Consider the following 144,179-nt stretch of genomic DNA (forward strand, 5'->3'; position numbering starts at 1 on the left):
AAGTCAGCCCTCTGCATCCCTTTAACTACCTGAGAGTTGCACTCCAAATTTTTGTCAGCTGAGTCCACTGATTTGAGTATGTATCAAAATGTCTGTGCAGTACCTTTCAGTTTTGTGTTCCTGTGAGATAAAGGTTAGAAAGTGGAGACTTTGAAAGAAAGTATAGGAAGCCCCAGTGAAGAAGAGATGGTTAAAAATTGCTTTAATTTCTGCTAAATTATTGCTCTTTTTTTTTAAAAAAAAAAAGTTCTGAAAAGGAGAGGTGTTTGAATCCTTTGAGTGGGCCCCTTCAGTACCCAGAAGTTCAAAAACTGTTCCACACCTTTAAAGTGGAAACTAACTGCCTTCAACAGAAAGGATGGCTCAGAGGCCCAGGCCTGACCTGCACTGCACATCCCTTTAATTTTTCAAACATAGCTTGTCTTTGTTGTTACTAGTGAACATGATTACTGTAGGATGGTTGTACCCCAAAACCCTAGTGAATATAGTGCTGTGTGCTGTACAAATACAGATAAATAGTCAGCTCTGGCCCAGAACAGCTTATGATCTGAAAGGCACAAAGAGGTTGAGGGCTGGGAGTGGAGATACAACTTCCAAGCAAATGAAACCAGTGATGATTAGCAGAGTTTTGGTACTGGGATACTTTCTTTTTCATTTGCCTTTTCTAATAGTAGAGGTCAAATAGAGGGAATGGCAGGACTATCAAAGTTAATAAAGGGAGAAGAAAATATAAAAAGGAAGGAATAATCATATCTTGCTGTCTATCTTGTTCTTTTCTATCTACAGGAGTAGGTAGGTGTAATATTAGAAGGTGTTTTAAGAAATTTAAAAAAAAATTTCTCAGGTTGCTTTTCAGATGTGAGAAGGTTTTTTTCTTTAAAATTATGGAGGAAAAAGGTTATCCTGAACCTCCAATCCTCTATGCAAATATTTCCTTGACTAATTTCATTACATGAATTAGTAAAACAATGGTTAAAAAAATGTGTCTAACCAAACCCTCAAACTCTAAATGTGAACTTCCCATATAGCTGAATAATACACTTCTCTTCAGGTAGTCATATACTACAACCCAGTCTATAACTAAAAAAAAAAAAAATAAAAAATTAGAACTTAATTTTTACTATGCTTGAAAAGGCAGAAACTATTATCTTAAAAAACACTAAACAAGGAGAAAACCTTCTCGACTTAATGTAGAAACCTGTGGATGCCAGGAGAGATTGCCATCTCCTCTCCCTTACCATCTGGGTTCTATTATAACTTCTTTAAAGACTCCTGTTAAATTGCAGATGTGGATTGAAATTTGTAAAATAAATACACCAGAAGTGGGAGGACACGGTGTACTGCAACCTAGCTGGCATTCAGAGAAGAAAGCTGGTTAGAGGTAGCCAGCAGAAAAAGCTTAAAGTTCACTTCCTTTTAGCCCACAGGTGCCTGTTTATTCAAGTGACTGTAATGACCTTGTCCTTGGTAAAGGACTATAACCCTCTAGGTGGAGCTTATAGTTTTCCAGAAGTTATCCCTGCTTACCCTCTCAAGGTGACAGTGGTCGCTCTAAACCCCATTTTCCCAGTGCTTGGGGTGTCTGTTTAGGATGCTGTGCATAAAAGCACAAGACCTTCTTTTGTCTGAAGGGATTCAAACCCACCATCCCTTCTTCTTTAATGAAAATACTGTAAATTGTCATAAAAATGGTTAGACTGGTGCAACAAAGATGTGATCTCAATACTTAATTTCTTTACCATGCAGAAAATACAAAGATAAGGACAATGTCACTGTTTAGTGGGACTGAAGCTAGCACCTGGTCCAAAATTTCAGGAATCATTTCAATAGGTATGCTACTAAAAAATGTAGTATTATGTATATGTACTAAACCATATATTTTGAAAAATTATCTATATCTTTCCTATACATTAATACAAACTATGAGCATGCTGATTTATTGTTATGCTAAATAACAATAACAGCACATAAGCTATCTTGCTTAAGTTTCTTAATTTAATTGTTAATAAAAAAAACCCAAATGTGCAGTATACTAAAACATGTCAGTGTCTGAAGTGTAAGCAGTTGCTCAGTCACTATTACAGAGTTGGGGTATACTGAATTCCCGATCAACTTATGGAAAAAAAAAATCTTCAAAAATATCATATTAAAACCTGAAGTAACATGTATATGTATATTTTTCAGTGTTGGTACTTGATTAATGGTAATAGAGGAATGAATTATCAGTTCCACTCTATAATAACATTATCTTTAAAAAGGATCTATTTACAGAAAAAAATAAACAAAGAAGGAATTCTACCTTCTTTTGTACATGTTCCTTTGAAAATATATAACATCTGACACTTTTGAAACCTTTGTTGTCATAAGTGGGTATCTAAAGTATTTCCTTCCTCTCTCCACAGATACCACAGGCAGCTAACCATAGGCAGGGCAACTGTTAAGAATTATGTTACAGATAGAGGGAACAAGGGTTAGAGACAATAAAGAAGTTAAGGGACTTGGACATATATCATGTTAAGTGCTGGAAAGTCTGAAAGTTAGACATCCAGCTTAGGAAGTGAAAACCATAAACCTGAATTAAGAGCCTAAGGGTGGTGTTCATTGATGTTTTCCTCTAGTGGTAAAAGCTGTAAGAACTTTCTGCTCCCTCCTCTCTCCCAGTTATTTATTCTTAGCCTACACAGCAGTATGCAGTTTTCTCAAGCTGTCTGATGTAGTTGTGTTGCAGAGAATATTGAAAATAGGTGCATTGGATTTAAAAAAATAATGAGTTTAACAACAGCAACAACAGTAAAAAGGATTTTTAATTTTTTTTTTAGCCTAATCCAGGTCACTTTGGTGATCCCATTTATAAGGTAGCCCTGCAAACCTTAGCTCATCTGACAAAACTGAACTATGGTGTCAGGACTCAAGGCATTTTTACTTTCTGAGATGCCAGAGGAAATATGCTCCTGAATCCACACCTAAGAATAGGATTTAAATGAGGCAGATCTATGAAGGTGTGGTCCTGTAGTCCTCTGTGTTATATAATTTCATAATAATTTCATACTACATCTATTGCTGGATCACAAAGCACTGCAGATCAGCTTGGAGCACAGGACTGTATTTCTGTCCAGGTAAACAGAGCAGATGATGTGAATTTTATGCGGACTTGATACTTTTAACCAAGGTTTATGCTTGTTGTAAGTCAGTAGATGACATCTGAAGTAGCATAAAAATAGAGTGGTACAGACAGGTGTTATTTTATCTAGCATAAGGCCAAAAAAGAAAAAAAGTTATTCCTTCAAAGATGTATAAACCTGCATGGCAAAATAGTCATGTGGCTGAAGCCTTTTGATCCAGTAGTAGGTACTCTAAAACTGTATTTATTATCACATCAAAACACAGCATGAAATGGCTTAAGTCAGCGCTTAGCTCAGTCAGTCCAAAGTGTTAAAAAGGGATCTGGTTGACTTTTCTACACATGGCAAGCTAACTCTGCCCTTTGACTGTGAAGAATTTTCTTATTGTTTTCTTTATAAAAATATCCATTGATGATATGCTGTTTCTCTGCATTGCATATTAGCCTAACTGTTAAATTATTTGATTAGAAACTTGAAATTGTGTGTTCTGGTTTATCCTAGTGCTAAAATACTAAAACTCTTCGTCTGAATGTTTATCTATTGCCCTAACCAAGATGCTAGTGAAGATTCCGAGTGGACTGTTTTGGACTGGGACAGCTGGGTGACCAGAAATGATTTATCCAATCAGAGAGAGAAGCCGGTGAAATAATGTGGATCCATAGCCTAAAGACCTCTCTGAGGCCACTTAGGAGTTCTTGTCTTTGCTCCTAACAGACTTTGGGACTTTTAATGCAGTGGGTTTTAGAAGCATAAGGCGGTATCTGAATTCCCATCTTTCCTTTTCTGCAGTGTGTGAACTGCTGCATACTGGTTTTCTCTGCAGGAACCAGGAACTCATACTGAGCTTCTCTCCAGAAAAAAAACCAAAACAAAACAACAAAAAACAACAAAACAACCTACATCAAAAAACCCAAGCAAACAAACGAACAAAGAAAAAAACCCAAAACAAACCCAAAACTAAAATAAAATAATAAAAAAACCCAACCTAGCACTTTTTTTATTATTGGGGTGGTCTCTGCAGGACCAATGCTTTACCACAAGGTAAACAGAAACAAAAAAAATACCTAGTCTTAATAGAGACAAAATCGCTTTCCCAAATTGTTTTCAGTGTTCCTCTGGACACAGTAAGGGTGGATGCAGCCCTGCATACTTCCTTTTCCTGGGTTATCCCTTTCACAAAACTACAGACTAGCACAGTTGTTTTACCTAGAGCCAGAGGTGACTCCTTCCAGACCTCATTAGTGCCATTCATAGGTTGGACAGGGATGATAAATAGCAATACATAATGCTTATTTCTCACATAGACAATACAAAGATAACCCTTTTCTTCAAAAGGTGATGGATGGTTGCCTAGTGTCACTATCTTAGATAACCTACCAGGGCATCTGTAGTATGCTATGAAAGTTCTTTATTGACAGGATGATAAAAACTTTATTCTACTTAAAGTGGCATACTTACCCAGTCTTCTCTACAACACTACATGGGTTTCTCTCAACCTCACAAAATATTTGTCTACCCAGCTTTCTGGGGCAAGGAAATACAATTAATCCAGTTTATAGCTGGGTAATGCATATTCTCTGTTCCTACTAGGGTGAAATCTAGAGCCTCGAGTAAAGTATCTAAGTTCCCTGCTGTGATATTTACATGCTTAAGAATAAATTTAAAAATTAATTTTGCACCTTGCACAATAAACAAGAAGACATGCAAGAGAAGGATGGGTCAGACAGGTCATGGATATTTGACTTTAGCATTAGCATAAACCCAATCAACATGATATTCTTAATAAATTCATGTTACATTCAGAACATAATTGGATGAGCAACTATGTTGTTTTAGAACAGAAGTAGGTGGTGTTCTTACCCATTAATTCAGTAATCTGAATATTCACATAGTTTAAAGGGAAACTTGAGTCCATTGGTTTCCTCTACCAAATATACAGCTTTAATTTCCTGGAAAATTGTCACAGCACTCTCCAAACTATCAAGCTGCAACAAGATCTTTTACCATCTCATACCAACACACTCTTCATGCCAGGCCCTCTGCTGCCTTCTCCCAGTCTTTCCTCATCCTAGGCATGAATTCTCTGCTTCCTCCTCATCTCTCTTCCTCGGTTGCTCCCTCTTCTTTGGCTGCCCAACCCCTTAACAGAACCAGCCACAGCGGCACCTTAACTACACCAGCCAACCCACCACCCCTGAAGCCAGCCCACAGCTGTATGTTATCAATGATAATTAACCCTGCTTCATTCCTCTACAATTCCCCCCCTTTTTTTTTTACATTTCATACCTTACGTTTTTAACAATCATTACAACCTTTTTACAAATATTTTTTTCATACAGTCCTCTATAATTCTTCTACAGAAAATAATACATATCTCCATAACTAGATATGCTTACAAAAAATGCATTTAAATCTTCTCAGGTTTCAGTGAACTTACAGCCAATGTCTCCTCCTCACTAAAGGCTCTAAACAGTTCATTACAAATATTTCATTGTCTTCACTTTAACTTTAACTGTTAAACTGTCACAACCATAATACCATGATTGGTGCTGTTCTTAGAGCAACCATTATGCTGACTAGACATACATAAAGGTAACATAAGATTATAAAATGCCAATTCCCTACTTTCCTGTTTGCTTTCAGACATGCTCAAGAGCTAGGTGTCTAACTTCTCAGGCTGGGATACACCTAGAATACAAAAATTCAGAAACCAGATAATCTTCCAGATGGGATTTCAGCCAGCAACCAGTAAAAAGAAAGCAGGGAAATGTATAAGAGAAACACAAGTGGACCCCAAGACAGGGGAGGAAGAAACTCACCATGAACATCATATATGTCCTGGCAAACTCCTCAAGCTATTGACAACTCATAGTAAACACCCTACATCTATACTTTCTCAGGAAGACCAAATAGTCAACTGGAGCACCCAAAAGGAGAGTCCTAAGTGTGAACAGAACAGTAAAGTAAATGGTAGAAACTAGGAAGGGGTTTTGGTTGGTTGGTTTTCTGTATAATAACTTCAAGGGTATTATTCAGCATCTGAGAATGGTATTTGTAACAGACTAGATTTAGAAGACTAGAAGTAGCCATTGGGAAACTCTGAGAAGAGAATCCAGGATTTAGGAATGCTGTACAGCCCTAAACTGTGTTTTACAACTCACAACCCTCTCCATATTATCTTTTTTAATTAAAGGAGATTAAGTGACAAATCACTTTAGAACAAGTATAGGGTACTAACACGGACAGTTACCATAGTGTAGCTTCTAGATGACAACTTATTACACTGATCAAGCCCAGTTGCTTTTGATTCTATGTCCATACTCACATCTGTTTGAAACAAAATTTCAGCTTACTTTTTAAGGAGGAGTAGGCAATGCTCCTTCAGTGAGGCATTTACCAGATGACTAGAAAACTGTCCCAGGGAGCAGGCTAAGGAAATACGTCTGAGAAAGCTGATTTGAGATTGAACTCCAGTTACTTAATTTCCTTCCAGGAAATGTGAGCAAGGATATTCCCATTCCTGTAGATCTCAAATGGACTTTGATGTTAGCTGCTCATAATGGAATTCTTAATACCTGGATTTCCATGTCTTCCTGTTTCCTTCAGCCACCCACAGTTCTTTGGTTTCTTTCTCATATTGCAAATCTTTGTACTGTTCCAACCTTACCTTAATGTAAATGTGAATAGGACATTCAGTTTCTACTTCTGTGGACTTTCCATATATTTATGTAGTGCTTTTGATGGAGTTAGGAATGCTTTCCCAGCTCTCATACAGCTAAGTCATGTGATACGGGACCCAGATTTTCCTGTCTGAAGAAAAGCAGTGTAAGTTCATATGCATTTAGTTCCCTACTTACCTGTTTGTTTTATTTTTAAAACAAAATGCATGTAAGAAATGTCAAACTGTATCCGATTATCTGCAAATACACATTTCTTTATGCCGTGGGTCTCTGCCCTGCAGAGAATGAATGCTGGAACTAAGTGCAAAATACAATGTAACAGTCAATTTTTAGGACTGCAGTTAAAATTTGTTCTGTAAAGGATACCCCACAGAGGGGGAATTAGTGAAAAGGGATGTAAAATCTGTTGGCTCTAGGTGGGTAAATGATGTAGCACTGGTAGTAACAAACCTGGCCCACAGCTATTTATTTACATGGATGACTTCCTAGTCACTTCAGGAGGAGCAACAGCAGAGATGGGATGAATCTTATAGTTTCATATGCTTTTGAAAAGTCTTCCAAAATGAAGTAAGTATGTTTCTTATCTAAGGATTTACTGACTAAACCTTCTTGCAATCTGACAATGCTGCTTCTGACAGAGAAATACCCTTTCTATGTTCACATGAAAGAGTGTGTGTTCATGTCCGCTGCTAATTTCATATACTGTAAAATTTATTACACAATGTTTAGAATTTGTAAATTAAACAAACCCCCAGATAAAAGTGTTCTTTAATTTTCACTAATTATTTTGTTTATTTATTGCTTGTTTTACAGTTTTACAGTGGATAAGTGGTAAATTAACCTCATTGAAATAAAAACAACAGATTGTGGTTATTGTGACATCCATGATCCAGCTAAGTTTTCCTTAATGTCTTTAGGAAACATTTATAACAATACCAAAAGGACAGGTGATCTTCCCTGTATGAATAAAAAGATACACTATTTAAGATGTAAAGCTGTAACTGTTTAGAGTACCCTGATTCATCTACAAAGGCTAATGACCAGTAAATTCTATGTCGTAAGCACTTCTTTATATTTGAGGATAATTTGGTTTATAGTGTCCTATGTACTTTAGTCCAGTATTTAATTTAATTGTAAAGGAATCTAAAATTTTATTTTCCAACTGATTACCTAATTCTTAAATGTAATAGTCCAATTTTAATTTTTTTTCCAGGACTGTCATCAAATTTAGAGTGCCTGTGTGACACTATAAGTGGGACATCAATGCACATTTGTGTTCACATATGTGCATGAAATATAGAAGTGAAATAATTTTAGATTCTTAATACAACTCCTATGTGCAATGACGTAGAATGCTTAAGTAGAAGAATTTAGTATTTTCTTGATGTCAGTATAGTGTTTATTATTATTACAGTTTATTGTCACTAATTTTATGAATATCTGTATTTATTGATGCCAATAAAAGGAAAGTAAGTATAAACTAAAGCAGAAATCAAAGTGACTAAAAGGATATCTGAAATGCAAATGACAAAAGGCACAGAAAGTGGATTTTTTCTGGGCAAAAGCACATTCTTATATTTTAGGTAGTCATTTTAGGCTCTGAGTCAATGGAGAGAAATTAGTACTTTCAAGTGAGCTTAAACTCATAATTACCACAGACATGTAAAATACCTTCAGGTGATTTTTCTGTTTACTGTGAGCCCAAGGTGATTGAATCAGATGTAGATAGCATCACTGTAGACATCTAAATTTAGCTGATAAGAATCAAACCCAAAAATTAATCCACAAAGCACTGTATCTTCTACTATTTCTAGAATTAATGATAAGATATTATGTTAACATAACGGGACATGAGAAGTTTTGCTGTTTACTTAGGCTACCAGGGAGACCTATGAAGAAGGGAAGCACAGGAACGCTACAGAGAAGATGGTATTGGAAATATGTTATATCTGGAAATACTCTTCCCATTGAAAAAGATGTGATAATTATTAAATACTGAATCAGCAAAAAATATTTACTGTGAGATATTTTCATTCATTTCTAATCATGATGTTGATGCAATCAATGAATTAGCACTGGTGACGTTGATAAATCACTTCCTTGGGCAACAATTGTCCTTTTGAGTGCCTATAGGTTTGTGACTCAGCAATTTGAGTTCAGGTTTCTTAAAAGATCATAGGGCCATGGTAAAAAGGAGACCATCATATCTTTGCTTTGAAAACACAGGTTTATACTTCATCCACAGGGAAAAATACCTGCTTATCCTTTGAGAAAGAAAGACAAATGCTTAGTTTCAAATAATCTGGTAGAACTTATTTTTGATACAGCCAATTTACTCTTTATTGTCAAGACCAAGGTATTTATATATGTAGAAGCAGTATTTCTGGAACCTAAGAAACTTCAGTGTAAAACTGTACAAACTTATCCACCTACCATATCTCTAGCCATCTACATACAGACTTCTAACAGTTTGAAATACTTTATTATTTTGAAATCAAGAAACCTAAACCTGAGTGACCATATATAGTTCTCTATTTTTTCTTGGAGTGTCTGAATTTTTACTGATGCCTCTTTCCATAATTCTCACCCTTTTCCCAGGCCAGTTTGTTTAGGCTTCTTTAGACAGGTATGAAGGCACTCTGCAAACAGGAGATATATATATACAGTCTACAAGTATAGAGTAATCAGGTGTTGGTTTACAGACATCAATATAAATAGAATTTATTTCATATGATGCCATACTCTGGCATAATAGTCAATTAACTTTCACCGGCTGCACAGACATCAGTGAGGAGGGAAGGGTCAGTGGCTGCAGCTCCTGGGAGCCTTTCTCAACCTTCCCAACCCAGTAATTCCTGACTGACCCGCCCAATGAGCCATCCCAGCCGCTGCTAGTTGATGGTAAAAAAGAAACAAAGCTACGGAACAACAGAGGCTACAAGCTGTACATGGTAGCTGCACATAACTCTTAAACAGAATAACACCTAACACACATAAACACAGCACTGCTCATCATATTGGGAGCAATATGTCCAGAGCTCTGAAGTGACTTGTTGATAAGGCAGGGATTGTACAGCAGTCAAAACTAGGTAGTCAGGCAGTAACTCCCATACTAGATATCCAGGCCAAAAGGGAAATAGAAAGAGAAAGTACTGTATTTGTGATCAGACACTACCGCTGTGGCATTCTGCTTGTAAATGTGTGATTAATGTAACTTCTTGCTCCACTGGGAATTTTGCTCATGAGCTTTTCTTGGAGAGAAATGACAGTGCAGCAATGTCACTGTTCCAAAAGGTGAGAGATCACCACCCTGTGTGTCCAGTACAGTTTGTGAAGCTATACGTCATACGTGAGGGTACAACAATGAATCTGTCATGGCTTTGAAAAGTGTTTGTTAAGAAACTGGACCAGCTCCCAGCTGAAATGCTGTATGTGTTTGCCAAAATGGAATGTGAAGATCTGGTAGGTTCAATGAAGTAGTCCTCACCCTCCACTCCTGTTGTTTACATGAGTCTTTTTTCACAGTCCACTTCAAAGACTGAGGATAGGGGTGCTCCTCAACAAACCCTGCAAGGGAAGTATAGCTGCAGTCTATAAAACTTCTTTTTCCTCCCACCTAATTTGTGTGGTGGTTTATTAATTTTTCCACACAGATATACACTTCAGTAAGCTACTTAGACTCAGTATATTTCTATCCCCAAAGCTGTTGCATTAAATGGGAAATAATTCATTTCATTCCAGACAGCTACACCAAATGGAAGTAAACTACCCAACATGCTTGCTGCTAAGTTTTTCATCTCAGTGTATTGATTTTAAACTTTGTTCTGATGTCTCCCAAATTAACCTTTTATTTTCTTGAGTTATATAAATAAATAATGTGAAGGAAAGGAAGTGAAACTGAAGACAGAAAAATCAACATAACTGCTTTGAAATCTTGAGTAAACCACTCCAAGTTTTCTTCAAGGAAAAACACTTCTATGTCTCTCATCCAATTTTGCTGTTAGATGTGTACTGATTCCAATAATATTAACCTGATCAAAATTTAACAAAGATAAATAAAGATATCACATACATAATATATGAAATAAAAATACATGTACTACTCTGCTGGAAATCTTTTATTTTTATATAGTTCTCTGATATTCCTTAAGATGTTCATTTCAAATGTGAAACAGATAAAGAATTTATGATCAAAACTCTAAACCTTGCCTCCTGTGTCTTCTGTTATACCCTTAAAGAACTGATTAACAGCACTTTATCTTGAAATAGTCAATGAAATGTAAACAATCTACTCAGTATTGTGTCCAGGTGGTGCTGCAAATTCTAGCTGTGACAGAAATGGAGATTACAATCAGAAATGTTCTATGGCATGCCTGCTAGGAAAAAAAATCATCAGATTCGCTGACAAAATTAGTCTAACCTCTTACATTTAACTCAGTGGTGGATCCAGAGTTTCTGCCATTTCCAATAGAACTCCAAGATCCCTTATCTTGCCTTTTCCCATAAAAGAGCCACAGTGTCAGTTGTCAGCATCCTTTTTCTCTTTCTTTGAAGTGATTTTTGTTACTGCAGGGCAGTATGGTGCCTGACCTGAGATGGCCTGTATTGCCCTATGAAAACATGGCTTAGTAGAGAAGTGGATAGGTAGTTTAATAGCTGTCAGTGTATCGGCAGAAGATACTGGACTGTTTGAAAGGCAAGCTCCCTCCCACACCATCCAACCTTGTTTTTCTTCACAAAGATATGAAGAAAAACTATAACCTGGGAGGGTAGAGAGAAGAACATTTGAAATCTTGAAGTATTTGGTGATAATTTTGAAGGGGGAGCAAGAGTTCAAGAAGAAAGTGGAGATAGAAAACCCATGACTTGACTGGCCAAGAATCTCTCACATTTTATTATTTTTGTTCATCAAATTACCTCATTTTTTACCATTTGTTTGTATCATCTCTCAGTTCTGTCTTGTTCTTATAATTATTCCCCTGCAAAGTCTACAGCACTTTGCAGAATATGATTGGATACATAACATTTTACCCTTTGACTAATGTTCTGAAAACTTTTCTGCTTCTAGCTCCACTTCAGGGCTTACAATCCCCATTTCTATTTTCATTTCTGGGGTCCTTTCCAGACTTGCAGCCACATGTCTGTTTACATGGTTATACTCATTACCTTAAGTGGGATCATGACTCCTTGTGTTTGAGAATCCCTGTTCTAAGAAATACTGCAATATAAAGGATAAGTAATAGTGAGGTGGAAAAAGAGAATGAGAAAAATAGCACTGAGAAAAGCAAGGTCGTATCAGAACAGAGAGAAGAAAATGGCCAAATGAACAGAAGAAAACACAACGAAGATGAACAAAAAAAGAAAAATGAGATAGAAATTTTATGGAGAAGGCTACATAACAATTTTTAAGGAAATGTTTTGAAAATATGTCTCATAATGTAAAATCCTTTCTAATTAGCTTCCAAAGCAAAGACTTGCATGTCAACATCCATTAGTATAAAACTTCTTTCATATTGTTTACATAGAAATAAACTCTAGTACCTTGTATGAGTTTGATTCTTTCTCTGGAAATTCCTTTGTTCCATAAATAAAATGCCTATAATCCAGCTTAATTCTATATCACATCACTTTTAAGAATAAATATTTTGAATTTTATTCATCCTTTATAAGCTGACACATACTTTATTAACAGGTGTACAGTATTTTCTGATTCTGATCAATGTCTATAATGCCCCTTGAATGTGGCCCCCATGTTCTCAATCACCTTCAGATACTTTTAAATTATAACTGCAACTGAAGAAACCAATGTCAGCTTTCAGACCTTTTATTAGTTAGCATGCAGATTCAATTAAAATATCACATTAATTAAAAAAAAATCTGAAATACTTCCAATGTAAAAAGATTACTTCAGGTATGTCAGGATGGAATTTGGTAGTAAAAGCCACATTACAATGATCATTGGAAAAGAAGCCCACAGATTAACAATATCTGCTATTATGAGATTTAATTGGCTTCTTAGCAACACAGATACTATTTCAAACTGGTATATAGTAGCTGTATAGCAGAAATTAGTAATAAATAATAATAAAAAAGATCTCTTGCTCCTATCAATCCTAGTGACACAATCAATAGTAACTGAAAGTAAGAGATATTTAAAATATTGCCTATGCAGTTAAGACACCATTTCACTCCAACAAAATGCAAATGTCTTCCTGAAGAGTCTTTAATTTCCTTAGATATCCTGAAAGAAATATCCCCTCAGTTTCTTAATCTGCACCATGTAAAAATGTATGCTGGTTCCTTTGTCTTTTTCATATGCATTTTATGCTGGATCGTGTGTTACTTCTAAAAGCTAACATTCAGTATCTTAGATAGACTTTCTCTCAGAACCTGAATGTTCAAAGACCATGAAAAGGACAAAAAGGATCCCATCAATGGTGTATAGTAGAATTTCTAAATGAACTGTGGTGACTGTTCTCCTGGCAGTACTAAATAATACTCCAAAAGTGTGTGTGTGTGGGATCTTAAACCACTACTTTTTGAAAAGGAACAGCTAGCTAAGGCATTAGAAGGAAATGCTAACTGAAGGAAACTTGTCACATCTTCCAAAGGTACTTGAGCCTGTGGGATCCCAAGTAGCCCTATGCCTTATTTAAGGAAGGCAGAAGCAATGAAGCAAATCAAGGGAGCAAAAGCTGATACTGTGAATAGATCTGTCATTTCTCAAGCACTTAAGAGAAAGTGATTTTCCATCCTCTGCTAATTCTATCAACAGCCACCAGCCAGCTTGTGAGTCCAACCCCATCCTCTATTTAATAGCATTGGAAGGGAAGTTTTCCTGACCCTGTAGTGTACTGACCTGTGGAGTTGGACCCTAAACACTAAGACTACTAGACAGGAAGCAAAAGGCTGAGATAATATGCAAAGATAATGAATTTTGTTTATGCTGAGAGAAGCTGGTCCCATTACACATGCTGTTTCAGTTAGCAAAGCAACTGAGATCATGGTAAAAGCCCTGTCCAGCCTGCAAATGAGACTTCTTAAATTAAGAGGTGAACAATATTTTGTTCAAGCCCAAAGATGATCATTAACAATTCTAGACAAAGTATTAAAATAAACATGATTTACAAAATTATATGCAGCTCTCAATCTTCAGGTATTCAGATACTAACTAACTCTCCTGGCAATCCTTTAAACTAGACAAACAGCTCCATGCTACATGTAGGGAAGCTGGTGGACACAGAATTAGAGTATGGTCAGCTAGACAGAAGTGACTGAGGTTTTGTAGTTTAAGTTACTGACCCCTTCATCTCAGAAGATAATTTTCTTGAAGCACGTTCCTTATCCATTACAAGTCATATAGTTTAGCTCTAGCTGTCACGACGCTAAAATGATAAACTGCTGAACATGGTGGGTTAATCACAATGACAATAAGCACATCTTAACTTCAGGATAATAATTTCCATTTGAGGGACAATAACCTCCTGAAATAGTTCTAATCTGATCCTTTAAATTGATTTTGTATAACCTATATCAGATCTTAAAATAAAAATAAGAATTCATTTCGATTACCCTTTTCTTTCATTATTAGACCATTTAAACCACAAATGTAGTTTCAAAAATATAAATATAATATAAATATACACACACATAATCTGAATACAAAACAAACCCAACCAGAGCTAAAAGCTGTTCAATTGCATGCACATCATACGTTAGGAAATTTCCAGAAAAGCTTGGAAATTATGAGTTTTGCAAGGGCATGGAGTATGCAATTAAAAATCACACATAATTTCTGTTGCACAGTATGTATCTCCATATTTACAAAAAAGGCCACTTTGCCTTGCAGCCTAGCTCATACAAGGCCAACAGTTTTAATTATGGGTTAAGCACTGTTGATTTAAAACTAAGAATTTGTTACTTTCCTGTCCAGGGCTGAAAAACAATGTCTTTGTTATTTCAGCCTATAAGTGCAAAATTTCAGAGGTTAGTAATCTTTTTTGTCACCTTATTATACCTTTCAAAACAAGCTCCCAGACTGGTTCAGTGGCCAAACAAAGGCAATGGCACATTGGGTATTACTTTGGGAAGTAGTGTTAATACAGAAAATTTATATGTAGTGGTGTTATAGATCAGAATCAGTACTGACCTATATAACACTTCAGCATTGTTTTATTGGTGACTGTTCCCCTGCAACTAATTTCTTTTGGAATAAGCACAAAGAGAAGCTTGTCATTCTTTGGTGTTTTGCCTAAGACAGAGCATGTTACTTATCTGTTCTAATAATGTTCTTGTTTAGATTAACCCCAAATACATTCTTGATATATGTGTTCTGATTCAGCTGAGCAGAAGAAATCTGCCACATTTAACCTACTTTTGGCTACACTTCAACTGCAAGTGAAGTGAAACTTAGGTATTCTTTATCCAGCCCACAGGGGTAATTTAAGTCTCAATTAACAGATGCTAATATGTGACTTTGAGAACATTAGGAGCTATTACTCTACAGATGAAGAAGTAATGACATAACAGCTTTAAATACAAAGGAATATTATGTTAAATGTATAGTTTTGATCCATATATCAAGCCACTTGCAAGTAATTTATTTGAAGATACAAATTATATGTTGTGATATGTGTTCACTTATATTTTTAGTTATATATTAAAACCAAAACCAACCAAAAGAGCAAAACTCAAAAACCCTGCAGTTACTTGCACAAAGTCAAAATTGCATTAGTAAGTGCAGAACATGCAATATGTTTTTTTCCTGCATATAGATACAGACTTGCCACTATAATATTTGAGTGCTTTATACTAATGGACAAATGCCTCCTAATATTGATATATTTGAGCTAAGAATGCCTCACTCTCACTGTTGCAGACATGACAGGTCAATGCTCTGAAAGAAATTTAAGAATGTCTAAGTCTAACTGTGGAAAAAAAACCAAAACGTGTTGACTACACTTTGCAAAGAACAGATGCTGAAGAATCATGCTGATTCAGAAGCTAGATGACCTAACAACAAAAAAAATATGTCATAAAACCCATTTACTTCAAATATTTCTGTGATCCATCACCATTTTATCTGAGCATCTCAAAAACTTAATCAATTTGGTATCCACTCAGATTTGCTATACTACAACCACATTCATGCAACGCTGTGTTTAGAGAAGGGCATATTAGTGTAAGCACAGCAATGGGGCTATATTGTTCCAAACTCCAGAGTCATTGCTGCTGCTCTGCTGCTAGACTTATTTCACTACTTGTCGATTATCCCCACTATGTCAACCATAACGACAACTTTGCACTAGTGATTTTTCCACTGATTAACGGGTGGGGGGAAAAAAAAAAGAAAAGAAAGAAAAAAGATGATTCTATTCACATGTAACTACCTTTGATACATTTTTCACTGCCAAAGTCTTGTTATATCTTTCTATGTACCTATAGGGTTAGACCTCTTTAACAAATACCACGTAAAAGCTTTTTGATATTTAAACTAATACTGCCTACCAGGTTTGGTGACCCATTGATGTGTTTTGCCATGTGCGTGATAGACAAATGTTACCTAAGGAAGATAGTGTAAGTTGTTTATTCTAGTATTGCCCTGTATCAACTCTGTTTCATGAAATAAAATTATTGTGAGTGGGTGTTAATGTCCTGATGCCTAGACTGCTACCATTTCTACTCTACATAATTTTCTGCTCTGAATAAATTAGACTCATTAAATTAAAAATTTGCCAAAGACATTCAACACATTCCAGACAGTGGAAAATATAAAAAATTTTATAGAGTAATTATAGATTCTCCAACCTCTGGAACAGGAGGTCCTGATTCTTCTTTCACTTGTGCTGATGTATTTAAGAAATAGTTTAATTTTAAGGGTATTTAATTAAGCAGTAATAAAAAAAGATGAGACTCTGGCACAAGTTTTCCAGTTCCTTCTCTAGCCTATATACTTTCTCCTTGACTTTAAGACACATAATACAGCTTACAATATATTGATTCCTAAGACCTAAGGCTATCTGGAAAACAAACCTTTTATTTCTTGACTAATTTTTAAGTTTTTTTATCCCACCTCAGAACAAACTGTTGTCTTCTTTTAAATTTTCTAAAAAGAAGGCACAGAGAGTATAAAATAGATACGCATACAACAGCTCAGCCACCATAGTATTCTGAGATAATAAGGAGCCTTTCACAAACTTTTCCAAAGCAAGCAGTATGGATTAATATCACCATGTTGTTGAACAAGTCTTTGCCTCTCCACAAACATTTTAAGTCTGGACCTGTTGCTGGTTTTAATTCATTGTCATTTGCCAGCACACATTTGTCAGAAGTCTCAGAGAGGTTTTAAGCCCTTCAAACTTCCCTCATAGTTAAAAGAATTTAGTAACATTACAAAAGCCTTTGAGTAAGTATAAAGATAGCTTTCTCCTTGAACATCTGGTCTGTATAGAAACATGAGAAGGTAATTGTGTATTTTGAAATAAAATTATTATTATATTTATATATTATAGTGTCAGATTTGTATTTGCAGGTGTTTTTTTGTTGGTTGGGTTTTTGTTTTTTTTATTCTACATATAAATCTTAGAAGCTTTTGTTGCATTTCACTTTGGTTTCTTCTGCAAATACATTCATTGGTTGTTCTGAAATCTTTTGCTGCAGCAAAATAATACTTTTTTACTTCAATTAATGAATGAGATTCTATCAGTGATGTTAAAAGACCTGAAAACTAATTTCATGGTGGAAACGCATGCTGTTCAGAAATGTCTGCTTTAAAAAAGCTTTGCAGCTAAGCATATCTAGAAGAGCTATCCCTTTTGCTGGGCATCAGCATGATACCAGCTTACAGTGTTTATATGTGCTGCTCCAGCTCTTAGGCAATAGCCTTGGGCAGGTTTGCTGTAGACAGCCAAATGATGCTCCGGGCCAGAAAGAGAAAATTCAGAAGACATGTAGTTTGGTCATTCCTGAACTGTAGCAATAAAGCACAAAAATATTTCAAAATCATCCCAAGTTCATTTTAGAATTCCAATATTTAGAGCTGAGCGGTTGAGTTCAATGCAGTTAACACCTTAAGAAATTATTTTAAGGACTCTTTCATAGCTATACAAGAGAAGGTCTCCATACAGGGAGGAAGGTACAGTATATCACAGCTAACAGTGACTTAGAACTACTTATTAAATAAACTATCCACATGGAAAAATATAAGTTTCTAAACAGCATTTAAGAGTTATAGAATATGATACAATCTGTTGAGTCCCTCCCCCTGCATGGGCAATGTTCATTTGTGAAGTGGTTGGCTTTTTATGTGAGAAATGCAAACATTTTTTTAAGGATTTGTTTGATTTATAAGCAGTTAAGTGATAAGGAATTAACTATCCATTTTCTTATTATTTTTTTTCTGAATAACCACACAGGCTTTGCTTATGATTGCCTTTAAAATTTACTAAGAAGAAAAACATCTTCTTTTAATGTACAGAGATTTCCCTTTTGAGTCTCATTTACCATCTGCTGCAGCAAGACCAGGAAAGTCCAAACACGGAGAAAATAGAAAGGCAAATATTGTTTCAATGTTTTTGTTACACTTTTAAAATTCATGCTTCAGTGAAAGTGCTACTGGGCTCCAATGAGATACTACTACTATTCATTTTGGTAAAAAAGACCTGTTATGTTGCCATTTTAAAGATGAATGAATGCCTCAACTAGAAGATTGATATGTCTTAGCCTATATGTAAGAGAAACTGTGGCCTAATGGTAGTTCCACCCCCACCCCAAATCACATAATCTGAATAGTACATTTTGTAGCTCCTAGACTCAGGCTGCAGGTCTTTAAGTACTCTAATACACATACAGTTTATAAAACTTAAACTTGAGAAGCATGAAATTAGGAAAATTAAAAGTTTACATCAGTATACACTGAGAAGTTTGATTCTATGCTGTAGTCCTGTTTAGGGTAAATTCAGTGATTCAGTAACAGTAAAGTGTCCAGAAAAGTACTGGTTAAACCTGTAATTGAAATAACAAAACAGTAAGCATAGAAAGAAAAGGAATGGAAAGGAGAAATATGTACCTTCATGATAACATGAATCTAATAAAAAATTTCCTAGAAATATGAATGCTTATTTTTAATATGTAGCTTCTTATGCATCTTTATTCATATTTTTACAATAACTTACAAGCCAAAAACTTACCCAAACCAAACTCTTTCTTATGCTTTGATCCAAACACTAGTATCAGAAAATACTTTAAAAACCCTATATACTTCTTTTGCTGACATTTATAGGTTTATCGGCTAGCTTACACACAAAGGCTTATGGGACACAAACCATAAAAAGATGCTTTGTTTAGGGGCTGAACATGTTTGGAGGGGGAGAATGGATGTTGGTAGCCTTATTTAAAGGGCAGAATTTCTATATTATATCAAACTTATGTAGTGATTGATCACTTGAAACTTACCCTTTAAATGAAATGTTTGGGTGCCTATTTATGGTAAATATTGAGCATTTCCTTTCTGAGAACAATCATCTGTGTTGCCCTGTACAAGGTCTTGCCCCTTCAGTCTTCAGTATCAATACAGGCTTGGCACAAAATGGATTGAGAGCAGCCCTGAGGAGAAGGATGAAGGGGCACTGGTAGATGAAAAAGCTCAACATAGCCTCACAATGTATGCTTGCAGAAAGCCAACTATATCCTGGACTGCATCAAAAGAAGTATGGCCAGCATGTCAGGGAAGGTGATTCTGCCCCTCCACCCCACTGTCATGAGACCCCACCTGGAGTGCTGTGTTCATCTCTGGAGCCCCCAACATAAGGATGTCATGTTAAGAAGGAGGGTTTCCTTGAACACGTTATACATTTCAGTTAGAATTTCCTCAGGTATAAATCAAAGAAATAAAACAGAACTAAATTAAACAGACAGACACCTACTTTTCTAAGGTTAATATTTAGGTATTTTAAACAAATGACCTACCTATTATTCGTGAGCCTTTGAGGTTGTCTCAGGCAGTATCTGATTCCCGGAGTAATCACCTGTATGACTCTGTCCTACTAAATTCTTAAGCACTGGAATCTACCACTGCAACTATAACCAAGTAGCATTTTTAATACCCTCTAGAAAATCAGTTTCCTGGGAGGCTACTTGAAAGCAGTAACAACAATGGGGAAGATGCCAGTGGCAACAATTTCCGTATTTCTGGAAGAAAACTGTGAGAATAATTACAAAAGTGTTTTTACATTCTTATTGCGTCAATGTTCAATCTTCTTACTGTTACACATTTGCTAATGGGTGAAATAAGATAATATTTTTACCTTATTGAGAATGCATCTTTCAAGGATGGAAGGTAGGCTTCTTTTACTTTGTATAAAATCCTATTTCCTGGTTAATAATTTTACCAATTTGTCATAGTAGATCTTTGTTTTCATTTTCTTTTAACGTAGACCTCAACAATGTAGATTTTAATTTGTATTGCATCATATATAATCCATATTTCAAAGCTGTGAAGTGCAGACTTATGTTACTTATTAAATGAGATTTTGTGAATATACTTAGCATATTCACACTTAAAATAGGAAAATATACTTTACAATGTCACTATTTCTAATATAAAACCATAAAACAGTCCAATGAAAGCCAGAATTTCTACTCTCCTTTGCTTATCCTCTTTGTCCCTTAGTAATGCAGAAGCTTCTTAATTCTTTCAAGAAATAAACATGCCAGCTGTATCACCTAATGTAAATATAACAGAAAAAAGGAGAAGATAAAAAGTTAATGTGTATGAATGTGTAGAAGGAAGGAATGATAATATCAAAACTGTGAAAACTGAATTGGCTGCATACTTATATCAAGTGACATGGAGAAAAGGCTGGAAAGCCTAACCTCTTAACCTCTGGTACTTGGAGATTAATGTGAAACAAGTGCTACATCTCTGTAGATCTGTGGACATCTGCTCTCTGCAAACTCCATTTGTCTCCCTCTCTCTGAAAGGATGGTTGGCTCCGTGGCTACAGTGCTGTGGTTTCCAGTCCATATGATATTCAACAGCAGGCAAGAGTTCAAAATCACCTCATTTGACTCATGTTCTGACTGTATTGCATTGCCATGGCACAGGAACTGCAGGCAGAACAGAAATGTTTGAAATCCTTAACACATGCAGTGGGACAGAGTCCTGAGTGTTATGGCAGATGAGATATTCTGCCGAGGGGAAGGCGGGGTGGGGGGAAGGTGGCATCAGTTTACATTGTTAAAATCATGTAAAAGCTGCAAGAAGAGAAAAAAAAAATTAAAAAGCAAGATTGGTTGATGTATCTGGCAAGGTAACTAAAATGTGGAACTATTCCAGAACAAATAAATAACAATATATTGCATTTTATTGTTCAGGAAAAAAGTCAGTGTATGTAGTACTGAGACTGAACTCTGAAACAGTTCATCAGTGTTATCCAACGTGAACAGGTTAGACAATTCCCTGAAATGTTTTTTTTTACCTTTGGTTGATTTAAAGTCCTGAACTGACATTTCAAGTATTTAATGTGTTCTGAATTTTAAGCACAAATAGTACCACAGATGTTGACATATCAGTTCGGCATGTGGTTAGGTGTTTCATTGGATCAAAACCTCATGTTCTGTGACTCAGTTGAGAAATTTCATCAGTTTCCTTTGAAGCGCATTCAACAATGGTATTCAGTGACAGACCTTTTTGCTACATGAGCTTTGAGTTATTTTCTATTTGTCAGTGCTCGGTTGCTCACTGCACAGTTATGCTTCCCAGGTAGAGCAAACAGGGTACATTTAGCATACTGACCTTTTCATAAGGATCCCTTTAAGAATACAGGGTTATTAGTTGATGGTAGTTTGGTTCATATTGGGTCTCTGCTTCAAGTGCTGTTTTTGTGTATTGGAATCCTCCAGGCTCTTATCTCTAAGGAGTATTCACAGAAGTAAACATTTGCCTCTTAAGGCTAATTTCCCTGAATTTCTTCTTTAAGCAAGGGAAAAAAAGGGTATGCTTTCCAAAGGACAATTCATAGTGTTTAATTTAAACACCTTCTCTGAATCACTCTTCCAAGGACCTATCCTTGTCCATGGATTACTAAGGAAGCCAAGGAAGATTAGCCTCATGAGGCCAGTTAGTCTTTATGATTACTGCCTGTAGCCTGATATATTATCTATAATCATGAATCACAGCTGAGCTGGTGTTGCCAGGTGATAAGACTTGGATCATTAGTTCAGAAGACAATAAAATACTTCTACTTCAGATCACTTTCTCTATACCATTTTATGAATGACTGCTAAATAGACAAAGACACATTTCCTTTATTAAAATAAATATATAATGTGTAGCAGTTTACTCAGAAATTATAGTAAAATACATTCTATGTATATATTTGCAGTCCTGCATACCCACACAGAGTAAGCTAGCAATGTAAGTCTACTGAAAATATACAGTTTTTAATTACAGTCACAAACATGAAGGCAGTAGTCTTTGCTAACATTTAAAAGCATAAAGACTTAGAGCAGAATCAAAAGCTCCAAGTGCCTAATCATCCTCAGCATGTGATAAGAAAATGTTTGCAAAAACAAGTAAAATTGGGGATCTGGAATAAGCAGTTCTATAGTAGGAGCCTGTAATTATTCTGTTACTTTAAACCTGAACAGTTTATCAAAATTATACATATATTATAAAATTAGTGTTTTCCCTAAGCTTCATCTTTAAACAATGGTGGAAAATCACTCATTTCAAAGGGGTAACTCATAGCTGCTAAACCAGACACCTTTTCTGAAACACTCTTCCCCAAAAAACTGATTATTGATGAAGCCTATGGATGGCAATTATACATGTATTATATATGTAGCATTTTCTGTTTTCAGGTGGGTGTTTTATATGGATCCAATGAAAAAGACATACATGGACATACTTTTGAATATAATTATATAATATATATTATATAATATATATATAAAATATAGTAGACTATATTTTCCAAAAGAAAACCAATATAGTATGCACAAAGTATAATTTATGTACACAATAATTACCTCCTATCAGTTAGAAAAATTAACGATGAAAGTTTCCTTCTCATATATAAGAGCTTGATTTAACAATACCTTTCTAATGTCAAGGTGCAGAGCAACTGTGAGAATTAATTTTACTGATTTTTTTGTCTTATCCTGTAATGACAGCTCTTCATTTGGCAAATAAAGCAAAACAGAACAAATCACAACAGAACAAAACACAATAAAAACAGCATTTTCTTCCTCAGTCTGCATACAGACTCACAGCAGTTGGTGAATATAAGAAATCTACATCACTCTAGAACACCTATTCATCATATAATTTGTTTAATATGAGTACATAAACATTTAAAAACAATTGTTCTTTTGCTGTTTGTCGCTAGCCCTAAAAAAATAAACTAATAACCTTACTAGAATCCTGCCAACCTACAGAACTAATAAAAGGAAAACCAAAAAAAGCAAAACCAAACAAGCAAACAAACCTTCATTTTGTTCTTACAAACCCTTAGAAAATATAGCTTTTCATACCATGACTCTGGTAGAATATCTTTATTTTTAGATTTTGTGTTGTAGTAACAAGCCACAGATGTGAGAAGTATTTATCCTACTTGGATACCTGCAGGTTTGATTCAGATAGCTACCGATACGAGTCAAGCAATGTTTTTAACCAGGGTTGTGCTTCTTAGTCAGCTGACCTCTTTCTTACCCTTGCAAACTCAAGAAGAACCAGTACAGACCAACTGTATACTGTATGCTGATGGAAATAATTTTTAATGGACTGTAAGTACAAGATGTTGCAGAAATATGTATGTCATTCACCACTAGAAATACTTTTTTTTTTTCTTTTTTCCCCCACAGAGCAAACTGTGCTTTAATGAGAATGGCTACTTTCACCTTGATCTCCCTGTACACCATACATCACACTGCTGCAATACTAATTTAATACATGAAAGTATCAGCACATTGAAAAATGGTACCTGAAAATGACAAAAAAAAAAAAAAAAAAAAAAAAAAAAAAAGTATTCTTATCTGCAGGAAAAAATCAAATGTTATAGCTCATCCTTTGCATATGAGATGTTCATGAAAAGGAAGACTGTTATTTATTTTCTTATTTTTATGCAAAGCAACTACAAAAAAAAAATATCCCCTTCTCTACAAATTGAACTAATATGAGCAAACTGGTTAAAATTACATTTGCAAAACATCCAGCTGAAGTGTTTGCATTGTCACATTGATTAATAACCAACATCTGTGCCAAGCAGGCTGTAAAACTCTCTTTTGTTCAAGTCCAGTTGATATGCTGATGGTTCAGGATAAGAAAATAGGTGCCATCTTATTCCCTGAGGAATAGTTTTATGCATGGTCACTTGAACTGGAGTTTATTTCCCCACAAACTCTAGAAGCTGATGATAATGTTCCATATTACAATTCCACACAGGACTTCACAAGTGGGAGTATTAAAAACATTTTTTCTTCAACATGATCTGATAGCTTGACTTTTATGTAAGATTAAATTTACATGAATGACCTTAGTATTTTGGGATTTCACTTTATCCCCACAGCTTCTTTGCATATTTTAAAATCTAACTAATTCATTCTCTGTTTCAAGTTATTTTGTCATAGCCTCAAACTCTATAGGAAAGTTGATTTATTCAAATATAAGCAAAAGGTAAATAAATTATCTGAAGCAATTACAATAGAGATTGTAGTTAAATTTAATGGTCATTCCGTAGGATGTAATTCAGTAGGTTGCACAATTGTGTTCTAAGTTGCAAAAGTTTGTACATGAGTTAAAACTAAATGAAATACGATTAATAATTACCACTACACTACAACTAACATTTCCTTCTAAATACTAATATCCTTTGCAATTAATGTAAGTATAAAATTAGCTTAGTTTTTAAATTATCAGATGTACTATTTGGTAAATGATTCATCACTTCGTATTAAATTACCAGTAATATAGAAATTCCACCTGTGCATACAAAGAAAAGGTTTGACTGTAAGAGAAAATTTAATTAAAAGTAAGAGAATGGGTTCACTGTTAAGTCATCTTTTGCAAATTAAGACTGAGTTTTCCTAGAATCTGCCAAGTACTTGTAGATCTAGTCTATTTGCATTTGAATCTTTGTTAATACCAATGAGAGAAACCTGCTGAATCATCTCCTATTCTGTTTGCATTTTGATTTCTGCAGAACTGAATCCTGACCCTGCAAAAAATTTTAAGTTTAACAGATGTGGTCACACAGACATCAGTGGGACCATTCACTCAGAAAGCCAAGCATGTGCATAAACATCTGTAGATTGAAAGCTGTAAAAGGTCAAAATCAATCCCTCTTTAATATGTCAGCATTTTGCCTAGCACACCATTAAACACCAAGACAAAGCAATATACAAAGTGTGGTGCTGAAAAAATAGAAAAGTGTGATTAAAGAATGTTTTAAGCCCCTGTATTAAAATAAATTTATATTCAGAGCAACAGAGGATTATTTAAGAATGAAGAATCTATGCAGTAATATGCTTGAAGAGTCAAAAAGTAACGCTTTATTTAGACAGCATCATGAATATTACAGAAGTTTTCAAGTTGTTTTTCTTGAGCATATGAAGTTCTTCCATGCTGGCTTATACAAAATCATCTGCTAGCTGCTAAAAACTGCCTTAAATAAAAACACCTCTGAAAAGCGTGCTTTTTCCCTTAGTGCTAGATTGAACAGGAGACATTCCTAAAACATAGTATGCACGGAGTTATGCAGCTTCAGTATCAGGATATATTACCAGTGTGTATAGAATATCTTTGAGTAATAAAACTTAGATATTATCTGCAAATGATCTTCATACCACTTTATTTTGGAAGTGATTCTGCTTAATCTTGTGAAAGGACAGCATTCAGTTCAGCCCTACAACCCTTGTTTGCCTAAATTTGCATCAGGAGCATACAAAAACATTACCAAATACCTTATTTAATTTATTTGAGATTTTTATGACACCTTGTGTTGCATTTAAGATGCAGTCAAACCTCAAAGGTGGAATGTTAAACCAAAGACAGGCATTACAGTTATTTCCCTTTAATAATGATTAAATAACCAATTCTGGAGCTGTTACACCTGTACAATTATTTGTTGTTGTTGTTGTCTTAAATATTTCCAACTACGCTATCAGCTATGGGCAGCTGCGTTAAGTTGTTGCACCATTCTATACCAATAACTGACCACTTGTATGTATAGTTCTGAGACCTCTGGCACCATCCTGTGCCTGTGTACTTGCAATGCCTCTGCTATTTACATACTGGCTTCTCTGCTACAGTCTTGAGATAGTTCACTTTCACATACATTCTTATTCTGGAGTCTTTGACTCCAGTTTCATTCTACTCACTAGGGGTTTGTAAACTTCTAAATTTTTGTGAAATAATGTCTATAAACTGCATGAGCTGTTGATTCTACTTAAAAATGTGATCCAGTCTCTCCAAGGTTAGGAAGACCTATAATATTTGCTGCATAATTCCTGCTTTCTAAAAGATGAAGCAACTTGAAAGTCAATTAGTTTCTGAATCTCATTTTATAGGACCACTATACACTGTGTATTAGAAAATATAACCTGCTTATCTTAGTTCTAGTACTACTCCCACTGAAATAGCTAGGCATTTACCCATCAACTCCAGTGGGAGTTCAATGAGATTCTTAAAATACTTCATATTCCATTTTCTTAATTTTTCTGTCCTCCTCTTAGGTAAGATCATACTCCCCACATAATGAGAAACTGAAATACTTAGAAAAGTGTAGGAGAGGCACTATTGATATTGCATAAGTTAAATAACACCTCTAATTTTACATCAGAACTTAAGACAATGTCAAGTACTTCTGGAAAGGAAGCAATTTTAACTTTTGTTTTTAATGACATTTAGTTGACTAAGCAAAGATATTTTTTTCTGCTTTTCTGTTTTGTAAACATTTTTTATGACTTTCAAATGAGTTTAAAATTAGGGTACTTGCAATGTTTTCTGTTCACACAAATCATTGTTATAATGATATAGTGATATAGAGAATACACTGGTTATAATAATCCTTAGTTGATTTACACTGATTCTGATCCCAAGGAAAGCATGGAAGTAAGTAGCTTTTCCATTTTTCCTGTTTACCAAGTTTTTATACGGCACACCCCATTCTCATTATGGTTCTGCAGGAGTAGCCAGTGCCGTTTCTTCTGTTTGCACAGTCACATAGAAACAGGCTTTTATCATTTCTTCCAGTTATAAACCTGAAAGGAGACTTGGAAATGGCCTGAGATCAATTACTGCTCCTCCAGGCTGACCTAGACATGGAAGGGTGGTCAGTACAGGCCCAGGTGGTGAGCGGGATGCAGCTGCCCTGTTTTGAAGCATGAGAGTTTGACTCTCTGGCTGCAAGCAGTGTTGTGCCACTTGGTCTTGCCATTAGTGAGCAGTACCCAAACCATTTATGTAATAATTCAGATACATCCTTTACTGCAACTTTTAAACAGGAGACAAGAAATAACCCAGAGAGTGAACAAATTCCCCAAAATACTTAAGATTTTTAAACATAGAAAGATGTATTCAAGTCTAAAACCCAGTTCACTAAGTTTTATGACACTAGCTCTGAAGTAAGCTGTCTTGTTCACTGAAAACACCATGCATCAGACCCAGTATCTTTCTTGTTTTGGTGTTTTGGTGTTTTTTTCCTAGATTATTTAAGAATTGCAGGACTAAAGATGTTTTTTTTTTGAAAGATTACAGAAATTGTTGGTTAAATCTATGGAAAATTCTGCATCTTTGGTAGGATTCATCGTACTTCAGATCTTCAATGTAGCTGTGACATTTGAGTGTTGATTCTGGCTCCATTCATATTAAGAAAAAGAGGGATTCTATGGCATGAGGCATCTAATATCTGGATTTGACTGTGCTGAATTGTACCCTAGAAATTCCACTTCTGCTTCACTGATTATAAATGGAACTTAAGTTATGAACTCAGGTGTCAGTACCTACATCAATTGTCACTTAAGGTTTGAATCTAATTACCTACTTTCTAAATTTTACATACCTTTTGTCACTTCTTGACTTTGTTCCCCAAAGCTGACAAGAATCAACAAGAGCCATGTACAGATCTTGTCTGTGATCATGTCCGTGTACTGTGAGATGTGAAAATGTGGAAATACTAATGTATTTCTAGAATTTCACAGAGTTTGCCATTTAAACTGAAATGACATGCTTAGGAACTGAATTTAAATATTGGAATACCAGAACTTAATTGAAAATGAGACTAGAGAATCTATAGCTGTCATATACTGTAAAAAACAGAGCTTCTTTTAAAAAAAAAAAAAAGCGCAGTTTGATGAAAGTGTTACATGGCATTATATTTTTTTTTGCCAAAGGAGGAGGAGGAGGAGAATCTTTCTTGGGAATATGAATGTTTTAAATAAACTGTCGAGCTGGAAGTATAAGCTGGTTTTAGCATAAGAAGGAAGATTTCATTTTGGTGTTTGTATGATTATTTAGTTAAAGCAGTGACAACAAAATTTACACTCCTGATGCTTGAATTATGGGTGTTCTTTCTGCTGTATCAATCATATTATAAATCAGTGGTTTCAATTGTTTGGAGCAGCATTTTAATTTTTCATATAATTGTATTTTGCATTGCATAGGTTATTTCATTTTTGAAATACCTGTTTCTGAGAACTACAGTTGCTCATAAAGCCAATATCCATAAACCACTGGTGCCAGTCCTTCCATTTTCTTCAGAAGGATACTATCTTTAGAAGGCATAAAAAAAAGAGGAAACATTCCTTTGCATTTTTCTTAGCAATCTGTGGAGAATTATGTAAACAGGGTCCAGACAGCCTGTGGATAGTGATTGCTTCTTTCCATTTGTGGCTCAGTTTTTACATATAACACAATTCATTGCTTTGGAGCATACATTATCACCTTTATTTCTTTTTAATGAGATTAATGTAAATGGTTCATGCAGAACTTGTCAGTCTCCTGTCTCTTGTCCATCATCCGAATAGAAGCTAAACCATTGCTTACATTTTATATTTTAGTTGCATTGGCAACATTATTGAGAATTCTCATTTTTACCTTGAATCCTCAGTAGATTACTGGCCTCTGGAAGACAAAATGATCTGATAATAACCCTACAAAGTCTCATTAGACCACTTCATAGTTTCCAGAAGATTGGAGATTCACTGTTGCTCTCACTAATGAGCATCTCTGTAGTGGGCAGATGTATGCACCAATGTTCAGTTATGAGGAAAACAAGTTAAAAAAAAAAAACCTTTTGGTTATTCAAGAAATCCTCAGACAAGCTGGAGCCATGTTTTAAAACTATGTTGGATGAGCTACAACCAGGAAGGACTAACAGAGCACCACATCTTTGCAGGAAGAATAGAGAAAGGAAGTTTCACAACTTCGTTTTGGAAACAGTAATGTTTTGGATGTGTTTCCAAAATGTAATCACTCAACCTTCTGCAACTTCCTGTCATCCTATGGCATAGCTATTGCCTCAAATGCAGGCAATACTAATTTCACATGATTTTTATTTTCATTGCCATATTTATGTCTGTTGGGTTGATTAGCAAACAAATTTTGTCCTTCACAGTCCCAGATCCTGCTTATATACTGTCTGGATATTTACACCACACTTGAAAATTAAAAAAAAAGTATTTACATAATGAAAATGCCAATAAAGTAGAACAATGGCAATGCCAATACAATAAATACTGCTATTAATAATAGGACGTTAAAGTCAGTTGTTAGCTTTGCTTATGAATTTTTTCAGTTACTTCACTTTTCATGGGCAATATATTTTACCAACAATATCTTATCTAAAAGTTTTTGTCCTATTGTGGCCTGGCATTTAATAGTTCTAACTTTATGCTTGTCATATGTTACTTTGATAGCTGACACCACATCATTCAGAGATAAGTATAAAAATATGTTTCTCCAAAGCTCAATATCTTTTTGAAGAATATAGCCTCTTCTTGATGCATATATGTATGTCCTAATAATCTTAATGGTATTTTACACATTCATTGACAGAGAGCATAATTTGAGGACACTAGATATTTCCATAGTGTATAGATAACAACCATATTTCAAAGTGCTTAATTCCAACTTTATTTACAAGGCAGCTCTGAACTTAGAGTAGGTTGATATTAAGATTCATTATTCAGCTACAGAGAGAAAAATACCAGCTCATGTGCTAAGCTGTCTACAGAATTATCAGTCAGCACGATTATAATCACCTCCATCAGAACCATCTTTCAGCCATATTCTTAAATTCAAAAAACTGGACAGACCCTTACCTTAGGTAAATCAAAGTCTTTCTCAACATAACACATTTCTCATGAGATTATAAAGGAGAGAAAAGGGAATCCAAAATATGGTAGTGTCTCATGCTGTTTTCAGTCCTTCCCAAACTGATTTTAAGTGCAAAACTTTGATTTTAGGTGCATGGATATTACTCCTGTTGAAGTTAGTGAGTCATATCTCTGCTGATGCAACTCTGTTGAAATCAATAAAATTACCTCCCCTCCCCCCTAAAAAATGCACCCAGTAGAAGCCTGAATATGTGTCTTGGAGCAGAACATCCATCTTCTAGGAAACCCATCACTGTTGCATTTGTGTGCCAATTTGACCCAAAGGGTTATTTCACAAACGTATGTATGCATATGAGTAAAAAATTTGGAATTGCAATCATAATTCATTTTGTATTGAAATAAGTGCTTCAGCAGATGCAATTTACTTATTTTGCCAGGTAGAAGCACATGTGTAACAATAAGGAACATAAAAATGTGAAAAAAATGCTTACAATTAATCACTTTGTATGAAGGTCAAGGCTAAATCCTCAGTGGTATATTTCATCTCCACATACCCTGAGGGACTCCCTTTGCTTACTGTTTTATCTTGACTTCATCAACTTTTTATCTTTACATTACTGAGTCTTTTTCATGCTTTTTACAATATTTCTTCTCCTATCACAGAAACAGAAAATCCACTTCAATATTATTTAAAAATAACACAATTTAAATGCTTCAGTAGCTAAGGAGAATTTATTTGGAGGATCCATTAAGTACCATTGCATGAATATGCATGTTTGTGTCTACGGTTGAGGGAAGTCTGTAACTGGAGTGGAACTGTGGGTCTTGTGGGGTCATAATACACAAAAGTCAGCAACTGGGGAGCCCTGGCATCCAGGGGCCAGTTACTGGGCAGACTGGATGGATCCACATTGTAGATGTGGACATGTATTTCACACAAAGGAACCTTCATTTTGATCAGCTAGAGAGGGGAACAAGATGATGCCATTGGTGCTGTTTGCATCTGTGTGAGTGCTGAGTCTATCATTTGTGTTAACCTGTGTGTCTAGCCATGTGTATGTGTACTGTGCCTATGTGTGCACATGTGCCTATCAGGAACATGCTTGGTCTCACTACTGGCTGAACCTGGGGACACAGAACTGAGGCAGCCTCAGCTCTGTCAGTCTACTGGTTTCAGCAACTCCTGACATTTTTATTACTGATCTCGCACTATTTCTGTATAAGCTCCTGTAGCTCCATAGTCCGATCCTAAATAATTAAGATGTATCCATCAACCTTTGCAAGAACTGCTGCAACTTTAGCATCTGAATACCAAGCACTTTTCAGTTACCATCAGTTATTTCCTCTTCAGAAATAGCCATAAATTCTATAAAAATAATTTTTTTTCATTAAATTGTTTTCTCATTTAAGTAAGAGTTTTATGTTTATCTCATAACTCTGAACTTCCTGTAGTTATTTACATCAATACAATCTGAACGTGATGTGGATTACACATGATGATAGATCAGAATAGTAGCAGTCTATGCTTACTTTGCACAACAGATGCAGAAAAATGGAAAATCATATCTGTGTTCATATTTTGTTCAATAACTATCCAATTTATCATTTATTTTAATACCAGCCGTTTTATTTAGTGACTGTAGCCTGATAGTTGTTACAAAAAAGACCTCTAGCAGCATCTGTAAATATTTATGCATCTAGCATTGCACTTGGGTTTGATGTAAACAGGTGTATCTCAAGCCAGCCATGGATAGTCACTTGTGAAATAACATATTATTTAGCTACTATTTTTAATGTCATGGTTTAATCCCAGCCAGCAACTAAGCAACCACACATCCGCTCCCTCACTCACCCCATGGTGGGATGGCAAGAGAATCACAAGGATAGAAGTGAGAAAACCAGTTCATTGGAATAAAGACAGTTTAATAGGGAAAGCAAAAGCTACATGCACGAGGTAAGACAAGGAATTCATTCACCATATTCTATCAGCAGGCAGGCGTTCAGCCATCTCCAGGAAAACTGTGCTTATGTGTAACAGTTACTTGGGAAGACAAATGGCATCCATCACTTTGAACATCTTCCCCCTTCCTTTTTCCCCCAGCTTTACAGGCTGAACACGGTGGCATATGGTCTGGAATATACTATTGCTTAGTTGGGGTCAGCTGCCCAGCTGTGTCTTCTTCCAACTTCTTGTGCAACCCCAGCCTCCTCACTGGTGGGGTGGGGTGAGAAGCAGAAAAGGCCCTGGATCTGTGTAAGCACTGCTCAGCAATAACTAAAACATCCCTGTGTTATCAAAACTGTTTCCAGCACAAATCCAAAACATAACCCCATACTAGCTACTGTGAAGAAAACTAACTCTATCCTAGCTAAAACCAGTACACTATAGCACTCTCACAGTGAAAGTAGGTGTTCTTCTGAAGATACATTAAATCATAAGTGTTCTAAGTAATGAAGTGTATAGTGACTCCCTACATATTTTTTACAGTGTGGTAAATTCCATGGTGATGGCTGCGATTAGAAAAGCCACAAAACAGAAACACCCCAAACAAACACAAAAACAGAGATGCTGGGAGGAGAGAATTCTTCTTTTGAATCACTCTATACTGCTTTCTGGGAAAGTAAAAGAAAGGTAAGAAACGCATTCCTGAAAACTAATATATTCAGGTAATATTTAAAGTGTCAGTCCATTTGTAAAACTACTGCAAGCTTGATATGAAGTGTTTATGTAGTTCCAGTAAGGTATTACAGAAAGGCAAGAACATGGTGTCATAATTGCTTAAAATATGTGTTTGCCTTCCAACATAGTCTTTTCTGCATCCATTCTCATGTCTGCAACATGCCTTTTGTAAAACATAGCTTTTACATCTAGCAGGTAGAAAACTGTGAGAAACAATTCTACCTTCCCACAGTGTTCCAGCAACATGCAAGAGGATAGAGTTTCTCCTCAGCAATGAAAGCATACTAAGCCAGGAGACTGGTATCAAAAACCTTAATGACATAAACCGTAATTTCTCATGTCCGGCTGGTGTTCACTGCTAGGAAAAGCAAATAAATACCCAAGTTCATGCTGCTCATTGTTCAGACAAGCAACAGAAAAATTTATTTAGCTTGTTGAGACTTAAGACAATTCAAGACAACTCTGATTTATTCCGCATCTTGAAAAGTATTTGATTAAAAGACAATATAGCTGGTCAACCTTGCTAATTTTGAAAGAATCTGCCATAGAAAATAATTTTCTACTGGTTGCTGAAAAATACCAAACCTTTAGGAAGTGCCACTTATTTTATTCAAAAGTCTTAAGATAAAAACAGCTACCTCCTCAATTATTTATTTGTTTGTTTATTTTTTCCTATTGTAACTTCTGGGTGTTGCCTCTCTAAAAGCACTGAGTGTAACTTGCAACAGTAACAAGCATGGAAGAGATGTGTCTGGGCTGAAGCTGAGCCTGGGAAAGGAGGAGAAAAAGCTGTTCTCCTAAAGTGTGTAAATGTTTGTTTCTGGGTTTTTTTGTTTTGTTTCCCACTAATTGAATTAGTAATTAATTATTTAATTTAATTGGCAATAAGTTAAGTAGATTCTTCCAAGTCAAATCTGTTTTGACTGCAAGAGTGACGGTACAGTAATCTCCCCTTTCTTACCTCAACCCACAAACTTTCTCATTCTTGTTCTTCCTATTTTCTCTCCCTGTCCAGCTAAGGGAGAAATAAGTTGGCTGCCAGCCAATGCTAGCCCACCACAGAGTAAAATTTTGTTTCAGAGGAGATATCATTTAAAAAGCAGATGTTGAAAATTTCTTCCTGTTTTGACCCTTTACTTAAATAAATTTAGATAAAAACCACAAATCAAATGTGACACTCATTTTTCCTCGGCTACTTATACTAATCAAAGTATTCATACTAATGATGAGGACTAGAGGAAAAAGTATCAAACTAATTCCCAAAAATCTTTATACAATGGAGGGAAAGTGATACAAAACACAAATGAAACATACTGAGATCCAACTTCTGATTAGCATCCCATTTGTTAGACTGCCCCAAAATAATTATGAAACCCCAGTATCTTTTGGATAGACTGTGAGAAAGCCTTCATGTTTGATCCCATACCTATGGATACAGGAAATAACAAGAAAGGAAAGCACTGTATCATCAATTACTAATTTAATTATGAATACCCAGAAGACCAACCTTACCATAAGTAGTCACAACATAAACGTTACTTGTATGTATCAGTGACCCAGAGAAAGTGCCATACTTTGCTGTAGCGAGATTTCTTGTTGTCTTTATTGTCCAACTAATGCCTCCTGTCAGTCTTCAATACTTCAAATAAAAGCAATCTAGGTTTAACCATTAAGAATATAGTCTACATGTCTTTTATGAACAATGCTTGTAATGAATAAGTCTTCCATGTTGTATCATGTAAAGGCCCTTTCTGAGAAAAGGCTTTGTTCGTTGCCTGGGTGCCAGGCTGCAGAGTGATTATGCCTTAAAATGTAGTGAGGAAGCAACTAGCACTAAATGTGGCTCTCTGAGCTCACCTGCAAATCAGTTCTGTGCTCACCTGTCTGCAATGAGGGGCTGCCCAAAGCCTCCCACAGCTTAAGTATCGGGGAAGAAGAGACCTCCCCAGATGAGCATGGAGGTAGTAAACAACTCGATAGAGTGTGAACTGGCTGCAAAGGTGCTTTGCTGCATGTAGGCATATTCCAGGGCAGAACTTGACTGCATAAGTGGTTGTATGTAACCAGCACTGATGTATGCAATAAAGGATCTCACTTGGGGTCCGTGCCTTCATGTGCCACAGTATCACTCTCTGAGGAACTGGCTGACTCAAGCCATAAGAGAAAAGACTGTAAGAATAACTCACAAGATCAGTGGGGATGGTGCTTCCCTTAGAATGCTGATGTCTTACATTTTCCTTCAGTATTCAGAGCTGAGTTTGATTCTTGTTAGTAACCTAGTATATCTGAGTTTTGAAGCTAAATACTTAGTTTTCAATTCTCATTGTATCATCACTGGATAGTCTACCACTTATTCCTTTTTATTTATACTTGATTATCTTGACAGTAATGTCTCCGAAAACTGGTATGTCCCAGAAGACTACTCCATGACTCCTACGTGTACCTCATAATTCTATTTTATATAGAGCTCTAAAAATGTTGAGAACCTTAAAATACATTAATTAATTGTAGCAACGAGACAAATTCCTTCAAATTTATTCAAAGATATGAGCATTTTCACAAGATTTTAATTGATAAGTACCTTGTGTGCAATTCTTTTTCCAAATATGCTGTTAGAAAAGTGAGTATTTTTTTCATTATTTGCTAATGGAACAGTGGACTAGGGAAGGGCTATGGATGCCATCTATCTAGGCTTCTGTAAGGCCTTTGCCACCATCCCCACATCCTTTTCTCTAAGTTGGAGAGAGATGAATTTGATGGATGGACTGTTCAGCAGATGAGGAACTGCTTGGATGCTTGCACCCAGAGAGTAATGGTCAACAGCTCAATGTTTTCATGGAGATCAGTGACAAGTGGTGTCCCTCATGGGTCTGTGTTGGGACCAGTGCTATTTAACACATTCATCAATGACATTGTCAGGGGAATCAAGTGCACCCTCAGCAAGTTTACAGATAAGACGAAGCCAAGGGGTGCAGTTGACATGCCTGAGGGATAAGATAGCATTCAGAGGGACCTGGATAAACTCAAGCAGTGGGCCCATGCAAACCTCTTAAGATTCAACAAGGCAAAGTGCAAGGTTCTGCACCTGAGGTGGGGAAAACCCTGGTATCAATACAGGCTGTGGGGGATGAAGGGATTGAGAGCAGCCCTGTGGGTTGCTGCAGTACTGGTGGATGAAAAGCTGGATATGAGCCAGCAATGTGCACTCACAGCCCAGAAAGACAACTGTATCCTGGGCTGCATCAAAAGGACTGTGGCCAGCAGGTTGAGGAGGGTGTTTCTGGCCCTCCACTTGGCTATGATGGGATCCCACCCGGAGTATTCCATCCAGCTCTGAAGTCCTCAGCACAGGAAAGACTTGAATCTGTTGGAGTGGGCCCAGAGGAGGGCCACAAAAATGATCAGAGGGATGGAACAGTCCTCCTCTGAGGACAGGTTGAGAGAGCTGAGGGTTCAGCCCAGAGAAGGGAAGGCTCTGGGGAGACCTTATTCAATACTTGAAAGGGGCTTATAAGAAAGATGGGGACATACTTTTTATTAGGGCCTGTAACAATACAACAAGGGGTAATAAATGCAGTGCTTAGGGGTATGGTTTATTGGTGGGCTTAGTAGTCCTGGGTTAACAGTTGGACTCAACAACCTTAAAGGTCTTTTCCAACCTCAGTATTTCTATGATCCTATTAAAAAGGGTAGGTTTAAACTAGACAGAAGGAAGAAATTTATTATAATGAGGGTGGTGAAACACTGGAACTGGCTGTCCAGAGAGGTGGTAGATGCTCTATTTGTGAAACATTCATAAGTCAGGTTGGACAGGGCTCTGAGCAAGCTGATCTAGTTGAAGATGTCCCTGCCCATTGCATGGGAGGATTGGACTAGATGACCTTTAAAGGCCCCTTCTAACCCAAACAGTTCTATGATTCTATCAAATATTTCAGGGAATTCTTACTTTCCCTCAACATATTGTTCCTACCTGCTATATGTTCACTACTCCACTCACTATATTAATGCTTATGTTTATGGTGTCATAATACAGACAGATGTGAAAACTAGTTCTCAAAGCTAAAAAGTTATATATCCACCTGTGACTGCAAGATAGCCTTCATAGATTGTGATTCTGAGCACGAAAACCAGAGCACATATATGATATTGTCAAAAAGCATGTATTTTAAGTTTGCAAATCAGAAGTGATTCCCATTGTGTGTTTTCTAAGATCCAAAGCAGCAAGTATGAATGCTAGGGAAATATGAAACACACACTTAGACCCTGATCCTGCCAAGAGTTCTGCATAAACCTAATGCTAAAATTGTGCATAGTCCCACGTATTGATGACTGTGTTTTTTAACAGAACTAAAAACTTACATTCCACTGCCTACATCATTTGCACATAGTGTTTTCCCACCAATAATTATTATATTTTTAAATATTTACCATCTCCCATTTCTCTAAATGAAGAATTAGTCCGATTGCATTTTTACATTGCATCCATTTACAGGATTAGATCTATCGCCAGCAGCTAAAGTGATCTTTAAAGATAAGGTCTGTGGAAGAGTAGGTCTTCAAGGTTATTCTTTTTTCTCAGTACAGAAATAAAATTGTCCTCCTACTTATTATTCTTTTTAATACCCCAATGAGAGAATTACTATTAATTATGCAATGCAGTTATAGAAACAACGTAAAATGTAAATGTGTGATACAAATCATTATTACCCATAGATCAAACTGTTAGTCAGGATTTATGTTAATCAATAATGTGCTTTATATAGTACCTTCCAATGTAAAATTGAGCATATTGCAATTCATCACATTCTTTGTTAATTACAGGATTAAAAAGTTTTCTACTGAGGCATTCATTTCCACAGAACTCTATCTTTATTATTTTGGTATCCATTAGAGATGCCATTTCCCATGTATTATAATTCTGTTGTAAGCCAACATTCTTGCAGGTTTTATGAGTCAGCTAGACAAATTCATTTCAAGGTATCATCAGTCACTCATCTGCTAGATTATCTGTTATCCTTGTTGATTTTTGCCTAAATTGGCTTAATGATACAAAATTCAGGGGCCAATGCTGACTACATTTATCTTATATAATAGACTTGCTCTATGTCAACAGTCCACCTGATTTCAGCTCACGTTTTAGAACATTAGAAGTAATGAATCTTGGTTTTTCTAGCTTTTTAAAAAATGCTTTTCAAATGTGAAGGTGACAGATACAAAACATGGTATATTGTTGGACTTCTTTATAACATCACCATACAAAGGTTGTTTAGAGATTTTTCCTTTTGGTATTCTGTCATACTGAAAATTGATGGTAAACAGAAAATACCTGGTTTTGTGGAGTTTCTGAAGCAGACTGAACAGGCTGTATAAGGAACTGAAAGGAGATCATATAGAAGGGATATACTAAAAGTCTACAAATCTGTGAGTGGCATAGTGGGTATGGAGGAACTGTTCAGCTGTTCACTTTCTGTTCCATTGCTCAAGCTTGTGACCTTTATTTCAAGGTACTAGAAGCCAGATTCAGAATAATCAAAAGCACCTGATTCTGTGCATCCTAGCAAGCAGAATTGTAGTATTCCTTGCCAAAGAATGCTGTGGATAAAGAAAGGGTATGAAGTTTAAGGGGAGACTGAACAAGTTTTTCAGAAATATTGGAGGCAAATTTAGGATGGCAAAGTGTTGGGTGTACCATTACAGCTGTAAATTTATGCCGCAAAAACAATACAAAGTCAATTTTATTCATTTAAATATATTTTACATAAACTTCCTCTATTATATCAGAGCTTACTGTTCTTTCCCTAGCAATATCTGTTATTATACAATTTAAATATGGTATGATTAGTTCTTTTTACTCTGAAATACAGTAAATAGATACATATCACCTTTAAGAGCATTGACACTCTCAGGCTGTGATGGTTGGCTTATGTTAAAATGAGTTATAATTTCAATGTTTAGCATACTGATACTACTACTATAATTTGTAGTTGACTACTACTTTCCCTTTGAAACCTGTGACTGATTTACAATCAAAAAGATTAAAAGGGAACTCTACGAAAGGTTAAACCCAGTAACTTTTTAAATCTGAAATTTAAAGGTTTTATTTCCAAAGCCAAGTCACATGTTTCTGCATCATTATTTTCTGAATCACTTCCAGACATAATAATTTTCATGTGGTCACCTATATATTCTTAAATGATTTAGAGGTCAAACTTGCTTTCCTTTTCCATCTTCCATTTTTTCTACTATCCATTAATATTAATTGGAATAGTTTTTTTCCTGTTTAAATTCCCTTTGGTCTACTTCCTTGTCACAAGTTCCTTGCATTTTTTCTCTGGTAGCATTCTGCAAAATGGCCAGATAAAGACCTTTCTTACAGTCAAACCAAGACCTCTGTTTATAAAATCTGAGCTTGTTTGACTCGGAACAGGATTAATCCAGTGCAGTCATATACCCAACATAAAAAAAGAAAACTCTACAGCCTCACTCCAAGTCAGATTTACTTTTCTTTTTATATACCTGTGAATTGATTCCTAATTTTACTGTTGCATCTTTGTTATAAGTTTATTCTTTGTTCCTAATCCAGATTCATACACTACTGATTTCCTGCTGTTTCTTAGGAAGTAAAATAGTTGTCTCCTGTGTTTTCTTTTTCCCTGGATTTCATAAACTCTTTATCTTTGTGAAATTCTTAACAACATCATGAAAAGGGCAGACATGAAAAAGCTTATAATAATAATTCCCCGATGCTTTTTATTAATGTTTAGTGGGGATGATTAACACAATGCCTTAAAATTATCAAGATAAATATGACCAGAATGAGCTGGATATTTAATACACCCTAAATATAATCCTCAGGTACTTGAAACAGCAAGAACTGGGGCTCTTGCTAACCATACCCCATCAGCCAAGGAACAGATTTCCTGCTATCATCTACAAATCTTAACCTGTGTTAGAATATGAAAGTGGACTGAAGGATTATACATTTGCTACTTCACTGAATTATTTTTGATCATGAGCCATTTATACTATACTGTTCTCAAAGCAATGGTACTTTCTGAGTTCAGGGTTATTACTGTAGTGACCAGAATGTGATCTGTAGAAAAATGTAGTCCATCAAACAATGTCAGATGTGTCAAAAAATTGTTTTCCTGAAAATTTAGAAAGGTAGAAAGGCCTACCTGAATTCTGTTAAATTCTGTGACTTCTGGCTGGGAGGACAGAAAGGATGAGAATCATACAATATATAGCAAGAACCACTGATTACAAGCAGCAGATATTTTTACATGGAAATGGCGTAGTAAAGCGGGGGGAAAAAAGTATATTTGATTACTGACTTTAAGGAGAAATGTTTGGGAGACAACTCACAAGGGAAAAATCAATGAAGATGCAGATGTGAATCATTGAGTTTGGTGCACTAAAGTAACTGAACCAAAATTAAAACTTACTGAAAAGAAGTGGTTTATATGCATTCTACAAAATTATATTTGATATTAGAGCAAGAAAGCATTGGGGATCTATTTTGACAGCTAAAGGAACAATAGATGAGAATTTCTTAGTTTAGACTAGCTATGTACAGAAAATCAAACACAAATTCAATACTTACTTAATTACTAGAAAAGTCTTTTCTACTGAGAGGAAAAAACTAAAATTATATTCGTTTATTTGCCATTTTATATATTCACTTTCATAATTTCTTCTGACACCGATAGAGGATATCTAGACTCTCCTTATTGATAACTAAGGAGTAAACATAGAAATCACATTCGGTTTTCCCCTATGTGAAAAAACACCTTAATGGTATTTGAGTCTTCTTGCTAATAGCCACCACTCCAATCTCCAGTAAAATGTCAATCCACAGTTTACATCCAAAGATATACAGGTACTGTGTTCTGACCCCAGTGCAGACTCACATTTGTCTTGTATCAGTCCTTTCTGTCTACTTTGTTCTTTTATTTTGGTGTTGAGAACAGATCATCTGTTTGCACATGCATTCCCTATGAATACTTCCATACAGCTTCAAATACCCTCAGAGAATATTTTGCAGCTGCTTTCAACTGCTGTGTTTGTGCTGAGCTGCCAAGCCCTGCTTTCCATACAATCACTAAGTTAAGCTTAAAATACATGTTTTCTCCTGTCCTCTGAGTTCCTTTTAGACAGCCAAAGTAAAACAGTGGTAGATATGGATGTCAAAGCATTATAAACAATCTACTGATGTATCATATCAGTATAGTATTATATCATATTATATACATATATAACCTCATACTGTATTCCTGGATGCCCTTACACCAACAACTGAAATTTGTGCATGTCTTCTACTATTTTGCAAAGAAATTATGTGTCACAAGCTTATTAGGATAGAAGGATGAAAAATAAGTTTAGCCACATTTACTGGGCAGTCTATTTATATGAATTATCATTTTTTAACTGCCAGGATTTTCTGAGCAATAGGAGGTATCACATTTCCACACACTGACAAAGACTATCCCTTCTCATTGGATGCATTTTAAGTGCAACAGTTTGCATCACAGGTGTTAGGGGTAAATATAAAAAGATTCCAACTGAAAGATTTTACATACTATACTTCTTTGTATGATACATTACTCTCTTTATGTACTCAGTAGACTGCAAACTATCAATTTCTATGCAGCTCTAAGGGTGGCCTTCTGATTAACCAGTTTTAAGAGAATGATAAGCAGTTTTGATATGCTGGACATGAATCTGATTTGATTTTTTTTTTCCTCAACAGGATATTCTGGAGTAACATAAGTGAGAAAGAGAGAAAAATCAACTGAAATAAGAATCAGCACAACTGGCAATATCCTTTTCTTTAAAAGCATGCATACACTCAATGTAGCATAGCTGAAAACTAGATTACAGTAGCGTAGGTAGACATGAGCTTTAGCTGGCAAATATCAAAAAAGTCTGTTTAAAATTAAGACATGCTACTTATTTTCTAATAAAATAAAGAAATTATTCAACTGAAACATTGCTCTAATGAAGAGTATGGCTTCAAGTGTACATACATACATACATACAATCACACAAAACGTGTCCAAAAGAGTCAATAACAGGTCAGCTAGTTTACCGCATTAGCCTGAAAAGATCTACTCTGTATTATTCCTATTTTCTTAAAAAAAAAAAAAAAGTTTGCAGTGACAGAAGTCCTATAGCCTGTCTAACAAATGCATTCTCATGCTTAACTGTTCTTGAACTAAAAAAAACCACACAAAACCTGACATAAATGGTTCTTGATGTTATGTGAGTCTCTTGCTTCTTAGCCTATCTACAGGTGACATGCAGAAAACAGTTTATTGCCTTTCTCTTGGCAGGTATCTTCTGCATATTAAGGCTGTTATACAATCTCCCTTCTCCTTTTTGTCTAGATAAAATATCCTGATTTCTTCAATAACTTAACCAATTATTCTCCATCCTCATTTCATGCGGATGATTATTTCCACTTTGCAAATGACTTTTGAAGAATTGCATCCTTTTTCCTGACTGTTTCTCCATTTTCTCAAAATTATTCTGAATTCAACTTCAATATGCTTGCAGGCTCCAGAAGGCTGATGTCACCTGTAAATTTGACTTGCCATTCCATCAGCCAGGCTAGGCTGTTAATAAAACTACTGAACATTACTAGAGCCAATCACAGAGTCCCTTGGAATTCTGCTCAGTCCATTCTTCAAGTTTCACAGTAAACCTTTAATAATTGTTCTTTTTGTACCTCTTTACAATCAGGTTTTTGCTCCCCTTATTAAGAATCCTATGGGGAAAATATTGTAGAAAGTATCAAAATTGCAAAAATGAAGCTATATGGTGTCTCCTACTTCTCACCTGCAATTCTTACTTCATCCTTAGAAACAAAACAGCAGAATGCAAATAGTTCTAGATGGAGGAGAGTTAGTGGCTGTCCATTCACATGGTCATCTTTGGAATGACCAAAAACTTTGATTATTTTGTTGTTTGGCAATTATAGGCACAACGATATGAACCAAAATATTCCTATACTAAATATATTCTTATAACTCAACATTATAACTTATAATGTTCTTATAATTAAATACACAGCTTCCAAGTATATATTTCAACAATATACTTCCAGTAAGAAAATTCTCCCATTCCTTTTTTTAAATGTATTTCCTTTTAAGAATACGCATTGTAATGCTTTTCCCTGTTTCTGCAGCCTTTTTAATCTTCCACATTCCCATAGGTAACATTAAGTATCATCTTATAAAGTATCTTGTCAACACAATATGTCATATTTGACTCTAAATAGTATGTTGTTAGAATTCTATAATTAGAAATTATACTGCCAGAATAAATGCAGCAAATTCACTTAGCTTACATATTATGTCATTACATGCTATCTTTTTTGTTTGTTTATAAACCAGAGAAATGAAAAAAAAAAACCCCAAACCCTCAAATAATTAGTATGTCATATACTTAATGTAGACAGAATAGTCAATTGTTCTTAGCAAAATGTACTCTAGCAAAGTTAAAAACTTCTGGAAAAAGTCAATTTTTTTCCAGTGCATTCCCACAGACAATGTTAATGTGGTTTTTAGTCTTTTAAAGATATGTTTATTTTTTAAACAAGGTTTCTTTATACACACTATGATATATTTTTTGTATACTTACATAAAAAATAGTTTATTTCTGTATAATTTCTAGAAAATCAGTGTAAAATTTCATAAAAGATACAAGAATGTAATTATTAGACAAAGACATTAGAGCAAAGATAATTGTTGAAAGTTGTTGCACTGTTTGCAAGACTAAGAATAGGTGCTTTTCTTTAAGAATTATTTATGTAACTTAACTGTTTTTCACCTCATTAATGTAGCTTCTCCAGACTGGACTGAAGCTGCTAAATGAATTTAAGTCTTTCATTTGAGGTAGGGCTGTGAGGGGAAGGTTAAGGCTAATATGGAATTCTTTACGTTATAAAGACTTACTTACATAAATTATTTACATTAATAAGACAATTTTGTACAATAGGTGACTAAGCAAGCGATCAGTATATAGTATTTTATGTATATGTATGTATGGGTATTCATCTAATGTACTTTGCAAGAAAGGAGTTAATTGAAATATTAGCTTCAGGTTTATACCAGTCATGCTGCATAAAACAATAAACCTCAGTCCTTGATAAGAAAAATGCCATTTATCAAGTCTGCCAAAGGTTTTTCAATAGATTTAGCCACTGTAAGGAAGAAAATCATGTGGCCAAAGCTCAATTAGAGTTTAAGCTGGCCAGCACTGTGAAGGACAACAAAAAGGACTTTTTAAAGTATGTTAACAGCAAAAGGAAGATCAGAGATAATGTTTGTCTGCTGCTTGATGAGATCAGTTACCTCACAAATAAGAATGTAGACAAATTGGACACGTTTAATACCTTCTTTGCCTCTGTCTTCCACACCAGTGGTAGGCCCTGGGACCCCAGGATCCCTGAGTTGAAAGATCATGACTGGGGGGATGGTAAATTTCCAGCCAACTCTGAACTTGTTTGAGACTTGCTGCTGCAGCTGGGTGTGCATAAGTCTGTGGGGCCTGATGGGATTCATCCCAGGATACTGAAAGATCTGTCCAATGTCATCATGGGACCTCTTGCCATTACTTTTCAATATTGGGAGTCTGGAGAGGTCCCAGTTGGCTGGAAGCTGGCAAATATTGTTCCAGTTTTCAAGGAGGGAAAGGAAGACTTTGGTAATTACAGGCCTGTCAGTCTCATTTCAGTGCCTGGTAAAATTATGGAGAATGTTATCCTGGGAGTCCTTGAAAAACACTTGAAAGACAACAGAGTCATTGGTCATAGCCAGCATGGGTTCATGAGGGAAAAGTCCTGCATAACTAACTTAATTTCCTTTTAGGACAAGGTCACCCATTTAACTGACCGTGGAAAGCCAGTGGTTGTGGTTTTTCTGGACTTTACCAAAGCTTTTGGTACTTTCTCTCACAGTATCCTTCTGGAAAAAATGTCCAGCACACAGATAGAAAAGCCATAATATACCGGGTGAGCAAATGGCTGACTGGTGGGGCAAAAAGCCTTATAGTAAATGGAGTTACATCAGGCTGGCAGCCAGTCAACAGTGGGGTTCCCCAGGGGCCAATGCTCTTCTATGTTTTTATAAATGATCTGGATGCAGGAATTGAATATCCATTAAGTAAGCTTGCTGATGATACTAAATTAGGGGAAGCTGCAGAGTCACTGAAGTGTAGCGAGGCCTTGCAGAGCAATCTGGATGGGCTACAGAGCTGGGCAATCACCAGCTATATGAAATTTAACAAAAGCAAGTGCTAGATTCCCCACCTGGGATGGGGTGATCCTGATTATACATACAAACTGGGGGACAAGAGGATGGACAGTAGCTCCATGGGAAAAGATCTGTGGGTTTGGGTTGATAGCAAGTTGGGTATGAGTCACTGTATGTATGTTATATACATAATACATTGTTAGTGTGCCCTGGCAAACCAAAAAGACCAACCGTGTGCTGGGGTACATCAAGCACAGCATAACTAGCCAGTCAAGGGAGGTGATTGTTGCACTCTACCCTGCATGGCCCCACCTCAAATACTATGTGCAGTTTTGGGTGCCTCAGTATAATAAGGACATGAAACTGTTAGAGTGTGTCCAGAGGAAGGGCAACCAAGATGATGAAAGGTCTTGAGGACAAGACTTAAGAGGAGTAGAGCAGCTGAGGTCACTTGGCTTGTTCAACTTGGAGAAGAGAAGGCTGAGGGGTGACCTCATTGCACTCTACAACTTCCTCAAGGTGGGAAGCAGAGCAGGAAGTGTTGATCTCCTCTCTTTGGTGACCAGGAATAGGACATGAGAAAATGGAATGAAGCTGCGTCAGAGGAAGTTCAGATAGGACATTAGGAAGAGGTTCTTCACTGATGGTTGGTCACTAGAACAGGCTCCTCGGGGAAGTGGTCATGGCACCAAGGCTGTCAGAGTTCAAGGAGCATGTGGACAATGCTCTTATTCATATGGTTTATATTTTAGGTAGTCCTGCAAAGAGCAGGGGGTTGGACTTTATGATCCTTATGGGTCCCTTCCAATTCGAGATTTTCTATGATTGTGTGATTCCATTTGAAAAAAAATTAGGGATGGTTTGAGATAACAGTATCATTTAGGAATAAAATTAAATGAAAAGTTATTTTGTATAATGTATATTACGTAAGTCAGCTCATTGATAAGGCCCCCAGTTTCATTATATGTAACACAGCTTGCACCCCAGAAGTTTCACAAGGATATGATCTGCTTTTGTGATGTTCCAGCTTTCAGGAATTTGCTACTTTATATTGTAAGCTTCCAAACTGCCTCTTGATATTTTCTCTCTTCATCTGAACTCTACGCTAAAATTAGTTCTGTTATTGGGTTTCCACTGGTGTCTTTTTTCCTTTCCTTATTCTAAATTCATTAACCTCAGCCAGAGAAACTGGTGTAAACCCAAGCTATTAAATAGCCTTCTTTTTAGTAAAAAAAATTACGGATATTTGTTTTTTATACTCTTCAGAGTCTCGTTGCAGGTTTGAGAGCAGAACCAGCCCTTGAATTAAGGTCATCCAGACACAGGGTAAAGGATTAACTACAGAGGTAAAAACCTCTGCACTGGTTTGTGGCAAATAACGTCTGAAAAACCATAGTGTTCATGAGTCATGCTGGATAATACTTTTTAAAATTTTCTGCATGAGATCAACTTTCATGATAACCTATTTTAGCCTACAGTAAAAAAGTTGGATTATGATAAATTATCAGTCACTTCATTGCTCATTAAGGAAACAGCTATTCACATCACCATCCTTGGTAAGGCTTGACTTTTTGATCAATATAATTCTTTCTGGTTTACATGTATTAAGAAATTTTATGAACCAGAGCTTTGTGATACACTTTTTTATTGCTCAAGTAGGTTATATTTCCTTTCTGAATTATATGAAAGCTATCTTCTGTTAGACTAACACAGAAACAAAAGTTCAGACTTCACTTTCCCATTTTCTTGAATAGTACTACTGCACTCTTAAACATAAAATCATGTCCATTGACTGATTCTTCCAGATTTTATTCCTTCTTCCTACCTTTTTTGGCCATCCATCCATTTTAACAATATATTTCTTATAATACCAACACAAAGACTTACTGAAATAAAGTAACTAAAATCAGTGTAACTTTCACACTTTGTGCCTGAGATTTCCAATATGTGCAAAATCTGTACAAATAGCAAACATTAATAACAGTGTTAAATCTATTGAACGTCTTCAGGCATGCTGGTATGCTCTGAGATTAAAGATATGGAGAAGATAAAAAAAATCTGAGGCCTAGACTGTGATGAAAGGCATTTAGCAAATGAGCTGACTCCAGTCACATAAATCTCATTATACAGGATTATTCATTGAGAGCCAGAGCATCATAATGTGTTCAAAAGACAATGAACTGGATTTAAAAAGGAACACTTTATGCACTTCATGGCTAAATATAGAGAATAGCTTGTTGATACGAAATCATACAGGTGCAATTTGGTCATATCTTGCAAGGCATCTGTATAAGGCATTAAATACACTCTTTACAAGCTATTCAGAAGCCAGTGGAAAAAAATTTAAACTCTGGAGTCACAAGAGATCCTATTCACTCCCTTCTCACTGGTCAAAATATGTTATTGTCTGAGCATCGCTTTAATTTCATTATTGCTATGCACTTGACAGAATAGCTACCCAAAATTAAAGTGTGCGCTGTACTAGACACAAACCTGTTGAGATAGACTGTCTCTGACGGGAAAGAGACCAGAGTCTCCCCTAGTTACATTTCTTTCCTAAGGGGTACTGGCAGCTATGCAAGAATATGGTGGTCCTTAACGTGGACCACATCATAATCTTTCAGTCTGGCTAACGAATCCTAGAGGAATAGATCTGGCAAATATTCTGTGCTCTCTTCTGTGCGTATTGGCATGCATTTTTAGATGTGTTCACTATAACTGTTTTCATGCCCATACTTGCAGAAATATTTGAAAAATTACTGAATGTTGAGGAAGTATTAGTACCGTGTAAGGAACAGAGGAATGATTTCATAAAATTGCCTGGATGATGGCTGTTCCACTTCAAGAAATTAGTTTCATTAAGCCTGAGAGCAAAAAGATGCCATGTGTTCTGAACTATTGAATCAAAATTAGACAACATATAACAATGTATGCTCAGTACTACAGATATATCAGAGAATTATCTTATTGTTAAAGAAGAAAAAAAAATATCGGGGGGGAATGAAAAACTGTCACCAAAAAAACAACAAAAAAGAGTAAGAGAACCATGGACACCCTGAACACAATGGGACCAAGTCCATCGAAGGGCCATGAAGATGATTAAGGGTCTGGAACATCTTTCATATGAGAAGGGGCTGACTGAGCTGGGACTCTTCAGCCTAGAGAAGAGAACACTTGTGAGGAATAAAGGAGACCGAGCCAGACATTCCTTAGTACTGTCCAATGATAGGACAAGAGGCAATGAACACAAACTGAAATACAGGAAATTCCATTTAGGAAAAAAACATTTTTACTGTAAGGGTGGTCAAACACTGGAATGGGTTGCCCAGGCACGTTCAGAACCCACCTGGACAATATGTTTTGCAACCTGCTGTGGCTAACCCTGCTTGACTATGAGAATGGGATGAGAGGATCCCCTGATGTACCACCCAAATTTGGTGATTCTGTGAGTACAATTGCATCAGACCTACAAGATTTCCCAAAACAGCAACGAAATTAGGCCAGAAGAGGAAAACAGATATACAGTTGAAAATGAATATATGTATTAACAGGGGCTTATCAGTAAGGGGAAGCAGTATAAAGCCTGCTTTTTTGTGTTGTGCTGAAAATACAGTGACCGAGGTGGGCCACCACACTGTATAAGCCTATTGTATGGTTGCGAATCAAAGAGGTGGTGACCAAACATAGACTATCTAGAACTCAGGATTCGTCCAAAGGGGTTGTTGTATGAAAAATTATATGTCACAAGAATTCTTTGGGTTTGTTGTAGTTTATTTCACTGAAACAATACCTGAAGAAGGATCTGGTTTTGTACAGTTCTCTCGAGCTTCTCGATAAGTTGTTTCAGAAAGGGATACGCTACTTTGATATTTTCAAAACTGAATATTCTTTTTTCTATTCAATAGTTCCTGGCTGAAAAAAAATAATAATAGACATAAGAAATAATGAAAATAATAAAAAACAAAGGTATAATTTGCCTGCTATCATTTTTCCAAAAAAATTGTATTTTAATGCATATATTTATATTTGTTGTTGCCTGCTGCTGCTTAGATTGCAGTTTTGCTATAACATTATTATGCCACAAACACAGCAAAATATTATTTCACAGAATTACAGAATCTCTGAGGTCACAAGGAAACCCTGGAGGTTCTCTAGTCCAACACCCCTGCTCAAACAGAATTAGCACAGCAGGTTACCCAGGGCTATGTTCAGTCAAGTTTTTAACATCTCTTAAGTATGGAGACTCTACAGCTTCTCTGGGTGATCTGTCTGAGTCTGACCACTCCTACAGTAAAAAAAGTGTTTTCTTATTTTCAGACTGAACTTCATGCGATTTAAGTTGTGCCCATTGACGAGATTCCCCTGAGCCTTCTCCAGGCTGAGCAGCCCCAGCCTCTCTCACACATCCTTTCTTCAAACTGTAGTTTCCTTCAAACCCTTCATCATTTTAGTGGCCATTTCCTGGACTCACTCCAGTCTATTCATGTCTTTCTTGTACTGGGGAGTCCATACCAGTACCAAGACCTCCAAATGTGTCTCAACAGTGCTTTGAGCAGAGGTAGAGGATCATATCACTTGACCTGCAGTCAGTGCTCACCCTTATGCAATTCAGGATGCTCTTGACCTTTGCCATGAGAACACATTTCTGGCTTATGATCAGCTTGTTGTTTACCAGTACCTCCAAGTCCTTTTCTGCAGAGCTGCTTTCCAACCAGTTGACCTCTAGTCTGCTAGTCCCTGGGGTTATTCCTCTGCAGGATCAGAACTCTGCATTTTCCTTTGTTGAATTTTGTGAGATTACTGTCTGCCCAATTCCCCAGCCTGTCCAGGCAGCAATCTATCTGGTACCCTGCTCTTCCACCAACAGTAAGTTTTCCTACCCAATGTCATCCGTATATAAAGGAAATAAATAAGTTTCTTCCATAAATAATTAGTTGTCAATTCTTTATTTAAACATAAAATCTTACTTTATTAGAAAAATGAGTTTGATTGTTCTAGAAAAATGTGCAGTGTTGACAGTCTGAATATAGAAAATATATGATTTGCTTTTTGGTTATAGATTATTTTAATTCTTTAATGTTATGTTTGGAATTTAAAAAAATATTAGAAACATAAGAGGGTTTTGTTCTTTTTTTTTTTTTTGAGATAAACAAAATTAACCTGTAGTTATCGGACATGAAAAACCTGTGATTATAAATATAAATGTGCTAGGCTATCATGTCATCTGAAATCATCCTGAAGAGGAAAAAAAAAAACCCAGCACAAAGATATGCTTAAACCAGCTTTAAACAGCTTCTTATCTTACAACCTGTATGATAAAGTCTTCTAATATCTCAACCAAAACAAAAATGTTCTATGACACGTTCCTTTTAAAAATCAAAATGCTAAATTTAAAGCATTTATAATGTACGTATCTGGGGAAACATTTGCACCTGCTATTTATATTATAATCAAGTAAGATTTTGTTATCTTGTTTAAATTCTGAAAAGGTATACTCCCATTTCGGTGTGCCAGAAGTCTAAAAAATGCATTTAAATGAATCTTCGGGGCATATTCTTTTCTCAGACAGCATCTATCAGTGAAACTACTGGTTCAATATGAACATTTATTTATATTTATATTACTTGAAGTTACAGCAAATTTCAAGCGTACATATTTATGGATAATACTTAAATTCTAAATTACCCCCATTACTGAGCTGCCTTTATATAATGAGAATTGTATTTACTTTTCTTGGTATGTTTTCTTTTGCCATTTAGAGTTCCACAACACATTGTGCGTTTATTTGTTTTGACTTTGTTGTGGTGGGTTTTTAATGGGTTTCTGGTTTTGGTGGTGTTACTTTGTTTTGCCATTGTTGTTCCAGTATGCTTTGAATTAAATTGTTATGTTTAAAATAAAAGTTTGGCTCATATAAATATTTTACATGCCATGTTCCTAGTTGGAATCCCCAGATTTTTTAATGCAACACTACTTCTCTTGTAACATTCTTCATTTGCATGGGTTTATACTTTCATCAGTCTTTTTAAAAAAATGGCTTCCAGAATTTTTGAGCAGGAATGCATTAAAACTGATGATAACTTGTTAAATATTAAGATTTTGATTAAAAGTTAAGGTGGAAAACAAATATTATGCAAAGAGAACTTCAGATACACTCTACTTCCTTCAGACACACTCTACTTACTTCTGATGACTTAAAAAGTTAATCTTATACAATGGACATTAGAAACTTTTTCTAAAGCAGTTTTCTACTATTTTTTTTAATTGTTTGTTCGTGTGTGCATTGGTTTTGGTATCTGCTTTGGGATAGCCCCAGAAGGCAGCTAAACACCATACAGCCACTCGCTCACTCTGACCCAATGGGATGCGGGAGAGATTCAGAAGGGCAAAAGTCACAAAACTCATGTGTTGAGATAAAGACAGTTTAATAGGGAAAGCAAAAGCTGTACACTCAAGCAAAGCAAAATGAGGAAATCATTCACTGTTTCCCATCAGGAAGCAGATTTTTACCCATTTCCATGAAAACAGGGCTTCATCACATATACCAGATACTTGGGAAGACAATCGCTATGACTGAACATTCCCACTTCCTCCTTTTCCCCAGCTTTTATTGCAGAGCATGACATTATATGGCACGGGATATCCCTTTGGTCAGTTGAGGGCACATCCCAGACAATTTTGCCTCCCAACTTCTTGTGCAGCCCCAGCATACTTGCTTGTGGGTTCATGTGAGAAAGGGAAAAGGCCTTGATGCTGTGCAAGCAATAGCATGCACCGCTCGGCAATAACGAAAACATCCCCGTGTTATTAATGCTGGTTTAGTCACTAATCCAAAACATAACATCGTAAAAGCTACTATGAAGAGATTAACTCTATTCCAGCTAAAACCAGTACAGTATCTTAAATTACACTTGATTTGTTACTCATTACTTGCTTTCTATATTCACCATTTAACTATAATGGGAGATCAGGAGTAGTTTGGTTCTGTAATAACAGAGGCATGGAATCATCCATTCTCTAAACCCTCCCATTTCTAAAAGCAGAAATTCTTCTTAACGTTCTACATGCAGTATTAATTTGATAATTCTAATCCTTATTAATAATTGCAAGACAATATACTGCCACAATACTACTGAGACCAAACTCTTCCCCTTCAAGTAGAAGAATGTTAAAACGCTCAAAAACATCAACACAGCCTTCTTCAAAGACAGCTTTCTGAAAACGTTGTTTATCTCTCTGAAGCCTGTGCAAAGGCAGTTATGCAGGAGCAGATTTTCTGGAAGGAACTGTCCCCCATGTGGAACCCATGCTGGAGCAGTTCTTGAAGAATTGCAGCCCATGGGAACCCATGCTGGAGCAGTTCAAAAAGAAGAGTATCCTATGGGAGTGACTCCATGCTGGAATAGGAGAATGGTGTGAGAGGGAAGGAGTTGCAGAGACCGCATTATGAACTGACTGCAACTCCATTTTCCATCCCCCTGGGGTGCTTTAGGCAGGGGAGGGGATAGAAGTCAGGCGTGAAGTTGAGCCTGGAAAGAAGCATGGCAGGGGGAGGGGGAATGTGGTTTTAGTTTTGTTTTTATTTCTTACTACCTTACTCTGTTTCATATAATTGTTAATAAATTAAACTAATTTCCCTAAATTTAGTCTGTTTTGCACATGACGATAACCGATGAACGAGCTCCCTGTCCTTATCTCAACCCACAAGCTTTCCCATTACATTTTTTCCCTGTGTCATCTTGAGGCAAGCAGGAGTGAGAAAGGAATTTGGTGGGCACCTGGCAGCCAGCCAAGGTCAACCCACCACATCCACACTGCGAATCTATCCAGCTCTTATTTTTGATGGCAAAAAAAATTCCTAATTACAGATATAGAGATAAAAAACCAAGAATGTTGTTAATCTATGCTAAAGAAAATGCCTTTATAACTAGCAGGATGAGCAGCAAAGATGCTTGTAAACTGGTCTTTCATAAGTCATTTCATGTATACAGCTGTTCTGACTTTGAATAGGTGGTTCTCAGTGTGTAATCTCCCCAAATAGCCATATTTCAGACTGCCTTTGACTTGATCCTTTCTTTTGTCTCCTTTCTCTGAATATCTCTTCCTCTCCTCTAAAAATCTCTTTCTCTTTGCAGTAGTTTCATATTTGCAGAGCTGGATATTAGATAGCCTCAGTTACTCCACCAGATCTCATGCAACTCTATCAGAAACTTCTGTTGAGGTCATCACAAGCTATCTTTCCATTCCCATCTGGTGATAAATAGGAGTTTTGCCAACAACAGGGATTCCATTTAGAGTCATATAGGTGTTGTTGAAGTTTCTGAACTACCAAGGAAGATAACAAAATCATGCTCATTAAACAATATTAAAGGTTTTCTTAAATATCACATACAGAAACTCTGATATGTATCAGTAAGATGGAACTTGTTTTCCACGTGTGTATTTGCTGCCTCCCAAATATACACATAGCAGTATTAAAACACACTATCTTCTGTTAAAACAGATGCTGTCTCCACTAATGATAAACACAATACTATATATATATGTCAGACAAGCTATTAAATCTAATTTAGCTTAATTTGTACTATCTCACTGCTCACTCTGAACCTATGATGTGGGTTTATTTTGCTTTTTTTTTCTTCTAAAATTTGTCTCATATTTTCCTCAAGATCTGCCAGGAGGAATACTTCATTAGCTTACTCCAGAGAAATTGCTTCTGGTTAAAGAAGCAAATTCTGGCAGGAATTTGCTGCTTCTGGTTAAAGAAGAAAGTCCTTCTTTTTTGTCACCTTTGATTGTGATAAGATGCCCGTAAAGATTGTCTCCTCAATTATGTGTAATTATTTTGTTCATGCTCCAAGAATTATGGAAAGCACATTTTATAATTGCACGAAAGTTATATTTTTAATGTTGTACTTTAGCAGAAAATACTGAATCAAGATGATTTTACCTCCTTGGGTCTCACAAATCTCAGTAATTCCTTAAATCATCACGAAAAGTAAGCAAAACAAACATTTGCTTTTAATATGCATTCTTAAGTGCACTGACAACTTAAACAAAGATAATGCAAGAAAAATAACAACCACAAAAAACAAAAGTTAGAATAAGTCAGAAAGTGAAGGCAAAAAGCTTTAAATTCACACCGCAACAGGTATAACACACAAAAAATCAAGTTGGAAAAGACCTACCACATTTACGTTAGATATCTATTGCACATAGAAGAACAGGCGTTTTCACATAGGAGTGAAGTCAGGTAGCGATTTTTTCTAGATTTTTCTTCTAAGTATACATTATGATTTTTAATGGGAAAGACAATCAAAGCCTTCTTTCACCTTTGAAAAGAGGTCCCCTTTCTTCGTCCCTGATTGTTTACTGTTGAACTGTAGATATGGATGTAGCATTCTAAAAAATGTGATTAATTGTAGGAATGTAGTTTTATTTTGGCTCATTTGAAAACTAAATTAGCCCAAAGAACACCACAACTGAGCAAAAGCAGAGACATATGAGAAGTCAACTGATGAACCTGAGTAGTAAAACTAGTAATAAAATGAAAGCAAAATGCATACTGGCAGCAGGGCTCAACAAATGGTCAACTTTTGCTGAATTTTTATTTTCACTTGAGGAAATAGGAAATATTGGACAAATGCCTTCCATTTTTGGTTTTGTCATCATTTCATCTGGTACCTCATTCTGGTGTCAAAGCTCTGTTCTTGTCTCTGCTCCACTGAGTATCCTATATAGCACACTGGATTCACTTTCTACAGCTAGCAGATAGGCAGGTAGCCATCAGTTGCCCTCTCTGGTCAAATGGCCATCTGGCTTCTCTGTTTCCTGACTCTGGAAAACATGTAACCTTATATTTTCTTGCAGGAAACAGAAATAGTGGAATTAGGAAGCATTAGGAACTATGTTTCTTAAGAAGATGGCATGGAGAAAACCTAAGGAAAATAAAAAATACACAAGAAAAGAGGGGGAAAAATATGAAAGACAAAATTACTAATCTCAATAGGAATGGGGCCCAAGATCTCATGGGAACAGCAATATAATATTTCTTTACATACTGATTTTTTTCTCTGTTACAGAACAATTGTAACACAGATATAAGTGATTATTTCAGAAATGAAAGTCCTTAAACTTTTTGATGTAATACATGTAAAACATTTGAAAGACAACAATGCCCACAGGCAGAGCAGACAACAGAAAAGATGAAGATTTTTTTAAAAAAAAGTCACAAACATTTTTGTAGCCCATTACTGGGCTCTTTGTTTCTGTATGAAATACATTGATTCACTGCTATGTCTGCCCAATTTCATGGTTCATTGTCCTTACTGAAAGAAGACTTGTTCCAGCTTCATTGTCCCATACAAAAGAACAGTTCATCTTTCCAAAGATAACAAATGGCCATTAGCCCTTACTGTGAATACAAACACTAAAGACACTGGCAGGTGCACTGTTGTGGAGCAATGCAAATCTGTTACGGTTGTCCTCTAACAGGGTTGTCAGTAGTTGTTAAATGTATATTTACTATCACTGTCAATCCTAGCTGTCTTAAGCAGATGATGAGCAGACTTGGCCTAAAATCAAGCCAACATTATTTTATAGTTTCTTCTCTCTGTTTCTACTCTACTATTACATCTCCTGCTACACAGTATGTATATTTGTGGATAATGATTGGTGTAGAGATATTGCAACATTTGGTTGTTTGAGACTGGGTCACCAAGGAATAACCGTTATCATCATTGCAGAATAGAACAGTGTCAGGGATAGTGTGTCTGAAAGGTTCAGATATATCAGGAATAATTGAGGATCTTGGACTACTTTAAGAAATACAATAACATGGAGAGACTACTGTTGCCTGGGAAATCCTTTTTCTTTTCATTCTTAAAAGAAACAGATAGACAGCCTTACAGAATTGAAGCAATGTTGGAAAGAAGAAATGAGAGCGGTGCCATCAAAGTGTGAACACAGGAGGTACAGGAACCTGTCTTCACATACATGTGTTCTTTCAATTAATGATCTTTCTGTGCCATTTGTATAGGACTTGCCAAAAGGTCCAGTCCTCTTTCGGAAGATATTCTGATAGCTTCCTGTATCCTAGAACAATTCTCAGGCAGTAGAGAATGCTATCATGTCTCCCACCCTCTCAACTGTCATCTAATGTTATATAACTTTGTGTGCTAGGTACAAAATAAGTAACATATTGCTACAATGAAGAAAACAGAAGAGTAATGTCAGAGTTGATTTTCTCTAGAGAGAGCAAAAAATTTCTTACTAGTAAGAATGGAAGAGCGTTTCAATAATATCAGATTCTTACACTGAGGTATCATTTTTTGTCATTGTGCCCTATATATTGCCTTCTGATCTTTGTTTGTGCTAAGATTCCACAAACTTACTCCACCCAAGAAATATATGTATAGAAAATATAGAATAATAAGGAGACTGTTTCTTCTTGGCTTCTAAAGAAAACAATGTAACAATGTTTTCAAGCTCAGTGACGCTAGACATCATCACTTGGCACCAATCTGTACATGTAAAATGCATTTGACTTAGTAGAATCTTAATGAAGAAAAGGCTCCTGATCTTTGGGTCTAGTTAGATTTTTTTTCTGAAAAAGCAAGAGGATCCAGTCTATGGGATATAAAAAAATGAATCTCTGTTTCAAGAAAGAAACTAATTTAATTATTTGTTGGGTAAACAAGAAGAAAGGGAATGACTCTACAGAATATTTTAAAAAATTGTCAGTCTCAAGGGAGATACTCTGAATTTCAGTACTTGTTCCACTGAATGCTTGATAATACTTGTAAAACCATTTATTCTTTCTCTGGGGAGAGTTAATAACTAACTAGTGGGAGCTGAGGTGGAACTCCTTGGACATATGAATTTGTCTGCTTAGGAAAATGACTGATTTTCTGTGTTGATTCCACACCTCAGGCAAATGTTCTCATGCTGGTTGAGTTAGTGAAAGGACTTGACATGCACTAGAGAAAATCACATTCATCTGCCTCTGTATTATGGGTGATTAGACAGGTTGTGATGAGACTTCAGAGATAAAATAGGAGAAGGAGGTGTACATACCTTCAAGAGGAACTTAGGTGCCCCTGGAACAGCAGGGGCAGCTTTATTAGGAAGAAACTTTGAGATGTATGCTTCAGGTTTGGAGCGGGGTTGGGAGTTGGGGGATTGGGGTAGAGGGATAAATCTGCAGTCAATTAACAGTGCCAGGGCTATATTCTGACCCAAAAGCCTAGAAACAACTTAGAGCTATACTGTGAAACTTCTCTACCCTCCAGATCAGGATGGCCATAGGCAAAATGCCTTTTAGGAATGATCCATAGACACAGCCAATTCCCAAACCATGCTCAGATATCTTTGGAAGAGTGCAAGTCAACTTAGGCTGAAACTGTGTAAGGAATGAGCCTAAAAACTGATTGATTAGATGATTAAGATGCATCTGCCCCAAATCCTCACACAGCTTAACTAATAAAGATGGAGTAGGTGCTGACTTTCCCTTCATCAGTACCTCTTTAAAATGTGTACGTGTAACACCAGAGACAGAGGAGCTGAATCAGAAATAGCAATGCAACACTGAGATTGCTCTTTATAATTAATTTTAAGCAAGGGAGAGAGCTTAAAAAGTAACATATGAAGAAGAAAGAATATGAAAATATGGATAAACCCCAGCACAGATGAAAAGTTTCAAACTTAGTGTCTCCATTAATTTAAAAAAACACCCAATCCAACCTTTCAGAAAATCAAGTATTTGATGTTTTTTCTCATCTGTAAGGATATATCAGAGAAATTACCCTAAACAGTGAAGTGTATAGCATATTTGGTCTCTATTGCTTAGTACTACAACCTAACATATTCCCTCTAAAAGCAAAATCTGTGCCTAAACCAATGAAACAGAATAAAAAATAAACCAGCTCACATGTGTGAGGTAGTTTCAGGTCCTGAAAGAGATTCAGATCTTATCTAACAGAAGAAATGAAGACTGTATAAGCAATTTCGGAAAGACAATCTGATTCTGTAAGGAGTACATAGTATGAGGAAAAGGAGCAGGTGACACAGCAGTTGGCACAGTACTGAAATAATCTGGAAAAATGCTGCAATATGATAATCACTTTGGATTTGTAATTGAACTACTTATTCTGACTTTGTCCTCTTTTATGTTAATTCTTTTGCAAATCCTTAAAAAAAACCATCACTTTCTCTGTGAGCTTAGATAAGCAGTCCTCTAATATTAAATTTACAGTGCTATTTATTAGAATGAACCAATTGTTTGGCTTAGAATCATAAATACATTATTAAACCATCAACAATACAATATTTAAAGTTTCCTTATTTTCAGCTATGGTTTCCATTTTGAGGTCTTAAAAAGCAAAGAAGCATTCCAACCCATAAGATGGAGTGGCCAAACATTAAAGTATAACAATGAAGTTTTCCTGTTCCTGCTGTTTTCATAATGCAATGGACTCATCCCTATTGAAATAATTACATTGTTAAAAGATGTGAGCTGCAGGTATTTCTCCAACCTATTAACATTTTGACTTGATATATCAAGTTGAGGGAGACCATTGTTAAAAGATGGGATTGATTAATAAAGAAATAAAAATTTCTCTAAGTTCAAAGTTTTGATATTGGTTAGTGGTGCATGTTAACTACTGAACTGCCTAGGTAGTGACACAAGCTTGTAAGCAGGTATGAATCAAACTGACCTGGACAAGGGGAAGGAGTGGTTCACTATGTCACCCGTGGGTAAGGTAAAGGATAATTTAATCTACTTTATAGAAGGTTTTAATTAGAACTTCCAGTCACTGTCTAGAGGACTGGTAACCTGTGAAGAAGGCTGGGTGAGGAATCACTAGGACAGGATTTTTTTTAAGAGCAGATTAGACAAATGTCAGGTAGTTTATAGCCAATGCTTTTGAATAAAGGCAAAAAATTATTAAAAATACTCTAAGACCAGACGATCAATCAGCCCTCACCTGAAATATTTTGCACAGGTTTGTTAATCTAGGTTCATGGAACATGTATTAAGATCTACTGGGAAGGTAGAGTGAGCATATTCATTCTTTTAAGAAGAGACGTTAAAATACCTTTGCTTGTTTAGCACAACAAACAAATACTGATATGGGACAAATCATCCCTAAAAAGACAGGCCACCAAAGAAAAAGAGGGCTCAGGGGGAATCTTATCATTGCGTTTAAATACCTAAAAGGAGGAGTAAAAAGGTGGAGTCAGGCTCTTTTCAGTGCTGTCCAGTGACAGGCCAAGAGGCAATGGGCATAAAGTGAAACACGGGAGGTGTCATCTTCACATAAGGAAACACTGGTTTTGACTGTGAGGGTGACTGAGGACTGGAACAGGTTGACCAGAGAGGTTGAGGAGTCTCTGTCCTTGGAGATATTCGAAAGCCATCTGATCATGATCCTAGGTAACCTGCTCTTAGTGGCCCATTTGAGCAGAGAGGTTGAACAAGATGACCTTGAGATGTCTTCCAGCCTCAACCATTCTGTGATTCTGTGATTTATATCTAGGATTAAAAGAAGCTATTGAAATTAAATAATTAAATATTGATATAAGATCAAGCAGATGGCTATAAAAAATACAGAATGATAATAGTTGTCCAAAAAAAGTAAATAAAATAATTAAGTTATGGAACGATCTACCAGAGTGGGCAATACAAGCAAACAATCTATGTTAATTTAAAATAGAGTTTAACAATCTTAGGAAAGAAACTGTATTAAAAAAAGGAGTATTCTTGGGTTTAGAAATTAAGATATCCAATATATCAGTATCAGCAAAGAAATCTGTTGGTTTTAGCCATACTTATACTGTGTTAAGCCATGATTTGGATTTTTACTAATCATGTATGGAGGTCAGAAAAGACTTTATTTCCCCTCCATACTTTTTCCTGTACCTTTCACCTTTCCCTGACATCTTCACAGCTAAAGAAAGAGTGTATGGACAGATATATGAGTATTTTTAATAGCATTTAGAATTCTAAAGTCTTTAATTTCTCTCCCAATAATATACTCAGGTTAAAATGCATCATTCATCTGGGGCAAATTTTTGCCTCCCAGACAAGACTGTCAGGGTAGAATAGACTGTTTTGATCTATTGCATATTGCTGGGCATAGTTTGTTGTACAATGAAGACTCCTCAGGATTCCTTCACATTTTTCTGGCATTTTACAGTCTGGTCTTATACCATAGTTCTTAATGTTGCTAAAGGATCACAGCACAGGCAGCATTTCTTGGTCTGTAATACATCAAGTAGCAATGAACACCTTCATAAGGATCACTTATTTTGTGTTGGATTTGATGGCAAAACCCACTGACAGTCCTGTTGTTCCTTCCCGTCTTTTACTCCAAGGAATAGTTGGTGCTTCTCTGAATTACAAGGACTATAGTAGATGGCCTCTGTTAGTCATTGACAGCCTTAGTTGCTATGACTTCCAGGGGCATAAAGGAACTTCAACAAAACCAAATTTTGGGTTTCATTCTACAGAGTGCTGATTTGTGCTCTTCTCTTACATTTCCTTAGCCATTAAATACCTGGGACACTCCTTCATTATATTTGAATAACATATCAAATACTGAAGTTTACAATAAATGAGATGTGTTCATTAAAAAAGAAGTATCTATGTCCAATCTTGAAACTCATATACAAGTTTCTGTTGTACCAAACCCTACCAACATTACACAACCCACACATGTTTTTTATTTCATCCTCATCAAGACTTAGCAACTACTGTACCCATCTGTTGTACAAAAAACCAAAAACAAACAAACAAACAAAAAAAGGCACAAAATACTTATGTCTGGATAAGTGAAATATTGGACAATCAACATTAAAAGAGTGCAATATAGTCTTCCCATTCAACTCTACTACTATACAGAAAACTTCTGATTAATCCTCCAGTGTTATTCAGTTAATGAATTTCAAATTTCAAATGAATGATTCCTAACTGCCAGATTTAGCTGTATTTGCCAGCAGATTATTTTATAATCAGATTACAGCCACTATACTGACTCTTATGGCTGTATAAATTTTACTGTTTTTCAGTAACGCAAAACTTACTTTGTGTCTGTGATGTACCAAAGTACAACTTGGCTCAATTTTAAAAGGAAGCTATATTACATAATCTGTAAGTATAAGCCATTGATGTTATTTAGGAAGTATCACAGTTTAGAGCTCAACACAATGGCTGTAAAATGCTATCATCTAATGAATATAAAGGCAATATCAACTTATAGTTTATTGAGCTCATTGGTATTTCTCCATGGTTCATTGATGGTAAAACAATTTACATCTACTATTATTGTGTTTGGATACATATTTATATCCAACAGTTTATTGTTTACAATTATATAGAAGATCAAAAATTATACTGACTTTAAAGAAGCATATGTTAAGGAAACACAGTTTGAAGGTGAAGTAATATCCTCATCAGAATCTTACAGCAGGAACCCGTTATTACCCAATACTGCGTTGTTCCACAAAAAATGAACTCCATCTCTTAAGCGATACTTTTTTTCTTGACTGAACAAAGCTTAAAACCGAATGGACTGCTGTTGAAAGCCCTGGATGATGGAGCATATTTTATATGTCCAGCCTCTCATATATATTAAAGCAACACCACAGAAGCCTAAACACTACTGTTCCCATTAATTTCTAAAAGCCCTTTTATAAGCAAAATGAATGCACTAGAATAGTAAGACTTGCATGTGCACTAGTGCTATATTTCTAGTTGCAAGGACATCTGTGCAAGAAAAACTTTAAATATTTATTTATTATTTGATAGGTTTTTATATCACTACATAAAGTAAAGCTATTAGTTACCATACAGTTACATACAAAACTTACCCCAAATTTCAGTAAGGTACAGAAACAAAGACTGTTTTCAAAGACTAATCCAGAGAAAATGTAATGGCCTTAAGAAGTAAAAATCACTTAGATGTGTAGAACAAAAATTTAAGGTTATGCCATCTGTGATTTTTTTTTCAGTTTCACCATCTATTTTATGAATCAATAATGCTGTGCTTTACTGATAGAGATAAATCTAGTCTATCAACTATGAAATCACACCATTAAAAATACTTTAATCTCAAAAGCTGTGTTTTCAAACTTTGAGGGGGTAACAAAATGTAAAGCTCTAGCAGTGAGAAGCCTTACTCTCGCAATAAAATGACTCAGTACAAATGGACTGACTCAAATGACTGGCTCAGTACAAATAGAATTGAAAGGACCAACTTGGCCATCCTATTAATCTCCACAAAAATGACTTTTCTACAGAACTGCCTCACAATTCTTACTGTAGAATTAGTACAGAAAAGTTTGTTGTTTTAAATAAAGACAAAATTGGTGTCCTTTCTCTGGCTGAAATTTTTGGGAAAGTTATATTTGCTCATATTTAACAAATGCAGGAACTGAATTCAGCTCTCCTAAATTTAGTTGTTCCAATTAGATATTTAAGTAAAATTCCTAATCTTAGCTGGGACGAATCTAAGTTTAGTACATATCCTTAGGTATGTTTAGAAATTTAATGTAGATAAATTTTTATTTCTTCTGTCTGTGCTTTACCAATTCTTATGTGTAAACTTACATAATTCATATAACACTTAATAATAGATTAAATGTATATGTACTACCATGCCCTTTTTCCCCTCCTTTTTTTAAGTCAAGATGACCAAGGACAGTTGTCATGCCGATTCCATGATAAACTATAAAAGCTGAAACTACAAAAGTGTATTATAAACAGAAGAGGTGTTTAGACATTTTTTGAATTTGTAGGTCCTCAAAATTCAGTGGAAATGTCTCAAAATTCATAGATTCATTCATGGAATTTGTCCTGAAAAAGGCCACGGAAAATGTACATACCTCTCTATTCCTGCACTCATCATCTACTGGGGAACAAAAATGACAACATAATTTGTCAAGATGTCAATGTCTTCAGTTTTCTCTCTCACCTAAATTTCCTTGTATGTGTCCCCATTCCAGTTTAAAGGCATAGTCCTATTTCTAAAATTACAGCTTTCTATCAGTTCTCCCTCCTAGATAGTTCCAGAAAACTAACGCTCTGACTGAAACCTGAGCCATCTTTTCTCCAGTTCATCATTTATTTTCAGTCCCACACCTGGTTGTTTACAAGCAAGTATCTAACTGAGGGACAAAGCTGTATCATCATTATTACATCTCCCAGTAGGACGTTTAAGCACCTCATCATAGCTGTCTCCCCACTGTCTGTGTAGCAGTCAAAAAAAGGATTTTCACCAGCTTCCCATGTTTTAAAAAAAAAGTCTGGCAGAAAATAAACATCTCAATTTCTTGTTCCTCCCGAGCTTTATAAAAATAATATCAGCATTCTTCACTGAAGCCCTCTTTTCAAAGGATTATTCTTACAGAGAAAATTCCCCTCTAAGCTAAAACTCATCTCACAGGTTTCCGGTCCAGATAGGAAATTATTCTTTAAAATCTTAACTATCAGTACATATTAGAAGTGAGTCTATTGTTGGTTTTTTTTAGTGTTCAAAATCCAAGTAACAGAAAGAAACAGCTGTTTCAATAAGCTCCATACATGCAAGACCTCAGTCTATGCTATTTATTGCATTTTCAGTATTATAGGATCAATTCTAACAATGATAGTAAGCTAAACGTGGCAAAGTGGCCAGTAAGTACACATCACTGACTACCAATTAAGAATTCTTTTTATCTTGTCCTCATATGCAGTTTCTGCTAATTTTAATAAATAATTTTTTGATCACAGTACAGATCATACATTAGACCAAAACACAACTCCTGCTACTAACAGCGTGCCTTTGGTTTATGATTGAACACAATACTTTTCTTCAAGCAAGCACTCACCTGCCTTCTCATAAAACATTTTTCATTCACATCATTTACTTCAGGGATTGAAATGTAGTGTTGATACTTCATGTTGTGTACTAGTTGAATGTTCCTGAACTAGACCCTAAGACCCTTGCACAGGTAAATATTTTCTTTTGATTTCATTCATACTAGCTGAATCTTTCACAGCTCATCAATGTAATGGAAGTTTTCACAGTCTAACACTACAGGACGATTTTAAGATTTTCTCATTTTCATGGTTACCGGAAGCATTTAATTCTACTTGGTTCAGTCCATTCCTTAAAAAAGGGGAGGCGAGGGGGGGTGGGGGTGTGGGTGTGGGGATGAATCAGTTCATATTCCATCACAGAAGATAAGAGGAATTATTGCAGCACCAACACTACTAGGCATGCAAATAACAAAGAAAAACATAAGCAAATTGATAAACCATATTCATAATTGCACTTTATTTAACAGTTAAAAATTTGGCAACTCATACCTTTTAATAATATTTGCATACTTAAATATGTAATTAATATATAATATTAATAAATAAATATGAATGTATTATGAATTCTACTTTTCTCAAGCACAGTGGAGTTTTCTCAAAATATCTATCTTGTTCTTTTTGCCTTGCATTTTTTTCTTTATGAATATTAAGGACTTAAGGTCCTGATCATACACAGTAGTTTACAGAATCAAGCACCTTATTAAATATAATCTTTCTTGGGCTGCTCTTATTTTAAAAAACACTTATATTTGCTTTCAAGTAGATCATGAATACAATTACACATTTCAGTCAAAGTTGAAGCTGCATAAAACAATCTTTAGATTTAATTGATTTTGTAGCATTTGCTCCTATAAAAGTGTAAACCATTAATAGGTCATATTGTATATTTCAGTGTGTTTCTATTTGTACTTTATATGTTTTTATAGTGATCTATATATTTGTATTCTAAAAATGTTATAATTCAAATATTTAAAAACATTTCATATTGATCTTCTTTAAGATTGGTATAATTAGAAAATCAGTATCATTACTTCTCTGTTATAAATTAGATGATATACAAAAAGAAAATTGTGACTTGTTTGTACATACTTTAACTTATTAATTGGGGGATATTACCCTGTTTCTGGTCACAGACTTCAAAATCCAGCATTAGATTACATAATCTTAACTAACAAAAGACTGAGTCAAGTAAGGAACATTTAGTGCCTAATAAATAATTTGAAACATGAGATCTGCCTGTTCTCCAAATTATCACCAGATTCGCCATTTCCTCTACTTGAAATAACTGACAGTCTCCTTACTAAATTACCCAGTGCTGTAATTTTCCTATTACTTGCCATTTTGACTTTGTTCTGATTTGTAATAGGCAGAACCAGCCCAATTAAATTAAAGAATTTTTAATGATTAAAATAGCCAAATTATTTGGTTGGTTTTTTTTCCTTTTTCTTTTATTCAAGTGAAAGTAAAAAGGATTTTTGTCATATTATCTAAAAAACTATACATTTAAAGTAACATATGGTGGGTAATGTGGAATTCTTGTCTTATGGCCTCCTCAAAAGTAGGTAAAATTTATTAATGCTATTCTATACATACAGAGATTGCGACACTAAAATAAAGTGACTAATAGAATATGCACTCTAAAAACAGAATTCACACAACCACTCCTAATTATTGTATACAGAGGTCTTGCACTAAATAATGTCAAAATATCAAATCAGCAGGATTAACATCATTTAAATAATAATGATAAATATATTTAAATAATGATGGGCAGCTAACTTTTAAACCAAAAGTCAGACCACTGAAATCAACAGAAAAGAACTGTAGGCACGTTTAGCTGTTCACACATCGCAGGAAGGACAACACAAGACCCTGTTAAACCAATTATTTTTTTTTTATTTTTATTTTTTGCATTGGCTTCAGTGCAGCCAATATCATGGAATGTGCTAAAATGTGGAATTATGGTGGAACAACTGAGATCAAGACTTTCTGAGTTTTGCTAAGGAGATGGTTTTGCATTGTTAGAGTGACTACTGACAGCAACGTAACAGCTGAGGTTCCTGTCCCATGTATGATCCTTTTTATTGTACTCTCATTATGGAGGGTTTTTCATTTGGGTTACATCAGGACTGGCACTAACCAAGTACAGTTTTCTGACCTCTTATTATCTTATCCATCTTTCTGCTGTTAATGGTTTCTTTTCTTAAGTGTATATTAGAAGTGTTTTGCTGAAGTTAGCTTTTAAAAGCTCAAATATAGGATGTGTGCCACCTGTCCAGATAGGCTATTCTGCAGTCTGAAAGGTGCCCTGTCTTCTGGAATGTTTCCTTATAATCAGTCTGCTCTTTCCTTTTTTTCAGGATTATCCAGCTTAACCCTAAACAGTCTCTCCTCTTTCCTACTGTCATGTTTATACCCTTCAATTACATGCCAATTTTGCTTCATTGATTATACTGAGGTTTCACAGTGCAGGTATTGTAATATAATAGATTAGCCCCCTATTCTGAAAATCCTCTGTGAATAGTATGTAACTCCAAGGCACAATAAAGATATTAATGGATTATTTTTTAGAACACTCTTGGTTTGGTCATTATATATTATCATTGCCATTTTATCAAAAGAAAAGCTAAGACACAGATGTCCAATATTTGTTGAGTTCATTGAACAGAATTTTCTTTGTTATGCAAAATGATATATTTAATTATCTATGTATGTTGTTTTACATTTCTTTATAATGAGTTTCACTTATTAATGAATTTATTGCCACCAGTATTGTGAGGACTTGTCATGATTCTTCACAGACAGCCCTTGTACTTACTATCATGAATAACACAGTATCATCAGAAAAATTGTCATTTCACTATTTGTCAAAGGTCAAATCAGCATATCTTGCACAGACTGGTGTGGAACTCCCCTGTGAACTCTCTCCACTATGAAAATTCATCATTTACCCATAAGTTCTATTTTCTATATTTTAACCATGCCAAGACCTTAATTCTCATCTAATGCCTGCTAATGGTTTACTAAGATTCCTTCTTTGTCAAAAGCCTCTTAGTAATCTAATGATACATTCTCAAGCTTGTTGATTGCTTGACAAGGTAAGTGAGCCAAGACTTCATTTTCCAAAAGCCATGCTGATTTTTTCAAGTATTCTATATTTTTGCACATAACAACTACTTCTGTTCTTCATCTACTAAATTACCTAGTACACATTAGTTTTACAGACCTGTAGGTCATTACATGTCTCATCAAAACTTTTGTCAGAGGAGCTTCATTTGTGTTTGTATAGTGCATTTCCTACATATAAAGAAAGAAATATTCTTAACTATAGTTAGAGCAACAGAGTGTGCACTGCTGTTTGCCTCTGGGTACTACTTGCCTGGTCAATTATTTGGGAGATAAGGTGTATGTACCAGTACTGCCTTTCCATCAGAATTTTCCTTTCACAGGAGCCTAGGTTTGCCCATATAGAAGAAAAAGATGAAATGGAGTTTATGCATGTCCAAACCTATTCCAAACATAGGATCAGGACGTGGTTACAGAGCACTCTTAGATTTAGCTTGGTAATATTCCAGTTTTCAACAGTTTAGATACAACCACTTCAAATTCAGCTTCAAGCTCCTGTACTTCAGTGATCTGTCTTAAAAAAAAAAAAAAAAAAAAAAAAATCAGTCCTATCTGCCTAAATTCTAAAAGTTACCTTTTCACAGTCAGGGAAATTCTTAACACAAATTGTCTGATTATCTGTTATACGCATGTTACATGTATTTATTTTGAGGTTGTTTTTTTTAATCATCCTGAACAGCTTAAGGGAAAGATACATTCCCTGTTAATTTGCTCATTAGCCATCGAAATACTAAGTAACCACTGAAGAAGTGTGCAACAGTTGACTTTTTCAGTTTGATAATCAAACTGAAATAGAGTACACCAAGGTACCTACTTCTGTAAAGCAAAAATATGTAAATCTCATTTAATTTGGGATATATTTAAAACAGATCGCTTTTAAGTCAGGCCATCTTAAGAAGGAAAAAATATTTAACAAAAATTTAAAATTTATTTATTTATCTAAATGCTTTGACATATCTTCAATGAAATACTATTTCGACTTGGAAAAAAAACCATAAGTATTCATTAAGTAAGCCTACCCTTAGAAACAATATTTTGAACATCACAGTAGATCTATTGACTAGAGTAATCATTCGTGAAGAAAATAAAATATATCTCTATATGCCTGAGAAAAAAAAAAAAAAATCACATTTCAGCTCAATATGAAACCAGAGCAATTTAATTGACTTTAGATCAGAATTTGGCATTTAGTTTGGGCTTTTTCAACCCCCAGAGGCATTTTTATTTTTATTTTTCATTACGCTTTTGATGAAAAATTTAATTCAGGAAAGTAATTATTTTGCTTGTTCCCTTGCCATCTGAATCTGTCATCTGACAATGGCTCAACATATTCATCTCAAGGGGGTCAGGCATGAGTAACGAAGCAGTTAGGAGCTCACTGGCAGCTACTATGCCAGCATTGTTACTGAAATATAGTCCAATCCTCTGATTACAGTTGTCTATATTAGGGCATTGAATTTGTTCAGAGCCTCTGTCTTAGCTGCATCATCATCGTTCTCAATACTACTACAAATGTTTTTCCTCAAATGAAACTCTGAAGCTTTGTTTTGTTTAAATGTCAAGAGAAAGCTTTTGCCTTGAAAAGCATACAAATAAAGGACAGAAAGAAAAATGGTTGTTGGGATACTGAGGCATATTCAGCTTCAACTTTTTGTCATTTCAGAATCATTCAGTCTTTCAATAATCAAAATTGTAGATCATTTACACTTATCTTCTTGAGTAATTTAATTAAAAGAAACTTTCACTCGGCAGAAATATGAAGCAGGGAAACATTAAGGCAGGAGATATTTTTGTGGTAGTTCATGCTGTAGTTTAAGATGGTCTATGTAAGACATGGATTCAGCAATGATCTCCCCTGAGCTGAGGACAGTAAAAAAAGGCAATCTTTTTGTTTCCTAATCCTACTACGTTTCTGAATGTTACTTTTGTTGAAACAGTTTTGAGGAACATGTTACTTTTACAGATACTTTGTAGTCTAATGCTGTCAATCCTATATATATAGCTATATAAGAGTAGTTACCAACACTCATATTTTCTTTTTAGCTTCTAAGCTCCAAAAACTGGGGAACCTTAAAACGAAGTTCTTACATCCTCCTGTATTATTAGCTGTATTCTTTGAGGTGAAAAGACCTTTTGAAAGACACAGATAGATCATCTTTACTGCTTCATCTGAGATGGCATCTGAATTACAGGTTTTACTCAACCTTTTGTGAATAGGGAAATACTCATTGTATAAGTACCACAACGTGACAATTCTACATTAATTCTGATTCTAATCATAATGGTTTTATTTTTATTTCATTATTTGTTTATCACAGTATAAATGTAGTTTATTTCACATTAGGTGTATGGTAATGTGTCTTATTTTGCTTACAACTAGTACTGTATGCAGATGATCAAGACGTTTAGAGTATAAAATACATTACTTTAGAGGCTTCATTATGTCGTCATCTTTGCACAATATAAAAAAAATATCCCTCACAGGAAATAAAATTTTATCTAATATAGTTCCTCTTCAAGTTCAGTGACAAACTCTCATTTATTTCAATGAAGGCAGAAAAGTGGTGGGTTGGTTTTTTTTCTTTCGTTAAAAGTTTATACATCTCCTGCTTCAAAATCTTACGTGCTATAGTCTACTACCCTTTAAGAAAGCAGTGTTAAGAGTTACGGTTATCAGGCATGGCACTGTGGTATTTCACTGTTCTTGATGAATACAAGCCATTATTCTTTATTTTTCATGATGCTTCAACTACGCTATTAGCTTTCTCAGAGGACTGAAATAACTAGTCTCCTTCAATGAAGGATTCCTAAAGGAGACAGAATGTGAGTTTCTCTTCTGGGAAACTGATTATATAATGGTGAAGATGTCAGACATAATTAAGATGAATGATTGTGTACCCAAGTAAATGAATTTTATCTTAGTAAATTTGACATTTTTCCTATACTGTTCATGAGTCTAATAGGAACAAATCAAATGCACATCTTCTTAGCAGGAGTCAGAGACAGGATAAAGTACACAACATTGTTAAATAACTGCTGAAATTGCAGAAGTCTGCAGACCTCCTTCAGACATAATCCTTTCCTTCAGTCTTTTCAAGATAAAAGTGGAAGGAACAAATTTTATGTTTTATGACTTAAATGTGATTCACCTGAGAAATTTTGTCAGATTTTCTCATTCAGCAAAGATAGTTAAAAAAAATGCATAGACTCTCAGTCATGCTAACGACTCATTAAAAAGTCAAAAAAAAAGCATAATCTGATATTTTGTTCATTTTAGACATGAGTAAGACAAAAAATAATGCTCACTGCTATTATCTATTTTCTCTTTTTACCACTTTGTCCCAGCAACCTTCAAAGTTTTTTTGTGGCTTTTTTATTTTAAGAACCAGCATCTAATCCAGCCCAATACAACAGTTTCCTCAGTAAATTAGTTTCCAAATTAATTTCAAATTGTGATGAAGATTATCACATGCTTATTCTTTCAGGGAAAAGGTAGTTTACCGTGTGCCATCAATTAGCTTGATATTAATTATGTAAAAGCACTGCATAATCTAATAAATATGTCTAAGCGGACAGTAGCTAGGGAAGATCTCCAGCTATTATTAATCACTAGCATATTTACTGGACAACTGTTATTTATATTAGATATGGCTCTGACTAATTTCATTTTAAGAAGTGAGCAACAACTAGCAGCCCACAACATGCAATGGTCCAAGACAAGAGCGTTATCTTTTGATAGTCTGATTTGGGGAAACAAATAAAACCTGCTGTAGGATAAGAAAAAGATCAAAGAACAAACATTCAACATATTTCAAGCATAACATATATATAGTCAACTCATATATGATATCAAATTGCATGCCAATGAAGAAAAGAACAAGCAGACAGACTGTGCTATCAAAAAACTGTAACAACTACCTCAATGTGATCCAGATGAGGAGGAATAAATCAGTGGTTTCATCAACCTCTAGGACCCAAGAAGGGTAAGAAGAGTGACCATATGTGACCAGTACTCCCCATCCCTAGTAATGTGTTCAACATAACTAACATTATTTTATAAAGCAAGCAGCCATTCTCTGTGACTGAGCAGGTCACGTGTTCATTCCCTTTCCTCTCACTATCAGGCCCTGAAGGTCCTGTGAACCAAGCAGACAAGTAAAACATATTTCTTCTTCCACTCCATACTGGCCTCAAGACTCCTGGGCATCAGGCTGATTAGTTACTTCCTTACAGACCTTGAAGGATCTAGGCACCTGGCCAACCAGGTGTTGTTGATGACCCCACCACATAAGAGAAAAACATAACAGCACACAGAGTGCTATCTATAAAATTAAGCAGTTACCAGTCCTAAGTGGGGAGCTTAGATGGCTGGAGGCTATTTGGGGATAGGGATCATGAAATGATAAATTTTTTGATTGTAAAGTAAGGAAAGGGATCAGCAGAACTGCTGCCTTGCATTTCCAGAGGGCAGACTTGGGCCTGTTTAGGAAACAGCATGACAGAGTCCCTTGGGGGGCAGTGCTGAAGGGTAAGGGAGTCCAGGAAGGCTGGACATTGTTCAAGAAAGATATCTTAAAGTTACAGGACAAGGCCATCCCTATGTACTGAAAGACCAGATGGCAGGGAAGAAGACTAGCTTGGCTGAACAGAGAGCTTTGGCTGGAACACAGGGGAAAAAGAGAGTTTACCACCTTAGGAAGAAGAAGCAGGCAACTCAGAAGGACTGCAAAGATGTCATGAGGTTTTGCAGGGGCAAACATTAGAAGGTCCAAAGCCCAACTAGAACTTAATTGGTCTATTTCTATAAAAGGAAATTAAAAAATGTTTATGTAAATAGATTAGCAACAAAAGGAAGGCTAAGGAGACTCTTCATCCTTCATTGGATATGAGGCAAAACATAGTGAAAAAGGATGAGGAAAAGGCTGAGGTACTTAATGCTGTCTTAGCTTCAACCTTTAATGGTAAGACCAATTGTTGTCTGGGTACCCAGCCCCTTGAGCTAGAAGACAGAGATGGGGAGCAGAATGAATCCCCCATAATCCAAGCGGAAATGGTGAGTGATCTGCTACACCACTCAGACACGCACAAGTCTATGGGGCTAGACAAGGTCCACCCAAGGGTACGGAGAAAGCTGATGGAAGTGCTTTCCACAACACATTCAATCATTTGTCAGCAGTTCTGGTTAACCGGAGAGGATCCAGCTGACTTGAAGTTAGCAAATGTGATACCCATCTACAAGAAAGGCCAGAAGGATTATCTGGGGAATTATAGGCCTGTCAGTCTGACCTTGGTGTTGGGGAAAGTTGTGGAGCAGATCATCCTGAGCACCACCACGGGGCATATGCAGGACAACCAGACAATCAGTCTGAGTCAGCATGGGTTTATGAAAGGCAGGTCCTGCTTAACAAACATGATCTCATTCTATGACAAGGTGAACCACCTAGTAGATGAGAGAAAGGCTGTGGATGTTGTCTACCTGGACCTTAGGAAAGCCTCCAGCACATTTTCCCACAGCATTCTCCTGGAGAATCTGGCTGCTTATTGCCTAGACAGTCATACACTTCATTAGGTAAAAATCTGGCTGGCTGGCCAAGCCCAAAGAATTGTGGTGAATGACATTAAATCCAGTTGGTGGCCTGTCACAAGTGGTGTTCCCCAGGGCTCAGTACTGGGGGAAGTTTTCATTACTATCTCTATCAATGATTTGTACAAGGAGATCGAGTGCATCTTCAGTAAATTTGCAGATGACACCAAGTTGAGTGGGAGTGTTGATCTGCTTGAGGGTAGGAAGGGTCTACAGACTCATCTGGACAGGCTGAGTCAATGGGCCGAGGCCAATTGTATGAGATTCAAGAAGAAGAAATGCTGGATCTTGCACTTGGGTCACAATAACTCCATGTAACAAGGCTTGGGGAACAGTGGCTGCAAAGCTGCCAGGAGAAAAAGAACCTGGGGATGCTGGTTGAGGGCCATCCGAACATGAGTGACCAGTGTGCCCAGGTGGCCAAGAAGGCAAATAGCATCCTGGCTTGTATCTGAAATAGTGTGGCCAGCAGGACTGGGGAAGTGATCAGCCCCCTGTGATGCTGCACCTTGAATACTGTGTTCAGTTTTGGGCCTCTCACTACAAGAAAGACATTGAGATGCTGAGGCAGGTCCAAAGAAGGGCAATTAAACTGATAAAGGGTGTAGCACCCTTTATCATAAAGTCTTATGAGGGGTGGCTGCGGGAACTGTTGTTGTTTAGATTGGAAAAAAGGAGGCTCAGGGGAGACCTTATTGCTCTCTACAAGTACTTGAAAGGAGGTTGTAGCGAGGCAGGTGTTGATCTCCCAAGTAACAAGCAATAGGACAAGAGGAAATGGCCTCAAGTTGAACCAGGGGAAGTTCAGATTGGAAATTTAGGCAAAATTTCTTCACGGAAAGGGTTGTCAAGCATTGAAGCAGTTGCCCAGGGAAATGACTGAGTCACCATCCCTGGACGTATTTAAATGACCTGTAGACATGGTGCTTTGGGACATGGCATGGTTTAGTGATGGACTTGGCAGTCCTGGGTTTACAGTGATGATCTTAAAGGTTTATTCCAACCAAAACTATTCTATAATTCTATGATTCTATGAACTTTAACCAGAACTGCTGCAGGACAATGTGGCCTATGACCCCTCAGAGGCCAGGGGTGCTTCCACTGCCCCCTGCTTCCTCCAAGGACTGAGTGACTTGTATTCTTTTATAATTTTGGAGTCTAGATATGATTGTTATGTTACTATCCATGTTACAAACCATGTCTTAACATCTGACCTCACCCACAGAGGGTCTAGGTGATTGGAAGTCACAACATAAGTTAAGTTAAGGTCTAGGTCATTAGAATTCATAAGTTGTATTATAAATTCTGTATTACACTACTTATAGATTGCGCTATTTTGATTCTGCTTGTAGACAACCTGTCCTATTCTAATCATAAATTCTGTGCTCTAGGAATCATTAAATCCTGTTAAGAAAATAAAGCTTTAGTTGTAACTCTGATTTAGTGCTGCCATCATTCTGACAGGGATCCATAAAAGAACCTGTTTTTCCCCTTCAATGTTGAGTAACACAATAACAGAAAAAGGGATAGATACCAGAAAGTTTGTGTATATAAGTTTGAACTGTATCATTATCTGGGATGAGCTACAAAAATTAGGGAATTTGGACTATTAAGTGCTAACATAGTTGAAAATCGTTTCATAATTCTTTGATTGGCCTGATAATACATTAATTAGACTATAAAATAGGTGCTTGGCTTTGGTTTTATATATGAGTCATGTTTCTTTGGTTTATGTAGATCTCTTGTGATGTTTGGGCTGATACCCTTGCCTTTGAGACTCACCTCTTAAAATTTTAATGTAACAAATGATAGACAACATGACTAGCACTCCTATGAGCTCTGATGGGGCTCTGTTTTCCTGGAAGTATTTTGCTTAAAGTATGGCAACCTCTTTTCTGCCATGCAGCTTGTAACACATCTATTGGTGAAGCACATAGAAAACCTAGGATGTAATTTGTGATGGAATGCAAGACAAAGGTCAGTTATACAGAGCTACAAAATTAAAGTTGCAGTAGGAATAACATATGACAAGGAGCATGTTGCTGTGGTCCTCAGGGACTTAACATAAGGAAAGATGTGAAAAAATAAAAAATGGGACCAAGATTTTTTAAAAAATATGTTTATCAGCTACCAGAGAAAAAGGAAAGAGAAGAACTTAGGTCATGGTTTAGTAGATACAATTCAATGTATCTTTCTCTCCCTATCTTATCAAATGGACATCATGGCTTGCTTGCTCAGTAAACATTACAATCTTTAAAAGAGGCAGAGGAAAATTTTCTAAATGGCTAGTGTCTTTAGAGAGTGTGTAATTCCAGGACAAATTTTCTGCTCTTAAAAATGATCTTTAAAATGGTCACGGTATGACCAATACACTCAACAGAAGTGGCTTCCCATAAACAGTGTTTGAATTCTACTCTTTAAATTTTGATGTGAAAATCTTAATTGCACCTATTGAAACCCAGGCAGAAGTTCTTCAAAACCCACAAAAGTTACAACAGAGTAATGAGTCAGCATTTTGCAGGTGGCCTGTGGCACTTTGCCTCAGTGGAAGATTCTGTGACTCTGACGATCCATGGTGGATCGTTATTTGATATTGACCATTACATGATACCAACTTATGTGTCTGGACTATGGAGTTTTGTTGGCTTGATTTTAGCATTAGTTTGAAGCGTTCATTGTACACATAGTAACAACTTTTTGGTTAGATTCAGAGGCTTTTGTTTTACTTTCTGCACATAATCCAGCTAGGATCAGTGTTGTATTCCTAAAAATACCTCAGAATTATCATACTGCTCTGTATTGAAAACTTTTACAGCTAAAAAACATTGATAGAGGGCAACATAAAATATTTATAATCAGCTGTCATTTTGATTTCAGTGGGACAGCTCACATCAAATAGATCTTGTAAGTGTTTAGCATCAGCCCCGGGCTCTGTCTCTAAACTTTTGTTAGGCATAATCAGTGCAGAAACATTAAGAGGTTTTTCAATTGCTGTAATGTGTGAAGTAACATACATTATATTTTAATCTTGTTTCTAAGAATTATAGAATAAAATCAAGGCAAAGTTGTAAAGCTAAAATTTAAATAAGCCTTGAACAGATTGCTCAAGGAGGTTAGGGGATCTCTGTGACTGAAGGCTAATAAGAAAAGATAACATAAACAAGCTTTTGTATCACTGATTTTACCCTGGGATGAGAGAACGGACTACATAGCTTCTTGAGGTCCTTTCAAGAGCTAATCATTATGTGTCTGACATGCCCATGCAGAGAAGTGAAGAAATATAAAGCACTTCTTGCTTCCCTGACAGGACTGCAAACCTGCAGACTGTGGGGCACTGAGGAGAACAATGGCTCTGGGTCACTGAGTTGTGAAGAAGCAAATAACTATCACAGCTATAATTCAGTTGCAGGCTGCTTCCTCCCTAAAGCAGGAAAGAAATGGAAAATTTATTGCAATTCTGAATTAAAACTAGTTCTCTAGATTAGTACTGAGCTCTAGACATATCTTTATTGCTGAAAGAAACTTTAATGTTGCAAGCTATCCCCTAGAAAGAGTATAAGGGGATTGAAGATACATTAAATAATGATTATATATGGCCTTATAAAAGATGAAAGTAGGTATTTGACTACATCTGAAATCAGATTTATGGAGATGGATGATTAGGGATTAGAATATGTGCAGAGTGTGTCAGGTATGGTTATTATAAGGTGAAATGGCTTTTAAAATTGATAGAGCCATGACCAAACAGTGGATGTCCAAAAGGGTTAAGGAAGTAAGGAGAGAAATTGAAGAAGCTTTGGCAGGCATTTTTATATACTTCTGCTCTTCAAAACAGATCAAGTGAAATCTGAGAGTACTGGAGAGTAGCCAACATAATGCCATTATTTTAAAATGGCCTAAGGAGAGACAAGAGAGGTAAAGACTCACTAACTCATTGGAATTCTCAGAGGATATGGCTGTCAACCTAGACAAAGGAGATGCACTTTCAGAAAACATTTGGGAAAATTTTGCATTGTAGCTACTGTCTCAGTTGCAATGTCAAGAAATGAAGTAAAAGCAGACATATTAAACTGATTGGAGTAAACCAGCTATAATAAATGTATGCTGAAAATAGAAAATAAAGTTAATGAGGAAGTTTTCGACCAAGGCTGTTTAAAAAAAAGTGTAAATGAGAAGTGACACAGCTAGCCTGCTAACTGCACTTCTCCTTTCAGAGTCTTCCCAAAGGAGGTTACTTGCTTGAGATTGACTTGTTAATGTAGCTCCTTTCAAGTTTGACATGTTTGTAACACTATTGTTCTACCTGCTGCTGTCAGAGCTCACTCTGCCATGCCGCTGTTCTTCACATTGTTAAAACAGGTGAATTTTCATGCTTATGAAAATATTTTCCTGTCATCCCCAGAAAAGAGTTACTCTTTATTTGCACAATGGGGAGCTGCAGTATAAGGTCCTAGTCTGTTCTGTGAGACTGAGGGAGAAAAAAAACCAATTCAGTATCTATTCCGTATCCGTTCAGTCCATAACAACTTTATTGACACTGCTAGCAACAGAACAGTTTTGTAGGTGAGGGCTGTGCCATAGGCTAAGGTCACAAATAAGCATAACAAATAAGCATATTCCATCAAATTGTTATCTACCAACAACCTTTGGTAACAAGTCAAGCTGGATTTAGATTAGTAGGACAGAAAGAAAAGGCTCTGAATCTGATTACTAATTCGCTGAGCCATCCAGTCCTACTACAATTGTTGTTTATGTTTCTAGGCTGCTTTTAAAGACAGAAGAGATGAATAAAAAATGCCAGAGGGATATATCAAAAGCTTTTATAGCTAAAGCTAAAGGTAAGCCTTGCTTACCAAATATATTAGCAGCAAAGAAAGGAATTTATTATTTACTTACTATCTTCTTAACATTAAGGAGGGATTGTATAAAGCATTGTTAATCAGATTTGAGATTAATATGGGAGTTAGTTGGGGATATTTTCTGATGTTAGTATAGACAGAAAATACTAAGAAATATTTGTAAATAATTAAAAACTTTTCTTTTTTAAAAAGTCTTGGTTTGCTCAGAAAGTGGAAGATGTCTTCAGCAGTGTCTGAAGGTTATACCATACCTTTGCATGTTCTACTTGCCATCTTTGTGAATTTTAACATTCTATCAAAAACTTTAACAAGGTCAAGCTCTACAATACAGATCAATTCCCATTCCAATGATAATTTATATGTTCTTCTAGTCCATTTGAAGAAACTGTATTAGTGGCACCAGCTTCATTGATCTGCAGAGATGGATGAATTTTTTATCTTGGTGCCTTAGTCTCCATACTGTTTTCAACACAGTAGACCTGTGTGAATAAGAAATTCTTTGATTTATTGGATGAACTGAAAAAAACTCAGGAAAATTGTCTAGCTGAAACGAAATGCTTCAAATATTTCACCAAAATCAACCATCAACCCCATAACTGAAAAGTAATTTTAGACTTAACAGGAATATTCCTTTTCAATAGAAATGAATGCTTTTGACTCCAGTGTCAGTTTGAGATACTGTTTCTTTATTTCACATTTTAAAATACTTTCAGTTAAATTAGAAACCTTAGCTCCAGAAGAATATTGACAACCCAGTCCACCTAATAGATATGAAGGTGTCTAGAGCAGGGTATCCCCCGTACAGAGAGCAGAGAGTGCTGCATACTCTAAAGGTCTCCATCAAGAAATCACATATATCTTAGGGACTTCAAAGGAAGTATGTATTGGAGGTCTGGGTTCCCCAGTACACTCAGCCCAGGTCTGGAACACACACTACAGTGCAGAAGATGTGAATTCAAGTCTTACTTGTTATTGGCTCTGTGTGTATATTTTTACTACACTTCCAGAATGTGATAGTATACTACTAATCAGGTATTCTTACCAAGACGGTATTTCACATTTCGTAGCACTGAGAACTAACTATTTGGAAGACTCAGTATATGTAGTAAGTGATATTCTGGTTACATTTTTCCCAGCAGGAAGTACTGGCTACTGTAGAACTGTCTTTAATAATTTGCTTACTCATTTGGCATCCAAATAAAGCAAGTCTCTATACCAAAATTTGGTCTAAATTACAGGTTCTGAACCTTAAAAACTGAGTTCTGAGCTCTCAGAAATTATTGTTTAAACAATGCAAGTACAATTAATTTTAAAAAATAATAATTTTTAAAAGAATAAATACAAAAACATTAAGAAAATACAACTAAAACCTCAATATGAGTAATCAGCTACATGCAAAATAAATGTATGGGCAAAACTTTTAATTTGGTTTGAATCGAAGAGCTTCTTGTGGGGCTATGTAGGTGCTATACACATGCAAGCATAGTTCTATGCTCATTAGATGTCCTCTCCACAAAAAACCCCAACAAAATCCAAACAAACAGACAAATGAAAACCAACAAAAAAACCTCCTACATGTCTGAGGACTCTGTCTCAGAAATATTCATGTAACCTTTCTTTAACCATCAAAATATTACGTTGTACTGGGCATACTTGGCAGGAGGCTGCAGGAAGGCCCCTGTGAGGAGCAGCCAGGGCTGCCCCGGGCCGGGCACAGCCAGTTGTAGCTGACTCCAACTGACCCACCACAGGGGACAGCAGAGCCCAGCAGCCAAGGTGGTCTTATCTTGGGAAAAAGTATTTAAGAAACGGAGAAAATACCACAAAGAAAAGAGGAGGGAACGGCATTTTGAGAAACAGCCCTGCAAACACCAAGGTCAGAGGAGGAGAAGCAAGAGGTACTCCAGGTGCTGGAGCAGAGATTCTTCTGCAGCCTGTGGAGAAGACTGTGGTGAAGCAGCTATCATCGACACTTCAGCCCACAGAGTACCGTACACCAGAACAGGTAGGTATTTCCTGAAGGACTGAAGCCAACGGAAAGCCCCTGCTAGAGCAGGGGAAAAGTGTGAGGAGGAAGAAGTGGCACAGATGACTTGTTATAGATTGCTTTTTATGTGTCAGCTGGGGTGGGGGAGGAAGTTGAGGAGCTGGGAATGAAGGAGTGAAGTCGATCCTGTGAAAAAACATGTGTGTGTGGGGAAGTGTTATTCTAATTTGCCTTTGCTTCTCACTATCAAATCTATTTTAACTGGCAACAAATTAAATTAATTTTCTCCAATTTGAGACTACTTTGCCTGTGACAGTTATTGGTAAGTGATCTCCTAGTCTATCCCAAGTTTTGCACCTCATTTTCTCCCCAATCCTCTTTGAGAGAGCGGCTGGGTGGGGGTCTGGCAGTCCACCACATACATATGTTTTTTAAAGTGAACTTCCTCTACTGACAGGCGAGAAGCAGCTAGAGATTAAAGCTTAAAAACAAGATCAAATTAATTAAGAAAAGTGTGCCAGCTGTTGCAATGAGAAGTGTTAAAAGGATAAATAACAGATAAGAGACCCTCAGTCAGAGAATGTATGCTACACACAAGAGTTTGAGGAACCTTGGCCAACAACTGAAAGGTAAAAGGCCTTTCAACTCCAAGCTAATGCACTGAACAGTAAAAAAAACCAAACAAGCAAACAAACAACTACCTTGTGCTGTTTAAAATGGAGAGATATCAAATCTGGAGTTAATGTAGCAGTAAAACAGAGTATTCAGCTAAAAATGGAAAATGCAAGATCATTCCTATTTTAGCCTGTCTTTGTCATTAACTACACTCACTAAGCACAGGTATTTTAGAAGTCTCACACTACCGCTCATGTAGTTATTTATGTTTTGACCATCAGTGTTGCAACATGTAAATCTACATAAGAAAATTCATAAAGGAATTTATGTTGGTTTGCTTTTTTTTTCTTCATTCATTTAAAGGTGTTTTTCAAGGGATAATTTTTAATATTTTCTGTCCCACAGTTAAGTCTACTTGCTTCCTTCTATTTAACAGAGATAACCCTGTGTTTTCAGATCCATCGTCCCCTGAAGATCAATACCACAGCCATGAACGTTACTAATAGCAAATCCTAATTCAGTAGTGTTGCAATACCAAACAAATACAATGCAAGTGAAGATGACTTTTTAAAGAAACCCATATTTTCACTAGTATACTTTATCACTGTTACCCACAGCTGCCAAGGTCTGACTATTAAAAATAATATTTCTTTTTAAAGGATATATTTTGGTAATTTACCCCCAAAGAGCTAGAATAACAGAAATGTCTCTCTTTTCAGTTCTTTTTCAGTATGCTAATATTTATTTATAACTCATTCATAAACATGAACTGTGTGTACACAATACAGAAAAAAAAAAAAAGAAATTCTTCTTTTCAGTCATAAATATATATATTATAAATCATTAATTCCTAAATAGTAGTTTTTCAGTGCTGTATGCTTATAAATGTGTCTGAAATTCAGACATGCACTGTGCAAAATTATAACCCTTGGGAAAAATATAATGACTTTTCATTTTTATAAGATATTGAATATTATAATTAAAGTAATGGCATAACGATATCATCTTTATTGAGATGAAAGCACTGGACTGCAAAAAAGGAATTAGAAGACAGCAATTACCATAGGGATTTATGTCAGGTGTTCCTTTTGTTTTGTTTTCAGCTGTGAAAGAAAAAGTACATAAATACTTGTGTTGTTGAATTGCTTAGGAAGAACCAGTAAAGGGACTGCATATAATATAAAATGAACATTGCAAATATTTCATAACTTATAAATTATATTGAGACATATGATAAATAAAAGCACTCTATTGCTTTTCAGTGCTTCAACATGCTGCAATTTGTTGTTTTACATTGTGGCAAATTCTAATATGTAGTAATCTTATAATTTAAAGGAAGCAGTAGATATCTTTGAGGTCTTTCACCCCACACCCCACCTCACCCCACTCCACCCCACCCACCCCACCCCCCTTACCAGGTTCAGGTAGAAGTTAAAAACTATCCCTCAAGGTTATTTCTCCCTTAACTTTTTCATATTTCTAATACAAAAATAGGAAGAATTGTGAATTTATTTTCTTTGAAGAATATTTATGAATACTGGCACAGAATTGCCAAAAGTCTCCAGCCAGAATGATTGGAAAGGATACTGATTAATGCTAATCTTCCATCAGTGGCTTTCATCCAGACCCTTCTCAGTCTTAAAGTACAGACTTCATATATCCTGACTGTGCCCCTGAATGTTTTCAGTTTGAGCTTTGACTTCTTGGTTATTTGAATGGCAGGTATAAGAGTTATTCTCCAGCAAACTGAAAGGTCCATGTGAGCTATAAATAACTTCTGTCCTAATAACCCTCATGATGTGTTAGAAGACACCAGACAACACCCCACAAGGTGATTAGGGTATCAAGGTGAGTCAGCAGCCAGTTGAGCATTATGTAGTTTTTTTTCCCCAGCAATGACAGTGAAAAAAATTGATCTAATGCTTTTTTTAGGAAGCAAATAAAGCTGTATGGCATTCACACCAAAAACAGAACTCAAGAAAGCCTATAAGCTGTTCTGTTCTTTGTTAGCCACTAAATAATACTATTAATCTTGCCTCCAATGAAGAAGTGAATAAATTCCTCCTTTATTTGTATGCTGAATACTTAAAGTTAAAAAAATTTTTGAAAGCTCATAAAGCTCACCCAAAAGAGACTGCACTAAGGAAATACTATACTTTAATTGAAATAACACATAGTGGTGAATTGCTGTAGAATATAGAACCCATTGTTTCATTTGTCCAAAAAGTCTAATGAGACTAGTAATATCCTGTATTAAAAGTACACTGATATTCCTGAAAGACCTACAAAATAAGCATTTCCTTCATAGCTACAAACTACAAAACCCAAACAAACACACACACACAAAAGAAACAAATACCAAAAAAACCTGCAATAAAATAACCTCCCCCAAAACCCAAACAGGCTCAGGTATTTCTAGCCCATATATAGACTGATTTAATTTTACTGCAGAGCTTGCTAAATCTCTAATAGCTGTGTTTTAGATAACTAAAGATGTTAATGCAGTCATTTCATTAAGGTATATTTTTTTCCAAGTTATATAGTTTTCCTCTTTTTGCTCCTATTGCTGTCATATTTGTCTGTGCTTACTAGAATTTTTTTTGTAAAAAAATTAGCAATTTATAGTTCATTGTAAATGGCCACATCAGTATTTTCTGCTATGGCAGGCTGTTCTACAAAGTCAAGTCACCCTCTCCTATGACCTTTCATAAATCTTCTCTTCAGTATACCTTAGATGTCTACTTAAATCATCCTGAATATAAGCACTCATGTACAAGGCCAGCCCATCATCTGCACGTGAAGCTGAACATCTCCCACAGAGTCTTATACGTTAGATGTGAATGACAGAGGAAGCTGGAGATGTGACTGTTCATTTCAAGCCTTTCAACTCTTGCTCTAGTGGTGCAATTCAAAGGTTTGGCTCATGACCTGCTAGTCATACTTGGCTCTTCCAAAGTACATCCACCTCTCCAAAATATTCACATGCCTTGATAGAGAAGTCATCCTTTATTTAAGCAAACTACAAATAAAAGTATTGGCATGCACTAATCAAATGGAAACCAGCAGCTTGAATCTAAAGATTGCTAGCAATGACATTCCTTATATATAATTGAAGTCACACAGATCCTCTTAGATGAGTTTTCTACCACAAACTTTTCATCTTCTTCATCTGTCTTCCAACATCTTGCTACAATTACACATGATGAAAACTTCTTACACTCGTTGTTTGTTGTTTTTAAAAACTCCATTTGCAAGCAGCTGGATGTCTTTCATCATACTTGGCATACATGTCCTACTATCATATACTGCTTATGTTTCACTGACTGCTATAGGACAGCTTTTAATTGTTTGTGGTTTTTTTTATAACTTGGACAAAAGTTTTAAACAGCCTTCCTGTCTTTCAGGCACAGGTGTCCATAGCACAGGTGTCATATTAATATGTCACTTCATGATACACCTGGTCTACACTAAGAATATTTTATGTAACTACATAAATATGAGTATTTTACTGATATTCTTCAGTGATCTTTTCTTTTGTGGGCCCAGCTATTCAACAATATTCTGTAACCAAATAAGCTTTGTCAGTAAAAACATATATGGTCACTTAAGGTCAGTAATACATGAGAAGATTGATCTAACTAGTAAAAAAGAAAGGAACTGCACAATAATGTGGTTGCTCTGAAGAGAAGAAAAGGCAAGACACAAAAAACATAGTAGTATGGAAAAGAGAAAAAGCTATCTGAAAAGCTCTGGGAAAAGCTGGAGAGGTTTCCCAGCTAAACTTAATAAGTTGCTTTCAGATTTAAACCTACTTTTAATTAAAATTACAATTGAGAAATATTTTCAATAGTTGCCCAGATACAGAGAACAGAGCCTACACATTTCCTCAGCAAATAATCACTGAACCTAAACCAACTGCCTTTATTTTAGGGACAGTACAGAACTGAAGAGCTAATAAGTGAAAATGAACTTATATTAAGAACACTGGAACAAATTAAAATAAAGCCAAAACTGAGATGTTCAAACTTAAAAGGAAAATGTTTGAGAAGCCAAAATGGTAATTAAAATCATTGAGAATGTGGAGTAACAAAGCTTGCTTTTTCAAGCATGCTTGGATTTTTCTAAGATAAATGTCACAATATTATCAAGGATCTGTATTGCACTAGGACGGATTTGTCTTATGCCTTTCTTATCAGTTTCTATGTTCCATTATTTTAAAAGTGGGAGCTTCTAGATAAAGTGAACTCTTCCGGAGGCAGAGGGATACTGATTCTTCTGGAAAAGAAATATGTCCTGAGGGGAAAAAAGGGACCAGAACTAGAAAGATGTGGCCAAGTGAAAGGATAACAGCAATAGCAAGAGAAAGTCGCTTGCAAACACAGAGATTGCTGAGAAAAGCAGAGAAAAGGTGATAGAAAACTGGAATTTCAGGCTTGAAAGCAAATTATTTTTGTAATTTCATGATGTCAGGAAAACATTACAAGATGGAGAATCTGCAAACTGTGTACCTGCACTTGCAATCAGGAAAATTATGATCTGAGCCATTATATGTCTGTAAGTTCGATCTCAGTAAGGCTCAAAATCCTGGACTATAGGGAAGACTTGAAAGAAGAAGTTAATACATGTTGGTATACAGAAACTGAGAGAAAGTGCAACAAAAGATTGGAAAGGTGAATTATGACAGATTAATATCACACCGTACTTCAACAGAATGTTTTTTTTCATTGCAGAAAAAAAAAGAAAAGCAAACTGATAACCACAATCAACCCGAATTTCAGTAAAGTGTTAATGTCGAACAAGATGGGAAATACTAGTTTTATATGGAGAAAAAGGCCAGATATTAATAGAGGAATTCTACTTGGACAAAAATAGAGGAATTATTCTTGAACAAAAATGGAAGAAGTATAATTGGACAAGCTTGTAACAGATAAGACATAAATAGGCAATACTAAAAAGGAAAAGTATCAGAATGCAGATCAAAGATCAGCACAGGGAACAATCTTATTTAATAATTTCATTAGTGATCTTGGCATGGATATTAGAAACATAATAATGAAGTTTACCAAAGACACTGTGTTGGAAATATCATCAAACAATGCTAGGAATATTGTAAGAACTTGATGACCTTGAGGATTGCAGTAATAGAAATGAAATGAAATATGTGTAGTGCAGATGTAAAGTCACACACTTTGTGCTCAAAAAGCAAAAGTTTTTGTTAGCAGAGTTACCGGCTGAAAATTGAAAAGGAAGATAAGGGCAAGAGTTTGATCATAAGATGTCTATGAACTGCCAGCGTGCTTTATCTGTGAAAGAGAAATGTAAGAAGCATCAGTTTACAAGTGTAAGAAGCATCAGTTGGTATTTTTTTCAGTAGAATTAAGGAAATATTACTTCTATCAAATATATTCATCAGAATACAAGTCCTGGTTAACCAGGTTTGAGACAAAAAGAAGTCAAAGGAAATTAAGTAGAGGAAAGGCATAATCTAACCATGTGAATGGAAGGTGTGTTTTGCAAGAGAAAAGAAGATAAACTTGGCTCATTTAACATAGTAAACAAAATGTAAGAGTTTTAAGTATGCCACAAAGAGGTAAGATTATCATTTAAGTCAAAATAAAACAGTGCTAAAACCAACAAAACTAAAAAAAGCAACCAAAATGAATCTGCTTTTAACAGAGATTTCTATTTTTCTCAAAGAGATAATAGTTTTTAATGCTAGATCAAGGAGCTAGACTCAGTGAATTAAGCTACCCCTTCTAGGTTTGAGTTTCCAAATGGAGAGACTGTAGAAATTTGAAACTGTTAAACAAAATTGTACTGGATAAATGTATTTAATCATGAATTTACAGCAGGAATGATAATCAGTTTTATACACTGTGTTTGTGGAATTTCAAAGAATATTTTAAGTCATGGCTTAAGCCTGAAGTCACAGTAGTATCCATGTAGAGAACTTAAGTAGATCAGAAATGCACAGACTTTTGACAACTCTCTATGATGAATTCCAATCAAACCATGTCTATTAAATAAGCCTCAACTGAAAAAGTTTTCATTGAGGAATGCACCTTTTTAATTTGCTTAATTTGCTTTATGTTTAGTATGAAAAACCAGAGAGGTAAGTCAACAGGATATGTAATGATTTTATGAACAGAGCCATAAAGAAGGCCTGTAGGGGAAACAGTCATCTCAAGCAAGTTTATAGTGCTAAAATTATTCCTTTGCTAAAATTATTCAAAATGCTAAGCAATGTATTATTAACTGTGTTCTGCTGGGTGCTACATAAAAACATTCTTCTAGCAGAAATAATGTTACCCACAACATACCAGTCTATAAATTGCAACCAGCTTTGTGAATGGTTATATGATTTGGGAAACATGAATCCATGCTGCACTGAGTCGTTTTTTCTTTTTATGGGTTTACTGAAAAATGTCTGCCTAAAAATTACAGGTGGAAATAAATTGAGTCATGATGGCTTAATCTGATGGGATTGTCAAGACACCCAGAAAAGCTATGAGAGCAGAAGACAAGGGCAAAACACACCAATCTGCTAAATTTGTCAAACGTTAAAGAAAATCCGAGAATCTCAGTACAGATTTTACTGAAATACCAAAAAAAATCAAGTTATTTCTGTGATTGTCTCCTGCTTGAATATATGTAGCACATTTAGCTCATTTAGGTACTGGTTTACCTCCTTTGATCCTTAAAGGAAAGGCAAAACTGTTGTGGGAATAACACAGTTATTGGGGGAACTCCATTTCCTGTTCAGTTTCTTCCTGTCAAAACAACTTTCTATAACCTTCCAGAATCAGACCTTTGATCTATCCTTCTGGTCTAAATAGAACAGATATGTCAAAGAGGCTGGAGTCTGAAAGAAAGCATTGGACAAAGGATGCAACAAGTGAAAGCTGAATGTATATTAAAGGAAATTGGCTGGGACTGGAAAAAAAAGGCATGATAGACTTGTCTTATGGATGTTCCCAAGTAGGTATGTTACCAAGGAGACTTTTTTAACACACGTATTTTAAAAAAAAAAAATAAATAAATAAATAAAAAAGAAAGGCAAGCCAGGAACAGGAAGAATGTGCACAGGATTCTGTTGATTTAACCTTTTTCTTTATGTGTTCTCTATCTTTTGAGTGAAATAATATACAGCTTTCTTTGAACCATTCTTTAATGTATAATCCTAGCAGGAGGCAGGAACAGTATTTTGTCCAACAATTATCAGCTAGCCTGCAGGGATTTGTACTGGTTTTGGCAGCGACAGAGTTAATTTTCTTCATAGTAGCTAGTATGGGGCGCTATGGTTTGGATTTGTGCTGAAAATAGTGTTGATAGCACAGGGATGTTTTAGTTATAGCTGAGCAGTGTTTACACAGAGTCAGGGCCTTTTCTGCTTCTCACCCCACCCCACCAGCGAGGAAGCTGGGGGTGCACAAGACGCTGGGAGGGGACACAGCTGGGACAGCTGACCAAAGCAATTTTCCAGACCATATGATGTCATGCTCAGCATATAAACCTGGGGAAAGAAGGAAAAGAGGGACGTTCAGAGTGATCATGTATGTCTTTTCAAGTAACCGTTACATGTGAGGGAGCTCTGCTTTCCTGTAGGTGGCTGAACACTTGCCTGCAGATGGGAAGTAGTAAATAAATTCCTTGTTTTGCTTTGCTTGCACGCATGGCTTTTGCTTTCCCTATTAAACTGTCTTTATCACAATGCATGATTTTTTGTCACTTTTAACCTTCTGATTCTCTCTCCTATCCCTCTGCAGGGGACTAAGCGAGCGGCTGTGTAGTGATTAGTTGCTGGCTGGGGTTAAAGCACAACAGGTGAAGATCACTACAAGGTAAGATCTGGGACTAGGAATTTCCTGCGCCAGGGACTTCTGAAACTGAGCTCGAGTCGTTGGACTGGAGAAAAAAAGGAGCAGGAGCAAGCTTGCTAGATTTATCTATTTTTTTTAGCAGTCAGTGCTATGGTCCAAGATGAAACCGCCTCCAGTAACTATGATTCTGCATCTATTTGTAATAATATATGTATTTTAAAAACGTTCATCGGATTGAATGTACATGGCTCATCTCTGAGATAGTCAACATAGCCCCCTTTCTGTATATAGTGTTACTTCTACCTGAAAGCAGAGATCTAAATAGTATTAATCACATCTTAAAAGCAGGATTATTTACTTGAATACAGAAAGACTGTAGAATGATGGACTTCAGTATAAGTATTCATATTTAGTCATATCAGTCCAACAGCTGTGGATCTTTGTGTTCAAACTTTGAAAAGTGCAATATTTTTCTAACACATCTTTATTCAATTATATTTCTCAGTTAATACTGTGAAGGGTTATGCTCTTATTCTAACAATATTTGTCTCGCCTCTTTATATAAAACAGTACAATTGGCATTTTATTTAGCAATTCCAGTGTGACAATTAAAAAAAAGTCATATTTTTATTGCCTGTTAATAATGGGAAGGAGCTAGCAATGCAGTGGTTATAACCTTGGAATAAGCATATGCATGGTATTCTGCTTAGCATACTCATAAATAGAAGTAGTAACAAAGCCTACATATTTTTATTATATGTTGAAGTTTTATGTATTTAAAACCCCACAGAAACTTGAAAAATGTTTCTACGCATTCTTCACTTTTTCAGTTCTTTCAATATGATACAAACTGGCTTTTCTTGTAGCAGCACTTGAAACAACTCCTGATATTGTTTTTTATCCTTTTTCTTCTTCACCTGAAACACTGCTGGTGCCACTATTGCTTCAAGCTCTTTAAACCTAATGGTTAAGGGCCAGAAGAGCAAATACAAGGACAAAACACCATTGCTTCAGGGCTCTATTCAATTCTCTTTAATCAGGCAGAGCTGCCATTGAAATCAGTGACAGCTTGGCTTGAAAAAGAAAGGCCGAATAGGGATTTCAGTACTTCTAGTGTCTAACTTAACAATCTGCCCTACATGGCAGGAAAGGACTACCAAAGGAAGAACAAACAGTTTCTTTTTGTTAAAAAATACCCTTTGTATCCCTTTTCTCTGGAACTGAAATAAAATTATGTAATGTTTTTTGTGGAACATGCTCTTTTCTCTCTTACTCCTTTGTACAACATAAAAACATCCTACATGGTTTGCCATCGATTGTAACTCAGCCAAAATTCCTTGTCCCTATCCCCATACGTCTCTCAGCACCATGCCCACTTTTGCACAGGTGAGTTGTCCCATCTAAGCAGCAGTTCTATCATGGCCAAAAGGGGAACAAAGAAGAACTTAAGTGTGCTAATAATATGACCAAAGTAAGTAACTCTAATGTAAGCAAAGTACTCTGATAATGTATCCCATAAAGTTATGCAGGAGACAGCTTTAAAAACTTTCTTCTTAACAGAAAAATAAGTTTTTTCTAAAATATATTTTGAAGTCTAAGAATATTCCCCAGCAGACTGCTCTGAGAGCCATAGAATCATGATATTTGAGTCACTTCTTTAGAACACTCCTAGCTAGTACCATGGGAATAAAATGCCCATGATTTATTGTCAGAATATACAGATAGATAGCAACTTGGTACTCTCCTGGGTTTGATATATACATTTCTGGTATCCTTATATGTACTCAGGCATATCAGGTTTTAGCGAAAAATACAGTAGCTGTAAAACACTGGAAAAGAACTTCAAGTGTGAATTTTCCATGCTGCTAAATATATTGTCCTCATTTACTGATATGAAGAGTCACTTGGCATTCTCTGGTGCAATAGAATTATAGATTATGCAATTCTTAATCAGCTGTGTAAGGCACAAGCCTCCCTCACCCAATTGTACCAATTTAATTTAGGTCATTTAAACTGCCACAAGGCAGCTTTCCTCCTCTGGCATTGACTGACTGTCTGGAAAGCCATAATTTTCTAGCAGTACAAGTCAGCAGTCACCTGCTGAGTGAGCTGGTGTGGCTTTTAAAAGGTGATTCAGCACAAGAAGAAAAAGAAAGCTGACACTAACTGTAATTGTCAGAAACTCAAGCACTGTGCTTTTAAGCATGAGAAAGCCAAACTGGAAAGGAGAAAGGAAAAAAAAAATAGGAGAATGGAAAAACTGGGAAAAAAGATGTCTTAGAAAGACAACAGAAGTGGGGAAAAATATTAAAAAAAAAAAAAAAAGAAAAAGAAAACAAAGAAAAAAACAAAGGAAAGTATTGAAAAATGGGTCATACATATAAAGTAAAACAGATGTTTTAGACTTAACATTGTATGGAATTTATCAAAGTCCATTGAAATCATATTAATTTCTTTGCTGACCTCAGTCTGTATCAGTTGCAGTCTCCAGCAAACACAGAACTAGAACAGTATGCCAAAAAAAACCACCCAAAGCAACAACAACAAAACCAACCAGAAGAAAGAGCAATAGATGAGTAAATGTAAATAAAGATTATTTACATAAAATTGCAGGAATTTTCTGAATATGCTTTTGCCCCATTCACTTGTAATTTCACAAGTAATATGCACTCTTGTTTAACCAGTCTATGGTGGCAAAAAATAATTTAATGGTATATAAAATGGTGAAACTTATTTTACCAGAGAATCTACACACAATATGCTAGCATTGTGCTTGAAAGTACAACAGCAACAAAGTACATGATAACATCCATGGTACTGGGCATTAATGTGAGTTAACATTTATTTGCCTAGACAAGCTAATAATATTAGTAAATATGAACTGCTTATTTGGATATGTTGTTGATGGATTTAGGACGAAAAGAAAAAGGAAGAACAGGCTACCGTGGAGGGCTGCAAGGAGGGAGAGGAAGAAAGATTTAGGTTTGAAAATTCAGCCTCTGAAGCTACAGCAAAAATCCTACCTGTCAAAGATAGTGGATGAGTTCATAATTGGTTTGGATTTCATTTTTTTACTAATTATAACATAGTAAGTGCTAGAAAAGATATGTAGCAAATCAATCTACTAAAATTAATTTTTAAAATAGGAACTAGTTTGAATGAATGGTTTGTGGGACATTGGTTTTCAGTGAGCAAGTTGTCCTGCCTCAATGCTGATATCTTAATTGCATCTGTGTACTGTCGTAGTTTTCCAAGATGGAAAAAAGTATGACACTCTTGAGATCTCCTCTGAAACACAACATCCTGGGATAATGTTAATTATTAAATTTAAAATTAATCTGAAGAGAGAATGGATTTTTTAATCTGATGTTGAACATTTGTGATAAACAGAAAAAGGTAAACATGGAATGAAGGTAGCAAAATTGGAATCAACAATCAGCAACTCCAGTGATAGCTGCTTTATAAGAAGAATAGAGAGGGTGAAATAATAATGTCAGTTCTCAGTTTCTGGGTCTCTCTGGAGTACAGGCTTGACTTTTTTACATGAACAGCTTGTTCAATACTCTGGCTTTAGCACAAGGGCTTTCAGAAGAAGTATGATAAGGGTAGACAGTAAAATAAGTGAATAGAAACCACTTCATTTACAAATGGTCTATAGTAAGCTTATGTCTGAAGTTGGAAATACAGTGAAGAGTTATTGCTAAAGAAGGCAATTCATTAAAGATAAATCGGTGACAGTGTAATTTCTATGGGCAAGAGAAAGCTGACAATATGAAGAATTTTCCAGCCTTCCACACTTCCTTCCAAAATGTGCAGAATTCTCAAGGTTCTATATGGATATTTTCTTTCCCCCATTCTAGATGATGTGGAGTTTCGGTGAGAGAGGAAAAACAGTTCCAATACCAAGATGCAATTTATTTATTTCAGACCATGAAAATTCCTTCCTCGACCTATTTTCAAACTTCCTTTCACACTAGGCACATATGTAGTTCTAACAAAGAACTTCAGAGTGTGGTGGCATCTCACAGTAAAACATTTATATTCGGGTCAAGTCTAACTACCCAAAGGGAGACTCTGACTAGAAAAGTCATACTACGCCAGGCTAAAGACCTTTCTTGACCCTGTCTTGTGCACTGGCCTGTACAAATGATCACACTAGGAACGGTCTTTTTGATGCCATACCTCAGCTTCCCTGTGTTTGCCATTTTCAATAGGGCAACACTCACTCTCCTCCCTTTTTTTAAGTTACTGTCCATTGTAGTAATGTCTTTTTTTATGCTCTTCATTTGGGGACAGAAGACATTTAATATTTTGATAAGATGATTTATTGAGTGTTGCTGCTTGGCATCAATAAGGACTCTGGTCACTAGTAGTGGGGACTACTAATAATGTCAAGCGTGCTCTAAATAGTCCCCTATCTGGTACCAGTTTGGGGGTGGGAGGGAGGGTTGACCTTTATCTTCCTGTAATCATTGTATGCTCAGCCGTAAGGGGGAAAACCAACAGGAACCCTGGTAGATGAAGGTGTCTAGGTGAATAAAACAACACTATAGCAAGGATAGTGGAGTATTACTCTGGGTCTGTCCCTCCTCTTCACATAGTCTGTGGCTTAGGGTCCTCCACAAATAATATCCACAATTTATGTTTAATAATCTGTATCAGACTTCTATCACCTCCTAAAAGTTTAGATCTGGAGAGTGTTTGCATCTAACTTTTATAGGAGAAAACATTTCAAAATTTACATTGGCTTTTTCATTCAAGAATATTGAAGGCCAACATGTAAAGAAGTTCAAACAAACCTGTAAATTTAAAATTCTGTAATCATCCAGATGACTTGGAAATGTACACCATCTCTTTGATGTTTGCAGATGTCCTTTTTTCAGCTGGGATAGAGTTAATTTTCTTCATAGTAGCTGGTGCAGTGCTGTGTTTTGAATTTGGTGTGAGAGCAGTAGTGATAGCACACTGATGTTTTCAGTTGTTGCTACATAATGCTTATACTAAGACAAGGACTTTTTAGCTTCTTAGGCCCTGCCAGTGAGAAGGCTGGAGGGGCATAATAAATTGGGAGGGGGGACAGCTGACCCGAACTAGCTAAAGAGGTATTCTGTACCATGGGACATCATGCTTGGTATATAAACTGGGGGGAGGGGGTTGGCCAGGGCCTGCCAATCATTGCTCAGGACCTGGCTGGGCATCGATCAGCATGTGGTGAGCAGTTGTACTGTGGATCACTTGTTTTATTTGCTCCCTTCCATTTGGATTTCATTCCTCTCCACTTCTCCCTCCTTTTCATTACAACTGGTGGTGGTGGTGGTAGTGGTGGGTTTGCTTTTGTTTTATTTTATTGCAATTATTAAATTTTTCTTATCCCAACCCTTGAGTTTTATGTTCCTTTCCAATTCTGCTCCCCATCCCTCTGGGCAAGGGGGGAGTTAGCGAGTGGCTGCGTGGTGCTTAGTTACTGGCTGGGGTTAAACCACAACAATGCACTAAGCTGAAGACAATGGACTGGGGTACCCAAAGGAATTCAATGTATATATGAACTGTTCTTTTTGTTCTATTTGTAATTCATACTGATTTATCCACTAGATCAGTAGACATGGATTTCCTGCAACAGATTAAAGAGAAGTTCCCAATTATGAGATCTTTTATTTAGAATAAAGTGAATTGTAAGATCTATGTACTGTGCATTTCACAGAATCACCATGATAGCATTTTGACTGTAATGGAAAAAAAAAAAAAAAAAAACCCAAACCAAAACAAAAAACACCTAATTACCATGTAGAAGATGTTAAAAACAGACTTTGGTTAAGTACTGCTGTCTACTGCAAGGAGACTCTTAAGTGAAGACATTTCTCAATAAGTTCAACCATTTCAAGTTTATAAAATCACAGAGAAAAACAGAAAAAAAAATCTCTACAATTAGATATTGTCAATATAAATGTATATACACAGAAAATTTTATTCAAAGAAGAATGCAACAGTATCTCATGTAACTAATAAAGTGCATTTCAGACTGTATGTTTCAACTTTTGCCTGAGAAAATACCAATTAATATTTGTTGTAGTCAAATTTGTTGTTTCACAAAATGGCCTGAAGTTTACTTACTGATTAAAATTAAATAAATAGCAGGAGTTTAATGGATGAATTCTTCACAGATTATGGGTTGTGAGCTAATCAAGGAGAAATTTGGACTTAAAGTAATTTGTTGGCATTCTAAGCAACAAGCATAGACTACCCAGGAGGTAAAAATGTTTAGTTGGATGTCATGGTTTAACCTAGTAGACAGTTAAGCACCACACAGCTGCTCGCTCATGCTCCCACAGAGGGATGGGGGAATCAGAAGGGTAAAACTGTGAAAACTCAGGGGTCAAGATGATGACAGTTTAATAGGGAAAGGGAAAGCAAAAGCCACATGTGCAAGTGAAGCAAAACAAGGAACTCATCCACCAGTCACTCCAGGAAAGCAGTGCTCCATCACATGTTAAAAATTACTTGGGAAGACAAATGCCATCACTCTGAACGTCCCCCTCTTCCTTCTTTTTTCCCCAGCTTTATATGCTGAGCATGACATCATATGGTCTGGAAAATCCCTTTGGTCAGCTGCCCCAGCTGTGTCCCTTCCCAACCTCTTGTGCACCCCCAGGCTTCTCGCTGGTGGGGTGCGGTGAGGAGCAGAAAAGACCTTGACTCTGTGTAAACACTGCTCAGCTATAACTAAAATATCCCTGTGTTATCAACACTGTTTTAGTCACAAATCCAAAACATATCAACTTGCAAGGTACTATGAAGAAAATTGTCTCAGACAAAACGGGTAGACAACTACAGCTTCAGCCATGTGCTGTAGGACAGTACCAAAAATACTTGCTCTAGTATCTCCCATACCTACTAGTGATTTACAGAACTGCAATAAATAACACTGCGTTGCTGAAGTTTTGTTTATAAACTAACTCGTTCTACCAGATCTTGGCAAAAAAATAAGCTGTTCAGACCCCTGAGACTGTATAGGAATCCTTTAAAAAAAAAAAAAAAAAAAAAAAGAAAAAGACAGGACAAAACAAAAAATCCTAATAAAAATACCTCAATGTGTTGTTAGAGAAAATACAATGATGTCATCCAAAACAATTACATGGCTCCAAACCAGATAACTAGCCTGACTTGTAAGTAATGATGGAAATCAGAACCCTAGCCTAGATAAACCATGAGAGTCACCTGGTACCCTACTGAGCTGAACAATTTGTAATTACGTTACAGCTTGATTCAGCACTGACTGCAACAGTTAACCATGAAAACAGTTTAAGAAAATGCCAGATGGGTGTAGCACCAACTTATGAACTTGAGCATGAATGATCTGAAAACTGATGTATTTCCCATTCTGACTAGAATGGATGGGGTCTGTCTTGTATAGATCACACCATACAGGAACTGCCATTTCTGGAAGTATATTAAAAATTTCTCTTAGACCTTGAAAACAAATTAGGAGGAGGCAAACACAAAGAATTTTTGGTTCCCCAGTGTAGACAGAAAAAATGTTTTGGTAGAAAAAAACTAAATAATAGAGAAGATTCTGTAAGAGGCAAATAAAATAATTGTCTTTATCCATTCTAAGTTATTGAGGCTTGTAGAATGTTAAACTATGATCGGCAGGCCTGCCATGATTGGTAAATGTCGAATAATCTTTGGCATGTCCGATATATCTTCAGTATTAACTAATCAGTCCTCTTCACAATTAACTGAAAATATTTCTGTTCACTTTGCATGGAAGAAGCAATTGTGATAACTTACTGCATATATTAGCTAAATGGGGACTATAGACACTTTTCTGGGGACGGTAGGGATGCTACCTATACAATGCGTGATTAAGCCAAAGCAGAGAATGACAGATTTCTGCACAAACTGTTGGAAATGTCTGCCACACAGTTGTGACTGATTATATCTGAGGGTATTAAAAGTAGAAAGCAACCAGCAAGCCAAGGGAAGAATTCATGACTGTGGTACTGAAAAAAAACAGTAACAGAGCTCCTTGGTAAATTTGCTGGTAATGTATGGAAATCATTAGGTAGGAATTGTTTGCTTTTTGCCCATGCTCTATTCAAGGGAAAAAAACCCAAACCAAACCAAACCAACCAACCAACCAAACAAAAAAAAACCAACCACAAAACCCTCTGGTGCAATACTGTTGTTTCACAAAGAAGGTATAACAGAAACACGCCCAGCTCAAACAGCTACTGCTAACAAAAAACTGATAGTGATTCAAAGCTAGCTAAACACTTTGGCCACAAGGAACAATTGTTTTCTTTTGTTTTAATTACTCCATGGAAAAATATTTTTTGAACTTAAACTTCCTAATGTTCAAAGCAGGCACACAAATTTATACATGGAATTTATAACCACAAAACTTGCTGATGGTTGAATGTGCCATCAGGAATTGTAAGTCAGCAGCACTACTTTCAAAAACAGAAAGCTGTGTTAATGGGCAGACTTCAGCTGAAGAAATAAATCAAATAAATATTTATCTTGATATATGCAGTCGTTTGTCTGTCTATGCAATGTATTTTCAAATTACAGCTTCAGATTTATTAATTATCCCAACATATTCCCCAAATACCTTATGATATTGTATATTACATGGAATTAAAATAAAGAATCAGAAGCCAGGCATATCTGGTTCATGGCTACTCTACACATCTGAAATTTTTTGTCGAGACAGCTGACGCAATTCATTCAAAAAGAGGTTAATGGGGAAACAACCATCAATAAGACAGCAAAATCCCTTTTACACTTTTCTAGAATAATCAACACCTCTGAACAATGTAATCCATTGAGGATAAAAACTGTCAACTTGCTGATATCAATAGCTAGTCTGGCAGAGGAAAATACCTACAAAATGACCAGTGGATTTGAAATTGGTTATATTAATCTCTTAGTGCATACAGATAATCCAGCAAACTAGATTTAATGATTTATATTTAAATTATCCTACTGAAAATAATATAATTTAAAATAATATTAGGGGCATGGCAGCTGGGGAGGAAACAAAGTTAAAAGTCCTATCTGTGTAATTTACTTGCATTTACAAAGCTCTCAGTCTGCACTTTACTTATAATTGGTAACACACATTTGCTATCTAGGACACTTACCCTGTGCTTCCTGCCAAAAAATCTACTGATAAGTCAAGCACTCAGAAGCTTAATACTGTAATGGCCAGGTTTGTACTTTTGGTTTTACATAAGGCATTGCAGACTCCTGTGTTCAGAGATTTCTTACCTCTAAGGAGACCCAAAATCAGAGGGAAGTACTTTAGAATTATGGATAAAAGTGCATGGGGTAAATTTAACCTTGTGCAAACTACCCTGAAGTATCGAGCAGTAAGATGTTGTCCCATCACACTATACGGTTTAAAGCAAGATTCTCTGTGAAGGTATTCCATTGGGAAGTTCTGTGAAAAAATAAGCAGTGCAGAACATTTCAAGGGGTCTCACCAGGGAAGTTCAAGAATGTTACAACATAAGTGTGTGCAATGTAATTCCATTATTTCCATGTAAAACAAGAAATGATAGTGAATGCAGGACTGTGCTGCCACCTCCCTTCTCCATCCTGCTCCTCCCCATATAACTACAGTATGATGAGTTTAACTGCTGTAACAAGATAAGGTTTAATCGGAGAGCAAGATATTTCACAGATTTGTAAACTGCAAAGACTGTGTTATTCGGTCACTGTGTCCCAACAAAATTATTTCCTGCATATCAGCCTCTACACACTGATCTATTGTGACTGCCTTTTCTTATTGGTCATCTACATTTAAGTTTTGTGTTCTATCAACACGTGGAAAAATGTAAACTACCACAAGAAGAAAGGGAGAACAGAGACTGAAAACATGGTGGACTAGAAAAAAGCTCACATTGCTTTAATAAATGGTTTATATTTAAAGTTATTAGTTTAATATTTAATAATCTCCTGTTTTCTTTTCCTAAAGCAAAATTTATTTAGTACTAAACTCCAACCTACTCATCAAGTGCAGATTTAATGTCCTCTAACTGTTAAGAGGGCATAACATAATGTTGAATAATTATATATAACTTTTAATTGCGTAACGCTAATTTCCGTACAAGAACATTATCCTTCCCAGACATTAGTCCAAATATAAACCAGATAAACCATGTAAACCATAAATAGGAATAGACTGCATTGCACAAATTAAGGCACTTGTAGGTAATACAGCAAACACTTCCTTTTTGGTAAAAAGAAGTTATCTTCATAAAAGCTGACTCTACTTACTAAAAAATTTCTCAAAAGATTATTAAAAGAAATAAAGCCAACACTTCTGTTTACAGTGAAGTGCAAAGCATAAACCATAACAAAAGGATATTTTGTGCAGATGTTATTGTTGCACTGAAAAATTAAAAGTAGCTCTAACCAATAATTTTTAAATGGAAACATATTTTTTGTGTAAAGAAACACTGACAATTAAAATACAGTTTAAACAAAAGAAATTAGTTGTGACACTTGCAAAATGCTCTCCAGGAGAGTGTTCTTCAGGACAAACTCTGTAACCTAACCATCCTATGTGCTGGGGAGGACACTCAATTCAGAGGAAATTTGAAAATGGAGAATGCCGGGGGTGAGACTGCAAGGTCTGCATTTTAAATCCCTTTCAAGCCACATTTCACTGCAACTCTGACAGGCTGTCTTGGAGGAAAAATAAAGATCTAGAACCAACGAGCCCCTTTCTAGCACTAAGACAGACAGAAACTGAAGAGAAACTACCGATTGTACAGCTACTCGGTGACTTGGAGGCACTCAGAACATCCTGTACCAAGTACTTCTGAAATTACTTCAGTGGGAAACACTAAGGACTTCTCTGGACATGGATATGTGTGAGTCATCCCAGATACATTTTGTAATACATCATGGACTAAATTTTGTCAGAAAAGTAAATTTGAAAACACCTTTGAAAGACAGAAACCTCTTTAACAGACCATAACCAAGTGTCTTAACTGCCTTGGTTTCGTTCACTGACTGCATGACTTTGAACCTGCAACAACACTTTTGCACTTTGCAGAAGCTGCTTACCAGCAGGGCTGAGAAGGGTAGATCCTTAAGGAGACAGCTGCACTTAAATCAGGTATCTGTACACGGTTGCTATGTCGTCACAACTGTTCAGCGGGTAAACAAATATACACAAAAATAATAAACTATACTTGATTATGCAAATAATTGTGACTGACTGCTACTCTGCCCTTTGATCTAAATTAGATCCTCCTGGTTTTTGTGATCATTACATTTTCAAACTGAAATGCATAGCTGTGTTTAAATAACAACATTAACATTTAAAGACGTTTACCAACATTAAATTACAAATGTGCACAACACTGCAACGCAGCAGGTTTGATCATGTATGAAGAAAAGTAGTTCTGAATTAAAATATATTTCTGTAAGAATTAGAGTCCGCAACATCCTTTAAGAAGAAATAATGCTTCATGGTGCCTTATTTTATATAAAAAAATACTTCAAAGGTTCAAAGAGTATGAGTCTCATGTTTCAGACTTTTAAACTAATTTTTCATTTTATCCGGTTTTGTATTTTTACATAAAGCCCACAAAATAGTTATAGTAAGAAAGCCTTGCAAGCAGTTCTTCTTCAGTCCCTATTAAAAACATATGTGAGATCAGGAACCCTAGGATATTATCAGCTTTGCAGCCTGGAATCAAATGAATCTCCACTAATCTTTTATGAAGGATCCTCTTCTGTGATGCCAAGTCCCTCATGATTTCAGGAGCTTCGGAAACACATGCTACTAGTCCGAAAGGCATCACAGGCACAAAGCTAAAAACAAGGACCTTAAGACCTCCCTTGGGAGCCTCAGCCTTATTGACTGCATTATGTGGATCAAGAGGCTTTTCTGGTATCCATGAATTCCCCTAGTGGTTTTGTGCTGTCTTAAGCCAAAGCCTTTTAACTCATTCTTTTCCACTTAACAATTACAAAATTTTGATAACACAGTCTTTGCAAAGCTGGTGAGAAAAATGCAGCATTCTCTTCTGCTCGTTGTGTGTTGGACTAGACCCAAACTAAGTCAAATGGTAGTTTAACAGTGCAATCGTTTTTTTATTAAAAACAGCCACATAGTAACTAAAAGCATGTACTCATTAAGTTTTCATTGTATATAATCCTTAACTTTGCTGTCAAGACTATTAAAAGATTGTTAACACCAAATATATGTGCTTACAAAACAATCCAGGACTGTAAGCTTGGAAGCAATGCATAAGTTTCTTTATTTATTTTTCAGAATCTGCTTTTTTCAAGGATTTTGACAAGGCTTATTCTTATAATGATGCTTTCAAGTAAGCTGCCAGCATGTAACTAGACAGTCAACATGCAATCTCATTGTTTGCTTAAATTTAACTGATTGAAATAATGAAGAACCAGTAGTCCAATAATAATTTTATCTGTATGATCTTTTTGCTTGTCTGTTCTTCCATTTTATGCCTTTTTATTGTGTATTTGTTTCCTGTGACATGTGAGAGGTCAGACTGTAATCTTTTCAAGATGCAAACTAATTAATCATCGATATTGCTCCTCTTACAGAACTTAACCTTCATTAACAGCATTATCTTAAACTTGTAAACAAAATTGAAAGAAGTTATTCACCACTCATTGATTTTCTATGGTGTTTTCTATGGAATACAGTTTCCATTAATACTGATAATTATAAATTCTGTTAAACCTTCAAGTATATACACAAAAAGCTGTAGTGAATTTTAAAATTTAAAGTATTTTTTTTTGTTGTTTGGCTTTGTCTAAAAAATATTATCTACCTCAGTTGTAGGCATAATATAGGAATTTCTTATGTCATGTTGTTTGTACAACTTTATGTATGGACCAGACAAGGTAACTACAAAGATATCTTCCGGCTTTTAAAATCTGCCTTAAGTTGTATGTTGCACATATATCAGAGATACTGATATATTTTCATGCAGCACTTTACCTTATCCTAGAAGACTTCGGATACAGGAGCTTATAAGAATCTTTTGAAGTCATCAGTTCTTGGGCAACCACCAAATAAAGACTGAATTTCATGTTCTGCCCCTGCACTACAGGTAACTGGAATGACTAATGGTAGACACACTGTCATCATCAGTGATGTTAAAGCACCAACAAAAAAAATCAAGTTATCCCAATAGACATTGGTTTTATATAAGAATTGTACCCTTGAAGAATCCATTCTTTATGCAAATGTACCATTCCTGAAGTTTGGAAAAAATTCAGTCTCAGTTCTCTGACTATGTATTCAGCCAGCATTCCATAGCAACACCATATCCAAAGGCTAAATAATGAATTACCCTGCTATCTGGAAATCAGGATGAATATAATAATCTGAAACTTTTTTCCACAAATACTCTGTTTAAAAAAAGCAATAAGGATGGCAACAGGAGATGTAATAATCTGATTATTCTTTTACTAATTGGGCTGGAAAAAACCTTCCAATATGTACTCATGCTTAATAAATGTAAGGGGGGGGGGGGGGGGGTGACGGGAAGTGTGACTTAAAAATAAAAAATGGCAACCCAAAAATGTGCTTTTTTGGTGAAGCCTATTTTTAAATGATGGCTTTTGTTTATATACCATATTAATAACTGCTTGCTATCCACTAGAAGCATTTTCTTCCTTTATTTTGCATGCCATAACTAAACTCTTTGTTCTGGTTTCCTATGTAATTCATAGTTCTCCTTTTAAATTCCAATGCTGTATTTGTAACATTCCAAATTCTATATGGTTATTTTTGGAGTTTCCATTTGAGAGGTCACAACTGACTTGCTTTATCCAAGATATTCTTAAAACATGAAAGGACATACTGTGACAGATTTCTTTTAAAAAAAGCCAGATATTGAGTAAGGGGATTTGGAAAATAAAGAACTGAAATAAAAATGTGGCCCCAGTTCTTAACTAGTACAGAGGCACAACTTCATTGACTGCTGTCTCTATGTGTCAGAGGTATCAAATACTTCATTAATATCTTCAACATGCTGCTTGTTTCTTTATCTGTGAAAAAATGAGGGAATTCATTTTTACTTGAATGGTTAGTTCTCTGGATCACAGCAGTATATTACATATGTATTTGCTTTATGTAGCAACAGTTCACACATGACTGGATAATGGGCAAAAGGGCCTGGAAGCTGAATGAAATCTCTGTATAATAATGGAGTAACAACACTCAGGGTGCTGTTGTTGAACAGTCTGCAGAGCACTGAACAAGTGAGCCTTCTGGCTATGAGCTGAGTAACTGGAAGTGCACGTGCACTGTGCCCTGACCCTTCTCCTGGAGAAAAGGTAAGTACCTGCCTCAGGTGGGCATGGGTTGATGATCTGTTGTGACAGGTGGATGAGTTGCAGGAAACAGTTAAAAGGCTGCACAGTATTAGAAGGTCCAAGGTGGAGATAGACAGGTGGTTTCAGGACCATATGCCTGAAATGGACAACACAAAGAATGAGGCATGTTGGACCCTAGTGACCCACAAAAGGAGGACCCTGCTTCAGTTGTCCTGGCAGTGTCCCCTCCAAATATCTTTTTGCCCCTCCAGGCTTCTCGTTGGCAGGGCCTAGGGAGAAGAAAAGTCCCTGACTTAGTATAAACGTTACTTAGGAACAACTGAAACATCAGCATGTTATCAACGTTATTCTCATACTAAATCCAGAACACAGCACTGTACCAGCTACTGAGAAGAAAAATTAACTCTATGCCAGCTGAAACCAGGATAGAATTGCATTCTTTTCTGAGGGTAAAACCCCCAGCCAAAACAGAAAATAAACCTTTGCACAGACAGTGCTCCCAGGAGTAATAATTACAATTACACATATACATCAAAAGAACAACTCAAATTTGGGAATAAAGACTTCTGTTTTCCTCTTAATAATTTCTACATATGTTAATAGAAACCTACATAAGGCCTTAAGATGGAAAACACATTGTACAAAGCTGAAAGTGTAGTCGTAATAAACAGTAACAGTTGAAAAGTACTTGCCACCATGCAGTTTTCTTTATTGAACTTGTACCCCAACATATTCTACAAACAACAACTGTGTGATTAAAGGAAAAACAAAAGTAACAAACCACAAGCACAAAAGCTCAGATGTGCAAAAAGCTATTTAAGCACATAATTTGGTTTGTTTTGACAGGTGTTAAGTGCTTAAACACTCATGTGGATCTGAGTCTTAATATTTACATAGCTCTCTACATGTTCAAAAAGTACCTCATCATTATCACATAATTAATACACAAAACACACGTATAATTCCCACTTGATAAGACAGATAACCTGTAGGACAAAAACTTTACTTGCAACATACACAGGCACGTAGGAGGTACAGAATTAGGACTCAATCTGGTTACACTTCATCAAGCATTTATTCTCCCAGTCCACACAAATTTCTTCTAATTGAAAGATAAACCAATAAAAGGTACAAACAATACAATGACACCTTCCCCGCTTTGACCAACATATAAGCACAGCAGCCTTCTATGTTAATGAATTTCATAATGTTTCTAATGCCATGAGTTAGAAGGCATACAGCGTGTTTCATTCATAACTGCATTTTGTTGGGTTTGGGTTTTGTTTTAGTTTGGTTTTCTGGCACTCAGCTTTAAGTCTCCTTCTGTGTTTTGGTGGTGGGTTTGTTTTTTTTTTTTTGGTTGGTTGGTTTGTGTGAATATAATTACAGCAAACTTTTGTTTTCTGAGACTTTAGATTTCATGTTCTGTAATGCAATTCTATTTACAGTTCCTAACAGTAAGGGGTGAGTTTTCTCAGTGACTAAGTAAAGAAGATGATAGACATGATTACTTCTGAAAAGAAGGAAAGAGAGAAGCAATGCTGGGAGTGCAGTTCTGTTTGTTTCTAAACAAGGGGAGTCATGATCAATAAAGCTCATCAAACAAAATATAGTTATGAAGAAAATAGTTTTGATCATGTTTATGAAGAGTTTGGTCTAAAATTTAGAGCACCAACAGAGAGAATCTCATAAAGCAGAAACCAATTTAATTGCAGTAAAGAGAATAAAAGTCTCCCTTGAACCAGAAATGCTAGGAAATAGAAGTGCCATTTCCAGACACCAAAAGATTTGCTTACACTGCAGCATAGAGCAGAAACATCTCATCTAGTAGACTACCTAGCACAGATATCAGGGTTAGTACAGCCATAACTGCATTCAGGTCAGCATAGGTTGCAAAAACTGACTGAGAAGTAAGTAAATCAATCTATGCCCAACCCCTTAACGTTGTAGGTATGTTACTAGAGGTCGCCAAGATATGTAGCTTTAGTTCAGCACTGTTATGTTGGTGTTACACTGAGTTTTTGCTATGACTAAGTAAGGGTATGCATGTCTGTTTTCATAATATAAACATCCTTCTTTTCTCATAGTTGAGTTACTGGGATTAAACCATACAGTATCTACAGCATCACTAAATGACTGAGCAAAAAAACATATTGAGAAAATATCAGTCAAATATTTCACATTTTTCAAGCCCTCCTGAATATTGCTTCAAATATTCTGAAAATTCAGAATTGCAGTCTTATGTCTGATTTTTCACACCCATAACAGCAATGGTGATCTAAAGAAAGATAAGGGGTGACCTGTGAGTGACACAGCGAAGTTGACAGGAACCTTTAGCCAAGATAAAGTAGAATCACCAAGATGCACTTCACAAAGAGAGCTTGTTTTATTCGAAGTGGTATAATTAACAATTACAGGGCAAAGTGCAGATTTCCCGATAGAATTTTATCTATACTAAGAGACTCCTTTGTATCACACACTACTGTGTATTTCTAGTGTTGGACTGTCCAACAACAGCAGAGATTCTGAAGGATGAAGTGACTGCAAGGGGAAGGTTTCAGAACAGGGAAAAAATCTGTATGTTTTCAGTTTTTCAGTATGCTATTTCACAGTCCAAACAAACCACGTAATCTTTGAGCAGTAACTATGAGCTTATTCCAAAGGTTAAAAATGTATATATTTTATATTTATTTATTTTTAATGTTATGTTAAGTCCCTTATAACACTTTTGTAAGAAAAGGTCATAAGTGCAGAAACAGATTAAAGTCCTGATCCAAAAAGACCTAACAGATGTCTTAAATGGGATTAATGGTAATTTAAGTAAAAACACTTCCTAAAAACTTAAGAAAAGTGTGTCTAGCCTGAAATCTGACAGTGGCCAGTAGCAGATGCTTTGGGAAAGAAATATGATATGGTGCAAGTATAAATACATTAGTTTCCCAAAGAATTCCCTCAATTTTTAGCCCTCAGTCCAAACTACAATATGGAAAGCACCAAAGCATGTCATTAGAGATGACATAAACTACTGACATTTTGACCTGCAATGTTCTCTGGGCTCCTAAATTTAGTCTATGGAAAAGCCTTATTCTGGTGGACTGGTCATCTAGTGCTTGCCTAACTTCTGTTATAGTTCAGGTATAATGCTGAGTTACAAAGTGCGTGCCTCAATCCCAATTGCATGCATTTTGGTACATAGTCTTAGATCATATTAATCACACTTCAGTAGGACAGAGCACCTCACAGAGGAAAATACCTCTCTAGGCATTGCTTTTGAAAACACATTGCCTCTGATGTCACCAAGACTTTTAGAACATTGGACAAATTTTAGAATATTTATGTAGTGTGTTTTGAAGTTGTAAGAGATCCAAGAAATGCAGAACATTATTCTTCTGCCTCACACATACACATACACATACACACTTTTTTATTATTTGTTTTGTTTTGTTTTGTTTTTTAACTTGGCAACTAAGTAAATCAAACAATTTGGATAGTCTGTTTATTGCATGTCAATACCAGGGATGTTTTTTTCCTGTGTTAGTTCTACTTTATACAACACTGATTTAAGAACACTAATCTACATGTACCTGTGAGTACTTTACATTTATCCTTTGTACTTTTACCAAACGTGCCAACTGGCACTTTATAATGCTGAAAGTACAAGACATTGAATACCAGTCTACAGTAATGTGTTTGTCTACCCATTGTGCAATCCACCTAGGCTACACCCTCAAATTTCTGCTTAGGAGAAGGGAGAGGGACCTTGTAACAGTTCTAAAATGCAAACTCAAAAAGAAGCACTTTTGAGTAAGTGGTACTTCTACCAAATTAGTATAATGTATGTTGTCTGAAACAGAAAAGCTTTATCTTATGTTATAAGCTTCTGTAAAATATTTACTAAATTAGGGACCACCTGTCTTTTTGACAATGTTTAAGACTCTATTTACAAAAAAAAAAAAAGTCTTTAGTGTTAAATTTTCATATTTTTTTAGAAAATAATTTAACATTTGATCTGCTCAGTACAAGCTGCATATTGCAAATCAGCAGCTGTCTTACCACATACTCATGGAAGAACGCTTGAAGAAGCAAAAATGGGTGGATAAGGTGACTTCTCAGTCATTTGTATATCAATCCTTCTGCCACAAAAGTCAGGATGTCTTTCATCAGAAACAAATGGAGGAAACAGATGACCAGCCCATCTCTATTCATGTATACTGCAGTTCAGAAAGAACCCAGTGTTCCCTGGGGCAAATTAATTGTTGTTGGCAATATGTTCTGCTGTTGTTGGTACAAAGGGCAAGGTAATGTAGTTATATTTTACTAGTGTCAGATAGTGTGGTGCAGTAAGAGGCTAGGACAATTTAATGCAATGCCATTTATTTATAATGGAAGCCTGAATCACCATCCGCAGAGCTATAAACTTGCATTTTGCTGGATATAGAGTCTATTTCCCTAGATCACTGAAGCTATTAAAATCTGAAGACTAAGTTATTGATATGGAAACCTGTTGCTGAGTTCTTTAGATCTGTCTAGCTCTCTAGCACATACATTTTGGAGGTCTTAGATGTTTGTTTCTTTTTTAGGGATTATGGTATACTTAGGCCTGTCACAGAGTCACTGTTTATCTTACTGATGATGTAATAGAAAACATAGCTTTAATAGACAAATAGGACAGAAGATCTTACATGGTATAAACTGATTTATCTTCAAAATCCACATATTCTCACTGACTTTGCACATTTTAAGAAAAAGTTCAGATATAATTTTGCAGGTTTTCACTGTTAGAGTCATACTTGTATTCTATAGTGGAAATTGGCATATTTTGTCATCACTGTATCAAAATGTTTCATAATGTTTCATATTAAGCAAAATCTAGAAACAATGAAGAAAGCCAGTAAAAACTTGTTCTCGCAGTTGATAATAATTTAAATTATGCAACATGTATCGTAATGCTATCTCTCTTTAAAACACATTTTTACAGACCATTATCCAAGCACCACAGAGGAATGGAGACGAACTCAGGTCTCTGTTTTCCATAGGTCTACTGTATTCATACCCACTGGATGATTAACTGTGGTTACAAAAATCATATCCTGATATGGTTTACTAAAAAATTTCTTCCATGTCTCACCAGAACATTATCAATACCTACTGCTTTTATTACTTTCATTCTGGCTGCCAAGGATACTGCTCTATCAGGTTTGTTTTTTGGTTTTTTTTTTAACTCAGGTCATGGTATACTTCTTTAAAACTGCCTATGTGAAACAGAAACAGAATATGTATCAAGGTACCTAATAGATAAAGCTTTTTCTGAAGTGGGTTTAATTCACAGAGATACCAAATATACCAAGGACACCTAATTTCAAAGAACAGAAGTAGTAGCATAGGCGTGTATAGTGTGAGAACAAAACAGTCCAAGGTGCTTTCATACAGATGCTACAAAGGTTGTTCCTACTATCTCAGGCATATCACAGATAACAATGCCATTTTGAATGTTCTCCCACTAGTTCTGCTAATAGCTAGATAGAATTCATTCAAAATCTGCCCACAACCTTAAATTTAAAAAATCTGGCTCAAATTCCATCTTTGCAAGGCCAGATAATATACTGAAAACTGAACCAAAACTATGAATTATGACTACATCGGATGATGCAGGTGGCAGATAGTCCCCAGATCCTATTGGAGTCTACATTAGTTTTCTGCATGGGGGAAGTGTAGATAAGAACTGTAAGCAAATACATGCAGTGTATGTTCATGTTCTTTTTTTCTCTAGTTACAATTATTTTCCTATTGAAGACATTGAACTTGTTGGATCAAACTAATTTTTGATCTAGGACCATTAAAATCTATGCAACTAAAGAAAAAATAAATTGGTTTCATGAAAGTTTAGAAGCCTCTTTAGCATTATGCCTAAGGCTGAATCACAGTTATTAAAAGAGAAAACAGAGCTCCAACATTTATCATTGGGAGTCCTTAGCTTTCAGCTAACATTAAACAGAAGTGCCTATTCCCCCAAATATTACTTAATGGGGTTTTGTTTTCACCAGGACTTTCCATGTCTGCGTATCACATGTCAATGGCTACAGCTCAGACATGTTGCCTAGAAGGAGGCAACATGTACTCCTGGGTAATAAAGACATATGGAAATTATGGACAAGAGCATTATGAGGGACAAACTGTATCTGTGGAACCATGTCTGTTTATATCGGATAAGACCTAGTCTAATGGGGAGTGATATTCCCAAAGGTGATTACCAACTATGAATTAAGAATGCATGTTCTGTTCATGCAGCACTTTGTTCCTGCAAGCAGAATTCAGGGTACTTATGTGTTAAATACCTTTTTAGTTGTTCATGGAAATTACAGTAATAGTGGTATTGACAAAAAGGCAAACAGAAATGTTATTATATCCAAGTGCAAATTTTACAGGGCTGTAAAAGGGCTAGAGCTACTTTTCCTCTACTCCTAGTTAGTAACAATTATTTCAATACTGGTGCTCTCAGAAATGTATTATGGCTGTCCTCACTAAGTTTTGAAGTTTTCCTCTTCTTTTCTCATATATATTATAACTGCATGTGCCATATTATAAATCATAAAAAGCATAAATTACATCCATGCCACCTATTGGGCACACAGACTTCAATCCAGTAAGATCCAAGCTGTGAACCAGACTGTGTGGTCATTGTGCCTTGCACTTTTGCAAAACAAGCAAAGTTTAAAGCCTTTCTGTTGTTAGCCTTGCAGTTTCCTCAGTGTCTGAAGTTAAGCATAACTCTTCAAAAGTGGCAGTGGTGAAACTCCTGGGTTTTGTACTCCGTTAGTACTTGTCTGAAGAAAAGAATGCCTGACATCTTCCTATCAGTACAGCTGAGACAACAGATTCCATACCCTGACAGAATGAAGTCAGAAGCACAGAAGGTATGTTAAAGTGAAGTATTTACAACTACTCTGATTAAGTTACTCCATCAGTGGATCATATATGCAGGAGGCATAGGGCAAGATGGAGAAAAGGCACAAAGGAGCAGGGACTCATAAGTGAGTTAACTCCTCCAACTGAATGACAAATATTCCAGTACTTTCTCCCTTTATGAGAAAGATGAATGTTTTGAGGTGTTGCTTCTTTCTTCAGTGGTCACAGCCAAAATTCCAGGATTCCTCTCTTTTGTCCCTCTAGACATTCTAGGAAGATACGAGATAATATGAATATTATTAATATTATACCACATGGGGCAGACCTACTTTGTATTCAGACCTCTAAAAATCAAAGGTGCTTTGCCTCTGTAATGAAGACCATAAGGTATGATATAAATGACGCAAGTAAGAATTATTCAGCATTACACATTTGTTCAGGAAAAAAAAAGAATATATCCAAGTCATGTTCAAACATATTTATTTGAGACATTTCAACAGATGAAGGCCTTTGGGTAGCATATTCTCACAGGATCAAGAAGTTAAAACCATTTTTGTTCATGCTTGACTGAAAATGAATCAGTACATGCATTCTTAATTTTATTGGCAGAATGTAATAACTCTGTAATCTTAAAATTTACAACACAGAATAATGCCAACTATTTAATAGTAAACATCTCAATTGGCATTATAATTTTAAAGACCAGAGACAGCTGTATTCCATCAAATTTCTTTTTGTATACAAAGATAGATGTTAAAAAAGAAGAAAGAAAAAAAAAACAGTTTAAAATAAATGCCTGTCTAATTTTGTGAAACTATTGGGATCTCTTGGTACTTTGATACTTTATGCATTACATCACCTAAAAGATTGCAATGAGTTGTAAGAAGTTTCAAGGACATAGTGAAGGAGAATTAAAATATCGAGTAATGTTACTGCATGTTCTTGTATTTACATTTATCCTGGATGAAGGTAATTTATTGGGGGGGAGGGGACAAAGAGAACCATACATCATACTAATGCAAAGTCCATGAAAAATTTGTCCTTCATGCTGTGACTGGACATTGCCAAGCAAGGTTTACAACCTTTTTAGCTGTATCTAAGCAAAGCTGCAGTATTTAGTTATCCCAGTTGTCACTGGTTACAATATTTCCCCCCTGTTTATATTTATGAGAAAAAGGAGGAAAACAATTCATCTGTTAAAAAGAAATAACCTCTAAAGCATAACCTCCAGAATCTGATGTATTGATTCTCTTATGTTTCCCCAGATGGCAAAGTGGTGAAACAGAACCAAGAACACCCAGAGGCAGTTGCTGCAGCTTCTCTGTAGAGAATTTCAGGCAGGAGAAGCTTATGCTTTCATTGTCCATAATATTGCTTGGGTTACTTTTACATTACATGCATACAAATTCCCCTGTGAAATCTGTGAGAAATGAATTTTTAAATAGACTGCAGTCATGACTAAAGAGCTGTTGGCAAAACCTTAAGTCTTAGTGCAACGCTGTAGAATAGTTACTCAGACTCAGGTTGAAATCTCACTGATGTAGAACAGAACAGCACTGTAGAACAGACTGCTGGACAATCAGATTATGACAAATCCATGATGTTTTATTTTTGCAACAAGGAGTTAATTTAAATTCAATTGCAATAAAATTTCCTATGTAAAAACTTAATCTTATTTTCACTGATATTCTACCTAGCATAAAAAAAGCCTAGAATAGAAGTTTTGCTCCTGACAATTTGCATTGTATTCTAAAACACATGAATAATCAAAAATGATTTGTCTTCTTGGAATTAAGGAAGTGTGTTTAAGATAGTATTTACATACTTCTATTCTAAATTGTGAAAGGAGCCAAAGTACAATTACACTGGAGGGGAAAAAAACCCCAAACTCAAGCTTTTGCAGACTGTAAAGTGTACAGTTATAGTTAATTCTGCCTCAAGCCACATTATTTCCTGCTGTGTTTTGCAGTAGTATTTCCATCTCTGTCATTTCACCTCAATAGCTCTGTCTGTTTCAAAGGCAGGGATGCTGTTTTATGCTTGCTGTACCACAAAACTCTCAGCCATATGGATTGTCCCACAGAGACACCTATGGGCTCCTAGAAAGGCTTTGCAGTCCACATATGGTACTTTTAAAGCTATTCTGATCCTTTCTAGACCTATAAACCTCATAGGTAACATGAGAAGTCTCAAAAAAAGCCCCAGTGCTGCTACAGATCAGGAATGAATATAAACAGACCGTCTTCATGAACATCCTATTTATTAAAGGATATAGAACCAGTAAGATCAGTGCATCTGCTGATGAATCTGGAAGCTTCACACACACACATACACACACACACACATGCAAAGAAAATAGAAATAGTGAAAACATTTGAACATTATGCACAAGTTTTTCTGGCCAGAATTATTACACAGCTCTAAGAAAAACCCAGTAAAATGTGGGAAAAGGACCAAAACTACACAATATATCTTGTGAAAACACCCTGGGGAATTTATACTTTTAAAAGGGTTTTTCATTAAAATAGGATCACCTTTAATTGAAGCATCAATGTTTAGTGGTTTTTTATATCTAAATTTTATTGTGGAACATCACCTTTGGAAATGGACCATGTAAATGCAGTCAGATATCAAAATGGGTGGTACAGGGACCTGCTGACTAAGTTGTTCATTAACTATAGAACCTGACAGAACCTGACACTGCTGAAGTTTAGCTGGTTTTCCCTTACCTGTGCTGGCTTAATGGTGAGGCAGAATTATTGTCCTCTTCTCCAGGGATTGTATACTTCTCTTACTAATTCCTTTCAGGTTCCTTCTCAAGTCAGCATTTGGATTCCTACTCCCTAATGTATGCAATACCTTTTATCCCTGTTCAACAGACTTCGGTAACACACTGCAGAGGTTCTGTGTGTAATTACATTTTTCAAAAACAAAATAAAAAAAATGAAATGGTACCTTTATATTTTGTGGTGCAAAAGCTTTCATAAATATTTTAATAAAATATACAAAATAATAAAATGTTGATAATTTTTATCAGTTTAAATAATACTTACCTACATTTAGATTACCAGTAATCTATCTATAAAACTCCAAATAACAATTGTACTGGCCAGAACAGTTATATAGGAGTCTTGTGTAATGGATTCAGAGGCAGTTCTGAGGAAAGCATCAATAATCATCCACCGCCCTTCTGGGTAGACATAACATACACATGCAAATTTACTTCACAGTTTCATGTTCTGTCTTGTACTGTTACAGTAGTAAACCCATAGGAATAGCATAGGAGTACAGACTTATAAAAGGGCAGCCATTCTCTAATCCTTCCTTGACCAAATTTCTTACTTTTTTTGTAACTGATAAGTTTTACATCAGCAGTGGCATCAAGAATTTCTGTTGCGATAAAAAGAAAATTCATCAGACCTTGAAAGGTTTTTTTATGGATGTAGACCTACTATAAATTCAGAACATTCAGTCCAAATTGTACATTTACTTTTAATATAACAATACTACTGAAATTTTAGCCTTATATTTTTGCTGTCCAACATCTTCCAATGAAGTCTGGATTTGCTCTGCATCACTTTATGTAGAGCATCGTTCATTTACGGCGTATGTATGAAATTATGTTAATAGACTGCACTCACTATTATCAAGAGAATGTCCCCTTTTAGAAGCTAATGCCATAAATGAATGACCAAAGAGTTTGTTTATCAGAACACTGGATAGATCATAAAACAGTGTACTGAATTACTGCAAATATGTACTGCATAATATGTAAGAAATGTTTTGTGTACTTTGTTGACACAAAATTTGCATGTTTACATGTAAATTTCTCATTGTCTTGGGTTTTAAACTTTTACTCTTCTGTGGTCTTCTTCAGACATGTTGAGAATGCAATGGATAAGTAGATCTGGTTATTCCACACCAGGACACAGATCTAAACCTAAACCAAAGCAGATTTTTTTAGTTTTCCATTCTGTAACACCAAATTATTCCCCATCTCTATAATTTGGAACTTCAGATTTGAAGTAGCTTCTGAATTAATTCATTAGCTGAAAAAATGCCTCTGAATCTTACCTTGTGGTTTGAATTCTTCTCTAATTACCCTTCAGAAAGGGGTATATTCAGAATACATTTCAATTTCTAACAGATTGTTTTGGTCCTGTTAATAATACAAGAATGATCTTTAAAATGAAGATATAAATGTCGAATGTGTTGTGATATAATTGTACAAAGCCCTTAAATATACTGCACAGTTTCCAAGTATCACAATGAGATCATACAGGGACACAACAGAAGATTCCAGACACTGTATCAGCAACTGAAGCAAAAATAGGTTCTTTTCTCTCAAACATATGGTGGAATCCCATCTGGTATATCTAACCAGTCTGAGATTTATAACATGATCTGGACTGTTTTCCAATTTTATTAGATCTTTATTAGTAACTATGGTAAAACATAGGTGTGTAGAGCTGTAACAGAGCCCTTAAGTATCCAAAGTATCTGTATAATGCTGCCAGTTACAATATGGGACCTATGGATGACCCACACCTTTCTAAAACTGTCTGCTGGAAATGGCTTGAGCTATCCTAGGGTACCTAAAATGGCATTGGATGTCCATATTTAGGCACCTGAATGATACATAAGCTGTATGAAATGCCTGGAAAAGCTTCTCTACTACTAAATTTCATTATACATGTACTGGGTTTAGTACTTAAAATAATTCTATAAAATTGCCTGAAATGTATCTTTATAGCTTATAGATATCATTACAAAAATAAACCTATTCCACCATTACTTTAGGAAAATATTTCCCACCCTTGTTTACTTTTGAAGCTTTTCAACTAATGAAAGCAAATACTAGAATTGAAAAGCTAGAAAATCCCAAATTTCTTGCTGAAAATAAAAAACAGAGCAGAGGCTTTATGGGATTTCTGTTTCACATAATTTCATGTTTCCACTCTTTGAACAACAGTATAACTGTTATTTTTGTGCACAGTGTACACAGAACCTGGATGTATTTCATCTCTGCTATGAAAGAAAGCAGTTCCTAATACATTCCATTTGTCTTGCCAAGCCTAAACCCCTTAACTCCAAAATGTTCTGTCAAATATTTAGTATTTATACTCCAGTTTGTTATCTATAATCCAATGTTAATTTTATTCAAAATGTGATACCTTTTGAAAGGTACTAACTAAAGAAAAAGAATTTAATCTCCTAGTTGCAGGCTGGAATAATTTCTTTAACTCTCCTAATGGAAAACAGACTCTGACTGGACTGAACTTTTTTTTTTTTATTTTGTGAAGTCTGACAAAACTCACAGTATGAGAGCTGAGAATTAATGGTCCACATACCAGCTCAGTTTCAAGTCTAGTTATTATATTTCTTAGAGATATTTAATTGTTGAGCTTATTATAAAGACCTTTATAAAACTCTCTTACTGGATATATAAGGACTGGATCTTCTTTCTCTATTATCCTAGTGTTTACAATTAAGAAAGGAATTACATTTCTTTGTTATGGTGTGCCCTGTTTAATCTATGTTGGTTATTATATAACTTTATTCATATAATTATTAAGCAATATTTTCTGTTTCCCCAGCATAAACTGAGTTCAACTTCTCTCAATAGATTTTTGCTGCACATACCATGGTGGCACAGAGAACGGTGCTTTACTCAGTGGCACTCTGCAGATACTTTCAAATCTCTTCCTGTCTGGAATTAGGACACAGGCAGAGTATGCAGTCTGCATTTGAGGCTGGAAAGCTTTTGTAAATCCTTCAGGAGAGAAAGCTTGAGTGCTCCAGGTGAACCCACACTCCTGAATGGCTTCGAGAGTGGCACAGAGCTTAGAGGTAAGGAGTCCTGACACACTTAAAATATCCAAAATACTACATACGATATGCACAAAGGCTAACCTTTGGAGATTTCTGTAGAAAAGTCAGACGTGGTTTTTTATTAAAAAAAAAAAAAAGTGTAACATTTTTATTGGCCATTTTCTGTCTTATAAAATGAAATTCAAATCTAAACGGGAATATCAAAGCTTCTTCCAAAAACTGAAAAGTAGCAAGTTACCAAAAGAAAGTAAAAGGTCTTTAAACAATTGCAAAAGGGCCACCTGCTTCATAAGAAGCTGCCCTCTTGTGATTTTAAAATGGTTGTGAGAAACGGAGCTCATGCCAAACAAAGGACAAGGCTATGAATTTGAATTGAAATATTAATTTTGTATTAGAATGCAAATTAATAAATTTAAGATAAATAATAAAATAATAGTTACTGTAAACTTCTACATTAGCTCTGCGATTATCCTCGTTTTGTTGCTCATTCCAAGGAAAGGATGCTTATGCCGCTTATGCCCATCACAGTAAGCAGATATCCACGCTGCAGAACATGGAGGGCCCCATGCTGGAGCATGTGGCTACCTCCTGAAGTGATGGTAGCCCACAGAGAGCCCGTACCATAGCAGGGGAAAAGTGTGAGAGGGAAGGAGCAGCATAGAGGAGCTGTTACAGATTGAGTGCAACACCCATTCCCCATCCACCTGCAGGACTCAGGGATGGGGAGGAGGTGTGAAGTGAATGAAGCTGAGGCCAGGAAGAGGGAAGGTGGGGTTAAGGTGTTGCAGTTTTTGTCTTTGTTTCTCACCATCCCCTGAGCCAAAAAGTGTGAGAGGGAAGTTCCCCAGCTCTGGCATGGGGTCTTCCATGGGCTACAATCACTTCAGGAGGTAGCCACATGCTCCAGCATGAGGCCTTCTACCTTCTGCAGTGTGGATATCTGCTTACCGTGATCTCTCTACAGGCATCAGGGGAATCTCAGCTCCAGCCCTGGGGCACGTCCTCCCCTCCTTCTTCTCTGAGCTTGGTGCCTGCAAAGCTGTTTCACATTTTTTCACTCCTCTCCCTTACAACCCCAGCGTAGCATTTTTGCCCTTTCTTATACACACTTTCTCGGAGCCCCCACCACCAGGGCTGCTGCCTGGACATGCCCTGTGGAGGCCGGTTGGAGCCGGCTGGAACCGGCTGTGCCCGGCCTGGGGTAGCCGTGGCCACCCCTCACAGGGACCCTGCAGCTCCCACCGGTGCCTGAGCACCTGCACCCACACAGCCCTCAAAAACTTGCTTGATTTCCTCTAATATAAAGGAAAATGTTTTATTCAATAGACTCCTACTTAATGATAACCAGCTATAGAACTGTCCTACCAATGGATCCTATTAGTAATCTCACTATAAATTAGGGAGGATTTAAGCACCTAAATCTACATATAAAGCTGCTTCATAAAAACTACTAAAGTTTTGACTACCGTAAAAATTATTATACCCATTACAGTTAGCAAAGAAATCACATGAAACTCTGAATGTTTCCTGTGAGTCACTGTAGACCTGATTTATCATGGTCCATCATCCCATCAGCTGAGTCATAACTGTGATTGAGAAGACAGTCAGGGAACAGTGTGAATCCCCCCTTAGATACCTGGGCTAATTGGAAAGCTATTGTATTTGCTGATTAATTCTAGAAATGCATCATTACATGCAGCATTTGTTATTACTACCATATTGTTGACCTGTCATCAGAAGAAATATATTAACTACAACTAGACAATCCTATTCTCCTTGAAAGTATCTTTTTCTTTTGACATGTGTTCCTTCTTGTTTATAGCATTAATTAGAGAAACAATATAGAAAAATATTTTAACTGTCTCAGATACTAGACAAAAGTAATACGCTTTTTCTGCCAATGTGAACTAACCTCTATATTGAAAGTGCCACTGAAGCATATGAGAATATTCCTTGGACTATCTATACTCCTAACTATTTATACAATATTGTACAGCTTGTCACTGTTTTACTGGATGGATGTCTTGCACTGTGGAGCAATAACTAATGATATTTTGTATTGTAGATTTCAGAAGAAGTCTGAATTGTTTTGGGTGAACTTACTGTCTTTAATAACAATAGAAATTGCAAAACACTTATTAATATTAAATCCATGAAAAGTATTTTGAGCCCATGTTTACTTAGGGGAATACCTCTGACTTGTGGACACAAGGCAGTTACAGGTAGTTTTCAGTCAGAGCAAGGTAATGCACAGTTACCTGGCTGAGCTAATCAAACCTTCAGGTACAATACTCTTTCCCTTTGGAAAATAATTGGTCTCTAACTGTGTATCACATTGTTAATTGTCTGGCAATTAAGGTGAAAATATCCACAGGTCCAAAGAACTCTCTGCAATGAACATTTTAGCTTTTTGCAGTTCTCCCCAGGCTATACCTGCAGAATAGCACAACTGCTATAGTCCAAGTGACCTTGGTGCTGGATAGACTCAGCCAGCTATAAATGCTCTTTTGCAGCTGGAAGGCTTGGCTCATTTTTTGCTAGAAAACATTTAGTTATTTGTGTGGCAGACTTTATGTGGAAATTAGCTGTCAGATGATCTAGACTGTGTGGCACAGATACACACAGACAGAGTGTTAAAAAAATATTTTTGTGATCTTGGCACTGGGGAACATTTGCATGGAGAATGACACTCTCAAACAGGAGTCAGTTGCTCTACAGATGAAAACAGAAACCTCTGTTGCATGCATCTTTGCAATGGTGTCTTTAGTTGGATCACGTAAGTCTTCCCAAATTCCTGTTCTGCTCAGTTCATAAATTCCAGCTGGCCTGTAGTCCTACACGACCACTCCAGTTATTGGCCATCTTAACCACACATAAAACTTTCCTAACTCTCTTCCCTATGTACAAAAGTCTAGCCTACATGACTATTTCTGCATGTGCTGCAATGATCCCTATTGAGCATTGACAAGCACTTTACCTATGTACAATTGGTTAGTTCTACAGCAGGAAACACCCAAGGAAGTCTCTGGAAGGGTCAGATTCTCCACGTGGGATTTTAACCAACATATTTGAGCAGATAAAGTTAATACAGTCAGGCCAGGAATTGTCTGGAGGAAATATTCTTGAAAACCTTCTTGGAACCACCTTGAAACCTTTTGCAACAATTACTCAAGTACTTTATTGTGAAGAATGTGGGACTACAGTCAGTCACCTTGTCTCATGTTCAGTGTGTTGTTTCTGTAGAATAGCTCTGGAAATTCTCACTCCCCAAGGAATTAATGGTCCAAGTTAACTGGATGTGTAAGAGGTACCACTGATACTCAGCTACGCAGCAATTATAACACATACACCTGAATTTTGTACTTTTAATTTAAATTTGATTGTTTGCTGTATTTGCAATACCTCATAAAATAGACTTGAAATACCACCAGTATTTTAAGTTGATTTATAACTATTCTAAAATTATTTTTCTAGCAGAACTAGAAACAAGGATGTTCAGAATTAATTCTCCATTCCACCTGCTGGAAACATTTAGCTTACAATTGTAGCAGATGGCTGAAGTTCCTCAATCCTGTCTTCATATACCTCCACAGAGACTATACGTGGAATCTCTGCATAAAAATAGACATGTAGGAAACTCTGCAGAAGACAATGGACGTGAAAGAAGTTTTAGCTCTTACTTTAATTCCAGAAAACTTGGTACATGCATACATTTTTACAGAGACATGGTCACATCTCTGCAGGTCTTTTATTTCAGGTTAGTTCTTTGACCTAACAGTACTGCTGTATACTGACAAAAATTTTCAGCAATTTTAGTCCTAGTGCTAGTCAGGTACATAAATAACTACGTAAATCATGGAACACGCAATTGAATTCCCTTTGTTAAAATGAGGAAGTCTTCTATTACATGTGAATTGAGAAGTTCTTTTCTGTTCTGATTTTTTCCAGCCCGGAAGTGGCTTGTGATCTTAAGACCAAATGCTTCACCTCTCCTCACAGTGATCTCTGTGGTTTCTCCCCACAAAGAAGGTAAATCCAAGCTGACTGTTGAGAACAACCCTTCACAAACAGTATTGCTAGGCTAGGCATGGGCATTCTGTAGAAAAAATGGGAATTAATATAACAAAACAGTACCAGAGACCACTTAACAGCTGAACATACACAGATGTATCAATTAAAGAAAAAGAGATGGGTGGTTTTTAGAAGAGTGATAAATTAGGCCAGTTTAAAACTTTCTTGGATTAACACTCATTAATAACACCCTTCCTGCTAATGGCTAGTTCTTACTATCAGTCATTACCATTATCACTATGTATTCAAAGACATCGGCCCTTAACAATCACAGCTGATACTAGCTGCCAAAATACACTACCAAGTAGCTGATGCCACCTAATTAGCACTGATGGCTACAGTCCTGGATGATGTTAGTCTCCACAGTGAAGCTAAGATGTATCTAAAATGGTTGTCTTCTCTCCACCCATCCAATTTGGGATCTTTTATAAGGCTAGTCAATTCCTAGCCCTTACCTCTACCCCAGGCTACATGCTACCTGACCCTGGGGCGAATGTTACTTTTCCAGTCTGTGGCAAGTGCCTTATCCTGCTGCTCATCTGTTTCTTTTCTTGCTTATCTGCAGCTGCTTTTCCTAAAGCAAAAGAAGCCCTTTTCCCAGTTCTCTAGGTTGCATTTTTTCAATAAACAGTAACTTCCCATCAGTGTGATGGTAATAGCTCTGGGGAAGCTGTTCTCAACCAGTGTTCGTATTTTCAAGGTCTTTGCTATTAACCCACACTTAAACTGTGCATAACAAAAGGCACCTGGTGCCAAGCTGAGTTCACTTCACAATTTATCATAAAAAGTTGATAACAAGCCTAACAGTCCAGGACTGAACTTCACACTGTTTACATGAGGCACAATAAGAATAAGGCCCATTGCTAGCAATGACAGTATGACTTTTACTGGACTACTGAGTAAAAAAATGTTTGCACAATTGTGCTATATTAGTGTGTTCCTGTTCAGGTTCAGAACAAGCTACTATTAAAGTCTGCTTTGTGTGCTTCTACATTTATAGGTACAATATGCCTCTGTTTAGCTACAGCTGTTTTATTAACTAGTATGACTGTAGCATCGGGGACTAAATATTACCTAAGGCCAGGCAGTTTTCTTAAGTTTATAGCTATATAAGCTCCCTTAGGAAAAGGAGCAGATTCTCAGGCTGTGTTTATCAGCAGGGGATCCCTTGCACATATTGATGGCATATTCTCAGTGTTGACTAGGTCAGCTTCAGAAATAAAGTCAATCTAATTTTATATGTCTCCAGAAAATCCTGCAAAAATCAAGTCTCAGTCCAAAACCCAACATTCTTCTCTAGGTCCTGCTACACCTTTTTTATCATAGAAACATAGAATGGGTTAGGCTGGAAGGGACCTTAAAGATCATCTGGTTCCAAGCCCCCTACCAGGGGCAAGGATACCTTCCACTAAACCAGGTTGCTCAAAGCTCCATCCAACCTGGCTTTCAATGCTTCCACAGATAAGTTATCCACAACTTCTCTGCGTAACATGTTTCAGTGCCTTACCACTCTCATAATGAAGAATGTCTTCCTTATGTCTAATCTAAATCTACCCTCTTTCAGTGTAAAGCCATTCTGTCTTGTCCTATCACTACATGGCCTTGTAAAAAGTCCCTCTCCAGCTTTCTTGCAGGCCTCCCTGAGGTACTGGAAGGCCACAATAAGGTGTCCCCAGAGCCTCCTCTTCTGCAGGCTGAACAACTCCAAGTCTTTCGGACTGTCTTCACAGGGCAGGTGTTCCAGCCCTCTGACCATTTTTGTGGCTCTCCTCTAGACTCACTCAAATAGGTCTCTGTCTTTATTATGCTGGGGGCCCCAGAGCTGGTCGCAGTACTCCAGGTGGGGTCTCACGAGAGCAGAGGGGCAGAATCACTTCCCTTGACCTCCTGGTCATGTTTCTTTTACTGCAGCCCAGGATATTGTTGGCTTTCTGAGCAGCAAGTACACATTGCTGGGTCATATTGAGCTTCTCATCCACCAACACCCCCAAGCCCTTCTCCCCAGGGCTGCTCCCTATCCATTCTCCACCCAGCCTGTATTTGTGCTTGGGCATACCCTGACGCATGTGCAGGGCCTTGCACTTGGCCCTGTTGAACTTCATGAGGTTTACATGGGCCCACCTCTCAAGACTGTCAAGGTCCCTCTGGATGGTTTCCCTTCACTCCAGCATGTGGACCGTATCACACAGCTTGGTGTTGTTGGCTAATAGCATCTACAACTGCCTTCTGCCTCTGCTCTTACACCCTGTTAGGCAGAGAAGCTACCACAGTCATCCTTGCCCCCTTCAGTTGGCTTCAAGGTAGATTCCTGACTCCTCTGCCATGTTACAGTGTGATACTGTCATGGTTTAACCCCAGCTGGCAAATAAGTACCATGCAGCCACTTGCTCCACCCCCACCCCATACTCCCAACCCAGTGGGGTGGGGAGAAGAATTGGAAAAAGGTAAAACTCATGGGTTGAGATAAGAACAATTTAACAACTGAAAGAAAATAAAATATCATCATCATAATGATAATTGTAATGAAAAGAAAAAGAGAGAAGAATAAAACCCAAGAAAAAAAAGTGATGCACCATACAATTGCTCACCACCTGATGGCCAGCCAGTCCCCAAGTAGGTGTCGGCACCTCCTAGCCAATTTCTCCCAATTTATATACTGAACATGACATTCTATGGTACGGAATATCCCTTTGGTTAGTTCGAGTCAGCTGTCCTGGCTCTCCTTCTTCCTGGTTTCTTGTGCACCTGCTCACTGGCAGAGCATGGGAAACTGAAGTCCTTGACTTAGGTTAGGCACAACTTAGCAACAACTGAAACATCAGTGTGTTATCAACATTGCTCTCATATTAAATCCAAAATGCAGCACTGCACCAGCTACTAGGAAGTATCTGGTATCAAATATGAAAGTATCAAATTACCTCTATCCCGGCCTAAATCTGGACACATACCAAAAGTCCATACTATACATAACCTTTTGTGACTGAAATTGTCAATAGCTATTGAAGAAGAGAGTAATGAGCTGCTATTCTTGGGTTTTGAGCTACTTATGCTGCATGGCAGTTATATCACTTAAATTTCAAGTATTCACTGGTTGTATCCAAGCATTTTCTGAGCCTCATGTATTTAAAACTCTGTGGAATGGTTTAACAGTGTGCAGCTGCTGAGAACAAAATCCAAAACATCTATTTAGGGTTCTAAAAATAGGCATTTAAATTTACCTAATTACAAAGTACTAGAAACCCCACAGTATTGCAGCTATGTAACCCTGAAGGCAACAGAAATTCCCTATATAGGTTAATTTAAATTCCCTCATCAGATCACCCAGGCACAAAGTATGTAGAGGAGCCCAGGCCATTGAGGCTTATTTGCTAACTCTCTCATCTGATTTCTACTTTCCCAGAAGACAGTGGCCTGGCTTTCATACCTAAGTTTGACAGCATTTTTACACACAAGGTATTCTATTCCCTACTCATCTACATCCTGTGTATTGCCTCACCACTGAATTATCAAACATAATATTTAATTTTTCTTGGTTTACACAGAGGACAGAGGGGTTCATCTAGTTAAGGATTTGTCTTCAGGAGAAGACCTCCCCCATGCTGGCTTCCCAATAGACAGAAGTTATCTCCTAACGCTCTTTAAGTCTAGGGTTCAGGCTCTGGAGTTCAGTATCTCTGAAGTTCATCACCCCCTGCTCTTAGCGGTCTTGGCTCCCCTGAGGAGTTCACATATCAAGAGGGACAATTAATGCCTTAGAAGTACCTAATTGTATCCATCCGCCATACCAGGAACTCAGCTACCTTATTTCATCATTTCACCTGGCAAAGCTGGGGGGTTGACATTACAGTACTAAATACAGAAGTAGAGGGTACTCATTTTATGAGTTATATCATTAAACAGGATACTTGATTCCAGTAAAGGCAAGAACAACTGCAGAAGGAATATGCTGCAAGCAGCCTTCCCATTAATCAAAGAATGGTGTACTGCATATTTTCCTTTGCTGATCAATGAAAGTATAGTCCATCATTATTGCCTCCTAATGAGTGCTAACAAGCATTTCTTATTCACTAATTTATCTGTAGTGTCCATTAAATAACACACCTTGGGAAAAAAAATTAGTCTGATTTTGTTTAATCTCATGGATGTAAAAATTATCTTGATTTAGAATGGCAGTCCAGGAGAGATGTTAGAAGGTTAAGAGGAAGAAAGATAAAGTTCAGCAAAGATAATCCTGCCACTCATGTATTTTACTGGATTTAAACTTATTTCCTTTGTAATCAGGATTGTATCAGAATCCTTTTCTTCTGGTTTTGTTATAGCTCTTCTTAATCAGGCAATCTTTTTAGTATTCACAGAAATCTAGTGCCAATATTTAGTTCATGCCAGATGAAAGTAAATGGATTTCAGTTCACTTCTCAGATGCCAATCTAATTAAACACTTACTGTAGAAATTGAAAGTAACATATGTAACAGAGCATAGAGGTGTTTATATAGTTTACATAGCAGTTTTCAGGTGTGAAACAACAATGATTAAAGTACTACATTGTTTATTTACTCATTATAAAGCAACTGGGTTCAGTTTTATGCAGAGGCAGACTTTCAGTTTAAATTACTCTTATGGGATTTAAGTATCACTCAATAATCAGAGGGGGGGGAGGGGAACATGCTAGAACAATCCAGTTGCAAATTAAACAATTCAATTATACTTTACAATAGATGGGGTAAGACCAGGTGCTAATGGGCACTAAACGAGAAGATTACTTTTTTTTCATTGGCTCTGTTAGTCATATTTTATTGCTCTTGCACTTTGTCATTGTGAAAATACTGAGTCTGATTGCTAGCAAGTATTTAGAGCTTAGGCAGAGAGTATCTAGACTCTCTGACAGGTCACAAACTGCCTGTCATGTCCAGTGGCCTGGGATGATCTAGCCATTACTAGTTGTAAAAGAAGCAGAGACATGAAACCAGAAGAGACTAATAAATGCTCTTCAGAAAGGAGTAGATTGGTCCTAGTTCACTACCATCTGGCTCTCCCCCCTCTTTTAGACTCACATATCCAGAAAACCCCAAGCCTGTTAAGAAGAAGACTGCACTTACGCATCTGTCAAATCTCCTTTTTCCTTTTGCCTTCTCTGAAGCATGTTTTCTGTGTGCCTCCTTTAGGAATCCTACCTGTCTCCAGTGCAGCATCTCACTCTCCAGGAATACACTGAGTTCACTTCTACTTTCTAATCAAAACCAACGGTTTAGGACATCTGTTCTTCTCTCCAACCTATGCAACAATTTATTGCTAGTTAATTTGCTGCTGTCCTTTAGAGCTAACCACAGGACTCTATCATTACACTGGTTTTCTGGATTACCTTAAATGCCGAATGCCATGTTCCCAGTTTTCATAAAAAAGTAATTTCTTATACTCTGCAGTCTTCAAACAAAATCAAATGGTCTAGATACAAACCTGACCTAGAACTCTACATTAGCCTTTCACATCCATAAGTGTTTTTTCTGCTGTGGCTTGTCCCTGCAGTAACAATTTTGCATCTACATCTGTTGCATCTTTCCTTTTAGAAAAACTGTTCCCATGCTGATTTCTGAAATGTTTGAGTTGGGCTATGCACACAGCCAAAAAATCTGGGCTTTGAAACCCTGCAACCACAGATGGTTATCTTCATTGCCTGCCAGGTCTAGCTTACTCATTTCTCCAGATCACCTTCAGTTTGACTGATAAACACATTAAATGTAGAAAAGTTAAGAATAAATTTTCCACACATTCCTATTTACTCATAGCTTTTTGCAGTGAACTGTTTAACCTAGCTTGGACTTGTAGATATTAGCATCCTTTCTTTTAGAATAAAAAACAGATTTAATTTCTTTTTATTCCTCTGTACATCAGTCAAAATTTAAAACAGTCTCTGATCTCTTGGAGCAACTCTTCCAGATGTTCTAGATGCTTCTTTCAAGTGGTGCTAGATACAGAGAAATCACTAAAATACGCAGCTGTATACCCTTCATATCTCTTCAAAGAATATCCATTAATCAATGAAACACTATTGAAGAGCCTTCTAATCCAAATGAGAGGACAGTAAATAAATAATGTCCTTTCCTACCTCTCCAAGTTTTAAATACTGTGTTAATTTGACTTGAGAGAAGGGAACCTACAAATAATTTATCTTCAAATTCAGAGTTCAGAACCTCCAATCTATTCAACTTTTTGTCTATAAAACTTCAACATATTGAGGTCTCTTCAGCATTAAAGTACATTTATATCTAAGCTATGCTGTTTAAGTTTATTGAAACACAGATCTCTCGTACTTTAGTGCTTCATATCCCTCCAGGTTTTCATAATGCAATTTCTGTTTAAGTTTGCTTTCTTGAGATGGTATGGCAGCATATCAAGTCAGAAAATACTTCAAAATAATTTCTGATACTTCAGGAATCTTTCGTATGAATTTTGAGCACTGACTTTCTACTCCATGTTCCTCGAAGTAGCACTGTACAATAGGGAGTGTTTCAACTGACTAGAGTTTAATGATGGTAACAACAAGGTTTGATGTTTTTGGGTAAGGATCAGGGGGAGGGTCAACAAGGCTAATATCCTGGTGGAAGTCTATTATAAACCACCCAACCAGGTTGAAGAGGCAGACAAAAATATTCTACAAGCAACTGGGAGAAATCTCACAGCTGATAGCCCTTGTTGTCATGGGGGACTCAAACTTACCGTATGTCTACTGCAAATACAACATAGCAGAGAAGAAACCATCTAGTAGATTCCGGGAGTGTATGGAAGACAACTTCCTGACACAGCTGGTCAATAGTCCAGCCAGCGGAGATGAACTGCTGTACCTGCTGTTTGCAAACAGGGAGGGACTGGTGGGTGATATTGTATTTGGAGGATGTCTTGGGCACACTGATCATGAGATGATAGAGTATTTGATTCTGGAGAAGTAAGGAGGATAGTCAGCAGAACTGCTGCCTTGGACTTCTGGTGGGTTGTCTTAAGCCTGTTTAAGAACCTAGTTGACAGTGTCCTTTGGGAGGCAGCCCTGAAGGGCCAAGGGGGTCCAGGAAGGGTGGACATTCTTCAAGAAGGAAGTATTCAAGGTGCAGGAGCAGGCTGTCCACATGTGTCAAAATATGAGCCAGCAGTGAAGAAGTCCAGCCTGGCTGAACAGAGAGCTTTGGCTGGAACTCAGGGGGAAAAAGAGTTTACTACCTTTGGAAGAAGGGGCAGCAACTCTGAAGGACTGTAAGAGTGTTGCAAGATTCTGCAGGATGATGATTAGAGAGGCTAAATCCCAGCTAGAACTCAGGTTGTCCACTGACATAAAAGATAAAAAAAAAAAAATGTTTTCACAAATACATTAGAAACAAAAGAAGAGCCAAAGAGAATCTCCATCCTTTACTGAATGCAGCAGGAACCATTGTCACATAGGATGAGGAAAAGGACGAGGTACAGAAAGATTGTTGCCTTAGTCTTGAACAGTAAGACCAACTTCCCTCAGGGTACTTAGCCCCCTGAGCTGTAAGACAGGGATAAGGAGCAGAAAGAAGTCCCCATAGTCGGGGAGAAAATGGTTATGGACCTGCTGCTCCACTTAGACACACACAAGTCTATGGGGCTGGATGGGATCGACCCAAAGGTACTGAGGGATCTGGCAGAAGAGCTTGCTAAATCACTCTTCAGCATCTATCAACAGTCCCAGCTACCTGGGGAGGTCCCAGAAGCCTGGAGGTTAGCCAATATGATACCCATCTACAAGAAGAGTGGGAAGGAGGATCCAGGGAACTGCAGGCTTGTCAGCCTGATCTCGGTCCCAGGGAAGGTTATGGAGCAGATCATCCTGAGTGCCATCACATGGCAAGTGCAGCACAACGTGGGACTGGGCCCAACCAGTACTGGTCTTTGTGAAGGGCAGGTCCTGTTTGACAAACCTGATGTCATTCTACAAGATGACCCACCTAGTGGATGAGGGAAAGGTTGTGGATGGTGTCTACCTGGACCTTAGTAAAGCCTTTGGCATCGTTTCCCACAACATTCTCCTGGAGAAACTGGTTGCTCATGTCTTGGATGTGTGTAGTCTATGCTGGCTTAAAATCTGGCTGGATGGCCAAGTCCAGAGGGTATTGGTGAATGGAGTTACATGCAGGTGGTGGACAGTCACAAGTGGTGTTCCCCAGGGCTCAGTACTGGGGTCTGTTCAGTATCTGTATCAATGATCTGGATGAGGGGATGGAGTGCACCCTCAGTAAGCTTGCAGGTGACACCAAGTTGAGTGGGAGTGTTGATCTGCTTGAGGGTAGGAAGGCTCTACAGACTCATCAGGACAGACTGAGTCAATGGGCCGAGGCCAATTGTATGAGATTCAAGAAGGAGAAATGCTGGGTCTTGCATCCGGGTCACAACAACCCCATGCAACACTACAGGCTTGGGAAAAAGTGCCTGCAAAGCTGCCAGGAGAAAAAAGACATGGAGATGCTGGTTGAGGACCATCCAAACATGAGCAACCAGTGTGCCCAGGTGGCCAAAAAGGCCAATAGCATCCTGGCTTGTATCTGAATATAGTGTGGCCAGAGGGACTAGGGAAGTGATTGTCTCCCTCTACTCAGCATTGGTGAGGCCGCACCTTGAATTCTCTGTTCGGGTTTGGGCCCCTCACTTCAAGAAGGACATTGAGGTGCTGGAGTGTGTCCAGAGAAAGGCAACAAAGCTGGTGAAGGGTCTGGAGAACGAGTCTTATGAGGGGTGGCTGAGGGAACTGTGCTTGTTTAGATTGGAGAATAGGAGGCTCAGGGGAGACCTTATTGCTCTCTACAACTACCTGAAAGGACGTTTTAGTGAGGCAGGTGTTGATCTCTTCTCCCAAGTTAAAAGCAATAGGACAAGAAGAAATGGCCTCAAGTTGGATCAAGGGACATTTAGATTGGATAATAGGAAAAAGTTCTTCACCGAAAGTGTGGTCAAGCATTGGAACAAGCTGCTCAGGGATGTGATGGAATCACCATCCCTGGAGTTGTTTAAAAAAATACAGAAATGCAGTGCTTGGTGACATGGTGTAGTGGTGGACTTGGCAGCCTTGGGTTAACAGTTGGACTTGATGATCGTAAATATATCTTAATATAGGATCAGGAAGCAAATGGATAAGAGGGCCTTTCAAGCTCACTTTTACCTGTATTTACTACAGATTATGCTCTTATTTTCACACTGAAGTAAGAGCTCTGTCTGAAACTGCTGAAAAGTACGGTGGAATATGTTTTGCTTTCTGGGGTTGCTTTCTGATGCTCAAAATATTTTCCAAAAATCTATTAGTACGGGTATGTGGCAGGAGATGAAATCTTATGTTTGAATCAGTCTCCTGTTTTCTGTGTATATTAAAACCAACAAATTTTATGTCCTCCTGCAAGGATTGTTTCCTTATGTTTTTCTGTATATTACTATTGTGGTGATTCCACATTAAATCATTCTACTTCTAGAACAGATTCCTGCTTTATAGCCCCATTTTTATAGTTTTTACTCATGGTATGAATATTTGGATTTTCATCACTTTGAACTGTCGTAGTTTGAAGGGAGTAATCTTCACCTAAAAATCCATCTGCTTGTAGTGTCTGATTCCACAGAAGTTCTGCTTCTAATTCTTATATCTTAAAATATTTTTATTTATTTCCTTACCCCTGCATCTTGCTCTTTCCCAGCTGTTCCAATATTCGCCCCAAAGACCCTGGTTTAATTTGGTTTAAACTTTATTTCAGTCACCATACAAAGACAATTTCTCTACTAAAGGCAGGGAAATATAAAGTCCTAAAAACGAGTCCTGTGGGAGATCTGTAAATTACAGTCATCTGCTTAAAATATCACAGACATATTATGCTAAGTATTTCAGTAGTGAATAATGTAATCCAGTCTTTAACCATACAACCCAATTTCTTTTTTCTCTCTTGTTTTAAGTCATTCACAGGAATTCACTGACCAAATTTTGTTTCTGCTAACTTGCTGTTCAGTTAGAAGAGAGAAATGTCTGTATTGTATTTGTGCAAACTAATTTCTTCTTGGGTTGTGCAATATAACCTTTGATTTCTTAATAAAAATATCATTCTCTACATACAGAAAGAGCAAATAAACAATGCAATAAAACCTTAGGTGCTCCAGTATACTGTGGTGTTAGCAATGCTACTGAATAATCGAAGAAAGTATTATAGGGGCTCAGTTCTGGCTTGAAGAATGACTTCTTGTGAAAAAGTGATAGAATGGCATACAGATAGATGGACTGCTACAAAGCAAAGCTGATCAGATGTATGTGTCTGTAGTCTGGCTTTCTGATGGTGCCCACAACATAATTAAAGAATTAGTGTCTGGTTACTGGCAGCTGCCTTCTCTTCCTTTTCTCCTTTGTTCTCCTGACTTACCCAAAGGCTGTAGAATTACTGATCTATTTTTTCCATTGCCAATCATTATCTATTTCCTATTAACAACTTTCTGGCCATTAAAACACTGTAGATGCCACAATATTATACAGTCCTTGTTACTGTTTTCCCTGCAAGTTTCTTAGATTGAAATGGATGCTGAAGTAATTTAGTCTAAGGCAGTAACAAAATATAAGTGGAGATGGTGAAGAGATATCATAATGAAAAAATAAGTGTCTAACCTAAGGTCAAACATATTAAATCTTAATTAAATATCCCAATAGATAGGAAAGAAACTTGGGAACAACTCAACTTTTACTTGTGTTCTTTCTTAATTATCCTTGTATTGAATATTAAAATTTTTGTAACATAAAACCCGAGCAAAACTTAAAATACACATATATATTTATACATATTTATTCACATGTGTGTCCATATGAGTGTATGTGTATCTACCTTATTACTAATGAAATCTATGTGCTTCAATGTAGTTGTCTGTTTCTCTCTCAAGTTTAATTGCTCATCTTAAATGAGGCATGATTCAATATTTTCACCGGTGACCTGGATAAGTAAGTACAGGGTATTCTTACTAACTGTTCCAAAAAGCTTAAGCCAACAAGGGTAGCCAATATGCTGCTGTATTGAAAGAAAATTCACAATCATTTTGAGAATTTGAAGAAACAATTGGATAAAATTCAACACAAGCAACTGCCAAGTGATTCATCATCTGCATAAACTTGTTTCAAAGACATCATGTTAGGCAATAGTTCTGTATAAAAGGATGTAGGGGTTTAGTAGATCATAATCAGACCATCAGTCAAAATGTTGCAAAAAAAAAAACCTAACCAAAACAAACAACAACAAAAAAAACCAACCAACTCAGACATTATCATGATATATATAAAAAGCATCATCGCCTGTAAGATGCATGTAGTAATTTTTTCCCTCTACTTGCTATTGGTAGGCCTCAAGGCAGAAACACTGGCACAGAGTGTAAAGGAGAGAGCAGTAAGAATGATCAGAGGTCTAGAAAACACGACCTATGAGAAAACATTGAAATTGCTGGAACACACCAGAATTGTTAGCCTGAGGAAGCTTGGAGTGGATTGAGATAGCCTTCAAAAACATAAAAGGTTGCTTTTGGAAAGAAAGGAATACTCTATTTATGACCACAGGGAATAGAATAAATAATAATGGGTTTCAATCTCAAAAAAGTATAAAGTTACATTTAGCATTAAAATGTGTCACGGTAATATTAGTGAAGTTTCTTGTGAAACTGTGGCATCTCATCACTTTTTTTTTTGCTTGTGAGCTGAACTAACATCTGTTAGAAATAACTGAGGGAAAGTTGCTGCTGTCTGGGGTATTAAAAGGAATAGGTGATCTACTGAAGTTCCTTCCAGCACTATGAATACATGGTTACAGGATGATAATTTTTCTTTTTTTCACATTTGTTATGTTATTTCTGTGAATATTATAGATATAACATGCAGAGATGGTTTTAGTAGAATAGCAGAGCCTTTTAAAAATACTGCTGTGGGACAGGTAAATTACAGCAGTACCTAAATGTTTTTGCCAGATCAATATGGGTAAGCTTTACTTTGTGTCATGCCTCTTAAAACTCAAAAACATCAGGTTGCATCCACACGGCTGGATAGTTCACACATTAATGCACAGCACTAAAGCAAGTAAAAATTTAAATGTAACAGAATGTACAGGAAATAAACATCAAGTCAATCCTTCCCTACATCATGAATTTTCAAGCTTTTTTGAACTTCTTGAAAAGTTCACAAGCCTTTGAGCCAGGCTTACATGGCTCCAGTTAAGTCCCTGCTGTGTTGAGCATGTCAAAATCCATTGAACTGCTGATTGCAGCTGGCTTGATAAACTGAGCTGTTTATTTGTGGGAATTTTATGCATTTGACCAGTTTTGCATTTTTAATGAAATGCCTATGGCTTAACACAGCAGAAAACAATAAATGGTGCTGATTCTCATACTGCTTACATCATTTTGTGTTTGAATTCACTTCACAAATGTCAGTGGAATTTCTTCTGGATTACACTAATGAAACCAATTCAGAATCAGGCACGCTTTCTATAAAAAACTAAACCTATGTTTACTTTTTAAAAAGTCTTCATCTCCAAATGCTTTAAATACACAGTTAAACACCAAGTTAATAGCACGCAGCATTGTTCTCCCAAGCCCTGGCTCATTTTCTCACTCTGATTAGCTAGCAATTTGTACAATTACACCTAAATGGATGCAAAGCTGATTTCACCGCTTATTTTATTATAGCACTAAAGCAGGTACAGAACTATCTGCAATGCTTGTTTACAATATTACTCATAAACAATTTTTTTACACACTATTTCAATTTCCCAGCTTGATTAGCTACCAATCTGCACTAAACCACTCAACTTAAAAGGAAAAACTAATTGCTCTGAGTTTTTCAGATCATTTACATGCAACAGGATTTATTGGTGCTAATGAAGCTCCAAAACAGGAAGGCTTTTCTCTCACAGCCTTTTTGTGCCTTTCTACTTAATAATAAAATACATTTAAAATGGCAATCTGAGAAAGGGCTTTTAGACCTGTAGAGTAACTGATCAACCTGACAATACCCTTAAATCTATGAAAAATCCACTGAAATCAGTGGAACTCTAGGAACTTTAATTTAAAAATGCATTTTAGGACTAATTATTTAAAGAAAAATTTGCAATTGCAGAAAAAATATCCTCTTCCAATCCCAGCATATGAGGTTGCTCTTCCTAGCAAAATTAAACTGATTTTGATGCAAATATGACTTATTAATTCAAAAGCTTCCTAGTTCATGCTTTAATTTTACAGTGGTATTGGCAAGTTTGGGCTTACAATGTTTTTTGGGGTTTTTTTTGTTTGGTTTTTTGGTGGGTTTTTTTTTTTTACACAGAGGGAAGCAAAGTTGAAAATGCTAGAAGAGCTCATGAATATAATTTTTACATAATCTAGTTCCTGTAGCTTGAAATAATCGTTTGTCCACTTCAACATAGGCTAATTTTCACTGCCTAATGGTTCATTCTTTTCTCTGCCTTGCCTGACGTACAATGTCCTGCGATATTTCTCCTGCTGTGCAACTTCACATTGGTTCAAGGGAAGGGACATAAGCCTCCCACCAACCACAGCACAGTTCATGGCTTAAAAAGTCAAGGCTTCTGAGCCTGGAAAGACAGAGGAAACACAGAAATCAGGTCTTGATCAAATACCTCATCACTGAGAAATCATGCTAAAAACTTGTACTGTCAGTCTGGCAATACCCAAGTCTATTTGTGAATCCACAATCTAAAAAACACATAAAACCAAGTCAGTTTTCTAAATGCTTCAGCTTGTCAGAACAACACACATCTCAGATGTGTAGTCCAGATGTAAGGAGAGAGAAAAACAAGAACAAAGTCCAAAAATGTGAAGGTGCTGATCTGCTTCTGAAATGCTCTGCAAGGACTGGGAAGGCCACCATTTGCCTAGTACTTGAAGCACTTGCCTGTGAAGTGTGAGACCTGACATCCAGAATCATCTTAGGCTGATGAAGTTAAAAGCCGTTAACAGCCTGAAAACTGTCATCTGTCAGTTGTAGCTACCTTCTTCTTTTCCTACTGGAGATGAAACGACAAGAATTAAAACTTTTGATAATCAGGCCCAGAAAAAATCAAGAAAGTATTTTACTTTTGTCCTGGATCTAGCTGGGATGGAGTTAATTTTCTTCATAGAAGAAGCCTGGTGATGTGGTTTGGATCTGTGACCTTAATGCTGTTAACACACCAGTGTTTTGGCTATTGCTGAGTAATATTTGCACAATATCAAGGCCTTTTCTGCTTCTCACACTGCCTGCCTCAAGAAAACCCATTGAAGTTATCTTTTTTCCATCCTTTTTCCCACTCTGCCCGCCGAGTAGGCTGGAGCTGGGCAAGAGATTGGAAGGGGACACTGCCGGGACAGCTGACCCTAATTGACTAATGGGATATTTCATACCATGCAATATCATGCTCAGTAATAAAAGCTGGTGAAAGAACAAGGAAGAGGATGATGTTTGGAGTTATGGCCCTTGTTTTCCCTGGTAACTGTCATGTGTGATAAAGCCATGTCTCCCTGGAAATGGCTAAACATCTGCCTGCTGATGGCAACTAGTGAATACATTCTTTATTTTGCTTTGCTTTCACTTTCTGTATTAAACTGTCATTATCTCAACCAAAAATATTTTTCTCTCCTTTGCTCTTCTGATTCCCTCCCCCATCCCTCTGGGGGAGAGGTGTGTGGGCAGCTGTGTGAGGGCTTAGCTGCTGGCTAGGGTCAACCCTCCACAACTTTGCAGCCAAGACATGAGGGCTGAGCCGAATTTGAGAAGCATGAAATACTCCTCCACACTGGGGTGAAGCTGATAAATTCCTTAAGGATCACACAGATCACTGACTGTTTTAAGTCAAAGAAAAAAGAAAACAGGATCATTATAACAAAAATTTTAAGAGTTTTAGGCTGTTGGCCAGGTTCAGCAAGCTAAAAGTTATTCTTCAAACAGAAGGTCTAGAGGGGTTTTTTTCCCACTAATTTATTCATAAACAGAATATGTCCCTGACATGCCAAAGTCACTGGAGAACAGCAAACAGAAATTCACAAGTGAAGTTTTTCAGACTACAGAAGTTACCCTCTTAAAATTGTCAGGGTTATTTCTTAGAAAATGTATGAGATGGGATGCATGCACAAGAAAAGAAGCATCCTTTGGTATGCAGATGATAACAAATGTTCATTAAGAGTTCATTGGACTCAACAATGTTCCTTGTACATTGGCAGGAATAATCCTATCAGTAACTAAATACATGTTATGATACCTAAACCCTTGAAAAAATATCAGATGAAGCCACTGTCAGTTTACAGTTTATTTTGATATGAGCTCAGAAATGTCTTACTTCACTCAGACAGACCAAATGTCAGTGGTTTTCCAGAGTGTTAGTTTTTCAAAAGAAATACTGTGATCACATTAGAAACTAATGTGATAAGCAAGCAGTTTCAGTAAATTCCATCCTGTTAAAATGTCAACAGTTAAGCAAGGAAAACCAAACTATACATGTTCTAATTTCTACCCAGACAGAAATTTTACAGTTTTAAAATATTACAGAATAACTCTTCTCAAACAAATGAAATTACATTCTATTTGGAACCTTTACTGATTTTTTTCTGTTTGTCAGCCTTTTTTACTTATGTTAAAAGATGATTAGTCTTTTAAAATTCCATAATAAAACTAAATAATGAATATTCATCAGTTACAGATGTCGTGATAAAAAGCAATATTACATAAAACAGGCTACAGCCTCTATTACAGAAGACATCAAGGTATTATCTTTGTCCCTCCAACCTTCAAAAATATTATGATTTTATATAATCTCTATGAAAATTTGAAAGAAGCTTAACGTTCCAACATGTGATGTAGTTGATTTTGTTTCAGAAAGTACACAATCATACAAGAAAACAATGGAAGCTGATACTCTTTGTCAAGTAATTCATCATGAGTTGTAGAAAGCAACAAACTTGATCTGCCAGTTTTATGAAAACTAGTCAGATAAGCACAACACAATAATGCCAAGATGCTAAGTGTCAACAAGAAAAGCTGAAGAGAACAAAAGAATATAAATAGAGTACTTGACTCTGTAATACTACCTGATGTTAAGCCATATAGGGATTTGAACCCCCTGGAATCTGAGATTTGTTCACTAAATGTTGAATTAAGACTTTGAAAATAAAATGCATGCAATCTTCCCCTACATACACAAAACCAAGGGAAATTTTTCATGTTTAAAAAAATACAAAGTATTATAATGAAAATAAATAATAACACTGCAAGATTTTTTTAATTTTATTTTTCAAATAGAAAATAATTACGAGAAAGTATTTTTATACCAAGAGAATCAAGACTCTATTAGGGAATATTATCAAAAGGCCAGTGTAAATTAACTGACAGTAAGCTCAGATAAGCTTGGGAAGAAGCTAGAACATATCACAGGACTGGGTATCACAGAAAGAACTTGCCTAGACATTGTAACACCACTTTACAGGCATCTTGGTCAAATGGCACACACTGAAAAGTAGGGGTTTATTTGGGAACAGGATTCTTCATTTGTGGCAGATTTCGCAAACTAAGTCAAAGCTGTCAAATCTTGTAAATGAGAAAAGAATAATATTATTTTTCTATTAATAACTGAAATAGTATAAAAGGCTATATGAGTGGTGTTGGGCTATTTCGACACCCCAGGACTCCAGAAAGAGTGTTATTCTAGAATATGTTTCAGAGCATTTATTTCAAGATCCTAATAATTCTTCGAACTGAAGATATCCATAAAAATAAGAATACAAATAAATGCAGTTTCTTGGTTTAAAACAAAGGCTATAAGGACTTCCCCACTTGTTTGTTTTTCATATGTCCTCTCAAAATAACACTTCTTACTTTAAGAGTTTACAGCCTTCTCTGACAGACAGGGAGTACTTCATCTTCTTTTGGGCTATTTTAACCTGCCCAAGGGGGTATGCCCACACTGCAGACAAATGAAAAGGTGTGCTTTTAACTTTCAGTGTCTTGTCTGCATAATGTAGCTTAAGCTAAATTAAGAAAGAACTATTATTTCAAGCTTATAGTATCCTCAAGTATTAAAGAAAGTATCTAAATATAGAAAAGATATTTTAAATTAACTCTAACCCTCAACCCCAGCTGATCATTCCCTAGTGAACATTTTCTCATTGTTTGTCCATTTTAATTCAAACAGTCCAAAACACAATGGGTTTCCAATTTAATAGATATACAATAAAAATTGTAGAGTTAATCTCCTTTCTTAATATACATTATTGGACATTGAAATGGATCTACCTGTATTTCAAAGGCAGGTACCTACAGACCAGTAATGTACTGATTAGGAGTATTTCAAAATTAAAGGAACACTGTGACAGAGCATATCTCTGTACAGAAAGGCCCAGTTCAGTTGGTCAAAAATGGCTTTTACGCTACATGATTCTCTTGTCCTTGTTTGAACTTAAATGATAGATTTCGTTAAATCTGCAAAGAATTTCTGTGATTTCCTCTCAGTACCTCCCCACCATTAATACAAAATCAGTAGAATCTGTCTGCATATTGAACCTAGACACTGATGCGGAGCTACGTTATGCTCTGACTGAAGAGCATTGTCTTGAAGAAAGTGTATAGCAATTCCTAAAATTACTGTGTGGACTAAGTTCTTGAAAACTTTGTTTAGCTACAGGTCAATGAAAAGTAGCAGGAACGCTGATGTATGTGGCAATGAGATGTCAGAGACTTCTTGACATGATTCAGTGCAACATGCACATAGAACGTGTATCTGTTAAGAGCCTGGTGCTGCTTATCTGGTATTAGATGTCATTGAATATGATTGATGTGGGAACCTTATAAAAGGCTGTGGAAGTGAACACTTATGGAAGGTCTTGTCCAATTCATTGACACCCAGTAAGTTAGCCCACTGGTAACAATCTTTCTGAAGACGGAAGGAGACACAGCACAAATATGCAGAAGTTATATTCTTTGTGCATTTAATCTGTGGGAAAAAAGCTTTCAGGGTGCAGCACAGTATTATTTTGTAGAAACAGGGCAGCTGTTTCCTTTTGATCTCTATCATTGTTATTATAGTGAAGGACAGGGAGCAAAGGAGTGTAAAGGTTTTAGTTGTTTAAAAATAACGCTTTTAATTATCTTTTAAAATATTGAAATTCTAAATTATGTTGTAAAATCCAAACAGAGGCAAAATGTACACTGTGAAATATTTCTAAAAAATTGGTGACTGTTCTGTCAAGAAAATCAGTCAAGCCAACATAACCAGGAGAGTAGCAGAAACTATAAGAAACATAAGGCTGTGGATATAAAAATTACTTTTTCCCCTATCCAGACATTCGAAATTTAAGCTTTGCATCCCTGAAGACAGCTGGACCTGCATTGTTTGGCCTAATTATAGGTTCAATATCACTTCAATAAAATAAGTGAAAACTCTGGCATTTTCTTTTAAAAAGAAAAGAACAGAAGGTTAGGAGTGGACTTGTGTTTTAATACATCTCCTGTGTAATGGAATGATACAACTACTATAGAAAGCAACCCATTTCTTTCAACATTCTATTCAATGTATTTGTATCAATTCCGTATTAACAGTTTTCTGATTATATTTCATATTTACTGTCCATTAATTTTTAGGTTTTATATTGACAATGAAGAATTGCACAAAAAAGTTTTTTGAAAACTAGAAAACTGGAGATCTGGCAATGAAGTAGACGAGTGATGGATTTTATGAAGTTATGATTCTGGAATCCGAATGGTATTCTCAAAACAACCAACAGTAATTGACAGCACTGGTTTGTATTGCTAGGACTTTCAAAGGTGGCACTGGGATTAAGCTCCCTGTTCCCATTGATACCAAATTTTTTCAACTTGTTTTGAATTTTTTATTATTTATAGTCAACTTTATACAACAAATAAATAAATTAAGAATTCTGTGAGTAAATCTCTGTCCATCCAAAGAATGGAACCAGAGTAGATGGAAGAGTAAGGAAAATGGTTATCTTATGCAGAAATGTAAATATGTTTGAGAATACTAAATAATTATGTACACTATTTTTGTTCCAAAAAATAGTTTAAAAAATTGATATTGAACTATTTTGTTGCAACTATTTGTAGTGTTTCTTCTTAGACAGCAAGCTTTCTGGAATCTCTGAACAATACCTAATGAGAATAATAAATGATATACAATTATTTCAATTATTGCAATATGATACCTTCAAAGATCATCTAGTCCAACCCCCCTACCATGGACAGGCACATCTTCCACTGCATGATGTTGCTCAAAACCCCATCCAACCTGACCTTGAACACTTCCACTGATGGGGCACCCACAGCTTCACTGAGCAACCTGTTCCAGTGTCTCGCCACCCTCACCATAAGAGATTTCTTCCTTATGTCAAATCTAAATATATCCTCTTTCAGTTTAAAATGATTAAACCTTGTCCTGTCACTACAGGCCTTGGTAAAAAGTTTCTCTCAGTCTTTCCTATAAGTCTTTTAATATGTACTGAAAGACAGCAGTAAAGTCTTCCTGGAGCCTTCTCTTCTTCAGGCTGAACAACCCCAACTCAGCTTTTCTTCACAGGAGAGATGCTTCAGCTCTCTGGACATTTTTGTGGCCCTCCTCTGGACCCTGTCTCACAGGTCCATGTTTTTCTTGTACCAGGGACTCTCCAGCTGGAACTCCAGATGGTGTCCCTCATGAGAGCAGAGTAGAGAGGAAGAATGAACTCCCTTGACCTGCTGGCCACACTTAACTTGATGCAGCCTAGGATATGATTGCTTTCTGAGCTGCAAGCCTATGTTGCTGGCTCAGGAACATTTTTTCATCCACCAGTATCCCCAAGTCCTTCCCTGCAGGGCTGCTCTCAATCCATTCATCCCCTTGTCTGTATTGATATTGGGGGTTGTGCTGACCCAGGTGCATGACCTTGCACTTAGCCTTGTTGAACTTCATGAGGTTCGCATGGGCCCACTCCTCAAGCCTGTAGAGGTCCCTCATCAGCCTTCAAATATCAAGAAACCATGAGACAAACTTTTTAATATAACAAGACTGGTCTAAAACACAAGACAATTATAATAACAAGTTTAAAACCCTTTTAATTGTACTCTATCTTCATGTAGTTTTCATTCTATCTGTATCCATAAGGACAATAAAGTATTTCCTTTTTGTTTTAAAAAAAAAACTCAGTTTTTAAAGAATTTGTGTTTCTAGAATGGCTGCAGCTATCAGCAAAAAAAAAATATTTAACAATATGATAAATTATGAACATTATCAACATCAAATTAGACATACTGGAAAATAAACAATACAAAATATTTTGTTAAGTAGCTGCGTGATCCAATAATGGCTGATGGTTTGGAAAGAAGAAAAATTTAGATAAAAAATCATCCAGAAACTGCATAACAAAGGTTTCAATTTCCCAGTTACTGGAATACCCAATTAAGTCAGTTCACTCAGGTAGTTTCAATGAAGTTAATGAAAATGTTAGTGGAAGACATAGCTGTCTGCAAGTCTGGGGCCATAGAGGGCAATTCTATTGCCTGTAACATACAAGGGGAGAACATTTTTATTACATGGGCAGGAACTGGTTGAGAAAACCAGTGGGGCAGAGTAATCTTCAATTGCCAATTAACATATTATAAAGCATATTGCTAAGCTGATTTTATTTCCCTTCGCTTTTTCTATTGTTTAGTTACTGTTTAAGTTTTTCAAAGGCCAAACTCAGAATTTTCAGTTATAACTGTTGCAGAAAGGCATAAGAAGATTCAGTTCAAAGAGCATAAAGTACTATAGAGAATGAAACAGAAGGAAAAAACATACAAACATATGGGCTGATATAAAATTGCCACAGCCTTGCACTTAATAGAATAGAAACAGTAAGTGACTAAAATGAGTATGATTGAACAAAATGTTTCTACTGGAATAACTATTTATTATCAATATTTAAAAAGTTCGGAATTGATTCTAGAAATGGCTTTGTTGCAGAATAAGCTGTAGGAACATATGATTAATTTACAGTAAATTCTTTTTTCAGAAAATTTGTGAAGGGAAGCATTAGAAGAACCTTTATAAACAGTTTCCTTACTGGTCAATAAATAAAGTTGAGTTAATTCTACCATTATCTCCTGATTTCACTTTCCCAAGGGAACACTGAATGCATCTCACTTAACTTGTTCATTTCAAATGATGAACATCAAAACCCAAGGCCTAGTCATTCTGTCATTTCAAGGTAGAGCAAGTAGAAGGCCATGCCATGAGTAGCGAGTGCCATCTTTTGCTGAATCCTCTGCTTCCTAGGAGGATTTCAACAGCACACACAGCAGTGCTAATCTCCAACAAACATTGAATTTTTGCCGGTGGAGTAAAGTGTTTTTCTAAATTAAGGATCACAAAAACTGTGGGTGTCATAGCCGTACCTTCTTAGTGCTGTCCTGATGAAAGCCCATTCCTCTGTGGAAGGGGTAGCAAGGTGCCTGGGAAATCCCTAGGCCTGCTCCTCCTGGGTCTAAAGCCTGGAAAATGAAAAAGCTGTATCTACTGTTTTATAATGGAGATGAACTCCTGCAGCATACATAACTATTTGCCGGTACCGGGATGCAGCATGAGGACATGTTGCTGCTTGAGTGCTCTGCAGTTTACTGCTATGAGTGTTTTTTGTGGGAGCTCAGGAGCGCTTCTCACTGTAGGTTATTCATGAAGCATGCACAGCTGCCCAGGATGAGCACCCTTGAGGTGTTACTTTCTGTCATAACAGTGACTGTGTTTCTATACCCACTCAGCAAACTTGGAATTTGTTTGCAGACCCAGAAGAACCTTTGAAACAGTTCCTATAGGACAGATGGGCACACCCTTTAGGCCCAAATTCCAAAGATGCACCAGAGGGAAAACTGAATTTCTGAGTTGGTTGTTTTTTTGAAATAAAGCTCATCTAAAGCTACAAATCACCTGAGAAGATCTTGGCTCACATCTTTCTTTCTGGGAACCCCAGGAAGCAGTATCCTGGGCTTTGACACATTTAAGCTATCTCTAATGCTCCCTGACATCCAGGGTCTCTTGGCCTTTCCAGCTGTTCTGTGATTATTCTCAATGCCTGACTGCTTCTATCAACTACTCACCCTCATCCTTTGTGACAGACCCTCTATCTTTGATGCTGTGATTTTCTACCATGTCTTTTTTCACCTTTGTGCCTTTCTCGCCACTCACAGTCTCAAGGACTAAACTTCTCTCTCAGATTCTATCAGCAGGGATTTAAGATTTGGCTTCAAAGAAAATTATGCTCAGATGAAACTGATGCCTCACTTAAGCTCTTAACACAGACTAAAGCCCACATACATGTAAAAAGACTTTCCCCCACACCACCAAATGATGCTTTTAGTAAGCACTGAAATGGGCAAGTTTAATAGGTAATGTAAGTAGGGCAGCAGAAATTACATACTTTTGTTTCAAAGTGTCACAGAGCAATGATGAGCTAATCATTAATGCATTGTCCAAAAAATATCAAAATCTCCTAGAAGATGTATCTTCCATTGGTTGCAAAAACTTTTAATGTTTCTTTCTTTTGCAAACTTCCTCAAGCCAGGAAAGGAATCAGTATCTCCCTCTCTCTACCCAGTTTTCCCAAATTCTCTACATTGTCATGATCAGCTTGTTTCCTCCACTGCAACTTTCAAATATTGATAAACAAAGGCTACCCCACAAAATGGTTATTGCTGTGGAACAAACTGAGCCTAGAGTTACCTTAAAAATACCACAGGGTATTTTTTGAGTTTGTTTTTTTCAAGAAATCGTAAGTGATTGTAGCATTGTTTACTCTGCAAACTGCCATGTCCAATCAGTGTCAAAGGGAATTTTAGGGCTGCTACAGGAAAGGATTGCTTACACTTGTGTATCCTTGTAGCTGCTAGCTACAAATTCAGTTTATTTCCTTTGTAACTACTATACCTATGCATGAAATTTCTTCATAAAAAAAGCAGACGATTTCTTTGTCTTGACCTACTTTAGCTCTTAAGAAAATGAGTAACTTGTCTAAACACTTTATTGACTGTCTGCTGACAAACTGTTCTTGCATCTGTGAAACTTCATCCAAGCTTTTTTTTTTTTCCTGCACCTCAGATGACTGCTAAAGTTTGTGTTTGTGAGATCAAATAAAGTCCTCCCCAGCTGCACACTATTCTTTTTTTTTTTTTTTTTTTTTTTTTCCTCCTACTTGGAAGGTGTTTGTAGCACTGTATTACATACTTACAATTGGCACTTGCAATGTACACAGGAACATAAACTGTAACAGTGGCTCCCTTTTAGCCAGTTTTTTAGATTTAATTGCTCCTTCTTAAAAAGCAATACTTTTGAGAGGCATTTTTAGCTTTTGAACCTGACAGCACAGTGCTGTGGATTTCATTCGTGCGTCCAAAATTTCCTGTGGCTGCCATGGGAATTCTTAATGTACCATGTTAGCCAATGTCAGCAGTAGTAAAGAAAGGACCACACAAAGTCAAAGTTTAATTTAAAATTTGCACTCACTAGACATTCAAGCTTTGCCAGACATCTGGGGAAAATAAACTATCCCTGGGCATGTAAGCAACAAGTTCTCCTCGCCCTGGCACCTTGGACCTTCTGTAGCATACAAGCTGCTATCATCAGAGATTTACTCTTCCAAGCAATGGATTTTTTTTCTCTTATTGTTTTCTTGATTCTTTTTGAAGCTTCATTTACCCACTGATACATAAATAGACTTCAATTATAGTGTATGTCAATTAGAATACAGTTGCCCTTTACTAGGAGCTGTAATATTTCAGGATCTCTATGGCCAAAAGCTACACTTATTTTAGCCCTGATGCTCCCCTATATAATAGAATTTGCTCCTTTAAATTACAATGGTGTAGTTAATGTATGGTTATAGATTACCTTTTTCTAAAAGAATTTTAGGTCACAAAATTATACAAGGAATGCAGATTAAGCCACAAATGTTAACCTAGGTACTTCAGGAAAAAAAATATTGGCATAATAGTATAGGAACATGTTACTTTTAAAATAGAAATGATCCACAATTGCTAGAAGAGTAGATAAGATGTTAAGCACAAAAACGTAGCAGAATTTCTGATCCAGAATAATTTATTTCACTTTATCTCACTGCCTTAGGCCTATTAAATAACATGACACAGTGTTCAAATTGGTCATATTAGGATAGTTACATATTGAGAGAACTCTTGAGAAAGGCAAAGACTGTAAATAACAGCCATTGCTAGAGTCCTCAGGAAAGTCCAAAAAACTGATGAAGACGTGATTTTTTCCTGAGCTCCAATTTCTGCCTTTACTGCCCACAGAACAGATTTAGTCTCCTTCAGGTTCATTCTTTCCTTTCTCAGCTTCTCCCCAGCATTTTTCTTAGAGGATCATTTAGAATGAGCTACTCTCAAAACTCGTTCTTTTTTCTTCTGTCTTATGACAAGTTTGGTCTGTGGACAAGCACTAGTATAGTTCTGGACCTTAGTATCTTTTCTAATCCATGTGCTTGAAACTTCCCTGTTCTCAAATTCTGTCTCTATCTAAAGAGATATTTTCAATTTCCTTTGTTAATTTGATTCTGTCTTCCTATGTGTACTGACAATTTATTTCCTTCAAATTTTCCTCTATGATATTCTTCCTCAGTTATTTGGCTATGCTGTAAAACTTGAATCTAATTATGAAACAATATTTCTTTGTGCATCCAGCCTACTCTATAATCCCTATTTATGCAAATATTCCACTCATTATTTTAAATATCCAAGCCTGACAAAGTGAAGAAAAAATACAAAGAAAAGTCCAGAGTTTATGGCCTTTACTTGAATTATAAATAAGCATTAAGTGTCTTTGATAGTATTTTTTTCATTTAAATGGCACAACAGACTCTGAGTCAAGAAGCAAGCAAGGTATAAACAAAGGGAAAAGTATAGCTCTTAATTCTGGTAGCTAAGGGGAAGGAAAACAAAATATATGCCAGTGTCTTCAGATAACTGTGAACATTTACCCCATTCTGGAAGAAGACAGGAGACAGAGTGTAGATAGAATGTATTTCTACATCTGTGGGCTTTAGCAAAGCATGACAGGGTTTGTGTCCAGCTTTGACAAGAAATTAAATATGAGAAT

The sequence above is a fragment of the Falco rusticolus genome, chromosome 6 (assembly GCF_015220075.1).
Source record: "Falco rusticolus isolate bFalRus1 chromosome 6, bFalRus1.pri, whole genome shotgun sequence".
Classification (NCBI taxonomy): Eukaryota; Metazoa; Chordata; class Aves; order Falconiformes; family Falconidae; genus Falco; species Falco rusticolus.